Here is a 144,179-nt window from a genome sequence, read left to right as displayed (position 1 = left end):
TTTCAGAAACCAGAATTTTGACCTTAACCCAAATGTTGACTGCATGTAAAGGTCGTTTGAACAAAGATGCATTATTTGTAGTAAATTATCATCATGCGTTGGTCCCTCACAGAACATTATGGTTTCAATGTAATTGTAACATTATTTACAGTTAGTATCAACTCATATGTTACATTTACTGCCCACAATTGAGACTCTGAGTCTTCAACATCATTACAGTTGAGCAGAAACATTCTATGCTTATTTATAACCAATTTAATTTCCATACCATTATACCATTGGTTAGTCCGCAAGTTGGTCTGCTACTTCTTACAAAGTACTGACTGACCAATCTCAAGTGTTGAAAATGGATTGCTCTCTTGGAATGTTCATGGCTCAACAAACATGCTTTTTTTTTTTCATATGCTGAAAATTGATGACTTTGGAGATGCAAGGATTCTTCCCAAATGGAAGCAAATTGTGCATGTTGGTAGCGATTGTAAGTTAACGTCATGTATCATAACCAACTGTATAGCCCAGTCATTCTCAAACCAAAATGCTGAGAGATCATCATCTGTCTCCTGGAAAATGATCAAATTTCACTTATATTGGTCCAAAAATGCATGTACTGTAAATTGTGTCATTTGTGCCAGCAAGGTACAGTGACAGGCAGAACAATTAAAGGTTTTCCACTAAATGGTAGAAAGTGGAATTAACCGGTGTATCCACCTGTTCCCACAATTCATTAAAATAGTAGCTCTGTGTTCAGCGGACCAAGCCCAGAGTTCACGTTGTGTTGTGTAAAACTGAGAGTAAATTGAGATGAGTTCATCATTATTTCAATGCATCACTCGTACTTATTTACGCCCCATCATCAAAGAGAGCAGGCTGTTTTCAACATTTTTAATTGGTCAATAATTTGTAGAAATAAAGAAGTAATAAAGAAGAAATAACATAATCATTTCGATATGTAAAAATGCATAAAATTGACTAGGATTGGCCTGACACCAGCGTTATATTCTTTTTGTAACATATTAAATTGGTGGTATACTGTGAAATTTGTCCGGGGTCAAATATGTGCCTTGGTTGAATAAATGTTGGGAAACCCTGGCGCTACCTGTTGGAGTTGTTTACCATCTTCAGAAGAGCCTTGGAGTGAGCGCTCAACTTCTTCCACGTGGCTCCTCCCACACATTGCTCAATTTAGTTGGAAGTCCTCCTCCTCCTTTCTCCTCCTGCTGCTGCTGCTCTTCGCTGTTGTGCAGCAGGTCACTGCATGTAGGCAACTAGGCCGGTTTTGCTCCAGTATGTGCTGCAGTTATGTAATGGCCCTTGTTTTGGAAGGCCTTCATATGGTCTCACTCTTAAGTTTGTACCCTGTACAAACATCTGTCATAAGACTTTCTACTGCACAGTACTCCAAACATGATTATACTTCTTTCCAAAGTGCATTTTTACTTTCACTGCATTCATATTAGCTTTACAGATGTAAAAGTGCAACTCGATGTGGAGGTCTGAACGTGTCTCTTTAGTCACCACGTTACATGAATATCACCGATGCCATAGCAACAAGACAGAGCTTCTCATCAAGATCTATACGTCACCGAGGACTTGCATATGATTGGATCGTGCGACATTTAATATTCAAGGTTCAAACTTTACGTGCAGTGCCACACAACAGCGTTTGTGTTTAAGTGATCTACTTATCGCGGTGGCCTCAAACACCCGACAAGCTGCTCAGTTGAGTCTACTAGTCACCACAAATGTCAATTCAGTCATCTGCTTTTTATTAATTGTCAAAATGACTTGGCTGTCCATCATTATTAATCACGTGAGCTTAACTCACTAATTCACCCGCAGCTGTAGTATGAACTTTCATTTTCACCTAAGTGTTTTGCTATGCCAAAATAAGGCGATTACAGCCAATGTTAATGTGTCGGAGGTTGGTAATAATTGTGGATTTCAGCAGATAGTGGAATAGTGATTGGCACGTCTTCTGTACAGTCAGGGGTTTGAATCACAACTTTTCAAAATGAAATGGAGGACCAAAAATGCTAAAATAAATAAATAGAAGTGAAAATAAAAACGGATATAAAAATATAATTCTAAAACTGATATAATTCTAAAAATCCATACAAAAAATTAATATAAATGGAAATACAAACAACTAAAAATAAATACAAAAATAAACGATGCTCAATAAATAAAAATCTAAAAATAAATATATTAAGAAATTTAAAAATGAATAAATAAATTAAAAATGCCTCTTCTCATATTTATTCATTTCATGCTGCAGACACGGCATGAAATGCGTCATGAAATGTTATTCAAATGAGGGGGCGGTCCTAAGGGTGGCTTGGCTTGTACTCTGGTTTTACAACTTGCAAACTTATATTTATTTTTGTATTTATTTTCACATTTAGTTTATTTTTTTTTTATCTCGTTTTGTATTCATTTTGACTTTTTTTTTTTTTTTTTTTACTATATATTCAATATGTTTTTATTTCCAGTTTTTGTTTTGTTTATGTATTATTATTACTATTACCGGTACTATTACTACTACTAATAATAATATATATGTATATCAGTTTTTTATTTTCATGTTTTGATTTTATTCATTTATTTATTTATTAATTTATTCATTTATTTATTATTTTTGACATTTTTGTTCAATTTTTGGTGTTGTGTGACTTGACATTGACCAGTCCAAGGTGTACTAAAGTCTTGCCCAAAGTCAGCTGGGAAATTTTCCAGCTCACCTGGGACCCTAATGAGATCAAAATGGTTGGTTGGATGAGTTTCTGCAGACTGAGTGATCGTTGGTGCGCTTTTTGAGGCGTTAAATCAAATGTTGTGACATAACGTATGTAACGGGAAGTCTTGTGTTGGGTTTTGTCCACAGAGGATGAACTGAAAGAGACGCTGCTGCGTCTGGATCTGCTGACGGAGCAAAGACTCACTGATGTGAACAAGTACAACTGCAGAAGCCACATCAGCAATGTTTTCAAAGCGGACGAGCTTATCAGCGAGCGCCCCCCGGCCTCCATACCGCCCTCGCTGCCTCCCTCCTCCATGCCCATCGCGGTCATCCCCATCCCGGTTGTCAAACCCAACCCAGCGGGCTCACCTTCTCTCCCTGTGGCCTTGCTGTCCCACCCCACCGCCCCCCCTGTCGCCTCCCCCAAAAGGGAGCCTCCTTCTCCTCAGGAACAAGGTGTCGTGGCCCCGCCGCGTTCTCCCCAACCCAAACCAGACGAGCCCGACCACAAACTGCCCTCACAGAACCATCAACATCATCCATCGCAGCTCCTCGCTCACACCAACAGCACTAACACGCAGCAGCAGCAGCAGCAGCAGCAGCACACGCACCAACAGCTCCTCCAGCGCTACCCAGGTTCCATCGTCTCGCCCCCGCATCAGCCTGCAGTGCCCCCCCACTCCCTCTTGGTGAACGGGCCCAGCAGTCGGGCGAGTCCTCCCGATGACGGACGCCTGCTTGACCAAAAGAAACGACCTGGGGGGTAAGACCGTCAAATAGCTAAAATGCAGTCTCATGTTATGGTTCTTATGTGTTTGAATTTTAAATGATTCCCTAGAGTAAATAATGTCAATGAAATGAGACCTTTCCAGGGGCAAATTTGGGACCGTTAGAAAAGCATTATTAACTGTACAGGTAACTTTTGAGGTTACATCTTCAATTTCTTTAGTTAGGCAGTGTTAACCACTTCCAATTGTTACACCTAAAAACAATAGAACACTTAATTCAACAACTGCACAATTGGGTGAATTGTGTTGTGTCACTTCTCAGCATTACCTGTCACACAAAAACAGGAAAATAATTTAACCATTGTGAAACAACCAAACTTTGAAAAAGAAAAAACAAAACTACAACTGATTGATGATGATGATGGCTTCCAATTGATTTAAATGCGACTTCACTTAATTTGGGTAAGTACAACTCTCTTAACAGGCTGTTCCTTCTTTTGGAATATGTGTCACAAAGACATAACAGTTACACACGCCCAGTGTTAATCCTTTTAGTGTTTTGTGCTCAGGTCTCACGAGGTCTGCATTTGTTCAACCTATCAAGTTTTTCACACTTTTGCCCTGAAAACATTGATCATATAACAGATGGTAGACCTCATCGGCATTCGTTTTTTAAAGGTTGCACTCTATTTGACAACATTTTGTTGTTATAGATACAGCCTGGCCCGTTTCTTGTTTGAATGTCAAAATCTGATTGTGTTCTGGTCTGCGCTCTACAGGGCAGGTACAAGAGAAGTGCATAACAAGCTGGAGAAAAACAGGTGAGTTCAAAAATCGACTCCTCAAAAATCATCCTTTCATTTATTACTAATGCAGAATGTAAGCGTTCCCAAAAACGTCCAGTGGTGTGCTCGTTCAAGCGTGTGTCATGTGTCCCATCAGACGAGCCCACTTGAAGGAATGCTTTGAAACACTGAAAAAGAACATCCCCAACATCGATGAAAAGAAGACCTCCAATCTAAGCGTGCTGAGAAGTGCTCTGAGATACATCCAGGTAGGAAGGAGCTCAATCCTGTTGTGATTGCTTATGACGTACTTTTTTTTTTTTTTTTTTTTTTTTAAAGAATATAGTTTGATTCAATTTTCTTGAAAACCTCTTGGGTGGCGGCCCGCCCAAGTATTAACATGCTGTGGGAAACACTGTACTATTCTTTGCATGGCACAGACTCCTAAAGAGTAAGTTAACAGGTTGGAGGCTTGACAAAAAGACAGATTATGAATCCTAAAATGATCCACAACATCTGGCAATGTCTCTTAGTCATGCACAAGTCATTTCAAGATGACCTCCGACTTCAGATGACCACAAGCGATAATGCATCACTTTTATCACTGAATTTATAGCCGGGTCACATACGTTGTCATTAACCTGAAAGCTGTAATGTGCACACGGCATTTTAAAAATGTTTGTGGGAGTGACCTTTTTTTTTTTTTTTTTTTTTTTTTTTTTTTGGAGGGGGAAGGCGTGTTGACGCTCGAAGACATTACAACTGTACTGTCACAAAAAAGTACATGTGTCACTTGAAATCTCAATTGACAGTCCATAAAAAAATGGATGCCATCATGAAATAGGAATTGGATTCATGAAGCAATGTGCAAACGATGTGTTCCATGTTTATGGCTTCAAAGGAAAGGCGATAGACAAGCTGGTTTCAAAGTTCACAGTTAGACTCTTTCTAACACTTTCAGACTGTAACATTACATGGCTCATTTTTTAATTTTTTTTAAACTCCTCCATTTGCTATTGTTGGTTTGTGCAGAACACGCATGTTCTTCTCAGTTTTTCTCTCGCAATAAGGACAACAACACAATCCAGCTCTGTCTTCAGACAGTCGAAAGGTTTCAGGGCACAAGCTGCCCCCGTACATACAGAACAATGTCCTTCTTGGAGTTCCCCTGGAAAGTGGAAAGTAATCATTTTTCTCTTCTTGGAAGGCGAAGCGGCCGGTACGCTCGATGCGGAGTAGCTGCATTCGGACGGTCAATAATACAGAGGAGAAAGTAGGGCAGGGTCGGTGGTTGCAGAGCTTTTTTTACCCAATCTTCCCTCCCACTGGTGGAGGATGACCCGGCCCGCCACCTCTTATCAACATAGGGAGCGCCACACTTTCAAAACAAAATGGTGAAGGGGGCTTTTAATGACTCTTCTTTAAAGATTCTTTAAAAAATATCTGTGGGCCAGCCAGGATTATTATAGTTTGGGGATTTTTTTTTTTTTTAATTGTAGTTATTTTTTATTTCGTTTTGAATTTTGTTTTTAAATTTAGTTTTAAATGCTTAGTTTTAGTTAGTTTCAGTATTATTATTTTAAATTTTATTGTATTTTTTTTACGTTTATTACTTGTGTGCAATACTTAAAAAAAAATAAAAATAAAATGTGGCAACGACGTCATCTGAAGGTGCTTTTCTATTGGCTGCTGCTAGATGACACTTTCAAACCTCCTTATTCCGGTTAATATCAAAATGAATCTACTTAAAGTCACATTTAAAATCATCCCCAAAGGCTCATGCATTAAATTAATTACCAAAGACTAGAACAAAAGGACATTTTTGCCATTATTATTGTTAGTTTTAGTTAGTTTTGTAAACATAAAATGTAGTTTTCGTTTTTTTAAAAGCATTTTCGTTTTTATTTTATTTCATTAATGAAATAGTTTTTTGAATTTTAATTTCATTGGTTAGTTTTAGTCAACTAAAATAACCTTGCTGTGGGCAATGTTATTTTATATAAATTAGTCAAATTGTTTTGCCAAATAAGTGTGAATGGCTGTCGTAACCGTTCTACACCAACATATTGGCTCAGCGGATGTAACATAAATGCACATCTTGACTGTTGCGGAATTTTCCTAGTCCATGGTCACTTCCCAAAAGGGAGATCAGGTGAGGTTTGTTTAAGAGGCTTACCCCGGGTTTACACCGGTTGCGTGTGCGGTGCGGCTGCGGTGCGGTGCGTCTTGACTGCGTGCTCCGGACGCGTCAATTTTTTGGCCAATCCACACCGGCTCCGCACAGCTGCGGTCCGGCAGCTCCGTCGCCGACCACTTCCCGCCGTGTCTCGCGTGACCGCGCGCGATAATGTGGCATTAAAAACAACGACAAACACACAGAAAGTCTGTGCTCAACAGAGAAGCAGAAAGAGAGGTGGACTTTTATTATTTTGTGGCTTTCTACCTCTCCTCACCCGTGTTCGCTGGTGTCTAAACCGTGAATGAGCACCTCGCACGTTAACTCCAGACCCGTCGACGCCCACATCACGTTTTGCTAGCATGCTTGCGAAATAGGAGCTGGCGAGTGTTTTATCTTGAAAGGTAACCGGAAATTTATTTTGAAACTGCGTCGGTCTTCCTGTCCCGCTCGATGTGTTTTGTGCTAGCTTGCCATTTGCCGGAGGCCTACCGCTGCGGCGTCCGGCAAAAATAGAAAATAGGCTATCCTTGCGGAAGGGCTGCGGCACGCCGCAGCTGAGACGCAGTCGACACGCAATGCACCCGCAAGCGGTGTAAACTGCACCATTCGAATGAATGGAATCTAATTGCTTGCGTTGACGGAACGCACCGCAACCGCACCGCAACCGGTGTAAACCCGGGGTTAAAGTTGAGCATATGTGCTGTTGCCTGTTCACCAATGAGAAGAGGCATTTTTGTTGTTTTTAAGATCTTTATGGCAAATCAATCCTGTACTTAGGAAGTTTTTTTTTTTTTTTTTTTTTTTTAATAGTCATATAGTGTAGTAGTTTGCCAACAAACGAGTCAACTTGAAGTCAAGAACTAGTGTGAACATTTACCTGCATTCTGTGAGGAAACCATTTTCAGACCAAGATGTTTACATTTATGCCAAAAAATGTGGTTAATTTGCTAGTGGCCAGTCATTCGGCAGCTCTGGTCAACATCCTTCCATGAACGTAACAATGGCTGTTCTAGTAACAAGAAAAAAAAACGCATAGGCTGAAAGCTAATCCCTAATGCAGTGCTAGTCCTCCCACATGCTCCGCCCCTCCCTCCCTCTGAGCTTTTAAGGCCACATGAGCAGCGAGCACATGGCTAGCTGGAGCCGCGTGACGTCACCCGCCTGTGCTGCTCCTCCGCCCCGCGCTGCAGCAGGCAACAACTCGCGCGTATTCTGCAGGCTGAGCTGCCAGCAGTAAACACAACACTCGCTTTTCACTCTTGTAAAATGTGCTCCAAAAAGATGCACGGAGCTGTAATGTCACCGATGTACACTTGGGCTAGCTAGGTTCATGATGCAGGTCTTAATGCTCCATTTGGATTTTTTTTCTTCAATCCAATTTATTTGTTTGTTTGTTTTTATTTCATAATCGTTCTCATTTCATATTAATTGCGACTTCAGTCTGTCAATGTACTATGTAGTGTTTCCAGAAGTATATAAATATAGGAAATGAACAACCAGGGCTCATATTTTTATCATCTCATATCTAGAGATAAACCGACGGATTATCGGCCGGGCCGATATTTGGCATGTTGACAAATATTGGCATCGGCCTTTTTACGAATCTGACGGCCGATAAAGCTGGAATCTCACCGAGCAGCGAATGCTTGGGAACGTAGCAAATTTAGTGTTTTCATCAGGATTTGTAAGATGTTTATAGACACTTTTTACTTGTTGCAAAGACATTTCAAACATATTCAAACCATTTTTCACTGTCTGCGAAGATCTTTTGAACCCTGACAAAAACCCCAAATTAGAAACATTTAATTTTGCATACATTTGTCACTGCTGCTACTGGGTCGTCCCGACACTTTTTAATAAAAAAAAAAAAAAAAAAAAAAATGTAGAAATTACGTTGAAATTTTGGAAAACTTGATTTACAGTAGAAACCTGTTTATTTATTCATTGCAAACACTGGGAAGTCACAACACTTTTTAATTTATAAAAATAATAATAATAAACATTAATAAATGTTGACATTTTGGAAAACTTTATTTACAGTAGAAAACTATTTGTTTATTTACTTACTTGCTTAGTTTTGAATTTAGCTTAACACATGCTGATGACCCAGGAAGTTTCCTACAATTTCTGTTAATTTTTAATTAAACAAAACTGTCTATTCATAATGTTTAAAATTAAAAGAAAAGTTGTTTATTTTTTAGTTTTTATTTTTTATTTTTACACTATTTTCTCTTTTACTGCAAATGAAAATCGGCTTGAAATATCGGTTATCGGCCTCCTTGATGACTAATAATCGGATGACTAATAATCTTTCCATTGGCCCTGAAAAAATCATAGCGGTCTATCACTACTCATATCTATATTTCAAGTGGGAGTCAATTCAAGTCGAATATAAAGTCAACGCTCCAAATAATTTCAGTTTCACGGCCAATTGTCAGTAGTCTCTCTCGCACATATTGGACTTTTGGTGACGTATCGATCAAATACATGATGTGAGTTGTCCGTTCAGACTGAAGTTGCATTTCAAAAATTCGGATACGAAGCCGATCTAGGACCAAATATGAAAGTGACACATGCCAGATTTTGAAAAAAAAAAAGAAAAAAAAAAGGAATTGAGCTGTAAAGGCTGTCATGGAAAAAATCTGATTCAGGTCGCATTTGGGCATAAAAAAAATAAAAAATGCTTTGAGTTGCCTTTGCCTGCAGTGTGAAGTAGTCTTACTCTGTCAGATTTTTGCCTCAAGTATCAGTGGCTGGTATCGGCAGCCTACATGAGTACCTGGAAACCTTATTAAACTTAGCATGGTGCACGTTTCTTAACGTACCAAATATTCTATATTTCGTTTAAAAATGAAATAGTATAGAATGGGGAAAAAAAAGCTGTTTTTATGTAGATGTAATTTTAATACCATGACACTGATATTTTTGCTCACGGTTAACATATCAAAATATGTCTGCCCATGCCTAGCCACTCTAATATTACGTTTTTTTCCATTAATACTGAACAACTTTTTTTTCCCCCACATTTTTTTACATCCCAACAACCTGGCATTTGAACATGGGTGTGTAGACTTTTTCTAAGCACCGTGAAAGAACAAGAATGTGACTTTTCTTTTTTTTCCCCCGCACACACAAAGCTTTACTTGTGAGATGTCAGGCACCACGTGAAGTGGTCCGTTCCAGCTGGAAGGCCCGGCGAGATGAGGCTTTACGCTCAGTCACAAGACCGACCGACCTCCAGCCTGGGCGGGGAAATCCGGCTTTAGCGGCGTGGTCGCAACGTGGCCTCACGCGCTGCTGGCCCTTTAAGACGGCGGCACGGTACAGCTTGTCCTCAACTGTTGCCCGAGTGAGTCAGGGAGTGGACTGCACTCCCAAACTCCCCCCCCTCAACTCATTCCTTGTGACAGCCAGCTTGACCAGTGTTTACCTCACGCACACTCGATGCAGCCGATTCCTGTGCTGATCTAGATTACCACAAAAAAACATGTTGAGTTTGGGCCTTATCGCTCAAGAATTGTGTGTAGGGGGCGGGGCAGGCGAGGTGGTGTCGGTCATGTGTAAGGAAACAAAAGGTGCTTGGAACCCGATGTCCTAGCAACACGATTAGCGACGCCATGTGGGAGCCATCTGCCTCTGAGCAGCTTCTCAAGTTGCGTGCGTTTCTACGGGGACGGCCGCATTTGTTGACGTCTCCGCCACGTGCGCACGCACACACGCGCACAGTTCAGTGGGTCTGTGTGTTTGTGGAGCACCTCGCCCGTTCCCTCCCTCGCTCGCCCCGCCTGACTCATGAGGCACGCTCACAGGCGAGGAGGTGAGTCCTCGTGTCGTGCGAAGGCCTCGCGTCTCCTTCAACCCCGCGGATGGTCTCGGTTGCCGAGGAAACCTTCGAGCGGTTTCCTTGGCAACGGGCGATGACAAGGGATGCTGTCACTGCGCGCTGGTTGGAAAGGAGGGCTTCTCACATCACGTCACGTCCTCATGTTAGTGAGTGCACTTGTCCTCATTAGTGTCGTGCGTGAACTGGAGACGATCACGACACCAGCGCAAAAACCTCACAGGCACGAGCACAACATGCAAACTTGTTTCACGAGCTGAGGTTCAAACCCCAAATTTCAGAAATTGGTTCAAACTGTCGCCATCCTAAAGCCTTTATCAACCGCGGAGGCGTTTTGAAAGAAATTTTGTTAGCTGTAAAGCAAATTAAATCAAATGTATTTATAAAGCCCTTAATCACAAACGAGTCTCAAACTGCAACATTAATAACAGCCCAGGGAAAACTCCCAAAAAAACAAAACAAAACAAAACATCAGGGTAATTATAAGAAACCCCCTTTCCAGGATGGAGAATGTGGACATTACAATGAACAATATCAACTCAAATGCAGAAGTGCGAGAGTCAATTTAATAAGTGGAAGCACTGCAAGATGACATCAGCAGACAAGTGGGTCCTCCTCCAAACCAGGCCCAGTTGATCGAGGTGAAAATCTCCATGGCAACAAGTCCAAAGTTGGTGGCCTGCTTCAGATCTATTCGTGCAGAATCCGCACAGGAATAAAAACTTATAAAGAAATATTAACCCCATTACAGTATATTTAAAGAGGAAGTCGACCATAAACATTTCTTGACAATAATATACGTGACCTCTCTAGTCTAAACATGACATTGTGATTAATATTACATTTGTAGAATATGAGTTATGACGCAAAATCCAGCCATTTTTATCCATCTCAGGGGGTGGCCATTTTGCCACTTGCTGTCGATTGAAGATGACATCACAGTTGCTCAGGGCTCAGGCAACCACCAATCAGAGTTCACCTGTTTTTTGTTTTTTTTAAGTTGAGCTGTGATTGGTTCTTACTGAAACCTGAGCAACTAAATGGCCACCTTCTGATATTGATAACTGCTGGATTTTACTGCTTAACTCATATTCCATTAACACACTATTAACCAGATTAGCATGTTTAGACTAGTGGGATGGCATTTGAACGTCAAGATTTTTTTTTTTTTTTTTTTTTTGGTGGGGGGTTGACTTCTCCTTTAAACAATGAATGTTTTCAGTTTTGACATTGACTAATAGTTCAACTTTTTAATTCGTTTCTGTAAATTCTTTTATTATTTTATATAAGAAAAAACAAAAAAAAGTGCATCACGATGTCCTAGTGATTAGCACGTGTGCCTTTACTGTTGTGGTTCAGGTTTGGATCTCAGCTTGGGACATGTGAGGAATTTGCATGCCTGATCATATGTATCAAAACACTTTTTTTTCTAAAATATGATGCTCGGTTTTCACTGGTATTGATTGAACAATAACAATCTTGATAATGATGATAATAATAATAATATTATTATTATTATTATTATTATTATTATTATTATTAGTGTTGTTTGTTGCGTTATGAATGTAAGAGTGTCTGATCTTCCAAAAGAGAAAGAAAAAAATTAGCATGATGTCATCCGTGACGGTGGCTGGAACCTCAGCATTGCTATGCCACCTTGTCTTTTGTTCCAGCTGAATTCTTAATTGCGATTTGGTCGGCATTGTAAGTTTGTGGTTGGGCTGCATTGTGGCGGTCGGCGCCACTAATCCCGGGTGAAGATAAGGGACGGGTTGCCCGCCTTTTTTCTGACGCAGTTGTGTGTTGTTCGTGCGCCGCTTGACAAAACGTGCCCTTTAAATACACAAACACGCGGTGACTGGGCTGACGTGCGCACGCAGCCGCGGCGAGTGAACACAAGCAGGAAGTCCACCCGATCAGGAAATGCTTTTATAATCCTGACTCACGGGCTTGCTGGAACTGGACTTCACACCGCGTGTTCCCATTCACCGCACGTGGATGTACAATTGCAGAAATAACTCGACGGACGTGAGCTCGTGTTTTGAGTTCTGCTCTTTTCCTTCGCATGTTTTGAACTTTTGATTTAGGAAGTGAGCTTGGTTGCGTGTCAGCTGACCTGTAGCTCAGCGGGAAACTGGGTCAAGTCTAGTCATTGCCTGGAAGCGCCGCCTACTTTCCAGCCCTTTCCACGCCTCCTCTGGCGCCGCGTGCGTTTGCTCCACAACCAAAACTGTTTCATAACGTTAACAAATTCCACTTGCAAAGGTTTCCCAACAAGCTATTGTTTTAATGACTTATTTCACTACTAAGTAGTACACATGGCTGGCAGGAGTCCACATCCGCAGTTGCAATGAAACCAGGAAGTTGTTTGCTTACTGACAAATAGCGACAGGCCCCACATTTGATTTCACTTAACAGTTGGAGTTGGGTGCTGGGCTGCAGTGTGACAAACGACTTTCTAGTTGCAGTTGGTCAACATGGAGAACACTGAAATTCCATTTTTACAGTTGCTGCAGCAGCACACGTGTGCAGTCAAAATATTTTTTTAAATCATCCAAAACAAAAGTCTACACACCCCTGCTCTAATTAGATTTTTGTGATACAAAAAATAATAATAATAAAAAAAAATCCAATATTAATGTGACACATGAACTGTACTATACTCGAGTGGGAAAAAAAATATAAACATGAACAAATCAAAATGTTTCTGCACTAGCATGTTTCATTTTTTATTTTTTTTTGTTAGTTTTAATAAATTTTCAGGGAGATCCTGTTAGCTTTTATACTTAGTTGTAGTTTTTTCATTTCAGTTTTAGTTTTGTTTAAAAAAAAAAAGTGCATTGCTTGTGCATATTGACCCTATAATGACAAACATATCATATTAACGTAAATACAAGACATTTTGAGCCCTCTTTTTCATGAGTATAATTCCCCCCTATTAAAACCGTGACATATATGATCTGACACATGCATTGCACGGATAAACAACACGGATAATCCATTAGAGTGCAGCTGATGTCTTTTCCAGCAACCTTGCAAGATCGCCCCAATTGAGAAAGGAGAGACACTATACTCATTAATTGTGGGAAATGTTCTTTCGGATTTTTGGAAATACTAATGTCTGTTTATTATTATATTTTTGACAATTATAGAAGTACGAATTTGTGACCGAATGTTTCAAATAAAATCGTACGTGGAAGTTGATTTTTCCAAAAATGTATTTGTTCAAAGGGACCTCTAAATACTCTTATTTACAAAGAATTAGATTTTTCTCTCATATTTATGAATATATTTGTTACTGTGAATGTGGCTATGTTAAGAATTAACCAATTGAATTCAAACTTATGTCAAATGGAAGTCAACAGCACACCAGTACCTCTGATTATGCCTAAATACATTTCAGCTGTTCTAGTAGGCTTTTTCTTTCGTTTTTGTATTAAAAAAAAAAAAAAAAAAACAGCACAAGAACTGTATGTTTAATACATGTGACAAGGGAAAAAATAAGAAAAGCCTAGCCTACAAGAACACCTGAACTTGACAGTTAATTAGAGACATTTTAAATCGTGGCATGTGTGTTCTCAAATGTGAGTTTGAATGTGATTGGTTGCGTGTGAACACAGTCACACATCCCCAGTTATGAGGGTGTGTACACTTTTGCAAACATGATCTGCCCTAAATGGATTTTTTTTTCCAAATGAGTTGTAAAGATTTGTACGTCTTGTTTTTTTTTGTTTTTTTTTAAACATTATTTAAAACCTGACTTTTGAACAGGGGTGTGTAGACTTTTGATATGCGTGTTGTTCTACGGGTCCTCATGAGTTTCTGTGGTGGCAGACGCTGAAGCGCAAAGAGAAGGAGTACGAGCACGACATGGAGCGCCTGGCCCGCGAGAAGATCGCCACGCAGCAGCACCTGGAGGAGCTGAAGAACGAGCTGAGCCAGTGGATGGACGTGGTGGAGATCGAGCGCGTGCTGCGGCAGACCGCGCAGCCCGAGGAGGACCAGGCATCCACCTCCACCGCGTCAGGTATACCGTCATGTAGGGCTTTGACCATTATGGGAAAAATAATCATCACCATTATTTTGATTGAGATTGAAATCTAGATTAACTAGACTAAGCGCAATTTCTGGAGAAATTGAGTGGGAGTGCTGAAAGCTGAATGCTAATAGCTGAATCCTAAGATTTGAATGCATGTGGAATGCTTATGAAGTAAATTGAGAGATATGAAATTATGACCTCCTGGTTACTGGACAATGCACTTTACCAACTGTGCCACCGAGCAGTATCAGACACCTGGTATTGATGGTAATAAGTTGTATGTATGGAAGTGGGCATGGAAAGTGTACTTAGAAAAAAGTTCAATGTCTGTCCCATTGAAAATGAATGGGGAAAAGTTTATTTTAAACGTTAAATTGTGCAAATACTGTAAGTAATGTGGAATCAGACAATATATACCCCAGGAGGCGTCAATATTTGAAGTTAGTTGAAATTTGAATAGTCTAAATTGGAAGTGTTATGTGAGAATAATTAATAACATATGTGAGAATGCTGAAGCATTCCCACAAATAAAACAATTATTCGTTGATTTCTAAAACTTTTTTTTTTCAACTATGCAGCCTTTCACGTTGAACGTGATTCTTTTTTTGTCAAGTATAACATAACCTTAAAAATATATTAAATTGTATTATATTGTGTATGAGATTATATTTTGAGCTCTCGTGGAAATGTGTGTTGTTGGTATGACCAAAAAAATAAAAAAAATAAAATTCTTCGATATCTTTATCCTTGAATTTTGAGGAAAAGAAAATTATGTGAATAATTAAACTAAAAGTTAAAATAATTAAAAAGTAGAATAAAAATACTGTATATTAGAACAGTAATTGCAAAACATACTGGTTGTTCATGTGCATTTTGGCCTCTTGGGGGCAGTGTGGTGTTGTGCATCCATGGTGTACATGCTTATAATGAGAACAGAAGAAAGCTGCGATTGAATTCCATTCAAATAACTCGTTTTTCACAAATTGGGAAGAATTTGTGACTTTAAATTCTTATCTTACCTGTGTGTAAGTGTTTCTACAGTATTTGTGTGCGAATATTTGTTATTTGAAGTACTATTACTCCCGAAGTTGATGCTAACTCCGTGTTAGCATTTGAATGGGATCCTCCATTCACTTGTATTAGCATTAATGCTAGGCTCACTGTGTTAGAAGCAAAGCGTGTTTTGTATTTAAATACACACCTATATGTAATTCTACTTATTGTGTGTTTAGTTTTATTGTTAACTCCAACCAGAGTGTCATTAAACAGCTTAAAGTACACTTAGGGACTTTGCTCTAAGCGAGCTAGAAGCTACGTGGTGCATTCAGGGTCCTTTCACAACGTAGGGAACTTGTAAACACCCTGCACATTAACCATTTTTCTCCAACCATTACGTTTTAATAGAGGGAAGCCAAAATCAATATTGCGATAAAATATTGGTTAATGGTCCAGACCTACTGTCATGTCTGGAAAAGTTCCACGCTTAATTGCGGTGGTCATGTGACATTTGCGTGTACTTGCAGAAGGCGAAGAGGTGATGGACGAGGACGACGAGGACGAAGAAGTCACGGCGCGACTTCCGAGCGAGTCGACCGCCGCCCCCCAGGCCCACAAAAACGATAACCTCCATCAGACGCCCGCCGCCGCCCGCCCCTTGACTATGCCCGCCCCCACCCCTTCCTTCATCGGGCATCACGTGTCGGCGCTGCAGCCGCCCGTCAAACCTCCCGCCCCCGGCGCGGCCCCAAGCCAGCCCACCTTACACCCCACCGTTATCGCTCATGCGTCGGCGGCGTCGCATCCGTCCGTCATCCAAGCGGTCAACCACGTCATCCAGGCGGGGGGGCCCAAACAGATCACCCGTCTGGCGCCCGGGCAGCCACCCATCGGCCACATCACCGTGCACCCGGTGGCCCACCTGAGCCCCCACCTCCCCGCTTTGTATCCGCAACCCGTCGCTGTCACGCAGCCCGCCTTGATCAGTCACATCGCGCACACGCTGGGCCACGTCAACGGCGCCGCCGGCCAACCCCCCGCTGGTGCCGCCATCGTGGGCAAGCAGGCCGTGGTGGCCCACCACCCGCAGCTGGTGGGCCAGACTGTCCTCAACCCTGTCACCATGGTGACCATGCCCTCCTTTCCCATCAGCACTCTGAAGCTCGCCTGACTGCAAGCGCACGCCAACCACCTCACGTCAGGGACAGGAAGGGCCCGCTTGGGTGGACCAATGGCAGGGCTCGACGTGACTTGACCCGCCATAAGCAGCACGTTGAGAATGGGAGTCAACAGAAGCCCCGCCCCTCCCGCCCGCACACTCGTGCTCTTCTGCCGCATTCAAAGTGTGGACTGGATTCATGCTGGTGCACAGCAGCAGGCCTCAGGGACTTTATGTGTGGCAACACCGCCCCCTGCTGGCCACTAAGGTTAGGTACCTTACCTAGCAATGCTCACTGCACTGCATTTTTGGTTCCTTGTCAAGTCAGGTGTTTACACTTGTTTCCCAACTTTTATTGAGCCAAGTCACATATTTTACATTGTAGAAAAAAAAAAATCACAGCACACCAAATTAGTATCTCACCAAAACTAAGGTAAAATGTACCTTTCTCATGTAGTGGAAGAACATTTAATTTAATAAAGTGAGACGTTGGAATGTAAATATGGCATTTGTCAAAAAAACAACAAAAAACAAACAAATGAAAACTGCGTAGGCCTTGTTTTGGATTATTTTGGAAAAGCCGCCATGTTATTAGCACTGTGAACCTCAACAAGAATCCAAGTTGTATTTGACATGGCACTTAACGCAACATGATTTGTGACAGATTGACCCTCCCCCACACACACACATTTTATAAATGAAAAAGATGTATATTACGTTAACTATGTGTATGTAAACTTTTTGTTGTTGTTGCTGTTGCTTGTAACATCTGTGTACATTTTTGTTTTATCGGGACCATATACGTAACTTTCGGGAGGTTGTGAAACATCACATTTGGCCATTGTTCCAAATGTTCTCCATGTATTTGGATTTGACGGGTTTTGTTCCCATTCCAACAGCGATTGGAAATGCAAAAGTAAACACTTAGTTGTGGCGCTTTCGACTAATAACCCCGCAGCAAATTAGATTGAAATCTGTTGGAGTCCAACACAAAATGTCTCAAAAGTGGTCAGCGATGGCAACACTTGGACATGAATAATATTACACGTGTTTTCCCTATGGTGAAAGTTGTACTTGTAAATAGCCTGTAACGGCTGGGCTGAATTAGTTTTCACTATTATGAAAGAGCTGGGAAAATTATATGGAAATAATTATGTAAAACATGACTTAATAAAATGTTTTTGTTTGCAAATGTCTGCCTTAATTGTGTGTGTGTGTGTGGGGTGTGTGTGTGTGTGTGTGTGTGTGGGGGGGGGGGGGGGGGGGGGGGGGTTGGGGTTCGGGGGATCCTAAAATGTTTTACCACCATGTTTTACCAGGTCACATTTGATTTGGTACTTCCCCTCTATTAAAAATGTCATGGAGTCTTTTGTTAGATTCTGTCACAAGAAAATATGCACAAAGACACACATGAAATTATATGTACTGTATTTTTTTTTTTAAATTATTATCATTGAACTGCTTTCTTGCATATTTTCCCCAGCCATCCAATTTGCATTTATACATTCTAACATAAATAGACTTGAAGCATAAAAAAAAAAAGTGACCAACAATATAAAGACATAAAAGTAAAGGCTGCCAGAGATTAAGGGGGGGGGCTAACAGGAAGTTGTGATTAATTACAGGTTTGTAAATTATAATGTTCAGAATATTAGCATTAAAAATGTTAACTCAAAAATAAGCTTTGTTAAATAGTCCATAAAGATAATGTCCTTCAAATGACATTGTTAGTATTTATTTGTTGTAACATGAGCTCACAAAGTGGTAACAAAAAATTCCAAAGTCCATAATTTTGCATACTGTATTATATATTGCTTCAATGCCCATAAATAACATTGATTTTTCACCACACATGCAAATAAAAGAATGTCAAGTCTGTCAACTTAGTTGTTACGGTAACATTTGTTATAATGCTTTTCATTAGCCTATCAACTCTTGATTAGCAACAAGAGGCCATTCAAAAGCATGTTTTTTTAAATTAATCTAATGGAATTTAAAAAAAAAAGAAAAAAAAAAAGCTTACTAGGCAGTAAGAAAGCATTGTTTGTCTGATATGTAACATCTCATATCAACATATGATATGCAACAAATGCATCTCAATTAAATACAGTACAGCGGAAAACTAAATTAAAGTCGTCGCAGGGGCGGAGCCAGAAATTTTTCTGCAGGGTGACAACACCTCACTGAGTGGTTGCCATACACTGCCCAACATACTCTTAAAACAAGCAGGATCAAGTTAAAAAATAAAATAAAATAAAAAACTTTGCTGAGCTTAATTTAAGAAATGCTATTTTATTTGCTGTTGTATTTGCCACTGTAATTTATTGAGATGCACCTGTAAGTGTTGCCACTAACACAACACGGTGGCACTTTCAATTTCAAATCAAATGTATCTAAAAATAATAACAATAATAATAACAATTCTTCACTCATTCAACTCATACAAAGCAGGTTAAACAACACCACTGTTGCTAAATAATTTTCAGGAGATAATCTGTAGAAAAAACAAACAAAACATTTTTGACCTATAATAAAAATAACAAAAAAAACCTGCACCAAGAAAAAAAAAGAACCTTAAAAAAAAAAAAAAGGTTCATTTCAATGTTGGAAGAAGCATCTCTTGTTTGTTAATTTTTTCATTCCTATTTACAGAGCGGAGCGTTTTTGTTTTGTTTTTGTTTTTCACCTCATCCTGCCGAGCGCATGATGGGCACTGATGAGGTTGATGAGGTCGTTGGGGATGGGATGGGAGGTGAAAGTTCAAGCGGGCGACCTGGCGTGTCAGTAGGCGTCCTTCTTGGTGTGTATTTGGTCCTGCATCCTCTGCAGCATCTCCTGCATGCGCCGCAGCTGATGGGACACATCACAACACGTAATCATACACTCGGCTGGTCACGCACGAAAGGACACATTCAAAATCGATAGCAAAACGGAATTTTAGATCACGTGACCTCAATGGCCGCCACAATTTATGCTAATGTAGCTACCGGGTGGGGCCAGCACCTTAAATCTCGATTGTATTAATCAATACAAAAGAACAACAAAATCGAAATGATAGTCTCTTTATTATTTGATGAACGTGGGATAAAAGTGAGGTTAACTTATACTTTTTTCCCCCCTCTAATCAACTCCAGCGTTAGCTATACAGTTATGGTGGATTATCCTTCACACCCGCATTATGGCAAATTTCTAAAACATTTTTTTAATGGTAGTTCACAGTAAAGTCTGAATTTAACATTAAGAACCTTCATGGTAGAAACAGCTAATTGCCATTTCATGTACTTAAGATGTAATCTTGCCTTTTAGCGCTAATTAAGTGCTGTTGATCAATCACATTGAATGGTAAAACATTTGAAATTTCATTATTATGATTAAAAAAAATACTAAGAAGGTGATAGGAATCTTACTTTGTTGACAAAATACTTTTATCACGTTTAATGCTAATGCTAACAAGATTGAACTAGAATGTGACTGATGTGATTATGCTAATGCTAAGACTGAATTAGCCTGTGAATGACGTAATGAGTGGAAACAAGCACAACGCTAGTTTGAATGGCAAAAGATTATCTTATGTGCAGCTAGCAAAACATCAGTAGTGACAAATAAGAGGTGGGAAAATGAGCAATGTGGTCAGTGAGAATCAAAAGTGGTGAGAAACAACTAATAGTTGAAGAATGACAACACAACCAGTGAGAACAAACTGACAGAATGTGACCAAAAGAAACATGGAGGTGAAAAAAAATGAGAATGGTAAACTGAGCAATGACAGTCCAGCACACACTAGCAAATAATATTCAGAAGATAAACAGTGAGATGATGACTCCTGACAATGCGGACAGTAAGAACACGTGAGAAAAAAGGAAAAGTTGTGATAAGAAGTGAATGAAATGTCCAACCATCGACAACACAATCGTCAAGAATGATGCTAAAGTGTGAGCCGCAATGGCTTGTGGGTAAACATGAGTGACGAGGACATTTAAAGGGCCTCGTCCTCCAGATGCGAGCGGGTGTGGGCGTGGCCTTCGCACTCCATCTCAAAAGCGTGCTGATCGGCGGCGTGCGGTTGCCGGGGCGACTCCGTTTGGGGGTCGCCGGGTCGTACCTCCTCGTCTTTTTCCCGGATCAGCTTTTCCGTCTGGCTGTCGGCCGCGTCGCCCATTGCCGGGATGGGGAAGTCGGTGCCGCTTTCCCTGGTGAGCTTACTAGACACACACAAACACAATAATGAATTTAATTATAAATAAATATTTGTGCACAACGTTTTCAAGGAATTGACAGGTGATTCTAGGTGGCAAGTTGGGTCAAACCATTCTGGTATGGGAGAGATGGTGGTTTTTAGGACACTGAAATAGAATAGCCTACTGAACATAAAATTCATTTTATGAACTTATATTTTTCTGAAATATTTACATATACTGTACTTTTTAAATATATTTTAAAATTTCACATACCCCCATTTGAGAACCAGTGTGTAGACTAATCCCAAAAAGTTTGTGCTATTTGTTGTATTCCCTGATTACAACGCTAGGTGGCAGTGTTACTCAACATTACATAACAACATTGAGACGTATGAGAGAATGAAAAGCGTTCAAGATGGCGACTACTGAAGCAGTTACGATATGATTTACTGGCGAACTACTGTTCTACTCCTCCTGATAGCATGTTAAGTAAATATTTTTATTTTTTTATTTGTATTTATTTGTTTTGTCTCGCCTCTGGCCTTATTTGTGTACCGTCAACACAATATTGGGCCTTGGAATAAATGCTGCATTCAAGGATGGTCGGAAGTCGGACATTTTCCGAGTTCAACCCAGGAGGTGTGTATGGGAACGCCCCCTTGAACTCGGAAATTCCACATGCAAAGACGAAGAAAAAAAGTACCCCGATTTCACTGGCGGACTACAATGTGACGTCACTCTGAATGGCAAAACACAATTTACTCGAGTATAAAACTAGATAGCTTTCTTCATTCCTAAATATTCGACATAACTCCATGTAACGCAATGTACGTGACAGTATTGCCGCTATCTTCCTGCATGAAATTATACGGTCAACTACTTAACTGTATGGAATGCTTATGAAATAAGATTCAAACTATAAATGAAGCAAAATTGCAAAAATGTAAGTTTTCTACAGGTAAAAATTAGTTTTGAGGACCAAAATAAAAAACAATTTATCACTATCCGCCATTTTGGTTGTTTACGTTCGCCTCGAATGCATCAGGTCGGAACTGGGAAAAACCAATTCGGATATATCCGACTTTCCGACTATCCTCGAATGCAGCATTAGTGTTTAGCAACTAAAAAGCGCAAATTCAAATATTTCCTAATTATTATCCAACATGTAAATAATGTCAAGGGGTTTAGTGTAATTGGTAAAAACATTAATATATAATATAGTTGGAGCACTTTAATAGACATATATCTTCTAAAATGGCTGGCAATGAATGCGTTTTAAATTGTAGACATTTGGGGGTCCCTGGAAATCTCGAGTTCGCAGTCACTTACTCAATGGAAAATCCGCCCCTGCTCTTCATCATGACAACACTCCAATGAAACAAGTAATCATTCAAAAGGTGATGTTAAATAAATAAAAAAAAAAAAAAAAAAAAAGGTTTCAAGATGTCTGCTTGTTATACTTGCGGTTGCGCTCCTTCACGACCATGCGGGTCATGTTCTGGATGCAGTGGGCTCTGTAGTTCTCGTAGTGGGTCTCCCGGGTCACATCCTTCAGGTCCTGCATGTGAGTTCGAACCAGCATGTTCCTCAACTTCACAAAGTCGCAATGAGCCGAGTTTTCAACTGTGGAACGAACCGGTGTAAAAACAAGCTTCGTGTGCCACCTTGGATATCTGAACTTTTAATGAGCGGGGTCCTCCTTACCTTCTACGATCCCCCAAGGGTACAAACGACCTCGCACCCTCTTCCCTTTGGCTTCCACCACCGTGTTGCTGCCGATTACGGCAAATGGAATGCTCTCCTTATTGTGGGAACAAATACAATGATTGAAATGTTGATGTGTGTTAGCACTATTTGGACAAATGTTTTGGGACACCTAGCCTAGCTAAAACCAATCTCTTAGTATTTCAGGTATCCCAGTACTTTTGTCCATGCAATTGAAGGTCGGTCTCCCCTCTCTCTCTCTTTGTTCTTTATCATTTATGTCTGTGCACATTTTTCGAGGCTGCTGCAAAGGCTCGGCACGCCTCACAGCCAGAGGAGGAGGACGAAAGGAGGAGGAAGGCTGACTCACGACTGCTAAATCAAGAGTAGCTCAACAAGGTCACGCTCTTGTTTTATTTCATTCATCAGCAACAAAGCACTGGTGTGGAGCATCATCATCGCAATGTTCTAGGTGACAAAAAAAAAAAAAAAAAAAGTCCAAAAGCTCAAAAGGCCGCACACACTCACCTTTAGCTCATAATCCTGCTGCTTGAAGTCGTCATCTTCATCAGAGTCGCAGTCGGGGAACTGGTAGACCTTAATCCCATACAGCTCGATCTCTTCTCTAATCTGCACAAAGCCAACAAAAACATTTTAGCAGCAAGTTCGAAACCTAAAAAATAACACTTATACCTTAATTTTTTTCTTCTTGACCTCACTCGGTGTGAGCGTGTCTGCTTTGGCCAACACTGGAACAATGTTAACCTTCTCGTGCAGCGCCCTCATAAATTCCACGTCGAGCGGCCGAAGGCTGCAAAATGCAACACGAGTGTGAATGAAGTATTCATAGTTTGCGAATGCATGAGGATGGAGGAGGAGGAGGATTCATTGTTGACCACCAGTTGTAAGTGGGTCAACTATGAGCCATCCGAGGGGGGCCGGTTGAAGGACGCAGCAGCGTTGTCGTACCCGTGTCCGAAGGGGGAGATGAAGTAGATGCAGCAGTGCACGCGGTTGTCTTGGATGTTTTTGCGGTTGAGGCCGCTCTCGTCCCTGAAGTACTGCTCAAACTGCTGGTCGATGTAGTCGGCCACTGGCTTCCAGCTAAACGAGGGGGACACGCAGCTTGTGAAGGATGCGCCGAATGAACAGCACAAACGGATCGTGTGTATACCATTCTGTGTTGTTAACGGCATCACCAAAGCCAGGAGTGTCCACAATAGTCAGCTTCAGCTTGACTCCTTTTTCTTCGATATCCACCGTGTGCTTGGTGATTTCGACCGTTTGCATGATTCGTTCTGAAGGTACCACACAAAGCGTAAATAAGCTCAATGAATCGCGATGGACTTTCCACACACTCTAATTCGCAAATGGATTTGCTACCTGACAGTACTGACTTGGCTCGAGATGGCACTTTTTAGCTCCCGGCAAACAAGATCAACAAGGTAGCATTTGTTATAACCTCATTCCATGTTGACCTGAGGGTCACTCATTAGTCGAGCAGATTTATTGTTAAAATATTGCATTCATTTGAGGACACAATGGTGAGAATTTGTAAAAAATTAAAAATGTCTCCCATTCGGCGGAGCAAGAGCCAGTTCTCCTCCATTGTTGTTTGAGTGCTCATTCTGACACATTGTGTTCAATGCAATCTGGTTTCACATAGTACAAATTTCACGTGGAAAACCAAACATCACAAACTGAGGTGAGTAGATCAGAAACAAGCTGCATAGTGTGCAGTGGTAAAATTCCATCAGAAAGTAGTGAGGACAAATCTATGTATGACAGTTTATCAACCCCTCAAGATTATGGAATTTGTGTTAAATAATAATAATAATAATAATAATAATAATAATAATAAGTATTATATTATTATTTCTTAATTATTATTAAATTATAATTATTATTAATAAGTATTAATAAATATAACAAGTATATTATTTTTAATTATTGTTATTATGAAAACCTGATGTACTAGAGAAAGAAATTCGATTCAGAATCAGCGCAAAAAAAAAAAAAAAAGTAATCTTTTGATCTTTTGACCACTGAGGTTGTGTTGTGTTCACCTTCAGCATTGAGCAGCCTCCTGTCTTTATAAAGATCTGTGAGGAAGAGACTGTTGACCAGGGTGGACTTTCCAAGGCCAGACTCGCCTGCAAGCACACATCCACAAGCGAGGTGAAACATGAGGTGGGTTTCGGCTCAAATGTCGCTGCTGATTGGTTGAGACTAGATTTTACCTGCCACCATTAGAGTGAAGTCAAATCCTTTCTTGACTGACTTGCGGTGCACCTGGTTTGGGAGTGTTGCAAAACCTACATATTCCTTGTCTTGATCCTGAGAATCATTGGGGGGAAAAGGGACATATTGCTTACATAGAATTGTACATTTAAGTGGGTTTAACATAAGAACATAAGACAGGTTTAACATAAGAAGATAATGTGGTTGAATGACATAATGTTTGTTTGGTATGTCAATTAGTCAACACAACAAGTACAAAAGCAGTAGCAACACAAAGCAACAGTAACTTCCTGCTCCACCAGTACAACTATCAGCAACCAAATGACATACGCACACACACTGACACAGATATCGTCTTGTCACTGCAGCCCTGTACTATACGTTATGTTACCTCATTATTGCTGTAAGGGTCAAAACGAGCCCACGGACTTTTGGGCCTGGAGGGGCTGACAGGGAAGGGCAAGTCAAAGTCCACATTGGGAGGTAACCCGGACTCAGAACCAGAATCCGACTGGGCCCTACCCGCCACCGGGGGGCGCAAACAGGACGGGGTGTGAGGGTGGTCTTGACCTTCGGCTTCCCTCTCTGCATCATCGGCCTCTTGGCCAGGATGATGCTGTGGGCTCAGGTCAGCGTCATGTTCGGGGTGCTCAAGTTCTACATGATGGTGGGGGTCTTGCATTATGTTCTCCACCTCGGAGTCATCGGAGTGGCTGGAATGCTAAAGACGTGTCAGGGTTGGATGAGGAGGGGGGGCAGGAGACACGAAGAGGGTGAAGGAGGTGGTAGATGCCAAGTGTTACATTGGTACAATGTGGAATTTTCATGATCAAACTGAAAGATGAAGTTTTCATTTGGGGGTTTTCAATGGTCATTAAAATATCAAAGATTTCTGAATTTATGATTTACTTTTGTGATAATTACAGCTCAATATTCATTTCTGGAGCAGTTTACGTACTCGTTGGGTGCTCTGCTCATGCCGGGCTCCAATTACCAACGACTGATAGCACACAACCAAGATGAATAATGTAGTGTGTGTCATGAGAGAGCCATCAGTGCATTTCATCTCTCTCGGCTACAGGCCCATGTCTCCACTCTCAACTCATGACTTGCTATTACGATCATGTGGGCTTGCTGTGTCATTAACAAAGTGAGTCCTGATGTGTGATCTACACTCAGGAGACTTGATTATGTGCACCTGCACAATCCATTACACTTGTGTCTTGTTGTTATGCTTCTTAATAGAGTGTTGACCTCTGCCAAGGCCAAACAATCCTTAACACGTCCATGTGACTGCACAATCATGACATGGCAGCCATTATCACACAAGTGGCGTATTGGCACTGATGTTCTTTATAAAACGGCTGCCTGCAGGTTACTGGTCACCAGTAAATGGTGCTGAGAATAAAAACTTTTACTGTTGGGTCATTCCATGTAAAAATCACCCAGTGAGTTTAACCAATCATTTAATTTTAATGAAAGGTGGTGACATACTGGTTGATGGTGATGGCACAACAGCTACAGTCCATTGAATTTTCAGTAAAAAGGGGCGTGGCCACCTCCCTTAGAACAAATATATCTAGGTAACTACTGGATCAATCTTCACACACCAAAAAAAAGGTATTGTTGGAAAGGATTCCAAATCATTTAGAAGATTGTTGCATCTTTTAGTTAATCTTTTGACCTTTGTTTTAGTTGACCTGGTGGATCCCATGAAATGTAATCTCTCACGTTCAATCATATAAGTTTCAGAGGTGTACTTTTTTTGTTTAGCAGCAATAACGAGTCAAAGTATCCATACCGTCAGATATTGATTATGTAAGCATTCAAAGGGAGGTGGCCACGCCCTTTTTGCCAAAAAATGTCAAAATTCGACAGGCTGTAGCTCCCAAATCTGTTCTCCGACTGACCTAAAATTTCACATTTTGTGTTGTGCCATCATCAAGTTTCATTAAAATCACAATCTGCTTGATGTTCAGATTTTGTGGGTGAATTGGCATGGAATGACCATATCTTGTTGGTAACGGGTGGTTGTCATGCAATCAGGTAGGTGTGCTTGGTGTTGCGGCCCCGTCAGTAACGAGACAGGAAGTCGGTACCTGGTCAGCATCATGGTCCTCGTTTGGATATGGGGAGACAGGACAGGAGTCCCGCTCGTCTGATGAAGACGGAATTTCATGGTCACTGTCCTCCATTGCAAGTGGGGCGACAGTGAACTCTGCAATCTCCAAGCAGAAGGGAGTATGTATGTGGAACGGTTCAATACGGAAGAGCAGAGGACGGGCAAGACCACATGGTTGGAGAACCGGGAGTTGAGGGAAAGGAGTAACGTGAAAAGGCCAAATGGATAAGAACAAAATAGGAAGGCAGGAAAAAAAAACAAAAAAAACATGAAACAAAGACAAACTAGCATTCTCGTGTATAAAATCTCTCCATGATCTCGTCATTGTGGAGGCATCCGTAGCTTTGGGGCATGGTGCAATTGATAGTTGCACTCTTTAGGAAATGAGTGACCTGCTTTACTGTGCAACAACCAAATCTGAGAGATCAATGTCCAGCACGCTCAGTCGTGTGACCTACATACATACAGACATCAACATGTTAGCTTGGAAAACCTTTGGAGCCCCAAAGTCAACAGAATTATTATTTACTGTATGCAGATTCCATTTTGGTGCACAAACACTCCACGCCATTTAAGGTTTCACAGATCGCAGCCTTTAAAAGGAGGCTTCTGCTAATTCAGTAAAGCCGAAAAACGGAATGATCAAAGTCACCCTCCAACAAACAAGATTAAGATTAAGCTATCATGCTCACCCTCTGTGCGCAGATACTGAAAGCCTATGAGGGAGATTCCCAACCTCTGTTCCGCTTCTCTCCACAAACGTCTCCTCGAGGCCTCCAGCAGGAAACAGGAAACGGAGGCAACGCAGCCCCAGTATTTATACACGGCCACCGCCGCATGCTGCGTCCTACATCGCCATCGACCCTCTCAGCACCCCCAGGATACCGATCACACACATTGATGAGCGAGCGGCATCATTGGGGCGGGGGGGGCGCATGGACTGCACAGTCCAGTCGCTGTATCACATTATATCATTAGCACATATTAAACCAGCAAGTGGCAATACGATGGAAACAATTTTTTTTTAATTCATCAAGTGTAAATTATACATTACAGGGATGCTAATGAGCTCTCTAATTAAGTGGATGAATTACCTACACACTTTTTATATGACAATGTAATTGTCTACAACATAAAGAATTAAGGGTGCATTAATTTATATTGAAATGTAGGCCACAATTGTCAAAATATTGTCTCAATAATAAGTTTGGAGACCTTCCATTTTGGATGTAATCAAACAGGGATGAAGTCAAAACTGACAGGAAATTAAAAATACTATTCTCCATGGCCTCTGTCAGTCTTGGGCCCTTAGAATGGACTTTTCCACCACTTGCAGCACCCCTGCTGAAGACCAACTGCATTTTACTTTACTAAACTGAAAAGTCCTGTTTCCTTTGTAGAGGTCACGCCACAAAACAGGGCCACAGTAAGTGCCAATCTATACCAATGTCCTGTACCCGAAACAACACTTTTCGGACATTTCCATAATGGTGTGTACCGTTTCCAGGGCCTAAAGTTATGTTTTCAATATGAAAATGACAAGGTTCATACAGAAGAAGTATCTTTAAAGGTACCACCAAAGACACAAGCCGTAATTTCTAAATTCTCAATTCTAAATTTCAGAACTTTCAGCGCATGCCTAGGCACTTAGGGTGTTAAACACAGTCTGAAAATGGCTGAAAGGGAACATGAAAAGCATGACTGAACATAGCGTGGAGCAGCTCAGGGACCAAATAGTTTTTTGCGATGACATCACCTCCTTCATAACCAATTAAACAACATTTTTCCTTTTGCCCATCATTGCTTTGATACCAGCTCACACCTCACAAACTAACAAACAAAACCAAAAAATTATTGATGAGTTTTGATAAGAGATTCTATAGATGCAGTGATGCGTTTACAATTCAGTACCAAACGCTTGCTTGCTTTATTTAGTATCTTCATGTTGGATGATAATAATGAGTGCAATCAAAAACAAAACAAAAAGTACGGTAAACAAAAAACCTTGCTGAACATCACGTTATCCATACAAAAGCATAATTCTTCAAGTATATTGACAGCAGTCATTTCAATTGGAATGAACAAAAGACTTTTGACAATTTCTAACATTATAATTAGTTGGCTCCCACTACGCCAGTCTCATTTGAGACATGAATCAATTACCTTTTCCCTAACTGGACTTAATTAGCTTATGCAATGGTCAAATTTAAAAGTGATTCATAAAAGACTTAATGTCAGGTGGTACATGTGTTCTGTTCAGGAGCACACTGTGCTGATACTGTACATGTCTGAAAACTTCAGTAAAAACACAACAATACGATGATACAAAAAAAAAAAAAAAAAAAGGTTCTTCTTACGACTGTATGCTCATCATAATGGACCAAATAAAAAAATAAAAAAATAAAAAAAATAAAATAAACACCACCACCACCAACAACAACAACAACAAAAACATTCAAAAATTATAACACAAAAAGGATGTTAGGCTATAATGTCAGGTCTTTAATGTGATCGTTAATAATACACAAGTAGTCTACTGCTTGGTCCATGAAATCCACTATTTGAATCAAATTAAATGCAAAGCCAATGGCAGACTTTGTGTAGCAACAGACAAACAAAAACGTTTGTAAGCACACGATCCAGGCTCAGCAATAAGATACTGACGGCAATGTTTCAAGCAACAGTGAGACCTGATGAAGAAACTTGTGTCATTGGAATTTTGCCTTTGAATTTAGTGGAGCTGCTAATAATGGCCCATATATATGCAGGCATGAACTGTCTCAGTCACCACCTACTGTACACAAGAGGCACAGGCTAGATTGTTGTGCATTACAGAAATTATGGTTTATCACAGAGGTAGTGACAGAAATCTCACAGCAATACTAACAATGTAGAAATCATTCACAGTTGAATGGAAAGCGTTACAGCTGCAATCAGAGGACCAACTCACATTTTCTTCCATTTTCAGTTCCTGTCGTCTTAATAGGTTCCTGTCCCAATAGACAGAGGAGTTGTGGAAAATATAGGAATGTTTGATGGGACTCCCACATAGGCCCTGAGAAACAATGGAGGGACAAGAAGCCCAAGTCAAAAATAAACGAGTTGTGAGGTTGACTGTGGTGCCGTGTTAATGTTGGATGGTGGTAGTGGGCTTTTGCTACAGTGCTGCTGATAGACGATGATTTGTGGCAGCTCTCAAGGGGAAGCCCACATCTAATGTTCCCTCTATGACATGGGAAATGCAACTAAAAGCTGCCAAAAGTCATTATAAAACTAACATGTTGTTATTAAACGTCTATGATGAAAGCAGTTTTCAGCTCTGGAGGAAGCACAGTTGACTGAACCAGTTGCAATCGCACAACAAAAATGACTATAACTACTATTCAGTGATTGGTAAATTATTTATGGACACTATCTAATGAATATGGCTTTAAAACAAAAGTGACCCACGGGTCGCTGAATCAGTGGAGACTGGTGTTTGTGGATCTCACTCTGCTTCATCCATCCTTCCTTCCTTGAGTCTTTCCTCTGGTCTCTTGAGATCTTCCTAAAATGTTGAAATCCATATGTTTCTGGGGTTGGTGAAAGATTATGGTTTTGTAACTGTGGGTGGTAGGTGGTATCTGGTCGGTGCTGGATTTCACTTTGTTTCATTTGTCTTTCCTTTGATCCTTCCTCTGGTCTCATGACAAGTTCACAACACCAGCGGGACTCGGAAGTATCCGGTTAAGGTAAAGGATCTGGGATTTTTAACAGGTTTAAGGTGAATTAAAGAGCACAAATTTACACACGCCAAAAAAAAAAAAAAAAGGAGAGAGAGAGAGATGATGATGGTGGTGACATGTTGACTTGGGAAGGCTTCAGAATGAATAAAACTGAGCTCTCTCTCTCTCTCAAAAAAAAGTGACCATCTCAGGAGCAACAGGAACAAAAATCTATGAAGAATTGTTTAATAAAAACAAAGTGTGTGTCCACAAGCTAGTGAGGTTTTCTTTTTGTGGTGAGGCCAGGGGCAGGTGGTAATGTTGGCCCTGTGCGCGTGTTTCAATGCCAGCGTTGTCTGAAAAGCACTAGCAAGCCTCTGTGTGAAGTTGGCTTTCACAGTCTCTCCATTTCATCACACATTTGTATGATACTATTGTATAGTGTGGACAGTACATTCTGCCTTGCAAGCCAAATGAATGAAGAAGATCAACTCATCTTTACAAGGATATATTACTAGTCAATGTGATAATTTTACATAAAATAGATGTGGCAATGTTAGTAGCACAATAACTGAAATAATTGTTTGTCTGTGTATATTGCAAGTATCAATTTAAGGCATTCAGGTTTTATTGTTCAGTTTAAGGCATTGTGTGGAAGTTGTTCAAACTAGTCTAATGAATCTATGTGGGACGTGGACATAATTTTGATGTGTGATTAAAATATCAAAACTGACAGGATGGATTAGAGAGAAAACAATACACGACAGACAGTGTTTTCGGAAGAAATTTCAACGGATGTGGTTAGGAAAGCTCTAATTGTATATTTATCTTATTTGTTTAAGAGCAAAGGGACAAACACGGCAGCAGAATTCTGCTGAGAATTCATTTTTAACCCATGGGAGGAAGAACCAAAAGCAACCCGATCTCAATCTTAATAGCTCCTCTAAATTTGTGTGCCAAGTGCGCTGCTGTAATAGCTAACATGAGGTGTAACACAAATGGGAGAGTCAGCAAAAACAAACAGACGTGTCGGAACAGTAAAGCACCGTGGAGCAATCACAATGATTTCTGACAAATGTAAAGACGTGACAGTGATGAGAATGGGCAGAGTGAATGAACATCTTACTGAGATCTTACTTCCTTTCTGCTTTAATCCTCCTGTGGCCTTCATGACGGTGATTACTGTAGACTGCCTAAAAGGGCTGACAGTGCCCACACACACATGCACGTAAACACAGGAACCAACGCACACCCACTTGGGTCCGAGATGGAAATTCAGTGACATTTTGTGTCTGCGGCTCTGGGGATCACATTGCAACTTGCTTACATTGTAAGATGATGTGGCCCCGTTCCAAGACAGCCAGGGAGTTCCACTCAACCACCGCAAAACCCTCCAGCAGCAAGTGCCAATGTTCCAAAATGCACCTCTCGGATTCTCTCTCGTTTGTGGGACACATTTGAAGTTAAAGCACAGGTTGCAGTGTTGCCACTCTTGCTAAAGGACGACTAGAGGGGAAGGGGAGGTAGTGCCACCTGCTGCTCAGAAGAGAAGGATCTGTCTGTATTTGTCAAAGACGCAATCGCTGCTTATATTCTAGCGTGCCCTCAATGAGATTTAAATAATGAAAGCTATATGGTGTCGTAAAAGTCACTACACACTAGTTCCTGATTTTTCGTTTAGCTTCAGGTATGTGAGGCCATCAGCATTTGAGCATTGGCCAGCCGTCGCCAAGTCGTCAAGATTGTTTGCTTATATATTAGGGGTGCACATCTCTCCACAAAAGACGATTAGTTATCGATACATGGGGTGTGAAATAATTCAAGGCCGGTTCGATTTGATTCACTTCGATTTGATATTCTATGACTCAGTTCAAGAGAATATGATGCAATGCCTTTTTTGTTGTTGTTTTACATGGACTTGTCAGTACTGTACTGCAAATGTGGCATTTCTTTCTCAGATATCTCTCACATTAAAAAAATGACCGTCAGAGTGAATTGCTTCTCTAAGTTAAATATGCCTACACAGTAAATTTAGTACATTTTACGCTGAAAAAAATATTCGGTCCCAGTCTAAACAGAGTTATCATGTTATATATATATATATATATATATATATATATATATATATATATATATATATATATATATATATATATATATATATATATATATATATATATATAAATACATAATAATAATGATAAATAAAAAAATCACTCAAGGGTTCAGGAACAATATCACAACCACTCTATCACTTGAGCTTTTCCACACTTCCTGTTGGATAACATTGCTGGTGTGTACAAAACGAGACCAAAAATGGTGAGGTACGATTCCACCCGACGCGAGCGATATACTGACAAACAATAGGACCTGCATGGCTCAGCGGGTTGATTGGCCATTTCCCAACCTGAAGGTTCTGCAATCGTTCCTCAACTTTATTTATTTGTTTTTAATATTTTACTCTGTGTAAAGTTTACTCTAGTTGAGACTGGGACCGAGTTATAGTCTTCTTAGAGTAAAATTTGCTCTACGAAATTGACAGTGCAGCTGCAAAGTAGAATGCAAAGGATGTGGATGTGCTCTCGAGTAGACTTCCACCACCTTTGTAGGAACACAAATATTGTTTTACAATAGTAACAAGCCAGGAGTCTAGAATCGGCCGTACTTACACTTCCTATACTTCCTGCTCTATTCTATCAAGATCCTTTATCTGACAGAGGCATTCCTGCTGGAAAGGTGCTAAAGCGTTTTCTCACATGTCCCCCCCCCACCATATACGGTAGTAGGGTGCAACAATGGCTCATATTGTGTATGTAGAGGGCGGCCTTCCGCTTAATGGCTAAAAGGAAAGGCTTATTGAGAGATTAAACGAGGAAAAAAAAAAAAGAGCAATGAAATTCCTATTTGACTTGAGTGCATTTTGAGTCTGTTGGTTTGTATTTCGAGTCAGGTTATTATCACTTGTGAGTGACGGAGCCTTTGTGCCCAGTGACACCCATATGCAGTTTTCCTGCTGAGTGTGATCACCTGCCAGCACACAATCTGTCTAAGGCTCATTTAGCAACATTATCCAGAGAGAACAACAAGGCCGACCATCTGAACTCATAAGTAATGAACTGTAATCTTTATAATGTGATGCTATTCCGACTGCTTTCCACTGTGCTGCATCATTAGCAGAAGCATACACAGAATGTGACATGGCACAGAGTGAATTCGGAGCAAATTAGTTCTATACACATACACCACTAAGTACAACTTTAGAAGTTGTTCAAGTTCATGAACTGTGTTTACTTTTCGATCATATTGAAAACAAACCGTAATAGTTTAATTGAGGCAAAACGTCAGTGCGGGTGAATGGCTTTGCTGCAGCCTTTTCGAGTAGCAGTCAGTCCAAGTCCTGAGTTAAAACAACACAAAAGCACCTTGTGTGATGGCTTATCACAACGCGACTTGAAAAAAAAAAAATCAGTCTCAGATTGGCTGAAACAGTGTGTGCATTGTGCCTCAAGTAGATTCAATATGAGAAATTACATCAGCGTCTGGATTGAGCTTCCTGCCTTGAGAAAGGTGCCAAGTTGAGTGGAAACAAACATTAAGCTGCTAAATTATTCTCACATTCATTACTTTTTCATAAGAAGATAAGGAACCTGCAGTCAGCAGTCTTTAGGGCAGGCAAAGATGGAGGTTTACGCTTCGTTACACATGGAGAATAAAAGAACGTTTCCCTCAAGTTTGCTCAATGCGAAACCCCCAAACCAAAGCATTTAATTGAAGTTGAAAACAAAGACCACAACTTCTAAGGCACCACCAAGGTGCCCTTGAGCAATTGCAACTACCAACTAGATGGGCTAATCATGTTCATGTTAGGCTCCAAGTTTTTATGTGAAGAGTTTTAGAAAGATGAAAACATTAAAAACTTAATATTTGGTAGAATTTCCTCCCCAACAGAGGGATGAAAGTGTGTCAAAGCGTGTTACATCTTTCTTTCACATTTTTATGTGGAACTGCACTGAAAGTCTGCACTAACTGTGGTTAGACAAGCTGTTTGCCACTCACATCTAAATGTTTGAATTCCATATGTAGACTATCAATTATCTTAAAATAACATCTGTCTTCCAGAAGCAACCTACATAGTCTTGTTCTCAGCTAAGAAACCCTCACAGCCAAAATGTCGGTCAAGACGGAGGAGTGAGTCCAGACATTGACAAGCTGCATGGGATAAACTAATAGTAAAGTGTAAATAAATAAAAAAAATAAAAATAAATAAAAAATAAAAAAAGAGATGCTCCGTTTTCTCCCGCACTTTACAAATAAGACACGTTTATCAGTGAGGAAAGAGGCAGGCCTCTTTGTGAGTTTGTGAGTATATTCAATACTCAATTCAATAATAGTGTGTTGAACAGATCTAACATTGCACATGAAACAGTAGTGATTATCTGATATTTTTGAAGATGCACTGCATGCACATTGTAAATAATCTAGTCACAAACCTTTATACAGTCTTGGAATTGAAACTACTGTTACTGGGAAAAGAAAAATGGCCTCCAGAATGTATATTCTAGTAAGAATATTTGATGTTGATGATATTGTTGATGGTTTGGCAAGGGCGGTTGACTCATGTATCGTGATGCAAAGGGCAAATTATAGAGGCTATAGAATCACAATTGAAGGAGAAAATTGTGGCAGAACACACACTACCCTCTGCAAACATGACCCCAAAAGGACAATAATGATTGGCTTGCCTATAAAGAACACCCATACAGTTCACATTCCATACTAGAATTCAACCCTCCAGTTATAAAGTTAAATATGGCTGTAATGGTCACAAAATAAGCCAAGAGTACATAACTGGAAGGACTTTTACAAAACGGTTCTTTGGTATATAGCAGCACTGTGGCATTTGCAGAACATCCAACTGATTTTCTTAAAGTACTGTACAATCACCATAAACTAAAAGTAGCATCTTGATGTCACACAGGATGGCTAGAGCCTGCAATCAAGATTAAACAATTCAATACAAGTATAAAATACCATATACAGCAGGGGTGTCAAACATACGTCCCAGGCCGGCCGGATCAGGCCCGAAAAGGAGGTTAATCTGGCCCGCGAGATGATTTTGTATAGTAAAAAAAATAATAATAAAAAATTGTAATGTCGGACTAATCAATCAGCCGGCCACAATCAAAACATATTAATTTGTAATTTCACAAGCAGTCTCCAGATGAGCAATTCAACTTGTATGCATTGCTTGTATCATTTTACACACAACTTAAAATGATGTTTTTCTATTAATAATAATAATAATAATAATAATAATAATAATAATAATTATTATTATTATTATTATCATAGACGGACAAACGTGTTAAATACGAAAAAAAATCCAATTACTAGTAAGGATTAGCATCCTTTTAACGTCATTAACTGTGCCACACAATGCATTCTGGGAACAATATTTATGCAAAACAGGTGGATTTAACACATACCGGCAATGTGTTGCCGCGTTCCATTTGCATTTGCAATATGATTACAGTTGAGCTCCGTAATTTAGGGCTAGTCCACGAAAATCTGCATATAAATGATGGCAATCATTTGGAAGTTATATAGCGTTATTTTACCGATGCGGCCCACTTGGTAATATATTTTCCTCCATGCGGCCCCTGAGCTAACATGAGTTTGACACCCCTGATATACAGTACATTTAACACAAGCCGAACCAGAAAATGCTTTAAAATGTGACACACCACTGTCATTCTGACCTTGATGCTTCATGAATTATCCACAGTGCAACAGCTGGTACACTAATCTGACAGTGGCGGCTATATTGGGTTCACACAGGCCATATGTGACTGAGGGCTGATTGCTTAGATTTAGGTGTGATAGTTTGTGTGTCTGTGTGTCTCTAAGTTCAGCTCCAGATGTATTTTACATGGATCTGGTGTAAAGGCAATCACAATAGAATATAAATCATGAGAGTAATTCCACAACTGGCTTGTTGGATTAAGACTGGTGGTGTTTGTCAATCTTTGTACTTGGATAGAAGGAGATAATTCAATAGCTGTTTAAACTGAGAATCAGATTGTAAAACTGGCACTTGTGGTGAGTTACAAAGTTGTCTTTGATAGGATCCATGTGTCAGATGTCACAGTCACATTGCCAGCAGAGAAAGTAGCATGTGACAATGGGCATTGTGCAATTACGTGGCAAGAGGTAAACTAAACTGGAGAGTTTGCCATTACCCAAAACAGACGCCACATTTGGCCAGTCACCCATAGGTCAGGTGTGTGAATAAAGAAAATAAACTGATTTAACACTGTAGTGCAATTATTTCTGCCATATGGTGTCTTCCTTGATGCCAACTGCTATTCAGACAGTGACTTGGCTGTCACTTACTTACCCCGTCACCTCTATAAATCCCGTGTTACTACGGTTTGAGATAAAGGGGGACCTTAACCCTTTGTAACGGAGAGTTGGCTAGGTAAGCGAGATCAGACAGGGGGGATATCGAAAGAATTATTGGGGGCTAGTCACATTTCGCAGTGAGACATTGCCTTCATGAATTTAGACGTGAGAAAAGCATCATTTCGCAGAGCTACTTTGTTTCCGTCCACCATTTGGGAGCAGGAATCTGATTGCTGACCTTAGTCTAAATTCTCAGGCTAAATCTAATAATAGCCTACACGCTAGCAAGCGGAAGACTTCCAATTCAGCACCCGGGACCTTGTTCACCAGTCCCTGTTTTGGTTTGGCTCGAGATGGACAAAGTTGTTGATGTGAAGTAAAAATGTGGATCGGCACAAAATTCCCAACTTACTGGTCTTCTGTACTACCGTGCTACAATGATTGCAAGAAATGAAAACAGCAAAATAAGTGAAAGTTCAAGTACACGACAATGGCCATGGATTTATCGTACTGTTGCTATCTAGAGGTCAACTCAGAGCACAAATGCTCGTGTTCAAATGATATGAGCAAGCTTTCGATGCTTCCCTCTCATGGTGATGCTGCAGAGAGTGGGGCGCCCCTGCTGGCACGTGTCCCAGGGAGACTGGGCAGCAAAACAAGAGAGACGAGCGAGATAGAGGAGGGCTATGCAACACTGTGACGGCTCATTCAGAAGGAGTGACACAAGGCTTTTGTCTCCACAAGCACTGGAAAACAAAACTCGTACAGAAAATTGTGATAAGCGCTTGTAGATCCGTTGAAATGTAATTCCACAGAGCAACTAAAGAAAGATAATGACCTTCATACGATAAATTGGCACAGCTGTGTGGTTAGATTTGCTGATGTATGTCAGATAGCAAACACTAAACCCTTGAGTACTCAAGTCAATATTTTATGAGAAATAGCAAGTCTTTATCTATTCTTAAAGTAATCAGTGGAAAAATCATTCAAAGCAATGGTCCACCTACTGTAAAGAGCATGTTTCCTGCTTTCTTTTTTATTTAGTCAACATCTTTCATTAAAAGTAGAGCTGTCAAACGGTTAATTTTTTTAATCAGATTAATCACATCTTAAAATTTGGATTAATCACGATTAATCGCTTGATTAAAAGGGCTTTTTATCAACATTTTTTGATCGGCAAATTTAATTTCCTGTGTCAAGCTAAAGGATCATCTGCGGTCAAAATTAATAGTGCGATTAATCTGTGTCAATACATGATTAATGCGATAATTTTTTGTGATTAATTAATTAGTTAGTTAACGCTTTAACTTTGACAGCACTAATTAAAAGACACTTAAAATGACACAAAATGTCCAGAAAGTGGTCTGAATAATAGCTGTCACAATAGATTAGCCCGTAAAATGTTACCCGTGGCAACCGGTTCATCTGCTAAAACTACCGGATGTTTTTCAACTCTCCTCCTTTCAGACTGGAAGTCGAAAGGAGACTGGAAGAGGTTTTCAAACAGTAAAAATAAGGAAGTCATTAGCTGCTTATGGCACTTCAATACAAGAGGTGGCTCCATAAAGCACTCAGTAATGGCTAGCCATGCTCCCTGCACACTTATTTGGCGGTTTGCAAGGCGTACAAACGACACACATGCATGCAAAAATGAAGTCGACACCTGTAATTAAAACTACCTCACACAGAGCAGCAGCTAATGAGTATGTCATTTTCTGCAAGGCAGAAATATTTAAATGCTGCAATTATGGTTTGGTTGTATCGCTGCTAGACTAAAATGAAGGCAGCTGCCTCTTGGAGATTAAAATTTGAACTTGACAAGAAAATAAACTGAGCCAGCAAAAGGTGAATAGCGCCCTTAGTCAATGTGAACAAAGTCTTTTCACATTTTTGTTAAGGGCTTGAGTAGATTTCTCTTGCTGGACATACTGTAATATAATCCGTCACTTTAATTCATAGCCAAGTCTTTATTTAAGGCATTGAGGTTGGAGATGCAGAAAGAGACGGAATCCCGGTGTGGTTTTAGCGTTCAGGAAAAATACGAGGTCAACACAGGCCACAGGTATATGTCTATACTTATGTGGACATTTAAAGAAAGAAACCCTGAAGCCCAAGGGAGTGATCCCTATAAGTGGGATAGAAGATTGTAGCGAGACCCTGGCGCTGCATCAGAAGAAGACCAGGCGGAGAAGAAAAACAAGGTCATCAAAAAAGGAGTGAAGGTAGGGCTCAAAGATGGAGCAAGTGAGGCCGGGGCCACGTCTACTTTGATCTTTCAACGAGACCCACATGTTGTGGATTGGCGTTCTCAACACTCCCAGAAACACATTTTGAGAGGCTTACTTCCCTTAATCTTGCGCTCATTTTGAACGAAGTCCCTTCATAAACAGGCTCAGCCTTGTCAAATTAACAAACCATCAAGAAGCATCATGATGTCAACTCAAAACTGAATACAATGCCCATAAAATATCATCAGATCTGTGACAAAGTTTGAAATGATGGATAAAATTACATGATGAGTGTACTGTATACAAAAAGAAAAACAAACGGATGCATGCAACTGTTGCAAAAGCTACAATTTTGGTAAAAATAATAGCAATGGACACTGAATGGAAATCTATCCATTTTGCAAATTATATTGTTTGAGGAACTCATCGAAGTCCTTCCCTGGACGGACTTGGCTCATTTCTAGTAATCACCTCTCCTTTTTGTACATCACTATATGACAGCGTGCTAACAGCACCTCAATTACATTCACACTACGTGTAGTGCTTAAATCTGACACCAGCAGTAGCACTTGTTTTGCTGGTGATGCTAAAGGTGTCAATACAACAACATGGTAAGATGAGCAGCACAACGTGTTTCACTAATTGCACCAAAAATAATGACAGGGTGACAGAGTTCAACCATATCCGTTCCTTCTTCTACTCTCAGATCTTGGATGAAGACATAAGGTCAATTAGTTGGCCGTCTTATCACCTGGGAGAGAAGAGTACGAGATGATTTGCCGCCTGGGGACATAAACCTCTTTCACTACATCTCCACCATCTCTTCCTGTTCTTCCTCTTGACTTGCCTGGCATTTCCTCTGACTGTCCCGAGGCATCATGGGAGCATCTGGACATATTTTTTTAAGGGAATGAAAGGAGCTGCAGCTGACGACTATGATGGTCCCAACACACACAACTGTCATCTAATTACCTTGCATGCTGCTGTTGCTTTTAATTCTACATCCATGATTAGCCATCCTCGTGCTTGAAGGTTCTTTGATTTACTATTTGTGACATGCAGCTGATTTTATTGTAAAGAATGTCTGAAAGGATCACAAGATGAATTTTACAGAGGACAGAAGAGGCATGCTACATCTTCTTTGCATTATATTTCATCTTATTTGTTATGACGTTTTTGATTGTTAATGACATATCATCATCTGAGCTCTAAGATATACAGTAGATATTACACACATGAAAGTTCACCAGAACTCTATATTTTCCAAAACTAACTCTCAATCTCATGTCAAATGCTGAAAATGTCTATCCATCTCTCAGCGGGAGCTCCAAGTTCCAGACCGAAAGATTTCAAACAGAGTAATCCCAGAGTGGTTCGGGGTCAGGAATGGAATTCCACAGCAAATATATTCTATAAATACTTGAACATTGTGGATATGGACTGTGGCCAAAAACACACACACTAGAGGTGTAAATTTCAAAGTGAAGTCATTTCTACCACTATGTCAGAAAATGAAAAAAACAGATTTTTGGAACTTTGAACTTCTCAGCTCGTGAGATGTGTGAGGAGCGCCTTGTTCTTTCAGACTGGGTGGACAAGTTAAGAAGCTTCGATCATGACCTCATGCCATTTATTGCTGTCTTTTATTCGAAAAAATATCTTTGGTATGAGATGATCTGCTTCTTTGATGCAGGCCTCACGTTTGTGCTTTGCTAGCTAAGCAGCAGGAACCAGTTTAGGGAGGGAGGGGGCATGGGAACTGGGCTGGGATTATTTATAGCGGGAGGGGCCTTGGTAAGAGCCGCATCTACTGTACAAGGCTTTGGAGGAATTTCCAAGGTTGCCCTCTGACCAGAATTTCTGCTGAGTGCTGGGGCTGGAATAGCTCAGGCTCAAGTGGAACATCTGGACTGATGTGGACAATTAGCTTAAGATGAGCAGGGAGTGGACGCTAGTGATAAGTACTGTAGAGGACGGTCTAGCAGTGGACTGCGTTAAAAAGGAGACCTGATTTTTTTCTTGCTTTTGTTTGGCTTTTAAACCACAATGATGCACAACATCATGTGATGCACATATTGTACCTGGAGAGTGAACATCAATCTCAGAACATTGGAGGCAGGGTGGTTGATTTTAATCTGTAAAGGACTTTGCATTGCAATTCTTGTATGAAAAGCGTTTTTTAACTCTTTGACTGCCAAAGACGTTTCATGATGATTAGTAAAATTCCAATGAATGGAATGCGATCTTTCATTGAGTAGCCACATTGTATATGTAATAAAGGCAAACAATATTCTTTTTGCCTTGAAAGATGAGTTAAAATGCTCAAAAGCGGCTGGCACTGTGGATTTTTTTGTTTTGTTTTTATAACGCCTGGCAGTCAAAGAGATAAGTAAAATTTTGATTGACTGATTGAATACCAGAAAAACTCACAATAAAAGCAGTAATGTTAGTTATGGAAATTGCTTGTCAAGTTTTGAGTTTTTTGTTTTTTATTTTTATTTTTTATTATTATAGCATTCCTTTAACCCTAGAAAAGAAAAGAGTATTTCTATTTTTGTCATTTTGAAAGCTGAACAAATTAGAGGTCTGTTTTTGACCTTTGATCTAACTACTTAAAAGAACAGTAAAACACACAAGTGTTTAGGTTAAAATCTTCTGGTTGATATTTGGTATCGCACACAGACAGGCAGGGCAGTTCAACTCTTATGACAAAAGTCTGCAAACACAAGGATGCCCCCTCTTGAAACATTCATCTTTGTCCATGCCTTTGTTGTTACAGTGGCCACGTGTTCACTGAAGTGTAGCGTGCCTGCTCCCTAACCCGATTGTTTGTCCTTTCATCAAACTGCAAAAGCCCACAGGGCCGCCTGTCAGAGCCAATCCCGCAGGCCAAAAACGCCAATGCCAACACTGTCTGCATCGCTAACTGTGTCGCTGCAGCTGAGTCCGGACTCGTCAATGAATATGACTCGACATATATGGTGGAACTGCAAGTTCTCGTTCAACAAACTGAGACACTGCAGGAGTGTGGTATGTAAATGATCATTTGCTCGGTTTAATCATAGGTGGGGTGTTGTTCATTATTATCAAAGCTGGCTGAGTGTTGGTTCAGCAATGCAATCAATCCCAGTGACGGTGATAGGGTGTGGTGTTACGTGTGTGAATTCTGCTATTCCAGTTTGAAGGATGACTGCTGGTTGGCAAGAAATGAAATTAGAAATGAAGACAAACTGGGCTACAAAGGGAAGCTTCTTACGGCAAGCTAATAGGCTAATAAAGTCCAACTATAGTCTTGCATACACTGTAGCTTGGATGCTGTGGGCGGCAGCAGCAAATGAAGGCAAAGCGAAGACGTTAATGGCTAGTTGAGCAAAAGCCACAGCGGAACACATCGCTGTGAAGATGCGGCTGAGCGCAGAGACAACTGCTAGCCTTCTGCACGCTTCTCACTTCAAAAGCTGACAAATAAGGCCGAATATGACATACACTATACAGCCGCGCCAGCTTAGTCACAAAGCTTTGTTGTGTAGTTGAGGAAAGAGTACGTTTGTCAAACCAATACAGATCCACTCCTCTCCACCCACCTGTGAAACTCCTACAGCCTAGGAAAACAAACACACACCCCGTTCCTACCCATCCAGGGTCCAAACACAGCTGTCAAGCTTTGACATCATGGAGAGGAGGCGTGAGGAAGCGGATGGGGAGGGCAGGCTTGACAGCGAGGTGACAGTGAGATGATGCCCACTAGAAAGATGACCACCAAATTGCAATCACACTGCGCTGCAGTACTACTGTCTGTCTGAGTCAACCATAACCGGAAAATATGCAACAAGTCAGCAGGAAGACAAACGAAGCAGACGCGCCCATAAACAGAATGTCGCCTTCCCTAATGAGGAACAAGAAAATCTGGGCTTTGACAAAACACCTTGTTGCGGTGGAGTCAACCGAGCACCCCATAGCAGTTCGCTTGTAGAACAATTACAGAAATGCTATCAGTGGGTGACAAGGTCAATCAGTATTAGAGAGTCAAGAGTTCAGTCATGATAGCGTCATCCTCATCTCTCTTTTTTTTTGCCGTCAAGTGGCAGGATGAGGTCAAACGGTGGCTTCTTACCTCTTCATCTGGTCAGGGGTCGGAGCATAAACAACCAAACGGATTGGTGGATCCACATCCAAAGAGTTCAGGAACATGGGGGGAGAGCACAAACAAGAATGCCAATAAGTTAATATCTGAAATGTGAAAAGCACAACCTTTTGAAATACAGTTAAGAGCGATCAAAATTAATCGATTTAGAGACAAGTAATCGATTATTTCGATAATAGAGTAATTGTTTGGAACCATTTTTTATTTAAGTGAAGAAGACTGATTATCTTCTGTGTCTAATTAAGACATTTGCAAACAACTGTTTTACTTGCAAAAAGAGTGACTGAATCGGTAACATCAACCCCCCCCCACCCCCTTTTTTTAATCCCTATATGGATACGAAGTACGAAATAAACACCAATCACCGGTTAATAAAAAGTAATCACGGGAAAAATGCTTTTATAATACACCTTAATGCAAAATTAAAATGAATTTGATTACCGTATTTTCACGACTATAAGGCGCACCTAAAAGCCTTAAATTTTTTGAAAAGATGACCATGCACTTTATAATTCAGTGCACCTTATATATGGATCAATATTGAGCCGCAACAGGTCTCGCTGTCGAGACGCTATCGGTGACCCTGCACGATCAGTGACGCGCATGCGCAGCTAGCTAATACTAACACTTTACCTCAGAGAAAATAATAAAAACAGCTGTTTATTCATTTTGGGAGTGAATGGAGTTGTCAGAAAGCTGGTTTGTAATCTATTAATAAAGTTTGACTGACCTATCTGACTGTTTTGTTGACATTCCCTTTAACGCAGCACCATCTAATGGATGCATAATGTAAACCCAGCCTCTACTGTAGCGCCTTATATATGAAAAGTTTTAAAATATGTCATTCATTGAAGGTGCGCCTTATAATGCGGTGCGCCTTATATAGAAACGTTTGAAAATATGTCATACATCGAATGTGTGCCTTATGGTGAGGTGCGCCTTATAGTGCGGGAAATACGGTAATCGATTGAATAATCGCTAGAGTAATTGATTCTAAAAATATTCGCTAGTGACTTCCCTGCACTAGTTCATACTTTCAGAGCCTTCAAAGTCATTCAATAATCACTTCAGATCAGTTTTGGAATAAACAGATTTAGTAAGATGACATTAAACGTACGACCATCTACACATACTTTGCCAACAAGGGCATTATAATAAGCGACGCACAACACGTGGTCCACATGACATTCTTGAGCTGTGCGACAGTGGCAATTTGCTTGGCTTGTTCCTTTCTCCGGCAGTCCCTCCCTTGACCTACATGCCCAGATCCTCCACCAGCGATGCTGTCAGCCAGCCACAGACAAGGATGGTCCCATCTCGGAATGCCGCTGCTCACTGTGCCACCAATCCACACCGTACTCGCTCTCCAAATGGATGCCTTTTCCGGCCACACTTCATTTATTAAAAGATTTGAGCTGTGTTGCTTTATTTATGTAGAAGGGTTGTGGGCAAGATTTTTGATTTCAGACCACTTGCTTGATTGCAAGTGTTTCCTGGCAGGTAGATAGAAAGAGCTCCATGTCTCAAATGTGGAACTAAATGTCCTTTTTAATCCTCATCAAAGTGCTTTTTTCTGGAATTGTCTCAGCCCTCTTTACACACCCAAAAGCCAGACATATAAAAACTAACATTTGAACATACCACTAAGATGTCAAATCCTGAGGGCCCACAAAAACGATTTGGCATAGGGCGGAGGTGCAGACACGTGCACAGAACATGAGCTTACTTTCATTAAGGATTCCTTTGACGTAATCACATGATCAAATTTAAACTCTGTAAAGTAACTAACAAACTACATCTACAATAACATACACTGTTAAATTGAGACCTTTCTGTGTGCCAATATTAACTGAACATTATTATTCTTGTAAAAGCATTTGTCAAATTTAATTGAGTATATCTCCATGACTAACCTGATAAAATAAATAAAATCTACAGAAACCTCCGCCCACTCTCAGAGTTAAAGCTCTGTTCATCTCCCACATTATCGCCCATCCAACCATCACCTACCTCCCTTTAATTTGGGCCACTTTTCAGCGTCATTCTGGCCGCCTCTGCCTCTGTATCACAAGACTCCTCTTCTCCGAACAACTATCGTTACTCAGATGGAGAGCTCATGAGACCGAGCTGAGTGATAACAGCTTTCTAACATGATAAAATGCAAGTGAATGTGATTTAGTGCCATGCACACTCTTTGATGGAGTAGCAATGCAAAAATTGCTGAATAAAAAAGGTACCACTTGAATTAGATAATGATGATTGGAAGCCCAACAGCAATGTCCTGACGATTGAGAACCGTGTTTTGTCATATCTCAGTTTGTTTTAGGCAACCAAAATCAAAACAGGTCAGTGTTTATTAGTTACATTGTTCATCACACTGTTCATTTCCAGACACACATTATAAAAACGCTGCCTGAACCCTAAAAAACGACTTGTAAACAGACAAGTGGATGCCATCCTGGCACTCATGGCAGCAGAGTGTGACAGTATAAGTGCTGTACTATGATTTTTACTATGTCTCTCTCCCCCACCCCATAGGCTATATTTTGCCCCAGTGATTGCTATGTCATAGAACTGTCAAGTTCTTTTTACACCAACGTGAGAAGCAGACCAAATAGGCATGCAAAGGAGACGTGTTAGAGTGAGAGGTGCACACAAATGGTGCTGCACCCCTTGAGCTAATGTAATTTTGGTGCCTTGCTCAAGGGCATCTTGACAGCAGTCAGGAAGTAGACTAGCATATCTTGAATAATAGTATTATTGAGTGACAGATGTGCTGTAGAGGAAGATGCAGTGCAGCAGAGGGGATGATAATCAATAATATAGTTAACCCCTGTTTATCGCAGGGGATACATTCGCGTTCCACCTGCGATGATATTGAGAGATCAGATGGGAAAAAACCAAACACTTTACCTCTGCATGTTTTAATGACACTTTTAAAAGTACAATTGCTGCTTAGCCACTTTTCTCATTCTCTTGCTAGCACAGTTCTCCAAATAAAAGGCAAAGCAGATTAGCTTCAAGCTGTTTACCTTACCCAGTTGAAGTTTACTGTAGAATTGACGATAAATAAATAAATAAATTAATTAAATTCCAACAGTGGCTTAAAATATGCAATATATACAGCAAGGATTCACTATACATGGGCGAGGGTTTGTCTTCCAAGTCAATTCATCGCAATGAGTACAAATGTGTCATTCAGAGCTAACAAAATGAATCAAGCACAGATCTGATTGTACTGACTGACGCGTCTTGCAAACACATCTATCTGTCTTGTGTTGAGGATTACTGCAGAGTAAACAAGCAGAGTCTTTCTTGCACACATCCCACTGCAGCCCTGAATATGTTGCAGAATACAGTATGCTTGCCCTAGAAATAGTTTCGCGTGGCGAACGTTGCTCCTACTCTTGCATAACTGCAGGGGGATTACAGGGGGAAAGTGGCATGTTTTTTTTTTACGGATTTGGGTTCAGACTGAAACACCTGAATCATGTTGACAGTCAACAGCACCTAGTGAGCGTTGACTCACCGCTTAAAGGGTTCATTAGCACATGAGACGCCAATTCACTCACCGTGGTTGAACATCGCGGAGCGAAGGCGGTTGCGGCTGGACGAGTACTCCATCGCGTTAACTTTCACTTCGACCTTCTTCTCTCCCTCTTGGTCTCCCTTTTTTCTTCCTTTTAGTCGTTCTTCTCGCTCGTTTGTTTCCTCTGTCCCAACACAGCCGTAAAGAGGTTGACACTTGTCGTGTCCGACCAGACAAACCCGTCCTTTCCGCGTCTCCGTGTGTGCGTGTTTGTCTTCTTGACTGACTTGCTCGCTTGCCTTCTGCCGGGCTGGTGACGTCACTGGACGCAGGCGCTTGCCGCAGCTGCGTCGGAATGAAAACAATCGCACGTGCACATAATACGTGAAGTCATGTACACACGCACTCAAAAAACATACCCGCGAAAATTAGTAAACATGGCAGAATATACATTACATGTTTTATTTTGTTAAAAAAATAAAAAATAAAAAAATTAATTAACTGAATAGCATTGTAGAGCAATTTCCACCATTTTAGGACCTTGGGGGCGGGGCTGGGAGGGTGGGACAGCTCATCCCGCTGCACATTTTAGTTTACTGAGTTAGCAATATTGTCAAGGGTCCTTTATTATTTTTTTCACATTAATTTAGCTTCTTTTTTTCTCTTCCAGTCAATTAAAACGTTATTTATTTATTTATTTATTTATTTATTTATTTATTTATTTATTTATTTAGGCAGCATAGTGAGCAAGTGGTGAGAACGACAGTCTCACAAACAGTTCTGAAATGGGGGGTTCAAATAGATCTCAAGCATTGGTTTAATGATTTATTCAAAATGAAAAAACAAATATTGGCTGGCAAGGAAACCAGTTCAGGGTGTACCCCGCCTACTGCCCGAAGCCAGCTGGGATAGGCTCCAGCACCCCCACGACCCTTGTGAGGAATTAGCGGCGAAGAAAATTGATGGAAAAGAAAATAAATACTAAAATAAACTTACTGTAATTATTAACTAGTTAATTATGATTAATTCTGAATAACCTATGTAAATGAATTTAGACTCAACAATTGTGCATCTTTTACAAATTTTATTCATGTTTATCTCAAAGGACTATTAGTTCAAACACCTACACTACAAGGCTTTTTTGATAGTGACATCTTGTGGTTGAAGTGAAGCACGACTGGTCTGTGTTTTTTTTTTTTTCCCCCCTTGACTTGGCTATTCAGTATATGTATAATGTACATACACAAACTCGGGTTTCACTAACCTTTTGGAAACTGAAAGGTACTTCTTGTGTACGTATTTTAATATGTGATTATCAAAAAATCATTGATAATTAAAAAATAATCTTTTGTGAAGACACGAAACATGTTAATTTCTCTCAATTATTTGTGAAGACACTGAACATGTTAATGGGTTCTTACAATAGCTAACAGATAAACATCATGTGTAACATTATTTCTATAAATCTCTGCCACTGTTTACATTTTCGAAAGATAATTTCTACATTATTAGAAAATCACAATGTATCATCAATGCTAAGCTACAACAGGCACACGGGTGGTGACCTTGCACTAACTGTGTTCATTATATTGACCTTCTGCCCAAAATAATGATCACATAGGGTAAGTGGTATAAAAAAACATGGATGGATGGACATTGCAAACCATTATGCATCTCCGATGTCATAAATGCACACAGTCTGGTTTCTTTAAGTAGCAACAATTTTATTTTCAGCCGTGACAAAGAGTAAAAAGAAAAATAACATTTATCTCCTCAAGAGTCCGAATGCTCACGTTCAGGATTTAAAGTGCAGAATTTCACAGCTTGTGTAAAACTTAAATAAGACAACAGAAGAACTAGAATGTTAAAATATCAAAACTGAGAGCGAAGCTCAGGAAAATATAAATATAAGCAAGGACAAGAAGAAAATCTTATGCAAACAGTACAGTATCGGCTATGATATTCAGTCCACTGAACTCAGGCTTGCACGTATGGTACAAAACAGAAAAAAAAAAAAAAAAAAAAAAGAACAATCAGGAAATCAGGTCATTTTCAAGTCGTTGGCAAGGCTAGCTTACAACAAAGGCACAGCATTGATCAGAGGTATCGATCTTTTGCAAAGAAGTGCTGCGGCAACATTCTAATTGATCATCACATCGTCCTCATCGAGACATCGACATGCTCACATGGCTCACACAGGAATTACAAATTGTAACATGTACATTAGTAACACATCACCGCGGAATGGTTTGCTATGAATTAGCAATATCGAATAGCAGGCTATATAGTGATCACATGCTAGTTACGACTGTTACTGTGTTCTGGATTGACTTCATGGTGAAGGAATACCAGGAAATGACGGCCCTGAGCCAAAGGAGTGAGGAGGTGAACGTTAAGAAATCGGCCAAGCCATCAGACACGACACACAATATGGTTGACAAAGGACCACTGAGCAAGGCAGCAAAAGCAGAGTTCGGACATCACATCCTTGGAGAAGCAAACACAGGAAAATTCTATCCTCTGGAGCTTTCAAACTGGACAAGCTTGTATCTTGACAATTTAAATCATAAACTAAATTGTCACCACAGAATATGATCAATCAAAATGTGTAAAATGTTATATGATTTTACTAATCAAGCCCAGTTTGATTACAAGAGGATGGATTTTCCTGAATGTTACATTTTAAAAGGCTCAACCAGTGTCTTGCATCATTATATCAACCTGAACCAACATTATTTCCTTAATATCACAAGTAGCCCAAAGAAGGAAATAAAAAACAAACATGGCTTAAACCAGCCATTTGGTTAATATAGTGCAAATGAAAATCTATACAAAAGATTTCAGTGGTTTCCATATATATAAAAACAGATGCTGTTATGTTTAATATCTATTTAAAAATGTTATTTAACATCACAATATTCAAGCTTGGAAGGCAGACCAACTATAGCAATTGTACCATGCAGCTTGTGTGAACATAAGCCAGCAATAAAACATGTTTTAGTTTACAGCCAAGAGATTTAAAAGGTGCAAGTGAGAAATTTAGTGGAAGCCATCATTTTTGAAGCGGTGCCATTGTGCACATTACTGCAATGGACATAGATGCATGTGTAAAGACACAGTATAAAGTGATATTTACAGACAGAATGTACATGTAAACATACACTAGGTGGACACACACTACGAGCCAGTATCTGCTACTATTAAGATGACTAATATAAAGTTATACTGTATACAGTATACAACAGAGTTATTCTAGCATTTCATAATTGTTTTAATCATATTCCAAATGGGAAGAGAAAAGCTTCAATGCAGGAAACTTTGTAGGCGCAGTCAACCAGAAACCGGATTACACATTGTAATACCTCATGAGATGAAATGGAGGACAGCGGAGTAACAATTAATCATCTATCAAACGCTGACCCCCGTAAACTGCACTCAAAATCTTTCAATCTCCATAATTGTCAGGCCAGCCAATAAAAATATGGCAATGACGCAAATACGTATAGAAAATATGTCTTTACATTTACAATATTTAACACATTTACAATGTTGCCACTTACAGTATGTACAGCAGTGCACATTGGAATACTGAAGATACCACATTACCAGGGAGGACTAACACATTTGAGCTATAACTGTGTGTGAGTGTGTGTTTGCATGTACCTCACAGTTAAATCAGTGCTACAAAACCAGCGTTAACAGTTTTGGGACATGATGAATAAGAATGAAAACCTAAATGGACAGCATGCAGTCTCTAGTCAACGATAGAGAAGTTTTCAAATTCAGCTTGATTTCTTCTGTGACATTCTACTAAAAACACGCGCACAATGTTTTCTGTAGAGGTCCAAACTTGAATTGTTTCATGCCTTAATATTTAGCTGCTTTAGCCACATAAATATATTCTCTAGTAATTGCAAATGTAAATCTACATTATACAAGAGTGGAGTTATGGTTTGAAGGTGGATGCTCATTTCATACGTAACGCTTGACGTAAGCATCATGTGCAGCAGAATGCAGCTGTCATAGTGGCCGTCTCTCCACTGGACTTCGACTACGTGCGCTCCTCTTGAACAAGTGGCTTTTCAAATGCACGTTTGTCCCCCTGAGTCTACTCGCTAGACCTGAGCCAGGTCTATTTACGTATTGCCATCGTGGCGAGAGTTGCAATACATAATTCGGAATTCGCAGGGAGCAGGCTGTCAACTTGGACTCTCTTCTGTCCTGTCCAGTTTTACTCTGGTTGTTCAGGGTGGACGTGCAGGCCGTTCTCGGACCGAGTGATGCTGTTGTCCTCCCAGAAGGCCTTGTGCAGCTGTTCCACTTCTGACACGAGCGGCAGGCCCATGTCCAGGTGCATCTTCAGGTTCCCCAACCACTCCTCCAGTTTTGAGAAAGCCGGGCTATATTTAAAAGGAACAGTCAGATATCAAACTCAAGCCATTTTTAAAGAATGTGCATTAACAGGACAGTTGACCCAAAACAAATATTTCTGTTAAAATGACTTCCCTAAAGGTAATGATTGCATCTCTTTATTAGCCCAAAGTTTTCCCACTCTGCTCTACTGAGTGACAATTGTAGTTTGACACATAGCTCCGCCCCTGACTGCCCTTTTACATGTGACATCTGACCGTTTATCAGCGTCGAGGTCACAGCACACAGCAGCGATGGGGAAGAAGGCCGTGGGACAATCGGGAGGACAGTAGTGCTCAAGGAAGCCCGACACATTCAGTCCGAAGTCCACCGCCCTGGGGAGGTAGTCGGGGTCAGCATTGACCCTGCCAATGATCTTGAAAGGACACACAAAAACAAGTCTGAGCAGAAAAGAAATGAATTATGCCCTTTTGCAGCTGAGAGCACATAAAACCTCCAGACCAAAGCTGATTGTTTTCCAGCAGACCAGAGCTTCAGTTTGCCTTCCTGCCAGTAACCACATAAGACAACTTTTAGCCTGCACCATTCTCACTGTATTAGTGTTCTCCCTGGAAAAGTCGTATTCTTGAGTCTTTGAGCAACTCAACTGTGGCCAGATTAGGTTAATGGAGAGCGGCCAGGGACAAAAACACCAGTTGCATCATCAGTCCCTTGGAACTTTAGAAAAAGGTTTCCTCAAACATTACTGCAGATTATTGGGACTGCATTGTGCACACATTGATTGGTGTGACTCTTTAAATGTCAATTACGCAAAAGTGGAACTATGTGCAGAGTTAGATATGTGAATTTTGATATTACACCATGACTATCACGCTCAGCTCTCACCTCGCATAGCATAATTCCGAAAGAGAAGATGTCTACCCTCTCATCGTAACTCTTTCCTGGGAAGGAAGAACAAAAATTGTTTAAGTTTGAGAAAAATAAAATAAAATAATAATAATAAGTGTAATAAAATATAAAAAAAATACAATAAAATAATCAAAAAAAGAGAAGATACATATGCATTTCTCCTCATTCATACCGTGGATCATTTCAGGAGCCATCCAGTAAGGGTTCCCAACCACCGTGTACCGCTTCCTACGATCGGGCCTCTTCAAACCCGACAGTTTACCCTGCGAAAACTTCTCCTCGTGTTTGTCGTCCACCATCAGCCGTGCCAAACCGAAGTCTGCCACCACCACTGTGTTGTTCTTTACAAACACGTAAAAAAAAAAAAAAAAAAAGTCATTTAGTCAGTATTCATGGAGGGTTAGATTAAAAAAAAATAAATAAATCTGGGAAATAGCTGCATATTAAGATGTAATCTGCTACTTGAAATTGAATGTCTTTTCTAGAGAGTCTCCTGCTCTCTGATGGAGTCAGACGTGCATTGTAAGAAGTGCAGTGCAGCTGGTGTTAACAAAGCTCGGCCTTGTTTTTGCAAGTGGCAGATCCAATGTGTTGAATGAGCACCAAAAAAAAAAAAAAGTCCTTGAAACAAAAGAGTTCTTACCTCCCGAACAAGACAGTTGTGAGAGTTCAGGTCTCGGTGGATGATGTTCATGGAATGCAGATACGACTATGTGACAGACAAGAAAACAAACGTTTGTAGTGTTAAGTTAAAAAAAAAAAAAAAAAAAAGTCCAGCAAGGGAACAAAAGTGCCTTGTTTGACTTGAAGAGGCCAACATTGTGACAGCAGGAATTCAAGTCACGCGTGACATTGATCATTGTGCTAATGGCAAGCCAAATACACAACAAACAATGAACTAATCCTGATGGAATTCATGAAGTGTTGATACGGTTGTACAACTCACCATCCCAGCAGTGATGTCCTTGGCAAAACTGACCCTCTGGTTCCAAGGGTAGTTGCTATCCTGGGAGAGGAAATTCACTGTTAGATGTTGCAGATGAACTTTCATTCGGACCGACTATCCTGAAAAAATGACTGGAGGCAGACACTCAAAATCATCTTCTCACCATTTTCTTGATGATTTCCCTCAAGGTGCCACCCTTTATGTACTCCGCTATGAAGTTGAGTCGCTTGTCTTTGTAGAGGACGCCAATGAATTTGAGCACATTAGGGTGATCCAAACAACGCATGACCTTCACCTGGTGAGACAGTATGACTTGTCAGTCAACAGAAAACAATTCAGTGGTCTTGTCATGTATAGTAAGCAGTCAGCAGTGTCAGTTTTAGATTTTAGGGTTGCTTCCCAGAATAATGTTCCCAGAATCGAAACTAGTAGCTGTGATGTCATGACGTCAAGCTCTCTTAAATCATTCATATGTACCTTTTCTTGGTTTGTTTTTGTAGCCTCTTCCACTCTTCATCTTTTTATTATCATCACTTATAAAGTTAAGACTCCATTTTTCTTCCAATATTGTATTAAAAGTAAACTCAATGGTGCTTACTCACAACCATGCGGGGACTGTTTTTCCAATTAAAATGCCTAAGGTGAAATCAACCCAAAAATTTTCTTTTACAATAATATGTTGAATGTGCCCCCACTAGTGTAAACACAGCATTGTGATTAATATTGTGTTTGTGGAACATGAGCTAAGCTGCAAATTCCACCAGTTGTAATCTATCTCAGGAGGCGGCCATTTTGCCACTTATCGACTGAAAATGACATCACAGTTGTTCAGGTCTCAGGTAACAACCAATCACATCTCAGCTTCAGAAAACAGGACAGTTGTGATTGGTCATTACCTGAGCCCTGAGCAACTGTGATGTCATTTTCAGTCGGCAAGTGGTAAAATGGCCACCCCCTGAGATAGATTAAAACAGATGGAATTTACAGTTTAATTCATATTCCACAAATGCAATATTAACTAGAATGTCATTTTCATTCTAGTGGTGGTGGATAAAAATGAGTGTTGTAAATATCATTTTTGGGGTGACTTCCCATTTCCCGTTTGTGTAGCCATGAACAAAAACAAAAAAACAAAAACAAAACAAAAAAAACAAACAAATGAGAAATATTTACATTATTTACAACAAATAGTCCACTCAAACTCAAGAGAGTATGACTTCATTGTATCAGTATTTTGGTTACCTATGACCTAGATCTGACCTGTAGTTAGACATGAATAAATCACTATTTTATTGGGCAGAGGATGCGTTAAAAGATGAGTTTCAATTCATATAGGTCAACATCAATGTAAGTCGTTTTGTTGCCACTAGGTGGCAGTAGTATCTTTTATCTGTCTCCAATGAAAAATTGTGATGACACTGCATCCCAGAAGCCTACTTCCTCCTCGTCACGCTCTTCAGGATATTATTCTAGGAGGTTCCATCCTCTGTTTTTTGGCACTAAACCATCCCCATTAACATGTTGACCTCAGAGGACACCACCTACTGTCATCATGATGGCTGGGCCTTATCACCAACCACCTTTGAGTAAAACCCATTTTACTTGATCCGGCTTTTGTGCAATGACACCCCGAGGTGAAGACAAACATCATCACATCTGCTCACCTCTTTCAGGAATGTCCTTTGCGTCTCATCATCGAAGCGAATCAGTTCTTTCATAACCATCACCTCTCCCGTCTCCCTGTGGGTCACCTGGAGTCAAGAGCAACTGGATTTAATCCTCAGCTTGTGCCAAGCCATCAATTCTCTATACTGCTTGTGGTTATTAGGGTTGCAACCGTTCACATTCAAGTCTACTGCTTAGATTCGAACCCAGGACCTCTCAACTATGAAGCAGACATGCTAACCACAACCAACCATGCTTCCCAGTATGGGGACCATTCAAGTAATACAAACACAATCCTATTTTTCTGACAGATCACAATACTGCTACCTTCTGGACTTTGCCGGTATCATTATAAAACACACAAACACAGCAGCGCTCCATTTAAATGTAATAGCATCAAATGTACCTTGATGGCCTGTCCGAAGCAGCCCTTCCCAAGCACTTCTCCGTGGATGAGGTCAGAGGGGCGAAAGATGCGGTGTGTCCGGTTGGAGACGACTCGAAGTGACTCGGATCGATTGATGTCTTTCCTCAGCGAGATGGGGGACGCAGCTTTGCTGGAGCCGGGCGACTTATCGATGCTGTAGCTCCGCCTGGAGAATTCCATTAAGAAACCATTTTATGAAGGCTGGTAAAGTACATTAGGCACAAGTAATGAGAGCTAACACAAAAGCGGTATTGAAAAGTCTTAAAAAAAATATGAGTGAAAAACAAAGTGAAAATTGATACCTTCAAGAAGTGAAGAGTAAATTAAATTAATATCTTACGTGACGAGGCGTGATTTCAGGTTGCTCATGTCAGGGATGGGGGATTGTGTGATAGGCAGGATGGTGGGCAGGATGGGGCCGGGCCCCGCAGACAGTGGGGGGGACAGCGGGCCATCCACCTGCTCCGCAATCTCTGAAGTGCTCCCCTCTTGCACCCGACTGTGAGGGTCATGTTCGATGGTGAGCTGGAGCAGCCGACTTGTCTCCTGAATGAGCAGGTCGATCTGAGGAAGATCACGCTGATAGGTCAGTCTAACATTGTAACAAAATTGTAAATAGGTGACGAAATTGGAATGCAGTATGATCAAAGTCATTCCTTGTTGCCTACCTCTCTGCTGACTTTTAATGTATTGTCCACAAGTAATTATTTTTAGCTGTGTTTCTACCAATAAATCTAAGTAGATTACATTATTATTTTTTAACCAATAATGAGATCCCAAGTACTATTAGAGGCACATCAAATGCAAAAAATATTCGACTCACAAAATTATGCAACAAATCCAGCAGACGAACAACTATGAATCCGTAAGTGGCGTACATGTTAATAATTGTCTTGTGGGCTGTGTGGTGAATACCTCATCCAGAGGAACGTTGCGAATGGGCGTCCCATTGATTTCTAGGATCCTGTCTCCCACATGGATGGAATTTTTGACATCTGGACTGATGCAGTCAGCATCCACCCTGAGGAGAGGAGAAATATTATTTGGGCGAAAACTTAGCTTTGAATACTTCTTAAAGGGATACTTGACTCATTGAGTCATTTTCAGTAGTAAAATGTAATATTTTATCTAGAACTAATTTGATAACTTCATTATTTTTCATGTACAATTAAAGAGGAAGTCAGCCTATCTTTTTGACAATAATCTGTTCTATGCAGCCCCACTAGTCTAAATATAGTATCGTAGAAGTAAAATCCAGCCGTTTTTATCCATTTCAGGGGGCGGCCATTTTGCCACTTGCTGTCAACTGATGATGACGCCAATGCTGCTCAGGTCTCAGGTAACAACCAATCACAGAGCAGCTTCAGAAAACAGGTGAGCTGTGATTGGTTGTTGTCTGAGCCCTGAGCAACTGCGATGTCATCTTCAGTCGACAGACAGCAAGTGGCAAAATGGTCGCCCCCTGGGATGGATAAAAACGGCTGGATTTTGCTTCATTACTCATACTCCACAAAAGTAATATTAATAAGAATGTTATGTTTAGACTAGTGAGGTCAAATATAACATATTATTGTTAAGAAATGTTAAAGGTTGGCTTCCACTTTAATACCTTTAAAAACACATTTTCCACTTGCTGTCGACTGAAGAGGACATCAGCTGTGCTGATGAAATAGGTAACGACCAATAACGGGTCATCTGTTTTCTGGGTTTGGTCAGCAAACTGAGCTATGATTGGTCGTTACCTATATCCTCAGCACATGATATTATCTCCAGTCAACAGAAAGTGGAAACATTAGTTTTTAAAGGTATTAATTGTTCATGAAAAATAGTTATCACATTAATTCTAGACACAATAATATATTTTTACTGTTGAAAATGTCTCAATGAGTCAAGTATCCCTTTCAAAACATGGCCTTTTAGAATTCAGACTCACTGAGAGACCCTGACGGTGCGCCCAAGGTCAGGACTGCAGTCTTCATTCGGGCTGAGCGGCTGGTCGATAGCAACGGAGAAGCCCCTCCCCCGGCAGCCGTTGTTGCCCTCAGCGGAGGCGGGGATGGACACTAGCGTGACGGTGTGAGGGATCCGCGAGCATGGCGAGTCCGGCAGCGACACGGGGGTGACAATGGTTTCGTAGTAACAGTGACCACTGGAGGGACGGGGAAGAAACATCAAAAGATACAGAATTCTTAATCACGATTGACTCAGTGACTAAAACTTCATTTGGAATGTACTACATAACACCACTTTTTTTTTTCCACTTTCTCTTCCGAACACTGGTTGTTACTATGACTTGTGTCGAGCAAGTATTTTTTTTTTTTTTTTTTTAACCAAAGCTAGACAGCCACACCCACACAACCCCACTGCTAACCAACCAAACACTAAGTCCAATTTGACACACATACTGAAAGCCTCCAAGGCATATTAAAGATTTGGTCAAACTGCAAGCCCAATTAAGTGCCACATCCAAACAGTGTCCAGATGACTCATACAGATTGGTTTTGTGTTTCCAAACACCACTAAGCACCAAAAACCCTTAAAAAGAAGCATCTTGAATGGATTTCAAGACGTCATGTGGCTTCAGAAAAGCTTTGGAACTCGTCCTGATTCGAGTGTGATTAAAGAGTGCGCTCAAGCTGTAACTTCACAGCTCATGAAAAATTCAATTTCTCTTCTCTTTGGTCTACTGCTTGTTATTTGTGGTTTTGGGTGCACTTCAAAAGGCTCCCAGACTTTTTTTTTTTTTTTTTATATATAATTTTAGTTTGTAAATTCTGGAGTGCTCGTACTTTAGGAAGGCAACCACTAATCACACCATGATCTGCATTGGAAGAATTTTGTGGCCAGAATGACCACTCGTACAATTTAACGAGATACAATTATGGCTGCAACAAACATTTATTTTAATAATTTATAAAACCGGAGACTTGTTTTCATTTAATAAATGAATTGGATAATAAACACTTTTCAAAAGCCAGTGCTCACCAGTAGAGTTTGGATCGCTCCACCAGAGCGTATGTGTCTCCATCGCCGATGAATGTCCTGCAATTCAGACAGGTGAAGCACTCGGGGTGATACTTTTGGTCCCCTGCGACCTGTGATAAGAGACCAAACAAAATGCAACATTAGGCGCATACAGCATGTCCTGCACAAAGGAAGCAACACAAGGCTTGAGATTGGTGCGAGAAGTAGGGCAAGGTCTGGTAGATTAGGTTTGCTGCTGCCAGATTTCCTCTTGAGCCGAGGGCGGTTGTGCAAAAAGCAAGAGAATTGAGTTAGGGCCAAAAACAGAGGCGGCAATGAGCACATTAATCAGTCTGCTCCCTCTGCAGATTTCATTTGTTCATACAAACGAGTTAACTATCACATGCACATACAGTGTACGACTCACATTTGCTGCTGTTTTATGTCTTAGGTTTAACATTACACATTTAATCTATGCGTCATTGTTTATTACATTAATTAAGTGGAAATTAGCATCACATTTCACAGGGTGTCCAAACTATAACCTGGGGGCCATTTGTGGCCCAACCTCTATTTTTAAGCGGCATATAATAAAAATGTCATTTCCTACTAATACATTTGTTTTGTACTTGTATATTGTTACAGCTTAACTGACTAGATGCAATATACACATTGACAAATAAATTAGTAACATTTCTTTTATAACACTGTGGTGAATGAAGATAATTTTTACTAGCAAAAAATGGTTTTTCCTCCACGTTCTGCAGTGTCAAGATCCAAAAATATTACATGCCTGATTCCCTAGAAAGTAGAAAATGCTTTAAAAATGTTGTTCAGTTTGAGTTGAACCAGTTATTGTTTGGTTCTGAATGAAAAAGTGGTATTCTACTACTTTTCAGTGCAGGGGCAGATATTGTATGGTGGATTACGGTGTTTCGACCCTTCCAAAATCATTTGCTTTTTACAAAACAAAACAAAACAAAACAAAACAAAACAAAACAAAACAAAACAAAACAAAACAAAACAAAACAAAACAAAACAAAACAAAACAAAACAAAACAAAACAAAACAAAACAAAACAAAACAAAACAAAACAAAACAATCTCATGTGTAATACATATACAATATGCAATTGCTTGATTGGCTGATTGTGGTGTGCTCGATAAATTAAAGTGAAAAAACCTCAAAGAGGCTCTTGCATCCTTCATTTTTTTCTGCATGGGGCCCTCTCAGGAAAAAGTTTGGACATATCCATATCGACCCATTTTAATGTAGTCCTTTTGATGAAAGGATTGCAACTGCCTTGATTAAACATGAGGTTGCCTTTCATTTCCCCAAGTGTCAAAGACAATTATATTTATCTTAAATCTAAAATTCATTTTAATAGGTGTGATGAAATGTGATCAGTTATTCTCTTAAAGGTTAGGCAATTAAATTCATTAGTTAGGTAATTAAATGATTACTTTTATTTTTTGTGTTCTCTTAAATGATAGAAAACACTACAGCTATTTTTGCAAATAAATACCTTTAAAGGACACTTGAAAGATTCAACCACGCAAAGGTAACAAGCTGTGTACTGCATTTTACCTCTACTACTTCAAGACATGATTAATTACACATCATCAAATTATGATTATTTTGATGTTCATCCCTACTGGCAGTTGGAGCAACAGTATTCAAATTAGGCACAGAAAAGCAGCATTTATCAAGAATTAAACATTAGCGATTGGGGCCAACAGACAACAACTTATTACAAATAATCATCTTTGAATGTATGCTGCAAAACATCTAATAACCACCACTAAAGAGTGACTTCTAAAAAGTCAAACTGAAAAACCAAATGAAATGGAGAAACCCGAGACAAAGAGGCGGAAGCATGGGCGGCATCAGTGCAAGCAGATCAATTAAATCAATGTCCACAGCCACATGCCTCCTGCCCCACCCTCCTGGGAGGGCAGCACTGACAACAGAAACGCACACACAGAGACGGCAGTACAGAACAATACTCTGCTCAAGCATGTTAGTCATAGCTGACTTTGCAAGTCACATTTAAATGAAAAAGAAAAAATATCGAAACTGGCTTGATTCAAAGAACTAACATGACATCTTGAGAAAATGGGCTTATTAATAATCACATAGGAATGATAAACAGTTAATTTTTGATACTGTTTGTGCATTTGTCAATTGCAAACACAATTTCATACAATTGGATATTATGAAGGAAAGTCATATAATTCAACAGGAAATTCATAATTGTATGTATATGTAGAGTACAAATAATTTATTACTGGATAACTAATCAAATGAGGCGTTCAGGAAATGAATGTACTGTCAATGTGGTGCCTCTGTAATGATGGAAACATGACCCGTGTGTGCGCGTGTGTTTATATATGTGTGTTTGCACCGCCAAATGGGAAAGAGGAAGACGATAGGGCAGCTGGACAGCGATGAAAAGCGTGTGTGGCTCTGCACAATATGACACCGTGGTTGCCATTTGCTTAAACACACACACATCCTCACTAAAACCACACGACAGACGACAGCTGTCGTCGTCATGGTCGGGAAGCACATAAACCCCAAGGTGGTAATTATCAAGGAGGAAGATATTAAAGCTTGAGAAAAATGCAAGGAGAATGAAGCTGTTGTAAAACATCTAAACAAAAACACGACTCCACCATGTGACTGTTAACCAAACAACTCTCAGATTTGACAAACATCACATGTATAATATAAACCCATCACATCACATTTTTACTGAATGAAACAGATAGTTTGATGTCTGAATTCAGGCTGACGTATTCTATCAAGTGCGTCTGATCTCATCATGGTTTGGAATGTGTGTGACTTGAGCCCTCGCATCTGACAACCATGCGGCCTTGTGGCGCTATCTATTAACAACACAACAAACTGTGACCAAATGAATCCCCCCGCGGGAGAAGGCGCAACTGTTTCAGCTTGTTATTTTGAAACACTGTCTTCTTTTTCATTGACTGCAGGGCTTCAGATCACAGGACATTGTGGTCTAATGTTTTGCTTCTTCCAATTTCAATATTTACAGGCACTCAAAGAAGGCTGCATGTCTTGAATTGGTGGCTAGCGTAACGTTTAGTATATTTCTCTTTGCTGCTTAGTACAAAAAGGCTCAAATAAATCAGTTGACAATAATTAATAGAAGAACGCGACATTGTGCAGTACATTGGAAAGTGAATCATGTTTATTTCAAGAGACTCATCTCCAAGAATTATCATTTATTTACAATACAGCGTTACCTTAATGAGTGTTTCGAGATACATGCTGCCAACTGACTCATTTTTTTAGTCTTCATTTATGAGTAAAATCTCTTATTAAAAAACAAAAAAACAAAACACTTATTAAAGTTGCTTATATTCAATCCCAGCTGAAACTTGACAAAAATGTGCCACTCAACTCAATTTTATTTATCCTGTATATCACTTTAAAACAAACATCACTGCATACAAAGTACTCATGGAGTTAAAATCAGCTCTGCAGTAAAGACAGGTAAAACAAAATAACACAAAATAAATTAATGACTGAATGTCATAAGTAGGAAAGTAAATAAATAATAAACAAAAGTCATCCTTGCAAACAACTTTTTATGTGTTTCCCCCATTTGGTATTTAGGCACTTCACAACTTCGAGTGACTGCGGGTTCAGTATCTTGCTCAATGACACATTGCAAGGGCTGGGGGTTGAACCGACAACCTCTGGGGTGGGAGACAAACTCTCTACCACGGAGCTATGCTGCCCAATCATAGAAATTCCTATTAATTTTAGGTTTTTGAATAATTGAGTATTTTTTGGAGGTTATACAGATTTTCAGTACTCCCCCTCAACAACTTTCCGACTTCCCATTTTTCTAGAGTGCAGCATTAATTGCAATCGTCTTCTTTTGTTTTATCATGAAATAAGCACACTGTCGACACAGAATGTACTGCCTCCTGGTGGACAATGTGTGCACACCAGAATGAGCTATAAAATGAGCATGAACTCATGATGCAGCAGCTGTTTAATTCTTTACATTCTATGGAATTCCATTATTGCCATTTTTTTTTAATATTTATTTTAAGTACTGGCGTTTTGGGGGGGGGGCTGGAAAAGACTAATGTCATTTTTGTTCATTTCAATAGGAACAGACAACAACAGACAGACTTTGGATCAGTGTCGCCAAGTGTGGCTACAGAAATAATTAAAACATTAAGTCAAGGCACCGCTGTACTAGTAACTGGAAATTATTTTGCCATTCCCAATACTGTATTATAGGTTTATGATAGGCAATACTTTGACCAGGAAATATATTTATTTCTATTTTAACACGCATAGGAAAGGTTGACTCTAAATTTGGGCTTTAAAGGCACTCAGAAGGGATTATATTCAGCCTCAATGACTAAATAAACCTGGATCAATAAACTTTAGAATTGGGAAGTCTGTGCAAGCTCAATCAATCCCTTGACTTGCAACTCACTGCTCATTCTTATCTTATCAATACCTTGGCTTGTTCACACAATTACATTTTGTCAATTCCTAAAATAATTGCACAATCAAATTTTCACTTTTTGTTTTTGCCTTAAATGTCTCATCAGGATGCTGGCCACCTCTACTAAAATTGACTATGCCCTTAGTTAAACATTCAATTATCATTCTAAAATTAAATAATAAACAAAATATAATCAATATTTGGTTCAGTTTTTCTAGTTTTTTTCGAGTTTTCTAACAAAAAACGGAAAAAAAAGCAAGTATTATTTTAGGAATGTGACAATTACTTTATCAAGACTATCCAAACAGATGAAGTTGGTCTTAATGTGCCTTAAAGTTTGTTTGTTTGTTTTTGTTAATGATTCACATGTGTGAACTTTGCTTGTCTGTGGAATGTGCACAGACACTTTTAAACCAATCCGTGTAATTTATGTCCAACTGGAAATGTGAAAAACATGTGGGTTCTCCTATGTCAAGAGATGAAGTCAAACATTTGTAGTTAAGAAAACCCTATAAATATAATACAATAAATTATAAGTGCCTCATCCATTAGTAGCAGTCAGATAGTCTGGCTAAGTATGAGAGACGACCTCATATCAATAGTAGACACAATGTTTCTCAATGGGTTCAACAAAATAAAAGTGGATCTGGCTTTGTTTAAACTCATTGTAACAAACCTGACCCTAACACCAAAACAAAAGTCAATACTGTCGCAATTTTTGCTTTGACAACAAAGCCAAAACAACATATTTAAATTGGTCAGATACTCCCTCGCAAGGAGAGTTCAAGCTTAGTCGTGTCGAAACCATTTCCTGCGTTGAAACCCAGAAGGTGATCAGAAGTGCTGTTGGACTTTTGCGTTACAAAAGACATTATTTAAGAAAGTGCCCTGCGATTGGCTGGCAACCAGTCCAGGGTGTCCCCCGCCTACTGCCCAGGGCCAGCTGAGATAAGCGCCAGCACCCCTCGCGACCCTTGTGAGGAATAAGCGGTCAAGAAAATGGATGGATAGATTATTTAGGAAAATACAATTAAGTTGGGAGCCACAGAGAAGACCGAAGGCTACATTGATGCTCAGAATGGAAACCCCCTTCTACAGTACAGCACCACAGGATATAGAGGCCCGGCTTTATTCGACTAACTGTAGAGATACATCGGGGTACTATGACTGAGAAAGGTTAAAACGTGACAACTTAAGAATGCTCATACAATCAGGGCATCCATTCTTAAAATAGTGCCAATGTGCCATGGCTCATCAGTTTTTTACATGAAGAAAAAGCCTCGAGCGCCTCTCGGAAAAGAGGAGAGCTCAGGAATTACACAGCATTAAAGTGACCCACATTGAGATGACACATATTCTGCAGCTACGCAGCATCAGCTTCAAACTGAAAAGGGAGATAAGATGATGGGGAAGTGCACAGACAGAGCAGCCGGCAAACCATGTCAAGCATCTCCCGGGTTATGCCTACTATACATCATCCGCATCAGCATCCGTACTCCCACTCACCTTCTTGTCCCTTTTCCACAGCCTAAGACAGCAGAAGCTCCAGAAAAACAAGTCTCCCACCATGTCAGCCACCAAGAGCCGGCGTCTCTGTGCTGTTCTAGTGCATTCTAAAAGAGATCAGGCGGCCACAGCGCACAAAACAGACACACGAGCAGGCAGCGGTCACAGCGGCAGAAAGCTGAAGCTGCACTGGGAGGGCGGGAGGCGAGCGAACCTCCGCCTCTGCAGCTGAGCTCATCCCTCCTGCCTGCCCTCCTACACCAAACCCCCTCCTCGCCTACTTTAGCTATGACTTCATCACTTCCTGTTTGGCCCCGCCCCCTCTTGCACACGCGCCGGCCGGCATTTTCACCTTCCTACACCCCTCCACACCCCCTCCACACACATGCTCTTGTGTCATCAGCAAATGCCTATTCTTACTTTCAAATCTCCCACTTCGGCAGATTTTGACCACAACAGAATGACTCACATGTTGTAATGTAAAACAAAAAACATGTGACATTAATTCTGGCAAACTAAACATTATTACAGTATTTACTAATACTACATACAGCGTTTAAAAAAAAAAAAAAAATCATTAAAAAACTAATTTTCGCTTGGAGCGCCAAAAGAATACTGTGAAATAACAGAAAATTACTTTCTGGTAAAAAAAAAAAAAAAAAAAAAAGTTTTTTTTTACATAATTAAATTAATTTTAAAAAGATTATATGTAATATAACAGTATATGAAAAAAAATGTGATTAATCTTTCAAAACACGGCCAATTACTGTTGAAAAATTAGATATTGGGTTTACTGTAAGGGTAATTGATCTTTAAAGCATTTTCGCCCCCTTATGAGCCTCTCAAACCACTTCACATTTTGACTAGACATTCACCTTCCGATGACGCAGCGTTCAGTATATTGCTCAAGGATACTTGAAGATGTTCACCAAGGGGATCAAACCCACAATCTCAAGGATACCAGACACCCACTGGACCACTGACCTACGCTGCCACTGGTGTTTAGTGCTGATGCCTCAGAGGCAGCATCCATAAGTCCAATTATTTACTTTGCATATTGTCACCCTCTCAAAGATTTTACCCCGTTACCTATATCTCATTAATGTCCTTTCAAAACAAATGTTAATACAATGAATGCTACCATCTAGGGCATTACAGAAATTGTAGTTATTTTCACTTAAAAAAACAAAAAAAACAAAAGTCAATTCACAAAGAAATTATGGTAAAATTATGAATTTTTACTGTTAATTTCTCAGTAAGTATAACAGACAAATATATGTGAAATTACGATACATTTGTGAATGCATCTTAACAATCAACATATGTATTTCTAATGGAGGTTTTTTTTTTTGCAAAAGAACAGAAATAGTGTTTTTACAGTTTTTAAATAAATATTTTTAAAATACAGAAAAAAATTAAATATAAAGTAAAATTCTGTTGTATTATGATTTTTTTTATTTATTTTTTTCCCCAGTGTATTCTTATTTTATATCACGTCAACCAAATCATGATATTCAAACAGTCTACATTTTGGTTGAACCTCACATTAATATTTGTTCTTACTGTATAATAATACTGTTTAGATTGGAACATTATTCTACTCAGGGTCACTGATAACAGCTGTAATAATCAAATTACCAATGAGTAATTAGGTCTTGAAGCAATTGAGGCAAATTTGGCAGTAGATGCTGTTGATTCAGTTGCACAGTCTGAATTACTTTCAAGTAAGGACAACATGATATCAGCTATAGGAAGCTACATTCGCAAAAACCTTCACTTGAATTATTGAGTTGATAACTTTGAGATAAAATAGTATAGTTAATTACCATTATTTGATATTAAATTGATTGCAATTTACTCAGTGGTCATTAAAGCAAATAGTCAAATACCGCATGCTTATTCATAGTTGCGCTTTTCAACATTATACTTTATCATACCAATACAATTTTGCTGTTAATATGCCAAAAGTTCTACTTTGGAATGGGTGATTAATGATACCTGGTGTCATATCGGGACAGTAACTGATACTTGCGATGGTGGCTGATATTTTTTGGCCATTTTCCTATCAGGAAGTAGAAATTCATAATTTGAAAAATAGAAAAAAAATGTCATTAATTTCATATGATTTTATGAATAGATGCAATATTGGGAAAATAGGTCAGTCTTTAAAATGATCTGTCATTGTTTATTGGGGGTAATGTTATGTAAAATAAAACTACTTGCGGTATCGGTACTTGGTATTGGTATCAGTGACTACTAAAGAGTTAAATTCTTACTGGTATAGGTCTGAAAAAAAAAGTAGTTACATCATCCCTAGTTCTTATACCTTAAAGTATTGTACTCTTATTTCAAAATAACATCACCAATATGTGACTTGTTAATTAAGAAAAAAACGTTTTCAAATTTTAAATCATGTGTACATGGATTAATGCAATGCTCTACAAATTATTCCACAACTTTAGTCTTTAGAAAGGTCTGAAAGTAGTGTGTTATTTAATTACAATTAAAGAGTAACATTTAAAACAGCTCTCATTAAGAAGTTACATACAAATACAAGAATCTATACTTTGAATTAATAGTGCTATGAAGGTAGGTTTTGATACAGCTCTTGTATTTAGAAAAGTACATATTACAGTAAAGAAGAAGCAGGAGAAAAGGAAGTCTATTCTACCCACAAATACAAAACAACATGAAACAAAACAAAACAAGGGCCTGAAGGACTTCACCGATGAGTCAACAAGGGAAGCAAACAGTGTTGCTGGACTGTACCCATGCTGTCATCGGGCATGTGATACACAAACGTGTCACATCCGTTAATCTTATTATCGCTGTCCTTCCTCTCTCGTCCAATCTCTATCGCGCTGCTGTGTCACTCCTACGCCAGATCAGCGTCTCACTTGTCCTTGTCGTCTCAGTGGGCTGACCCCGCCCCCTTGTTACAGGCATGGGCTCAAGGCCATCACAGTGGCGAGGTATTAATAGGCGGCCAGACACATTGCACGTGGCTGCTGAGAATTCATGAATAAGTTACTGTCGATGCTCTGGCAATGGTTGCTCGACAAAAATACGATTTCTATAATCTGCTATTCAAACAGTTTTAAAGGGGATATAGTAGGCACCCTTTTAATGTTTTAAGTGCTAACCATTCTAAATGTGTGGAAAAATTACAACTGTGGCTATGGATGGGTGTGACTTATTTCTGCTAGAGCAGGGTCAATAAAAAATATAAATAACTAATTATTATTAATATATGTATTTTAAATGGACCTTATCAAAGCTTAAGTTAGTTAATAAGATGAGAATGTCATTTCAGAAGTGAAACCAAGCAGCCAAAATAGGGGATTTTAGTTACAGATGATCGTCACAAATGCTTAAGGAAAGGGGAACTGCCAAAAAACGTCTTAGTCATGTACTAATTTTATCTCGATTGGTACAAGCATTGGTATCGTTCATATAAGACAAACATTGTCGCACACAATTTCAATGACAAGAAATGATATTCGTTCTAACAGATGTTTTTTTTTTTTTATAGCATTTTATAGCACAGTGACTGACACTCAAGGCTAAGTAAAAGATTTTTAATTCAGCGCTCCCATCTAATGCTAAAGTGCAAAGTAAGCGATATACTGCAGTAGTATTTGTGTCCAGGAAAGTATGCAATGCAAGTACACCCTACAAACTCATCATGCGCATAAACAGCAGTTTTATCCAGAAGGACAAGAATTAGGTGAATTAGGTCTGGCATGCATATAGGCCACTGCATTCATCACATAACCACATCTTGTCAGTGCTTATGTCTTAACAATGAAGAGCAGGTCCTGTATGTCGCCATGTCGTCCGTCATCACAAACACTCTCCACGAAACACACCCACAGAAGGTTACCGAGTGGCAACATTTCGCATCTGGGACTTTCCATTGGTTAACTTTAAGGTCAGTGTTTCCAAGTATGTACACACTCTATGTGTTAGTGTGCCACCCACAATCAGCAAAGTGAAATTAAAAGTACAAAACACTAAAGCAGAACAGGCTGCTGTTGTTTTCTCTACCAAATATTTGATGGATTATAGTTTATTTCTGAATATGTTGTGACTATTAAAGAAATACAGGATATAACATTTGCTAAAAGAAACACTGTCAAATTTCAAATTCTCCAAACCCATGCTAGTTAGTTGTCCCAAAGATTTAAATCTTTTAACTTTTGCGGTGGAAACACATTGAAATGTAAAAAGTTTCTTATCTCATTTCATTCATGCCTTTTACTTGATTTTGCATTTCTTCCCACTGTCCTTGAATGTTCATTTCAGAGCAAAACAGAAAACAAGTTGAAAGTACATGATGTGACTTGCACTGCATGTGATTTGGATTTTCATTGACTGAAAAATCTTGTGACTTTAGATTTCACACTCCACTCTTGGGGGGGATTTCTTGAGATGAGAAATAAAAAGTAAAGAAAGATACCCAAGAAAGTACCAAAGTTTACATGTGACATAAAAATTTGCTTTTTTCTATAAATGGCATTGAATCTTTCAGATCTCTGTAGAGAATTGCTTTAATTCTGGAATAATTCTGGAGTTCAATAACAGCAAGTGATCCAGATTCTGAAGTAGCAAAGCATCCCCAAACCATAACACTACCACAACCACATTTGACTTTGTTACATTTAGGCCAGATTTAAGTACAGATTTTGTTTTGTCAGTCTATATCATATTCTCCCACAAGTTTTGGGAATCATTCAGCAGTGGTTTTCATCTTGGATGTCATTTTTGCCCAGTCTCTTCCTTATCATTGAGTCATGATGACTGACCTTAACTGAGGCGAGGGAGGGTACGAGTTATTTAGATATCGTCCTTGTGAACTTCTGGCTGTGTCGTCACTGTGCTCTTGTGGTCACTTCTGTAGGCTGGCCACTTCAGTACTGCCCCACACCTTTTCAGTGTGTGGATAACGGCTCTCACCGTCATTTTCTGGAGTCTTAAAGCTTTACAAATGACTTTGTAACGCTTTCCAGACTGATAGATGTCAATTTATTTCTGATCTGTTCTTGAATACCTTAGGATCATGGCATTTTCTTGGTGGACTTCATTTTCTTAGACAGGTTGTCCGTCCATCCATCCGTCCGTCCGTCCATCCATCCATCCATCCATCCATCCATCCATCCATCCATCCATCCATCCATCCGTCCGTCCGTCCGTCCGTCCGTCCGTCCGTCCATCCATCCATCCATCCATCCATCTTCTTGGCCGCTTATTCCTCACAAGGGTCGCGGGGGGTGCTGGAGCCTATCTAAGTTGGCTATGGGCAGTAGGTGGGGTACACCCTCAACTGGTTGCCAGCCAATCGCAGTAGACAGGTTGTATTTAGGTGATTTCTTGATTGAACAGGTCTGGAGGTAATTAGGCTTGGGTGCGGCCAATGAAAATGCACTTAAAAATATGAATAGCCACAGTAAAATCACGATTTAACAAGGGAGCCAATTGCTTTTTCATACAGGGTCAGGTAGTTTTGAATATCCCCCCCCAAATGAATCCAATCACCATTTAAAAACTGCATTTTATGTTTACTTTGGTTATTTTTTATCTTTATATTTGTTTGATGACTAATTTTTAAAGTAGAGAACTATGGAAAAATGGGGTTCAAATACTTGATGGTACTCTATATTCACATCCATAAACTGCAAGGGTGGAGGATATAATTCATCACCATAAATCATCAAGGTACAAATCCAATACCATTACTCAGCATTATTGTTTGCGCTTTGTAGCTTTTTATTCAGTCTGCAGATTTGTCTCCTCAAAGAAAAACAATAAGAGCAGAGTGAGGGTGGGACAGGATATATGGTAATTCAATTACAAGAGTGAAAGTCTCAGTTCAGCACATACATCCTCAGGAAAGGTCATAAACCACTTGAGTGGTGTCTGACAAGTGAGTTACTGCTCTCTGCAGGCGCCGACAAGAAAAACCAACACATTTTCGCAAGTACAATATACAATAGGGGTTGAGGCCAGATTGTCATATTGTAATGTTTGTAAGCATTACTCTCACAAATATCAACAAATGGTGAACTAATTGATTGTTATTGCTTGGCTATTATTTTTGATGAGAGAGCCTCACACTGAATGGAATGAACTCCTGCTTCAGATGCTAGTTGCTGTATTGAGCTGAAAAGTTTCCATTGCCATGAAGTCAGGGCACTATTTATTAAGACCGGTTGCTTACAGCCAAATGCACTTTTTCTTTCTTATGTATGTTACGCTTATGCAAGTGTGGGTGCCCTATAAGCGAAGTGCGCATCTCGAATTCAAGGTGCATTATGGGTAGCGGCGTGGTGCATTGTGGGTAGGCAAAACTACCAAACGGTCATTGAAAATGAATTGGATCCGATGGAATCGGCTCTGATAGAAACGTTTCAACGGCTGGAAAGTTGCTGTTTTTTGTTAACATGCATAGCATGTGGTTTACTGATATCGGGGAAGTTGACTTGCAAGCTTTATAGTGTATAGTTAGGCAAAGATTGTCACCACTCTAATCTCCGTCATTCAAATTGATAGGGTAGTTGGTAGCCTCGTTTTTTCCCTCTCGCATGCACAAACTTAATGCGCACTTCGCTTATTGGCAAGCCAACGTGCACTCTGCCAACTTATTTGCAGGAAGACTAAAGCTTGATTAAAAGAAAAAAAAGGTCTACAAAGAGCCAGTTTCAATCAATCTGTTCTATTACACCAACTGTCTAAACCCTTGAAAAATGAGTGTTGTTCTAAGATGTGGGTAGTAGATAATAAATTTTAATTTTGCTGAACCAAATCAGACTGAGACAGGGTCAAAGTCGGGTGGCTCAATTCGCAATTAGCCTATGAATTAGGTTGATTTCATTATTAGATAGTAAATGCAAGGCAGTGATGGCATTGCAAGCTTTGTGGAAACTTGCTGTCTTGTTAAAAGTTGAGTGGAACAAAAACAGGAGAATTAAGGGCTGCAACTACTTGCAATTCACTTTCGTCATTATTTTAAAAGACGTCTCCTGGGAATATAGCTGAACTAATACTTTTTGTTGCGGCATAAAATACACAGTTTTTATTTCTCATTTAAATTACATTACAATGCCAAATACTGGCCAATTCAATAGCTAACACTAAAGGCTTTCTGAAAATGGTTTACTTTGCTCTGTTTGTTATACATTCATATAATTCATATATTCATATGACATCACATTTCAGCAAACGAATTGTGTTAATATCAGCAAAATGTGAATTTTACTTTTACTTACTCAGATATTGTAGCTGGTGTTTGCGTTATTATAAACACACCATGTTCTATTCAAACTCAGTATTGCAAGATTCTACTATATGTATAGACAATCTCATTTACTGTTTAAGTCAGAGACTGTCATCAGTCTGAGTTGTAAGAAGCGCAATAAACCCGAGAAGGACACCGAGGACGGGGGATGATCCCTTATACACTTTAGACTCTGCGGTGTTACATTACTGAGATTGCACAGCAAAGGAGACATATACATTATTGAGCTTGCACAGCGAAGGGGACACACAATTTGTCTCAAGGAAGTACTAGTTCATCATGCACAATCAATCTAGTCACTTTCATTTGAACCATCCACTCCCTAACACAAATACTATTCATAAATGTTAGAAAAGCGAAAGCATATTTTTCATTTGCATAATTATTCAGTGTTTTCTCTTAAAGTTAGTGCTGTAAGCTAAGTGATACAAAATGCAAATTCTTTTTTATTATAATATTCTTCTTATCTAAATTCAGTAGACTGACATTACTTTGCAAATTTATTCTTCCTATTTATTGAAACACTTTTCTTATCATCTACCACCAAGCCTGGCAATTGTATTTTTTTCATCACCACAAACTCAAAAAGGATTTTTTTTCCCTTCTCCAAAGCTGATAAGGAAGTGTCATTTTTGAGCAAGTTAAACAGTACAGCTTAAAAAATGTATGTATAAACCGAGGCCCGGGAGGTATGGAAAGATGGGTGTTAGCGGTATAATCCTCTTACCATAATGAGGCCAGTGGTGATAAGGTCATTGCAGCCGTGGCATAGCTCCCCAAACTTGGCCCAGTAGTCATTTTTGCAGAAGAGCCGTCCATCTTTTTCATAGTACCAGTGGGACAGCGAGCTGCTGCACTCACAGCATCTAACAAAGGCAATACAAAAAGCAACACATCGACCTAAATAATTATTGTATATTCATATTTTTGTTCTTATGGATATGCAACATGATCTCTAAAACAGTGTATTCAAAGGAGGATTACCATTACCAGTGTTACTTTCAACAAAAAAAAAAGATTAGTTAATTTCCTGAATAAAATTTCATGACTTTGGTTTTAGCTTAAAGGATTCTCTTACTGAAAACTTGCCTCACTTGATCATTTTTCAACATCTCAGTCAAACACCGGCAGGGTGAAAGCCAAATGAATCTGTCGTTTCGATGTCCGTGACCTTTACATTTTACGCAAAACCAAAGATAGTCCTGGTGGTGAAAAAATGTCTTCGTAAGGACTATCACAAGCACCACTAATGAGGTGGGCAAGGCAAGACAAATGAGATCACATCAAAACACAGCTATGAGTGGGCTTTTGTGCTCGTGTGTGTCTGTTTTTCAAAGACAAAGCAATGCTGTCATCTGCAACATCATAATGACTAGAGTGTAGTATTGTCCATTCAATCAACATTAAAGAATGCTAACAATGTATGGGTGGGGTTGTTCATTTATTGATCGTTTAAATTTTACCCTGCTGGGTTGCTGAATGCCAACAACTTGCTTGCTAAAAATGGCAGAATTCCAGAACTCATGTGTTATTAAACTTAGTGGGAGAGTTAGGGCATGGGTTTACGTTTATACGGCTTGGCAGCTGCCTTACATCACCAAGCACAATGTTTAAGACAGAACAGCATTACCTACCTGACTGAATTATGCCAGTTTTGTGGAACGGGGAAAAGAATAATATGGTTTGTTTGGGGGAAGGAAATTTTCAAGAAAGAATCTAGGACGAAAGATTCAACCCATATTTTGGGCAATACTTCTCACTTTGAGACTATGGAGAAGGTCCTTTTCTGTTCCAGCTGCCTCAGATCAAGGTCCAGAAAAGCATGGGTAGGCTTTAGTGTGCAAGATTGAATTCTGAGACACAATACCTATTTTGGAAAAAAAGATACAGCTGCAAGAGCCAGGACAATTTCATAATAATGTTTAATTAAGTAAAATGTGAATATCTTCCTATATATTGCAGATATAGTACAGTGCACACTTGTTTACAATTTACATCCATATATCTAGCGCTCCTATGCTATAACGTGGTTCAATCTGCCCACACCACATCACAAATGTTTAAAAAGAATTTTGGAACTAATTTCCTGTAGTGCCCATAGAACAGTAAATGTCCATTTGTACAGTACTTGTTGCTGCCATGTATGTGTTAAAGAAGCAGTTGTAGACTAGAATTGTAATTATAATCACTAACGTCTACGCTAATTTCCATTAGCCCGCCTATGCTGTTTGGCAATGTGTTAGCATTAGGCTAGCATGCTAGTGTTAGGCTAGCACACTTTCATTAGGCAAAATGACATGGTTTGGTTGAACATTGTTGTTTAAACATACAATGTTTAATTGTGTGTCAGATTTACAGTGGGGTTCTTTCCTTTTATTTGGAGAACTGTGTGAGTAAGCTAGTGAAAATAGGCACTCAGAAGATCTTTAAAAACTGTTTTAAATAAGGTTAAATGGCTTGGTCAGAACCATCAAAAAGCCCAAAACGGGGTCACAATACTGCCTATGGGCTACGTATGTTTTAATAAGGCAACATGAAAGTGTGTATTTATAAGTTTAAATGTTCAAAGCACTGCGATTGGCTGGCGACCAGTCTAGGGTGTACCCCACCTACTGCCTAGAGCCAGCTGAGATAGGCTCCAGCACCCCCCGCGACCCTTGTGAGGAATAAGCGGTCAAGAAAATGGATGGATGGATGGATGGATGGATGGATGGATGGATGGATGGATGGATGGATGTTCAAAGCGTGTGGGAGGGTTATTTTTATCTGGTCTGTAGATCATAAATTTTCAACTATTGCAGGTGGTTTTGGAACGTTCTTGTAACCCCCAGTGGATCAATGTCACTTAGACCAACGTTAAAAAAATTACCACTATTTTCCATTAGGACATTTTTTTGGTCTGCAAAACAATGCCTTAAAAATACTGAGTAGTCTGCCCAAAACTGAAAATATGCTAATCCACACTTTATGATACACTGCATGTGAGAAGAAAAAAAAAAAAGTGTTTTATTGTCATAATCCGTCTGAATCTGTGTCTACCAGCTGTGACTAAGTGTCTCCCCCACTTCCTTCCTCTCAGTTGACCGTCTAAACGTCCTGCAATCCCCAGTTTCCAACACACATGGTCACATTCCTCACTTCACTAGCTTTCCCCATCTTGACTCCTCATGTGTCTAGCTGTAAACCAGTGCCCGTGTTGCTCAACTTTGCAGGTGCAGCAATTTCCTTGCTTTGACTTTGGTCAAGGTCGTCAATGTTGTCTGTCAGCAAGCGTGCTGAGTGGCACTGACTTTGCGGCCTGAATACACAATTTATTCATACGGCACTTGATCGCAGGCACACCCTCTCTCTTGAGCATCTGCATGCTGTGCTTCACAGCACATCGACGGAGCTGCTTCAGTATGCAGCATGTTTGGGTGAGAGGAGACTTGGAAGTGGGTCAAGGCTTTCAGGAGATGTCAGCAGCATCCAGACAGAAGCTACTTTGCTGTCCTCGCCCTGTGCCCTTTAATAACTTCCCTTGAGACACATACACATAAACTGAAAACCTGTGCTGAGACAAATTCACACCTGGGGGGTTCACAGATGTGATTGCATTCATTTTCCATGCAAACATATGTAGCTGGGAGTGGCAGAATTAAATATATTGGGGGATACACTAGTGTCGACCAGATTGTGATGCCCTCAAGATAAGAATCTCAAAAAAGGATATAATTAAGTATTTCATAAGCGGGGAAACGGTATTTATTCAGTCATTATCGTAGTAATTTGTGTGTGCATCCAAAAGATCACATTTGGGTATTTTTTGCGTGACTGAATTTAGACCATAAGAGGATTATCAGCATGAAATACTCAGAGAGTCTTTGCACACTTGATTTTACGCATGTGCACACACTGACACACGCACACACATACAGAATGTGAAAATATCCACATGCACGAACTCGTGTGATTTGTTGAACATAACTCGTGAAAGACAAGTAAGTATCATAGGATGTAATTAATGACCATAGAAAAATGAAAACTGAATCGGAACAGATTTAAGACACCTAGCTGGGGCCCAAAAACAGCCAATCGCTAAGGGGATAGGAATAGACGAGTCAAGTCCGTAAATCTAAAAACGATCGCTTCCCTCCTCCTGAAATTCTGTTGGAATCCCAATGGAATTAACTTCAGTGTCTGACAGAGCAATAAATTCTTTTCCCCCCTATTTTGTTCCCAAGTCTCACCTTTTTGCTTTCTCTCTGAGACCACTAAAACAGACTTCTGGCCCTCTGAGGTTTACTGGACAAAATTGAGAGTTTGTGCCGAAGTATGTCGGCAATTTTGTTCTGCACTCCCCTGGTGCTTCTGGAATCTGGAACCCGAATTGAATATTACAGTTGTTCTTGTAGGCCCCTGAGAGTGGTATTTCTTTGCAACAACACACAGTAAATTTTGTCAAGTAAATTTTACTCTCAAAAGACTGTTTGGTCCCGCTCTAAACAGAGTAAACTTTTACAAATTTACTGTGCACGGCTGTCTTTATGTGAGAAAGTCTTTGAGGTTTTCATTGTCATTAAAAAAAACAAAAAACCTCTATTATATGACTCATTCGTTGAAGATAATGTTATTTTAAAAATACATAATAATCAAAGTGTTATTTGCACTGAGATTGCCTAGCAAATAGTCCAGGGACACTGGGAGCGTCTGCAGCTCATCCACGACTCTAGTGAGGATAAGCTGTATAGAAGATGGATGGATAAATAACACTAGTCTAGACAACTATATTGGGCACCCAGGAAATAGCCCACACAATTATCAATACTGCTCATTTTAAAGAAGAGAGCAACAAGCAAAAGCTCTCTGCGACTTTCAGAAGCACAGAGATATCGGCGCTTCATAGTTTTTTTCTTCTTCATTATTTTCCTTCTCCACTTTTGAATAGAAAAAAAGCTGTAGAACTTATAAAACATTTAATTATACACTATGCTATGTAGCTGTATGGCTGCTTAATATATTAATATGTTTTAAAAATTTCCCTCTCTATTGCTATGGTTTGCTTGCAGCTATTGTTTTGGAGCGAAAAGTCTCACTTAAATTAACGGGAAAATTGAAGGAGAAGCAGATTCTTGTGAAGTTTGTGAACAGGTTTTGCTTTATACCACAAAGCATTTATTGGAAAAATTTTAATGACGCCTCTCAACCATAACTCTTAACCGCAATTAGGTTCATGTGCATGTGTATCGTGGCAGTTAAAACCATTTCTAAATACATAATGACCTCCACATGCTGCTCTTTGTCGACCTTTTCCGTCATTCATATTTATTAGCCCCCCCTGAGGTAATGTTATTAAACATTTTCATGATGTAATAATCTGGAACATCTGTGCATCCTATTAATCATGTGGGGCGCCAGTCGAAGGTCAGAACTGAACATGATTCATTTGAGCCAGCTCATATGAATCTGAGTGACATAAAAGTGCAATCAAAATACAAAATAAATAATAAGTTTGGAAAAGGTGTTTGTTGTTTTTTTTTACAGATTTAAAGAAAACTTTGACACAATAGATCATAATATGTAAACAAAATTACAAAATTTGGGGATTAGAGGCATAGGGTTGCATTGGTTAAAAGGTTTTATGGAGTAGAGATAGCAGTTTGTTCAGATAGGTGAACAAAGGTCTTTAGTTTTGGATATCACCTGTGGTGTACCGCAAGGATAAATTCTAGGACCAAAATTATTAATATTGTACATAAATAATATATGCAATTTTTCCAATATTTTTAAGTACCGGTATGTTATGTTTGCCGATCAGAATTTTTTTTTGTGTGTGTGCAGGGAAGCAGCAGCTGGTGGAAGGCAACACAGTTGAACAAATTGAAATTGTGGTTTGACATAAATAATCCTTAACTTAAAAAATAATATAATAAAAAAAGAAAAAAATTCCCATCATCTGTGGAATTAAAACTAGATACTGTAAGCTTGGAAATGGTGTTTGAGAATACATATTTAGTAATTATTAACTTTCGGCTGAGATGGTAATGACCAATCATGACTCAGCTTGTGAATGTCACATGACCAAACTCAGAACCGCCCCCTGAAATGGATTAATTTTGCTGCTTTATATTCCACAAACACAATATTAAACACCATAGACTTTAGACTAGTTTGGGCACATACATATTACTGTTTTTTTTTGTTTTTTACCTCCCCTTTAAGTGTTAAATCAAAATAGGGTTTAATGTTTCCAGGCATTCATACAATATTCTCCGCTATTTGACATATGGCACAAGTGTGAGGAGGAAGCGAAGGTTCAAGCGAGTTTGTATGTACAGGTGTTGCCCTGGGCCATTATATGACGTGCACATTGACACTGGTGCAGGAAGTGGATGGAACCAAATGGGCCTGATGTGATGATGTGAGCCAAGGATCACCATTAGTCGACAGATGTAAACCTGAAATATTAACGAGGGTACACACCCACACCGTTAACTTCAGATTCACTTAACATACTTCCCCTTCACAAAAGTCAGTAAAAAAAAAAAAAAGTTTCAGACTAATGTCCTTACAGCCTGTGTGCTATGCTGTGAGAAACCCAATTTCATTGATTGGCCTGGAAATGATTTACTTTGTTCATTTACCTATGCCGGTGATGTATTGTGACAAGAGGAAGTGAAGATGTGCACACAAACAACCACACACACAGAAATGTAGCCACTTATGAATTATTAAATCTTCCATCATCTTCTATAAAGCTCAGAGGGACATCCATCCATCACCTCTGTCTGCAAAGCATGCAGGAATGCTGTTGAGGTCAGATCAATATGCCAATATGTAAAGGACAATCGAGAAAAGAAGACAACATAATATTACCAAGGCTTTTACAACTTATCCGACTGATGGTGATGAAAACTAATGCGTCGGCTGCGGAGAATGTAGTATTGTGACTGTTGTTTCTTGTAAAGCTGAAATCTTCACACATGCACACACACTGCCTGGGGAAGACATCTTAGTAGTACCCGCCCATAGGATCATGCAAATTGAGGGGATTACGGCATCTGTGCCAAAACGTTTTCATTTGCATGAAGGAAACCACCAGCAGGATTCCTCAACACAGACAATAACACTCCCGATGGGACATCATTTTAGCAAATGAATTCAGGTTTTAATGTCGCTCAGATCTCACAAACTTCCAAGGATCCATCACAAAACACTTTACCCCTTTTTGAACCCCATCTTTTCACATCCTCTCTCGCCATGGCAACCAGGCATGCCACAGCAATGAGGTCACCCCTCTGTCTGGGAGAAGACATTCGCTCATCATGCTGACCTCCCACCTACTCTCTGTTGGGCAGCGTTAAACCAGGAAATCCCTCAGCCAATGAGGTTGGGACTCCTGTGACCTTGGCAATATCGAGTAAAAATCCACGTTTTTTTTTACTCCATTTGGAGAATTCACACCAAATGGAGGAAATCAAGCTGCGCATTTTAAACAGCACGGCGTGTACTCTGGGGAAGGAACAGACGCTCCGGGGTGACCGTGTTTGTATTTGTGACACCATTCAGCTGGTAAACAGGAGTCTGGGCAGCCTGTGAGTAAAGGCTGTGCATGGCAGCAGTTTGCTTTGTGAGAGTTAAGCTGCGAGCTCAGGCTGGGAACTTCTCACTTGTTTTCCTGGCTGGGGAACAATAAAAGAAAGCTCTGGAAGCTGATAATTGTTCAGGGGGATTCAGGAGACAGAAAAGTGTCTGCTCATCAGCATTTAGAGAAAGAGTGTGTGTCAGACTAAAGCTTGGACACAAATTCTGAACAGCAGAAGAAAAAGAGCTCTTAACACTATAGATTGATGTTACACAATATTTACAATAGAGGCACTTGTGTGGGGGGAAAAATGTTATCAACTGCAAACAACTAGGAAGAAACAGTTGAAATAACCTGAAATCTTGTTGCCTTGTAGTTTAAACAAAAGAAAAAAAACTGACCACCCATTCAGCTTGTATTTGTTTTAGTGTCCAGAAGAGGATCACAACATTAGGTTCTAAAATATGCCAAAGTATTTGGTTATGACACTTTCCATATCTATTTCTTTCACTTCCATTGTCATTTTGGGCCAGTTACACCACCAGTATCGATATCCACCAACAAAGGGATGGACATTAGCTTGATAAACAATTGGGGGGGGGGGGCATTCCTAATTAAGTATAAAACTGCTTGTATTTATCCCCAGTGTTTTTGTCAACTTCACAAGTACAGGGATACTTCAACTTCCAAGTGACCCAGTGAGTTTTTTTTAAATATGAGCTGTAATTTGCTAAGTTCACAGCAAAAAGCAGTTTGGCAGTTAGTGAACAATTCTTTAAAAATGTGCCTCAAGCTGTTTATTGCCATTGCCTGTTAAAGTTTACTGGAAAGCTAAACAGAAAACAAAAGAGAATTGCATGCATCTATATTTAAACAAACCATATAACTGTCTGACAAGTCTGCGAGCTTAAGGCTAACACACAATGCAAAACACCAGAAGTGTGCTAATGAAACTAGCCTAGCATAGATGTTGCGGTGTTAACTTCAAAACCTTTAATAAACGGCTACTAGAACACAAATGGTGCAGTGACCGACATTCTTTTTGCATTATGAAAAATGAGTAATGTTATTGCAGCTTACTGAGCTGTTGAGAACGTCTTATTCATGTATCTACAGTATACCTGTATTGCTCCATGGTCACAACAAGGTGCACACACCAGAAGGAGCTGCACAATAAATGCATGAAATCTTGATGCGCAATCTGTTTGATTATTGTAACAATCTATCCCTACAACTGCTATGTTCGTGTTGAAGCTTAATGTGTGCCTTACAGCCCTCGAGTAAAATACAAAAATGTCATTTTCCAGAGGTCCATCCTATACTTATATAGTGTAACTGACCTACAATCTACAATGATACAGAATAAAAAGACATAAATATTGTTGGTGATAACAGTTTCATTTGAAATGATTATTATTTTTCTGAACCGCAATTCGGAGCGCCCAATTAACCTGCCATGCATGTCTTTGGAATGTGGGAGGAGACCGGAGTGCCCGGAGAAGACCCACACAGGCACGGGGAGAACATGCAAACTGCACCCAGGAAGGCCAGAGCCTGGACTCGAACCCGAGTCCTCAGTACTGGGAGGCGGATGTGCTAACCACTCACCGCTAACCGTGCCGCCCTAAGTGATTATTTTGAAATGAATTTAAAGTGACCCGGCATAGCAAAAGTTACAGTGACCCATATTCCAGAAATGATATTTTAGGATCAAAAAATAAATAAATAATGATCTCAAGCTTTCCAATTAAATAACCATTGCATTACGCTACTCGTATCATTATTATTACTCATTATATTACCACCACAGAGATGAATTGGGAGATATGATACCCCAACTTTGAGCTTTGTTGCTATGGTGACACTAAGCTTGTCAAAATCATCAGCAAATCCCATGCTTGTAAACAGCAAGAATAACAAAAGCCCAAACCGCTTGTACATTGTCTTGTGTACATAGGACGTGCAAATAGCTTACAAACGAACCGGGAGTAACCTTTCAAAGTTAAAACATTTTTGTTGTTGTTGTTGTTGTTGTTTTTGTTTTCATGATAATCAGTGGACACGTGAAGAAGTTACAGCTTTTCAAAACTGCCTTTAATAAAAAAGTCGCCCCTGCCAACATGACCGCCACGAAAGCATGGCAGTGCGCTGGCAATCATTACGCTTATTATAACCTGTATGATGGGGATTCCCCACATGGGCATTCACAACAACGGCAAGGTAATAAGCAATTGTTTAGCTATATTCCTGACTTCGTCATTGAGTATGTTTTACAAAATGTGATTTTTGAACACGTCACAGTGTTTATTAATAAAAATGAAGGTTTCAATCGATGAAAGAGGTCAAAGTTTGAACTACTAAACCAATATCACCTCATATTTAACTCACTTTAATATTAAAATAAAGAAGACCTCACAACCAGCATGATGAAGGCACATCCATTTATGATAATCAAGAGGAAGTCAATGACCATGTTTTATATTTGCAACCAGGCAGAAGTTGAAGTGGTTTTAAGAGATGATGTGAAGCCTGGGTGAGCTCACAGGAAATTTAGGAAGTGAGTTGCCATAGTATCTTCACAATGACACATTTCAGAAGCGACATCCCTCTGAAAGAGACACACTTGGGATTTTTCAGTGGCTGAACGCTTTTCATTTTACACTTTGAAGCATTTATTCCCAAGCCATGCCACTCATAGCTGTTAAAAGGCTCACATATCAACCCACAAAGGGAAATGAAACAAAGTTGAATTACCTGAGTGATCAGTCAGCACAGATCAACAGATTTCATAAAGTACCGGTAGTTAAAAAATAAATAAATAAATCTAACTGTGCATTATGGCTCTCTCCTAAAATGATTGTTTTCTGATTCTGTAATGGCCATACACATGAACAATTTGACTTGTTTTTTGTTTGAATTTGTGTCTTGGATATAAATAATTAAAATCCAAAAGGTACTGTTTTCGCTTTGATGTGCCTGAAGCATTCTGGAAGAACCAAATGTCTTTTTTTGGGTCATGAAAGGATTTGAGCAAACCCTATTTAGTTTCCACATTTACCTATTAGTCAGATAGAAACCATTATTAATAGATTAAAATACAATAGAAAATGTAGTGCTTTAAATTAATGTTCCTTAAAGGTTAGAATCAAGTGTATAGAAGGACATTAGTAAGTACACTTCACAGCTCGTCCAAGTGTTCAAAAGTTGAATCCGGCACATTCAACTTACTTGGTGTTCTGAAGCTGCCTCTTGCTGTGCTGATTCTTTGCTGACATTTCCCCCACAGGACTGAAGGTGTCGTTTTGACACTTAAAAGCCACGCTCATGTCCGCAACGCTGATGCTGAACTCGCAAAGCGTGACAAGCCTCACTGCCCGGCAGTCGCTGTCATCAATGACACCCTCGACTCCGCTTCTCCCTTGCTTTGTTTCCTCCCACTGTGCAGCTGCCTTTTTGGCCTCGACTACTTCCTGTTGTTGTCCTCTGGGAACACACTTGACTCTGTGACATCACAGCCTCAACAGTCATTATGGCCTTGATTCCTGAATCATCATCATTATATCATCATCATTATAAATAACATTCAATAACAATAATAACTAGGGCTGGGTTTGAAAAAATAATCTAATAATCAATATCAAATTGATTTTCATTTTCGAGCCTGATATCAATTCAAAAAACCACAAACTGGTCATTTGAATTTCTCTTTTTTTTCCCCATATATTTAGAAGAAAATAGAATTTTAAAGAGTTTTTTTTTTGTATTTTACTGTTTTCTTGACATGTACTGTTCACATGAATTAAGTATTTTATTACATTTATGAAAATCCTACATTTATTGTACTTTAAGACAATTCAGAATATTTTTTTATTTGTATTTACAATTGATATAGAATTAAGAAAATATTTTCATCTCATCTTTGCTGATGCCAATGTTTGTGTAACTCTTAAGTGATTATAACACTAAAACTTATAACGCAGCAAAATTTAATTTGTAATTTAATGTTTATGGAGTTTTTATCATGTCCTTGATATTTAAGAATTGATGTTCCATAGTTAATAAATATCAGATTGAAGTGAAGTGAACTGAATCAGGGAAAAAAAAATCAAAAATCAAAATTGAACCGAACTCTTGCGTATCGAAATTAAATCAATTGAGGAATTTAGAATCGATACCCAGCCCTAATAACAATCATCATAATAATAAATATAGGACAAAATGTATTATTTTCAAAGCAGTTGTATGGGCACAATTATTTGCTGAGTTTTGTTAATCGCGGATCAGCCCGATCTCAAAGAAAATTGGGAATGGAGAGTGACATTAATTTCATATGTTTTAGGGATAGACCGATTATCGGCGCCGATATTCAGCATTTTGAGAAATATCGGCATCGGCCATTTTGAAGAATCATATGGCCGATAATAGATCCTTTATTATTATTATTATTATTATTATTATTATTATTATTTTTAAGCGTTTACTTCAGGGAACTCATTTAAATGTAAATGTAAAAAAAAAAAAGTTTTTATTTTCATTTTTGTCAACCCTGGGAACTCTCTGCACCTTCTGTTTTTGATTGAAATTAAAACTAAGATAAGTAAAAATGTAATACTTTGGATATTTTGAAATTTTGGAAGACTTATTTTTTGTAGAAAATAACTGTTTGTTTTTATTTAACTTTTGAAAACATGCTACTGCGCCTGGGAGATCCCAGAACTTGTCTATTGACTAAGATTTTGAGGAAAAAAAAAAAAAAAAAAAAACTTAAAAATATTTTACTAACCCTAAAAGTTGCTCAATAAACATGTGCTTTAAAAGAAAAAAAAAAAGAAAAAAAAAAAAAGTTAAGAGTTGGAGTGTGTATTTTTTCCAAATTTTGATGTCCCTTTTTAGTGAAAATGAATATCGGCTCCATATATCGGTTATCGGCATCCTTCACTATTAATAATTGGTATCGGTATCGGGCCCAAAAAAACCTTATCGGTCTCTCTCTAATATGTTTATTATTGTGCTTTTAAATTATCAGTGCCATCAACTGATGGAGGTGTTTTTCATCATGTTCATATTTAACACAGTCAAGTGGCCCTTACCACAGAATAAGAATACAGTAGAATCTTGAATGCCAGATAAAGCTCCTAAAATGGTGTAGGTTGCTACATATTTATGTCTGTCATATTTTTAAACTTTAACAGTTGTGCAAATTTTCAAACATACATAAATGAGACACGCTTTCATCAAAAGTCTTTTAATTTGGTATTTGAAATCAGCCTGTTCTGAGGGGGCGACACATCTCGCCTCTACTTGTTTGCAGGTAGTGTCGGACCCGATGGGTCGACCGCCGCTTAGTCGCTGAGTCCCATGATTCGTGCTTCTCCCTCTGCAGTGCTTTTGCTAGCTTCTCCTGCTAGTCGCTCCTGTTAGCTGCTCCAGCTAGTTTATGCTAGTTGCTAGGCACTCCCGCTATCTCCTGCTTTTTCGATTTTCCAACTAATAACTGGTAGCAATTGGTGGTAGTGTTGCGAAGTCTTCTGGGGCACCGTAGTTCATTATTGTTGCATTGTATTAGTTCACCATTAGGTGGCAGTAAATTCTACAGGCTGTGTAGCATCTGTTACAGTAGATGCATTAAAAAAAAAAAACATTTGGGTATGTCCTGCTTATCATAAGATGACACTGATCATGCTGTAAACCAACCTTAATCTGCATGCCCACCAACACTCACTGCAGCTCTGCTTAACTTGCGGCTTTAGCAATAACATGGTAATGTTTCAATATGTAGCGGTTGCTGAAAATGGCTGTTCTTTGCCCAGCCTATCTGCCAGTAGCTTAAACAGGCGGTACTATTTAAATTAGCTAAAGTCTTACTAACAGACCCATTTCCGGATATAGGCAGCTAACAAATGATTTACTAGGCTGTGTAAAGTGTGCACTTGTTGGGTGGACAGGCACTCCAAAGACCCAATTAATTTTATACAAGCAATTAAAAATTAAAAAGCCTGATATAAATTGCATCACAGGTCTTGAACCTTTCATAGAAAAATTCATGCCTGCATCTTTGGACATTTTTTCAAGTTATTTTCCTCATACATGATATAAAAAAAAAAAAAAAAAAAGAATATATTCTAAATGTAAATTCGAATGTGTGCAGGCAAAACATAGCAGTCGGTTGATGAAAAAGCCATGAGGAATTCTAATCACTGTCGCTAGAGCCAAGCTGTACAATCTAGAAATCAATATTATCGTTTAATTATAGACATAATTGACAGAAGTTTGCTTAGTTGAATGTAGTTATGTTATTCATGTACTGCAGCTTGCGTTGCCAGGCAGAGTTGGTTTGCAAGCAGAAGCAGCTGAGTCACTGCAGCCCTTTTCTGTTCTCTGCTGCCAAGGCGATCCTCACTGTTACCAGAGCAACCTCATTATGAATTTTTTTTTTTTTTTTTTTTTTTTGATGCAGTCAGAAACGTGCCCGTCCGTCTCAAAGCAGGATCAAACATTTTCTAAGTTGCTCTTATGATCAGAACAGAACCCACCCCCATGCACACTCCATAACCATTCAGTGAGGAGAAAAGTGCAAAGCACAAGCGTTTGCAGTCCTTTGGGATGACTGTCAAAGTGCCGAGTGTCAAGCTGAGTTAGCTTTTACTGCGGCCGGACGCTGATGCACATGCACTTGAATGCAGTAGTATCACACTGCAACATGGGAGCACGAGGACATGCGCTCAGAAAATGGGAGAAACAAATCTCAGTAATGCAGCACAACAAACTACTACAAAATAGCCAAATAGTCAACAAGACGACACATAAAATGTCTGCTCATTTTTTGACATATCGCATTTGTATGCAATTGTGCAATTTAGGGTTATAATGTAAAGACAGGCACAATATCTAATAGAAATATTCTCTCCTCCATTTTGAAATGACAACAAAATAAATCTAGCAGTTGCTGGACTACATGCATTTTATGTCTTTTTTTTATTTTTTATGTGACGTTCGTCTGACAGTAATCGCTTCCTAGTTCCAAATGGTGAGTAGCAGTGCGCCCTCTGGTGGACAAACTATGCACTGACAACACTGCCAATTCTCAGCAACACTTCTACGGATGCTGGTGTTAAATGTTTCTTTGGCTGCCTTGACAACACTGGCGCAATAGAACAATGAGAAAGGCAATTAAAATAAATCAATTTGTTATTAATGAGGTGAGGTCCAGTTAACTTATTTATAAAACTGATTTCCAAGTGAAAAATAATACTTTGAACAGTCAAGAACAAAAGTCTACACTTTTTTTTATCACACTAGCAAGACATTTGGAACTGAATCTCCTGTCCAGCTGAAATTACAGTTTCCTTTTTATTTGACTCTATTTGTTGATATTTATTCAAGCAGAGTGGACAGACCCCACAGCTGATATGTGACACCTCAAATGAGTGTAAAGGAGCTGACAACACTCAGGGCTGAATAGGCGACAACAAGCCAGCTTTAAAGGGACACAAAGTAGTGCAGAGCGCCATTAATGAGCATCGATTGTGAAGCCGCACACACGCGGACACCAGTGAGGCCTGCACGCACGCACAAAAGATTTGCCGCCACGTGTCCAGATATCCTGCTCGTGTTACCCATTCAGACCAGCGCGCCGATGGAAATCACTAGTGTGCTGAGTGCTGAGTTTTCCCACAAAGCGAGAGTCAGTTTGCTGAGCGTCTCAGATGAACGAAATGTGAAAGGAGAAGGGAAAGTAGTGTGGGAGGCGGAAAGTGAACAGAAGCTGAGAATGTAATAAACTACATTATCAAGAGCCCCATCTTAGGTGATTTTTTTTTTCTTTTTTTCTTTTTGTTGAGAGGCAACATTTTTGTTACAGTGGAGCTTCAAATTTTCTGTGGCTTGAGTGAAATATAAATGATATGCAGGACAAACGTCAAACACACAAATCTAAAATGAAAACACTTGCTAGGAGTTACAGTGGGTCAAAACTCACACTCTTGCAGCCTAACATGACACTTACTAGGCCACGCCCCTTAAAGGCACAATACAAACCTTTAAAAAGATGTACCTTTTGGCGACCCTGCAAAATTGCAGATTTTAATTTGTGGGAGTTCATCTTAACTCCCAAAGTGTACTCTCGTCAGAGCTAAATGATGTCCAGAGTACCAGTAGATGTTATTTTACAGAATTAGATCAACTGCACAGTGTTAAATTAACTCCGCCTTGCACCTGCACTTCTCCACACAGCAAGGGATGAAAATAAATTAAAAAGTTGATTTCTTTCCGTAGTATTTTACTATATTTTTATGGAATACAGTCTATATTTTCTGATCTGAAAACATGTAACAAAAAAAGTGTGGTTGTTTGTTGGAGACTGGAATGTCTTAATCACATTTAAATTCATTTCAATGGGCAATACTGATTTGATGTACAAGTAATTTGAATTATGAGCTCAGTTACGGAATTAATTTAACTCATAAGTCAAGGTACCACATTAAAACTCATTCACTGCCTTTGACAAGTATACTTGTCAATTGTATTTTTTAGAGCGGTGCTAAATGGGGGCGAATCTGAGCATGCTCCACTGTAAATATCAAACTTGGAAACAACTTTACTGATGCCCAACCACCGGTAGATGACATCATTGCCCCATTTTATAGGAAATAAACACAGTTTCAGAGTCCATGGGAGAAATGGCTGTATTTTGGCAAACCTACATTTTTCTGCTGTCAATTATAAAAGAACGGGACGGGACAAAAAGTAGGGAGTCTATTCTGTTATTTGGTAGATTCGGTTTATATATAATTATTGAATGGAATATCACGTGAGTATTGGAAATGTAAACATTTTCTATAATGACTGGCAGTGAATGAGTTAATGCATTTCTCTGTTGCAGTCTGAAAGGCATACTTGATCCAGTGAGCCATTTTCAAAAGTAAGCAGATAATATTTTGTCTATAATTACTGTAATAACTTCCTTTTTGCCACTTACATGAAAAATAATAAATAAGTTAATTCTGGACAAAATATGAATTTTTTGCTGCTGAAAATGGCTCAATGAATCAAGTATCCCTTTAAGAACCAACTCGTATATTTCTATTAGAGCTGTCAAACGATTCAATTTTTAATCAGATTAATCACATCTTAGAATTTTGATTAATCGCGATTAATAAAAAGGCTTTTTTTTTTTAATCAGCATTATTTGCCTGCCAAATTTAAAGAGCACCTGTTGTGTTAATTTTTTTTTTACATTTAATGTTATGACGTCTTCAAAAATTTTTATCCACTGCACATGCTCATACTCTTTTTCTAATCAGTTAATTCCTTGCATAATTTAAAACCGTTACGCATTATTGTGACCCGTTTTGGGCTTTTTGATGGTTCTGACCAAGTCATTTCAAATAAGATAACGCCCAGGGGTTAAAATGAAAAAAAATAAATAGTTTGAGATGAACAAATATTCAAAATTTCATACACAAACATTTATTAAATGCTTTACTTTAACGCATGTAGTTATGTTTATTGCTCAAACACAACTTGTGCTAACTTTAACGTAACCGTCCGCTGTCAACTAAGGATCATCTGTGGTCAAAATTAATAGTGTGATTAAACTGCGATTTTTTTTGTGACTAATTAATTAGTTAACTTTGACAGCACTAATTTCTATGTGCATGACATGTTTCATGAGTCGATTTTTTCCCCACACATGCATTCATCATCACCCACACTCTCACGTGCGCTCAGGACGTACTGCACAAGCTACCGGCTACCGTCAGCCAAAGCGTCAAAATGGCTCCTCGTAGGCACACGTGGGCACCTTGCCGGACCGGCCATTAGCAGGCACACTAAAGCACTTTCGATAAATGCATTATCCCATTTGTCTTTTCAAAATACACATAAATCTCTCACACTGTAAAAAAAAAAAAAAAAAAAAAACTAATAAAAAAATGCTGTTTTTATAGAAAATACTGGCAGCTTTTGGTTGCTTTATAAATTCCCTCTTAAATCTACAGACATTTTTTTTTACAGCGCAAGTTGAACACAATCAATTGATTGTCCAATCAATATTTAGTGTACTCCATACACGCAGTCTAGCTCCCTGCCTGAACTGCATGTGCTGTACCTGAAGCAGACGGTGTGCCAGTCATTGTTGAGAGCCTGAAGATACTGGTCGTCGTAGATCCTCTGTTTGCACCCCGCGCACACGGGCAAACTTCCTCCGGCTGCAACCAAAGTCACATGCAAGGAGTAAGTGCCATGCAGTGTGGTTAGACGCCACTGCAAACAAGCCACCACGGAGATAAACAAACGTAGTTATCATCCTGTCATTTCATAGAAGCCCATTAGCTGCGTTAGGAAAGCTTATTCGGGCTTGCATTAAAAGAAATGCTGATGAAACCTTCAGTGGAAAGGTGGAGGAGGCAGAAGTAGGAGAAACAGACAGCAAGGCATTACAGCTCACTTAAGCACATTTTAAACTTAATCCATCTAAAAGCACCACGCACCCTTTTACATCTGAAGACATAAATGCATTGAGAGGCTGAGTAAGAGACGTTAGTGTACTGGATCATTATCAGTCAATACGGTGCTTTGTTATGGATAGTACGGGCCATAGTCTTAAGTTATACATGACATTAAAAACAAACTTTACATGAATTGAAGGGTACTTAATGGACACTTATGTAACAACATAGTAATTACTATATTGTTACATTTGCACTACATAGTAATCTATTCAGTGCAAATCTAACAATATAGTAATTTTAGTAAGCACAAGCTTAAAAAAGGTAGCATTATTACTATGAAAACAGGATTGTTATTACTGTAGTAATACATGTAATAGCAAAGTAATTACTAATAAACAAACATATAACGAGTTCATTATCAGTGAGTGCTCTTGTAACAACACAGTAAAGATGATGTATCGTCCTGACGTGATAGCATTGACAGAGTAGTGAGACTGGCCGTAACAACGTGGTAATTACCATCTAGTAGTGACTGCTAATGTCAACGTAATATGGTAATTACAGTTGAGCAAAATGGTAACAACTGTAATTACTGCTAAGTAAACCTGCAATGACAGCAATTACTACTAATACTCAGGAAACAACTTTGTAATGACTACTGTAATACAATTTTAATATTATTATTACAATTACAGCAGGCTACTAGCATCAAATAAACCAAAATATTTTCAGACAGTAGTGTGAGCTATTTAATCTTTGAATGGCCACTTCTGAAAACTTCCCATATACACACATTATTTACGTAATGGCTTGCTGTAGCATTGTAGTTTTATTGATCTTCTTGACAAGGAGAGCAATGCCAATGATGGCCGCTAATGTCTCTCCACTCCCCTTCCACCTCAGGTCTTCATTAATTCATATTTATCACCTTGTCTCTTTATTATGGAGCACTTCACTTGCTCATTATTGCGGACTCTGGTGTTTGCAACGGCCACTAAAAGACACTAAGGGCGCAGATAAAAGGCAAACAAATACACAATACACAATAGTGCAAACACTTTTTTTCTGACTCATATCTAAACATGCAAACACACAGTGACTTGCAGCAGTTCACTGCAACATCACGTGAGTCATCACATTCAAGTTAACCCAGCTTGTGTTGCGACTGCTCCAGGACAATGACTCTCTTTTTAAAAAATACAAAAATAAACAGACAATGTGGACCTTCGGATGGAAACTGACATTTTCATTAAAGCATTTAGATCAGTAGCTGCAGTCAAATATGGTGGTGGCAGCTGTGATGGCCTACAGGTAGCTTTGTTACTCCAGAGCCTGGTTGACCTGCAGCGATTAATGGAACAATGAAATTTGCTTTCTACCAGAAAATTCTGCAGGTGTTCGGCCATTAATTCACTGTACTAAGTCTCAAGTTGTCTCGAGTTATGTAACAAGACAATGACATTAAATAGAGATAGATAGATAGATAGATAGATAGATAGATAGATAGATAGATAGATAGATAGATAGATAGATAGATAGATGGATGTGTATTCAGCACAGAGGCAAGAAGAATATGCTTTACAAATGTACATTTAATGAGGAATGCGCATGACCTGGAGGTGAACACTTGCACGCAAGCATGACGAAGAAGGCAACATGGCCTCATTTAGACAACCATCTGGACGTGTAGCCTTACACGCTTAGTAAACACAACACATATTGGAAGAAAAGCAAACTACAGTGGGGGAAACCGCGAGACTTTTTTTTTTTTGCCCAAGAGCATCTCAATGCGAGAGTAAGTCCCGCCCGGGTGGTGTACTCGGGTGAAACATTCCAACCTCCCCTCTTTTTCTTCTTTACCTTCCTCTTCTCCCATGCGTTCGTCCTTCCAGGTGCAGCAGAACAGCATCAACCGCATTCACTCTCCGAGCAGAGAGCCAGGAGACTCTGGTGACGGATAACCGGTGCCCAAACACCTCGAGCCGGCGGTGTCCTAGCAGCAGCGGTTGGCTCTTTTTTTTTTCTTTTCTTTTTTCTCCCCTTCCTGCTGCCCGCTTCGGGTCTGCGCCTCTGCGGGGCTTCATTCAAGAGGGCAACGGACCAATCAAGCTGTTCGGCTGGCCACAAGATGACGCTGATTGGTGGAGCATAGTTGAGCCCTCCCTTTCTTGTTCAGCTGGGCACTGGTGGGCGGGACGTAGGGAAACTGCTGTTGGGACTGCTGGAAACATATTGCGGGTTTAATATTTAAACGTAACTAACTGATCAATGGACACGTGACACTATAATATAATCTAATATAATCTAATCTAATATAATATAATATAATATAATATAATATAATATAATATAATATAATATAATATAATATAATATAATATAATATAATATAATGCCTTTCATATTGGTTTATGAGGTAATGTTAAAATAGGATATCCCAGACATGTTTTCAAGATTACTCAAGTGAAAAAAAATAAAAATAAATAAAAGAAAATGGATAGACAATTGAAACACTCTCACACCTGCTATTAAAATCCTCTTTCACATCAAACTGAAGTGGTCTGTCATGCTCTCACACTTTATGCTGAAAAGCTATAATTTGTGCTCTCATTTAATAAACAGAAATGCTCCCACACAACACTAATTTGCCTTAATATTACAAGACATAATGTTTTTCTATATTAATATATACACAAGTAGATACACATGTAAGTGTTGATGGTAAGATTTCTAACAAGATTACTGTAGTGATGTTATACTCACCATTGCCCCCTCAAAAATCAGGTAACTTTCAGGAGGCTTAAATAATAGGCTGGAAAGTATGCTGTATTTTTTTTTTTTTATCCTTGAAGTATTTTTGATGAAAACATGTCAGTCTTCATATTAACACACCCAGCCGGTAACTATTTGAATATGTGAACAAAATTCATCATAGATCTACATCTCAATTCAGTTTTCCAAGGCGTGAAGATCGTATATTTGGCCTGCCGAGCGGTTCGGAATGCAGCCTGTGATCCCAGGTTTGATCCCCTCAACGAGCAGTCCTCCAGCCTTATGTAACGTCTGCACCACAGCTTGGTGCTTTATTACTTCCAGATGGTCCAAAAAGTAGGAGTTACCCAGCTGTGGCAAAGCGACGTCTTAATTTGTTTCACTATTGAAGAAGTTGCCAATGCTGTTGTTGTTTCTTAAAACACATTTTATTTAGTTACTTGATGATGCAAATACAATGGCAGGATATATTTATTCATGTGTGTGGAAACATTTTCTTTTAAAAAGTGCAAAACCACAATGTTCCTCCTTACAGAAATAGTTTTAAATAAAGATGCAGATGTATCCCACGGCATGTCTGACCCATTGAGGCTCAAAGTGCTCAGAGTGGACAAACCAATGCCAGCAACTTTCATATTAGTACAAAATACAGTACACAATTACAGAAAGAAAAAAACAGGGCCACTTGGCATCAGCACCCATGAACCTTTGGTCACTTAAGCTTTTCCTCTTTTTGTTTTTTCACTAAAGCAGCTCAAGTAAATGAACAATGGGGCTTGGATGCACCCATTAATTAAACAAAAGTGTTAATTTTGTACTACAATTCATGAATAAATGCGAAGGCTAAGTCTTACTGCATGTTCACACAATTATAATAACAATAAGATATGAGTTAGAAGCTTGAATGAACCTTATTACATAAATGTAAATAACTCCTGAAATGACATTTAGGGAAATAGCATCACAGAGCAAATGCGCAAAAAAGGAAATTTTCCAGAAATACACCGGAATAACAAAAGAATAAAAGGAAACAGCGTTTTCGAGAGGGACCTCAAGAAATCATATGTCGAAATTAGAAATGCTTGGGCAAACAGAATCAGCAAAAAAAAAAAAAAAAAAAAACTTTAACGTGAACAGATGGACTGGCTGGAGTCCCATTTCCCACTACTTCATACCCAATGGGGCTAAAAATAGCGGCGAGGAAGAAGGAGGCCCGAGACGATGTTGCGATTTGGCCACAAAAAGCAGCCTTCTCACGGCTCCGAGAGGTGGTGTGCTGCAACATTTCAGCTGGCCTTGTTTTCAGATTGAAACTGGTGCGCTCCAGTATCCTGCACATGTCACTTTTCAAGCAGTCTTTCTCTGTTGTCACCATATGTCCAAGCCACATGAAGAACACTCAGTTGCACAAGAATTAGCACAGGCTGACACACATTACACAGTATTTGAAGTACACTGGTGCATAAAAGGGGGAAATACAGTGAACTGAAGTTCACACATTTATGATTAAAGGCACTGTCAGCAATAAATGTCACATGAGGATTATTATTTTTTTCCTTTCTTTTTTTTTTTTAAATACAAAACTCTTGGTCGGTGGGTTTGCATAAGAGCAGACGAAGTCAAGTAAGTAAAAACAACATTGAATGTTTGTGTTCTAAAATGTACATTCTAGTTCATGCAGTAGCACCATGGTTTTCTTCAGGCCACGTTACATCTCAGGAGTACGTCTACTTCCTCCTGCCACAGTATTTGCCCTGGCATGCTGCTGCTGCTCCACCTGTAGAAAACAATCAGCATGCAAAGACAAACATGTTAGCATTAACAATCCTTTAAACCAGAACAGCATTTTGGTTGTGTTTTGGTGATTTCATGGTTTGTTTGTTTGTTTGTTTTTGTCCCATTGTAAACATTTGTAAAGTGAAGCATCTTAGAATGCTACTAAAAAATTCCCGCAATGCTCATAATTGTAAAACTAGAAAGAGTTTCAGCATTTATTTTCCTTTTGGGAAAAATGTTTTGAAATTGGAACAAATGGGAAATGAAAAAAGTATACATTCAGTGTCAACGCAGTTTCAAGTGGAAGTCAACCCCCCAAAATTTCTTGACAATATTAAGTTATATGCAGCCCCACTAATCTAAATACGGTATTTTGGTTAATATTGCATTAGTGGAATATGAGGTAAGCAGCAAAATCCAGCAGTTTTTAATCAATATTAGAAGGCGGCCATTTTGCCACTTGCTGTCGAGTGAAAATGACAGCACAGTTTCTAAGGTAATAACCAATCACAGCTCAGCCTCAGAAAACAGGTGAGCTGTGATTGGTCATTGGCTGACTCTGATGTCATCTTCATTCGACAGCAAGTGACAAATAGCCGCACCTTAGATGGATAAAAATGGCTGGATTTTGCTGCATAACTCGTAGTCCACAAATGTAATATTAATCAGAATGTCATGTTTAGACTAATGAGGTCACATATAACATATTATTGTTAAGAAATGTTTAAGGTTGACTCCCCGTTTAATGGTTGACTCTCAGGGTTTTAATTTTGTAACTGGCATAAATCCTGCGTGGCACAACTCTGTAAAAAAAAAAAAAAAAAAAAAAGAAGAATAAATTGAAAATTAATTAACACGTGCATGCCCTCAAGCAGCCAGTTGCCCTGTTTTAAATAATGAGATATTAACATTTGCATTTGTAATATTCTTTTTTTTTTTTTTGTAGCCAGCTTTGTAAAGTGTCCTTAGGTATCCAGAAGAACAGAACTTTTACTTAGCATTATTTTGAAGTCAAAGTGCCCTCGAGCTCGTATTGTGAACGTCACATGACCAAACCCACAAAACAAATGAGCACTGCGATGTCTGCATGACCCTATGCACTCTGAATAATGAGACAGATGTGCTAACCAGCCACATACAGTAGTACACATATATTGTAAATTCATGCTGCTTCTATGAAATGCCGGTTTGTTACCTCTGTAGGCTCCTCCACCTCCCGCACCACCCAGAAAGCCTTGCAATGGATTCCCAATATACTTGGCTGCTTTAGCTGCAAAAAGAAAGAGGAAGGAATAAATAAACCATAAATATACGACTGATTGATTTGACAGCATAACGAGATTGGTTGGGATCTTGTGGGGAATTTGGATATTGATATTTTGTGACTCGTGTTGATGATGGCGAGACTGACTGAAAAATAACCATGGTAATGACTGGCTGAAGATGACAAGTCAGTTGGCAGTTAAAGCACTCAAAATACAAAATGATATGATTAGCATTGGCACCATGAACGGTACAGTGCAGGCCAATATGGTTGGTTGCATCTGCCCCCAACGCTGTAAAACATTAATCCAGCAAACTAAGAAAGCAGGCGTGGCTCTCCTTGAAATAATCCCACCAGCAATAATCTCCAGTCTTCATGAAAATGCAGATTATCATACATTCACACACTGCGCCATCTGCGCTGTTGAACATACACACAGTGCACTGACTTCCTATGTCATCCAGATAATCTGGTATTCATCAGAGAGGGGGATTGGAAAATGAATTGAGGTGCTGACATTGCCATCATATACTGTAGTTGTCATCATCATAAATGGTTGTCAGGTACCTTGTTGAGGAGTCAGTGGGGCTGGGACGTAACCACCTGTGGACAGGCAGGGAAAAAAAGATGGTGAATTTGCCTCATGTTAAAGGAGATTAGGATTTTTCTTCCTGCTCGGTAGCCGGTAGTGAGCAGGATTTAACAAATACTAATTAAAATAAGATTAGATAAATAAGAAGGAAGGGCATGTTCACAACTTAATTTAAAGGGGCATGATGCAACTTAAGATTCAATTGGATTGTTAAAATAGCCATATTTTTCACCCACACATGTTTTAAGAATTGTATAATGGACACGAGGGCACTACTGTAGCACAATGACTGTTGCCCCTATTTTCCTGTAAAGTGAAATAATGTTGGCGCGGTCGGGCACGAAACTTTAACTTTTGCTCTGAGCATGATGTCATGCTCATGATCCTGGCCTTGCGCGTTGCTGGCGTCCATTCCGCGTTTCGCCAGAGGGGCCGCAAATGTGCAAAAACTCTGAATGCTGCATCATGGGCCTTTCAGTGTATTTTTGCTTATACTTGATATTTTTGACATTTTCATGTGTATCAAGGATGTGTTTACCGTGGCCTCCCTTCCTGTAGGTGGTGCTAAACAGCATAAGGACTGGCTATCCAACAATCAAGATACAGGAGCCTTTACATTTTTGTGCTACCTGAAAGATAATTTTGATCTCTTTTTGGATTTCCATCCTGGCACAGTACATGCATATATGTTGAGATTGTAATTAGACATGTTGGGCAAGACCTACCATGCTACATACAGTACAATACATTACACAAATTGAGGTTGTCCTCACCTGGCTGAGGCTGATATCCTCCTGCTCCACCGCCACCACCACCACCACCAAGATTTCCATAACCTATTCAGATAATAAAAACAGCTCAAGTGAACAATCCGTTATGGAGAAATGTTGTACATAAATAACATATTGCGATTTGCTTATCATCTGGTTATCTCAACTGAACTCAATAACCCGAGTCAAGTTCGTTCTGGTGTACTTTTGCTAAATTACATCAGGAGTGTCCTGGCTTTGGCGTTATCTTAAAGAGTCGCACTTTGATGCTGTGCAGCGAGCTGAGTGCAACAGTAATCACAGTCCGATGGGAAATGATGCCATGCACTTGGTCCAAACTGTAAACCACTGCAATGTGACCTCATTTCAGTGAGCGTCAAAGGGTTAATTAACTGTGAATTTTATTTTTTTCTCTGATCCCCCCCACAAAAAAGAATCACGATAATAACAACAGAAATTAAACAAAGAATTATGTATTTTAAAAAATGAAATGCATGAGGTTAATCTTTTCTGCAAATCACTACCGCATTATGGCTTTAATTAGGTCATTAAGTTTGCACTATTTTTTTTTCTCCACTTTTTTTTTTTTTAACTTAACACTGATGAACTTCACTAAGGACAATTTATACCAGCATAGCCATCATTACCTGATTAACAATATAGTGGAGTTTTTATTTTATTTACTCATCAATTAAATATTTTAGGAAATACGTTGATTCATGTTTTTATGATTACGCTGACAATTACAGTATAAGTGTATTTCCTTAACAGCAGCACAAAATGTTTTAGAATTAGGATACAAGGTGCTAGTATAAAAGCTACCTGGTTTGGGGGCTTTAGCTCCTCCCCCGGCACCACCCAGTCCGACTGCAGAGGGATACGGCACTCCACCTGTGGAAAAAAAAGAGACTTGGTTCAGTTACTATGAAAATGTATAAAATGCTTGCAGCATCATTTACGCTCTTCATTTTACTGGCTTGCCACCCATTAAAAAGACTTATCAGTTCCCTGCACAGGAAATGCCAAAGTGACGACTTCTTCCTCATGACCAACCGTCACTTCAGTCACTGGGCAGAACATTGTTTGTTTTTGTTGATTCATAAACGTGCAATAACGCTTCCTCTCCTTTCATACATACCCTGTCCATACCCACGTTGATATGGACTGTATCCCACTGAATCGTGATGACACAAAAAAAGGGGCATTATTGTCCGGCAAGTTGACCAACCTTGCGCAGTAATGTGTTTGTGACTCCCTTGCATAATGAAGGCAGTTTTTCCTCATCAGATTATTGTTATTATTATTATCAATTAAACTTGCCTTTCTTGCACTGTATACATGCACACGCACACAAAAAAAACATATTTGACGCTAAACTAAACAGTACACAATATGATATCTAACCTTGATAGCCTCCTGCTGCCAGTGGGATTCCTGCTCCACCTCCTGCTCCCCCTATGACTATGAGAGGGAAAGAGAGGCAAATAAACAGTCAATAGAGATACAGTATTCTACAATGTTCTTGAAAAACTAAATAAGTAATCAATTTCAGATTTTTTTTAATTGCATGTATACACACATGGAGGTTTCAAGGGCTTTGCCCCAGGTAGCACTGCAGCTCCAGTTCCAGGTCCAATGCCAGTTCCTCCAGCCCCATAAGGAACTATAAAATAGAAAAGAACAGAATAAGTATTTATAGTATATTATAAAAATGTTTAGTTAAGTAATACCACACTGTAAACTGTACATCACAACTACTGCAGCAAAACAATATAAATGCAGAGAACTATTGCACATTAACACAAGAAGTGAAAAGAAGGCAATTAAGTGTGATGATTATACAGTAGGCAATACACAGAAATACCATGTCATATATGAAATATGAATAATATTAAAGTCAAAACAAAATTATTAGTGAACATTTGACTATAATTCAGAGTACAGTGATGTACTGTAAATAAGGATATGTATTTTAACTCAATTACTGAATATGACTCATTTACTCACACAGGAATGGTGACAAGTTGGTGACGGTATCTTACAACAACAATAACAATAGCGCCATATATTTGAAGTAATATACAAAATGGGTAACTTGCCGCCATAAGGATAACCTGCTCCGCCTTGAACAACTCCTGTTCCAGTGCCTGAGGAGCAGAAGAATAGTAAGAAATGCATAAATCTATTTAATCTGAAGATGTTTTGTAATGAGTATTTTATGAGTAATTACAATTAATGCTGTTTTCAAAGAAATGGAGGAATGAGGAATTAAGTGTTTACTGATTTTGTTAAAATGCCTGAAAAAGTTTCATATACATTTGTGGACCAAACAAATTTTTGTGTTGTTATTATAATAGTAGGATATAGTTATGTGTAATGTATTTGCAGAAATTGTACAAAAACTGTATTTATAGATTTTTGGTACCTTGCGGAAGTGGTTTTGGTGCCTTGCCCGCTGTGCCATCACCAATACCGACACCTGAAACCAGTAAAGACCTCAAGTCCGAGCTGTTTTCTTTGTCTATGTCTCCACCATGTGGACAAACGTATGTACTGCAACTACTAAACAAAGTACAACACAACCTCCAAGTTTCTATGCCCCCTCCAGCAATAGGACAAATTGGGGACTGGAGACTGGGGAATTGTTCTCTGGTGCATTTTACTGTTACATTAAATTATGTTATATATAAGCACCATCCATTATAATGCTGCCTTCAAAGCAGTGACTCTTGAGGCAGTGACGGTGCATGATCATGATTGCTGTAATGTATTCCTTTTTTCGATTTCGTTTTAACCATGTATTGTATGAATATTCAGGAAATTGTGATTTCTAGTTTTCACATGAACATTTGTTGACTCGATCAAATATGAGATGTTCAAGAAGTGTGATAGAGGCCATGTTCTGAGAGTCATGATAAAAAGGATAAATAAATGAGAGATGGTTCACACTTACCAGTTGGACTTTGACCTTTGGCACCAGCTAAAAGATAGACATTGACATAGTTAATCGCAAGCATGAAATATGGCCATGATTAAGGTGCATTTTCAGAAAAAAAAAACCAATGAAAAAAAACAACGAAAAAAAAAACAGTGTTCAAGCTATGGGATACACATGGTGGTGTAGTATTCATGAATTTGCTGTATATCTGTCAACTAGGACGGTACTGTATGTGACTAAGGAAGAGAGAGTTAAAAAAAAAAAAAAAAAAAGTCAAGCCAACATTGCAGTATTCTACAGCAGAGGCGCCTCAGCTCCAGTTGCAATCTGGAACGGTGCGCCACATTCTACTGTCACAAACGCACCAAAAACTCCTGCTGTAGAATTTTAAAGGTAGACAATGCAGTTGATGAATAAGGAAAGGTTGCAAGCAAACAAACAAAAACAAACAAACGATTGTCTTACTGGGCTGCGGGAGCTCTGTGGCCTTGCCATTTGTGTCAATAGGTGTGGGGTCTGCCAAAAGAAAGGGAGCACAGGTGGTTTGACCAGAAAAGTTAGATAGCTGGGAGGCTGTAAGCTAAAGGTGGTAAATAGCTGGGAGAAGAAGCAACAAAAGGTGGATGTGTTATGCATGTGTGAAAATAGGATTTATGACTGGTAGCTGGTGACACCAGCAAGACCAGCACAAAAACAAAACAAAACAAAACAAAATAAAACAAAACAAAACAAAACAAAACAAAACAAAACAAAACAAAACAAAACAAAGCTAGATTATGCTGGTGAGCATCATTGAAACTGTTTGCTGTTTTGTTTTGGGGTTTTTTCTCCCCAGCAGGGCTGATTATAAAAACCTGGAAGTTGGGGCACTTGTAAGTCAACGTACCACTTTAAGTCTATAAGAGGGAAATGTCATTTTACAGTACCTGGAATGGGAGTTCCAGAAGGACCTACATCCTTTGCTATAGAAATCATAACAAGAAAACTGGTGAAAATTTGTTCAAAGATGCTCATGTGAGAAAATAAGTGACCATCCTCTGCGCCTTACCTGGCTTTCCAGCAACGGTTACGCCGGTGCCACTAACTGCAGTGTGTGGTGTCGCTCCTGGCAATACAAGACCCACTCCTGAAACTGCACCTACAAAAAAAAAAAACAAAAAAAAAAAAAAGGAACCGCTAACTGCAATTTAAATTGTCATTGTTATGTTTTTCTTGCATCAAATGTAGCATATTTTGAAGCTTTTGCAGCACCAGAGTACTTATCACCTCCAACTGCACCTGGTCCGACTCCACCTGCTCCAACTCCAACTCCACCTCCACCTCCTGTTGAAACACCTAATGCAAATACAGATACAGAATTATCTCTCATTTAAGAAAATCAGTCATCTGGGTGGACGATGTGTCTGGTGTGTTTTGTTTCCTGTACCATATTTGGCAGCTTTTGCATCAGGAGAGTATTGACCACCTCCAAATCCACCTGGTCCAAAACCAGGCACTCCCCCGACTCCTGTTCCTCCCAGTCCTGCTGTTCCTAATCCTGTTCCTCATATAAAGCAGAAATGAAAGCTATTGAATCAATTTCAAATTACAACAACAGTCAAGATAAGCGTGAATATGAATGTAAACGTGGCCCTGAATCTGACATAAAGTAAACCTGCAAGGACCAAACCCAGTCAATTTATTTTCATATCCCGCCTACGTAAGCACTTTTCAGTCGTGCTGTCACTATCGAATATTTTTAGAACCGATTAATCTATCTATTATTCAATTGATTAATCCACTAATCGGAACATTTTAATTTTGCATTAAAGTGCATTACAAAAGCACCCCCCCCCCCCTCCCCACCCCCCCAGGCTTCTTGGGAAGTTACAGAAATAACCCAAATACGTGTCATATTTCTCCAAATAGTTGAGTTTTTCAGCAAATTAGTTGCACAGACAAAAACGTGAGTAGGTTCATTTGTAAATAGCAAAGCACAAATATGTTAATATATAAAAAGTATTTCCCCTTCAGACCGTATTTGGCAGCCTTTGCGGCGGCGGCGGCAGCAGCAGCAGCAGCATCAGGGTATTGTCCTCCTCCTGGCACTCCTCCTAGTCCTGTTCCTCCCAGGCCTCCTGTTCCTCCTAGGCCTCCTGTTCCTAACCCTGCTCCTGCTCCTCCTGTAAAAAAAAAGTGAAGATGACTTGAGCATTTTTATTAAAAAAAATAAATACATAGTGCTGTTACTGTTATTTTCTTGTACCATATTTAGCAGCCTTTGCAGCAGCAGAGTATTGACCACCTCCAACTCCTCCCGGTACCAAACCAGGGACTCCGCTTACTCCGGTTCCTCCGAGTCCTCCTAGTCCTCCTAGTCCTCCTGTTCCTAAGCCTGCTCCTGTTCCTCCTGCAATTCACAATTAAAGGAAATGAAACCTGTTCCAAACATTTAAAATGGAAGAACAGAGCTGTAATATGTAAATTCGTGTTTTATTTCCTGCACCGTATTTAGCAGCTTTTGCAGCAGCAGAGTATTGACCAGCTCCAACTCCTGCTGGGAGAAAACCAGGTACCTGCACACCTGCTCCTCCCAGTTGCCCTGTTCCGAATGCTGCTCCTGCTCCTCCTGCAATCCACAACAATTAAAATGGACTCAATTCTATGCTTTCAACGTTTCCACCTACATTTGATGATTTGTAGATTATATTATGTCGTTTATTGGCTTTACCATATTTGGCAGCTTTGGCAGCAGGAGAATATTGTCCACCTGCAACTCCTCCAGGAACAAAACCAGGTATTTGCCGACCTGCACCTCCAAGTCCTCCGGTTCCTAGCCCTGCTCCTGCTCCGCCTGTAAACCAGAACAATTGAAGGACAATTGAGATTGATTGAAGCAGAATGTTTTTTAAACTTAAAAGGAGACTAACACTCTTTAATTGATTGTACCATATTTAGCTGCTTTTGCAGCAGGAGAGTACTGTCCACCTCCAACTCCACCTGGTGCAAAACCAGGTACTTGCCCACCTGTTCCTCCCAGTCCTCCAGTACCCAACCCTGCTCCTGCTCCTCCTTTAACACACAACAATTACAAGTGATTAAAAAAATTGTTCAAACTTAGGCTGACAATTCTATACGTCTGATATTCATTAAGATTCAGCGAGATTGATTAAGAGGATTGTAGCTGTGTATTACATCTTTACAAGTGTTGCATTTACCATATTTGGCAGCCTTTGCAGCAGCGGCAGCATATTGTCCACCTCCAACTCCACCTGGTACCAAACCAGGTACTCCTCCTATTCCTGTTCCGGCTCCTCCTCGTCCTCCTGCTCCTAACCCTGCTCCTGTTCCTCCTGTAACTCAAGATTCAGAAGAATTAAGCATGCAGGTTATCGGAATATCAGTTGGACACACAGGTGTATTATTTGCTTCATTTGCTGCACCATATTTAGCAGCTTTTGCAGCAGCAGAGTATGGTCCACCTCCAACTCCTCCTGGGACTAAACCTGGTACTCCTCCAATTCCTCCACCTGTTCCTCCAAGTCCTGTGCCTCCTAATGCTGTTGCAGCTCCTCCTGCAGATCAAAATTAATGGAAATAAAACTGATTTGGAAAACCGTAAATGTAATAGATAGAATATAAGTGTTACTGTATTTCCTGTACCATATTTGGCGGCTTTTGCAGCAGCAGAGTATTGTCCACCTCCAACCCCTCCTGGTACCAAACCAGGTACTCCTCCTACTCCTGCTCCTCCCAGTTGCCCTGTTCCGAATGCTGCTCCTGCTCCTCCTGTAACTCCCAATTGGTGTTTACTCTTAGATTGAACCTTTGCCTTCAGGAATCATTCTAGCAGGTTTATACAATATTGACAGAAAACTGCAACTGCTGAAGAACTAACCATACAATATTTTTTCTGCTTTACCTGCTGGTGAATATGGACCGATGCCTGGATACCTCTGAATTCCGCCTGGTACTGCAAATGGTGCACCACCTGGCACAACACCTGGCACTCCTCCTGGCAAACCACCTGTTGAGCATTTAAGACTGTTTTCATAATAAACAAAGTCTGAATGGAAAATATATTTTATGATATATCTTGGTTTTGGCCCTGGATATTGTCCACCAAAGTCATTAATAACACAACTAAAATTGAGAATTGTGAAAGTAGAACGCATCCATACCATATTTCGCTGCTTTGGCAGATGGTATATATCCACCACCTGGAACACCCCCTGGAACACCACCAGGTATGCCACCAGGTACGCCACCAGGTACACCACCTGGTACACCACCTGGTACACCACCAGGTACACCACCAGGTACACCTCCTATTAAAGAGACCCAAGTAAAAGCATTTTATTGCATGAAGGCTGACATGATTTTACACATGGATACAACATGGAAAAAACTGCCATGGATACAGTGAACATGTGCCAGAAAGTCAACGAGAACTGAAACGTGTGACCACAACATCAGTGACTATACCATATTTAGCTGCTTTGGCTGAAGGTAAATATCCACCACCTGGAAGGCCACCAGGTACGCCCCCGGGTACACCACCAGGTACGCCACCGGGTACGCCACCTGGTACGCCACCAGGTACACCACCAGGTACGCCACCGGGTACACCACCTGGTACGCCGCCGGGTACACCACCTGGTACGCGACCTAAGATAGAAGCCCAAAAATTATGGTGTGAATTTTATGAACACTGAAATGATTTTATACATCACTGCTGCATCTGCCTTGGATACAGTCCACCTGTGCCAGCAACAACACAAGCAAGAAAAAAATTAAAACTGGGTGCATTAAAGCATACCATATTTAGCTGCTTTGGATCCTGGTTGATATCCACCAAATCCTGATACACCACCAGGCACACCGCCTGGTACACCTCCGGGTACACCCCCTGGTATGCCCCCTGGTATTCCACCTGGTACACTCCCTGTTAAGAAGACCAAATATATATATTTTTTGATTATGTGTATTTATTTATTTATTTACTTATAACCATGATACATCATGGTATCTTCTGGATACAGTCTACCTGTGTCATAAAAATCACATCTCGCAATGCAATCAACAATGAGAACTGTGACCATGAGAAGTGCTCCCATACCATATTTAGCTGCTTTGGCTGCTGGTGAATATCCACCAACCCCTGGCACACCCCCTGGTACACCACCTGGCACACCCCCGGGTACACCTCCTGGAAACCCTCCGGGTACACCTCCTGGAAACCCTCCGGGTACACCACCTGGAAACCCTCCGGGTACACCACCTGGAACACCACCTCGTGCTCCACCTGGTACTCCTATTAAGGAGAAATACATTATGATGGCTACAACATGGTGTCTGCCCTGGCTACTGGCTACAGTCCACCTTTCCACAAAGAACACAACAAATAATGCCACCAACACTGACAACTATGACCAACAAAGTAGTGTTTTAAATATTGCATATGTAGGATATAGTCCATTTTACTATAGAAAACAAGCAGAAGGGTGTGCATACCATATTTAGCTGCTTTGGCTGCTGGTTGATATCCACCAAATCCTGGTACACCACCGGGTACACTGATTGGCACACCTACTGGTACACCACCTGGCACACCACCTGGCACACCACCTGGCACACGTCCTGGTACACCACCCATCAAGGAGAATAAACACAAATTGTGTTGAAATGTATGAATTTTACTCAATACATTGATGGTAGTTATGTGGCACTGATATTGAGAACTGTGAGTAGTAGAGCGGTGTTCATACCATATTTAGCTGCTTTGGCAGCTGGTCCATATCCACCACCTCCTGGTACGCCACCAGGTACACCACCCGGTACGCCACCTGGTACGCCTGTGAAAGAGATACATTGTTATCTGCCCTGGATACAGTCAACCTGTACCACAAACGTTCAGAATTACAACCATCAGAGAAGTGAACATACCATATTTTGCTGCTTTTGCTGACGGGAGATATCCACCACCACCTGGCACACCAGCTGGCACACCACCTGGTACACCACCTGGTACACCGCCTGGTACACCACCTGGTATGCCACCTGGTACGCCACCTGGTACGCCCCCTGGTACACCACCTGGTACGCCACCTGGTACGCCACCTGGCACACTACCTGTCAAAGAGACCAAGATTTTGATTGTATATACAGTACTAACAAAACATTAGGGAGATTAGGTGAGATTTTCAGACAAAACACAAAATGCACTATAAGTTTACAGACAAATTTAATCTGACATACACTAACTTTTGAGGTCACACGTGAAACTGTTCAGTGTTTCAGTACTTTTCACACAACTTCTAGGGAGCTGAACGTCAAAATTTAAAACATCTTTGGGATCGATCAATTGAATCAATTGATCAATTGAGTAGAAGAATCGATGATTCTTCTACTCTCCCTGTTGCAACCGCCTGATGGCATTCTGACATTATAAAAGATCAGTGGTTACTTCCCTGTGAGAACATCCTATTTACAGTTTCGCAATGGCAAAGTATTGATGAACAATTGCTCTTAATCTTGGTCTCAGGATGTTAAAATGTGAACAAGACAATGAAAGTTTAAACTTCAATTCTAATTGAACTTGGAAATGTATTATTCCAGTCAAGAACACGTGAATTTTGTTGTGCTCGAACAGCAAGTTATGCAAATTGTATGGAAACATCGAACAGTTAGACATGTGCATTTGAAAGTTCAGAGAACGTCAAATGAAGTTCTACTGTAAAGGTTAAGGTGAATTTTATGTTCATCTAGCAATTTCACCTGATAGCCCAATTTCCCTAACTTTATGTAAGATGCTTTTAATAGTAGTAGTAGTAGTAGTAGTCGTAATAATAATAGACAATCTATCCATTTGAACATCTTATCCTCATAATAATAATAATAATAATAATAATAATAATAATACTGCTACTACTACTACTACTACTACTACTAATAATAATAATAATAATAATAATAAATAAAAACTTGTAAATCCATGTGGCATTCAAGCCTAGCCTCTTGATGAAATGTTTATGACACACTAATCCATAGGTCTCAAACTTCAGTCCTAGCGCGCCACAGTCCTGCATTTTTTCGATGTTTCCCTACTCCAAACACTCCTGATTCAAATGATCAGCTTATCAGCAAGCTCTGGGTTGACGACTGTCTTATTCCATTTTGTTGCTTCAATTGATGTCAAGCTTTGTTTCTGCTTGCTTGAACTGTTCCAAACAAGTGTACTTACTACTTATAATACATTTTCCTATCATTATTTTATATATGTTCGAAATAAACTTGCAAAAAATAAAAATAGTATTGATTATTTAAATGCATGGTCTGCTCTGCATGTAGTCTATCTGAACACCACACGCAGTACCAAGTAGACGCAACTGTTACAAGCTGAGCGATGCCCATACCATATTTAGCTGCTTTGGCTGTTGGTTGGTATCTACCAAATCCTGGCCCACCTCCGGTTACACCGCCTGGTAGACCCCCTGGTAAACCACCTTAGAAGGAGATTCAGGGCAGTTGTTGTTAATGATATGAAGTTATGTGTCTGCCTCGGATAGAGGCCACATTTGTCACAAGCACTACCAAAACCATTGGCTTTGGGCCCACCATATTTAGCTGCTTTACCTAATGGTAAATATCCACCCCCTGGTACACCTCCTGGTATGCCTCCTGGTACTCTCCCGGGTACACCCCCGGGAACACCACCTGTCAAGATGAATCAGGACAGATGTTAATGAAGTAAAGTCATGATACTGTACATCATAGTGTCCGTGGATAGAGGCCAACATTGGCACCATCACTACCAAAATCCACTGGCTTTGCGCATACCATATTTAGCTGCTTTGGCTGATGGTAAATATCCACCACCTGGAACACCACCTGGAACACCACCCGGAACGCCACCCGGTATGCCACCAGGTACGCCACCAGGCACACCACCTGGTACACCACCGGGTACGCCACCTGCCACGCCACCTGGCACACCACCTGTCAATATAAATATAAGTTTTCTAGCTGCTTTCATAATAGTGAACAATAAAAGTTGGAATTGTAGTTACCATATTTAGCAGCTTTGGACCCATGTCCATAGCCTGCTGTTTAATAGAGACAACATTCAATGTATTAACAGCATTTTCATAAAACAACAAAATTAATCTTCTATTATGAAATCATTCTACAGACACATCTGATGATACCAATATTTAGAAATACTGATTTCAGTTTAAGACACACTACCTCCTGGAATCTGCCCTGGATACAGTCCACCTGTGCCACCGACACCGCCCAAACCAGCTGCACCAGGACCAAAACCACCAGCACCACCAGCACCAAAACCACCAGCACCACCAGCAATAGCACCAAAACCACCAGCACCGCCAGCACCAAAACCACCAGCACCACCAGCAATAGCACCAAAACCACCAGCACCACCTACACCTACAGAAGACAAATACAGCAGTGACTACTACATTTTCTTGGGTATTAATTATTAAAATTTACCATATGTGGCAGATTTAGTCTGTGCAGGTGAGATGCCACCGGTGCCCACTCCTGCCAAAAAGCAAAACAAAAAAGTTACACAATTTCTGATATTGTGCTCCATGTTGAGAAGTACCGGTAAGTCCTTGGAATACCAACCAGTTCCAATAGGAAATCCAGGATTTGACCCAGAACCACCTTTACCTCCTGGAAGACCAGCTCCTTGATTACCAAACCCCCCATAGCCTGAAACATTGCAACATGGCATATCATGGCTAATGTCATCATTACGGCAAATCTTTGTCTGAGTGATAGATGAGCATTTGTACCAAAGGGAAGTTTTCCACCTCCAGGTTTTGCTCCATGGCCACCTGAGGACAAATGAACAACATTTGATGGGAGATATACTGGACGTAGAAGAACAAGTGTACAACAAATCAGCTCATTCTCATTATTAGTTACAATTGTATGCCTCAAGCAATACTTAAGATATTTTCTGGGCAGGAATAGGCTGGAGATAGGCCAGTATTAGTAAGATTGTTGATCTATCAAAGCATGTAACCTGTCTATACAACTGTAGCTCATTATAACAACAACAAAAAAAAAAAATAAAAAAAAACTAAAAAAAAAAAACTGAGAGTACTAAGGAAAAAAAAAATGAATGCACTCCTATAAATTACATTCACACCTTGAGTTTTGGGTGATTTTAGAGGGTATCCATGGAACACTCCGGGCTGCATCTGCCCACCGTAGCCTGAATTACAACCAGTTTTGAAAACATTGACGCTTATGCTGTACAGTATATGAATCTAAAATGCATCATGAACTGACCTGCTCCCGCCCCACCCTGTCCTCCTGCTCCAACTGCAGAAGAAACATCAGATCATCCAATCAGATGCATACATGCTGGAAAATAACCTTTTCAAATCAAAGTGCAACTTTTCTGAATTTTACCAAGCAGCCAAATGGTCACATTAATGTGTGACAAGACCAGGAAAATGAAAATGAAATTAAGCAATTTTGTTGAAATGACTAGTAAAACATAAAAATGTGCAGTCGTGCTTTAGGAAGTGCAGGTATCATAATGTCTGGTAGATGCTGCTGCATAAGACGTAAATGTATGAGACAACCTATCTATGTAGTCTTAAAGAGCAAGACAATTCTTACGTGATTTTTGACTAAGGCCATTGCCAGTAGCAACTCCTGGAAGAACTCCACGATTACCAAATCCTGAAGGCACCAATCAGAAAACAGTTGCATTAGATTGCGGGACGGTGCCTATATCTGCCAGTAATTGATCAATGAGTATGACATACCGTTCACTGGCACCAATCCACCTTGATAAAGCCCTGGTACACCCACACCTGCCAGAACCAATGGTACAATATTAATACAAATCAATAGATAATATATAGCAATAGTCTGTCTGAATCACCATTCCGACAAACTACAACATATCCTCCCAAGCAAAAGAAGACCAATTTGCCATGATTTTTATTTTTTTTCTGCATAGACAGATTACATGGAAATAATATCCGGTCTGCCCATGAACATGAAGAGTAGATTTTATTCGATTATACAATACCTGGTACTTTGGAAGCTTTCTTTCCTGATCCAGCACCAGCGCCTGCTGGCAAGCCTGTCTGGGGGATTACAGGGCCTGGAAAGAAGGACACAATGTCACATGAGGTGAGTAAGAAAACACTCATGTGAGCACAAGCGATGGAATAATATACAAAGTTGTGTGTCTTGCCTCCGGCAGGAAGAGTTCCTGTTCCAGTTCCAGTTCCTGCTCCTGCGGTGTAAGAAAATGTAGTGTAGTCAGTGGAGTTATTTATTACGGGACCTGTATCTCTACTCTGTCAAATGTCAAGTTAAATACTTTCATGATCAAAAGTGACATGGCTGACTTTTAATATAATTATGGCTGGCAGTCACTACAAATGTCATTAGCTGTGCTCATCAAATGCCTCATTTCATTGGCTAACCGCTCATGTAAGAAATGAGCTGTCAGCCTCACAAATAGGGGAGTTTGGCCGCAGCAAAGACACAATCGTTTATTTGTTCAGCTCCTATTTTCTTTTTTAAATTCTTAAATTCCACATACTTTGCCTGAATAGACGTTGCGCACTACCTGTAAGTATGTGGCCTCTGGAGATTTGTTGAGGAAAGGTTTGGCAAATGAATCGCTGTTTTATCTTTGCTCTTTCAGGGGAATGAGATGTTATTCTGAGTATCTCCGAAAAAAAAAAAAAGGGCAGACTTATTCGAGGGAATTTTTTTTTCTGCCAACCAATATTTAGGAGTAAGCTGTTTGCCAAAGCCCTCGTCATGAGTGGACCCAGGAGTCTATGCCTCATCAAGCTGCCTAATTTAAAGTAAATCATACGGACATAAACAGCACAGACAGTGAGGTCACCGTAGGCTCTGCGGGAGTATGTTTCTGTCCAAAGTATTATTTTTCATGCTGATTTACTATTAATGTGTTGCATTTATTTTGGCTTTCTGGTATTAATAGACAAGAATGTAGACTATTAAAATCATTTTGTCAGTGTTTGTACAGTAGTCCATTATTGTACCAGCCGACATCTTACCTCCAAATGGTAGCAGGTGGCCTCCAGCACCTGTGATGGGGAAATGTCTGTTAAAATGTGACAAAATGACAATATACTGTATAATTGCATCTTTTTTTTTTTTGTTCTACACTCACCAAAACTCACAAAGTACAATTTCAGCACCACCAAAGTCATCAAAATTGAAGTATTGCTTTATTATTTGGTTAATGGTTTCATTTGGAACCGTTCCAACACCTCCTATTCTAGGTCAGAGGCCCTTAATGGGTTCCTTTCTATATAGACGCAGCGCTAGTATTTGGTCTGCATCTTCAATAAAACTAGTAGTCAGCAGCAGCTAGCAATGCACGCTTATACTGCATATCATTATATGTTCCGGACTACAGTTTGTAAATTTTTTGTAACTACAGTCCTTAACATTTATTGAGGACCCCATCTAAGGACTGGTAAATTTGGTCCATGCCAAAAAAAAAAAAAAAGATTGATGCCTATGGTAACCAGTGTGGAGTCGTACATATCTGTAACCACAATGATAAACATTTTCAGATGAACACCTTGCTGACAGTGTCAATAAAAATGCAAAGCCAGAAAGAATATTTGATACAGCTCTTAGATCTCATCTTGTGTGAGTATCCCTAATACATTGGCAATACTAATGTGAGTATAAACCTGTACACTTTTTTGCATTTGCACTATTCCTAAGTCACGACTGTACCTCTTGTACCAGCCTTCTGTCCAGCTCCTGGGAAGATTCCACCGGGGACCCCACCATATCCTCCATAACCTCCTATATGTGAAGAGGAAAATTTTCTGGTTAAACTATGTTTGGAATTGAACTGGACGTATAAACTCCTTCACATTGTGTGTTTGTTGCTGGTGAAACAATATACCAATGACTGCCAACATACTGTACTGTAGTACTCACCACCGCCTAGGCCTCCAGCTCCATAACCGCCACCTCCCAGAACCCCAGCTCCTAGATTGCCGTAACCTAGAAAGAGATAAAAAAAATAAAAAAATAAAAAAATAAAGCACAACAATTCTTTCAGAGTGACATGCAGAGACAGTAGCACTCCATTCATGTTGTGATAATTTGTTATTGATCAAAACTACAGTGATTTTAGTCAGTAACCCTAGCACATAATGATATAACTGTAATTTTTTCATAGTCAAATAATAAGGATATCAGATTGTCTTATTGGCAAACTCTTTGTCTCATTGCTTCCCCGTTTATAGTTGCGTGTGTAGCTAATATTGTTGACCTATAGGGAACCTCTCAGATTGCTATTCAATGCTAATAAAATTAGCTTTGACAAATTTAGTCATGTGCTATAATGATCATCCATCCATCCATCCATCCATCCATCCATCCATCCATCCATCCATCCATCCATCCATCCATCCTCTTGACCGCTTCTTCCTCACAAGGGTCGCGGGCGGCGCTGGAGCCTATCTCAGCTCTCTGGGCAGTAGGCGGGGGGACACCCTGGACTGGTTGCCAGCCAATCACAGGGCACACAGAGACGAACAACCATCCACACTCACAAGCACACCTAGGGACAATTCGGAGCACCCAATCAACCTGCCATGCATGTCTTTGGAATGTGGGAAATGTGGGAGTGGCCGGAGAAGACCCACGCAGGCACGGGGAGAACATGCAAACTCCACCCAGGAAGGCCGGAGCCTGGACTCGAACCCGAGTCCTCATTACTGGGAGGTGGACGTGCTAACCAGTGATCCACCCTGCTATAATGATCAGTTTATTACAAAACATCATAGTACACCTACACAGGGAAATTGTGTTAATTTTGAGCATAAAAGTGCTTCAATCAATGGTATCCATCCATCCATCCATCCATTTTCTTGACCGCTTATTCCTCACAAGGGTCGCGGGGGCTGCTGGCGCCTATCTCAGCTGGCTCTGGGCAGTAGGCGGGGGACACCCTGGACTGGTTGCCAACCAATCGCAGGGCACACAGAGACGAACAACCATCCACACTCACACGCACACCTAGGGACAATTCGGAGCGCCCAATTAACCTGCCATGCATGTCTTTGGAATGTGGGAGGAGACCGGAGTACCCGGAGAAGACCCACGCGGGCACGGGAGAACATGCAAACTCCACCCAGGAAGGTCCGAGCCTGGACTCGAACCGGAGACTCAATCAATGGTAGCTTCCAATTAATTTAACTGAAGCCTATCGATTAATCAAGGAGAGAACATTTATTGACGTTGCTCAACAGACACAAAACACACTGAAGCAGATGAAGATCTTATGTAGCATCCTATAAACACTTTGTGGCAAGACCCTTTATAGTTTCACTTAACTTAAACAATCTTAAACAGTCCAATCACAGTTTTGACCTCTTCTTATTCTGAAGATTAAGTACAATATGTGGATACAAAGAAACAGAAGAAAATGAACCAGTCACTATTGGCAACATACAGTCTCGGGAGAACACCAAAAACATGCAGGTTCTATATTTGAACAAACTGAGTTGAGACAAGCATACTATAACTATGAATGTTTTTAGAACAAGCCAAAAACACAGTCACACACAAACACCTAAAAAGGGTCTAAAAGTGGAGCGTGAGTCCAGCAAACAAGGGAAGCAAGTCGAATAAGGCAGCAAGACAGACAGGATGAGACCTTGGAGTGCACCCAGTAATTCTCAGCATGAAGGTAATGACAATGATTAGTGATGATGACAAAGAATGTGTGAGGAAAGCAGCAGTGCACGATGAACCCTGCCAAAGGCTTGACAAACACACAAGGCATGTAACACGAGCCTCTGCGCTGAGCTAAGAGTTCCTAAGTAATCTCCTTCTTAGACATGAAGTGTAGGCCTACATGCAGGCACACCTCAAAGTTAGCTTCGAGTCCAACTTTGACTTGACAGTGTTTTAGAAGCTGACAAAAGGACTATTTAACTCCTTAAGTGAATAACTGAAAGTGAGGACGTTCTACTTGAGATATAGTTGTAACTTCGCGTTAAAGGTTGCAGGCCAGTGCACCATTACCGTTTTTCATAAAACAAAAGATATTTCTACAATTTCAATAAAGTAGTATTTTTATTTGTAATTTCTTACATTGAAGAGTGTTTGGCTTCTGAGGTGCAATCTTTGTAACGTACCCTCCCGCGAGATGGCAAATGGTACTTCATTTATATCACTTTTCCACCTTACAAGGCCCTCAAAGTGCTTTACATTCAACTACTCATTCACCTACTGATGACGCAGCATCAGGAGCAACTGGGGGATCAGTATCTTGCTGAAGGATACTTCGACATGGCCACAATGGCATGAGATCAAAACCACAACCTCTAGGTTGGGAGACAACCACTCTACCACTGAGCCACACCACCCCTCGTAATTCTCGGAAAATCTCAAGAAATGTTCACGCAAGAGGTTTATTTATGGAAGATAAATGGACGCCCAATAGAGGTTATATTGTCCTCCCTAATGAGGTTTAGAAATATGCCAGTTTGTTCTTCTGTCCTTGTGTAGCATGTCAAGTGCAAGAGGAATGCTAGTCACATGACTTCCCAGAAACAACTAGGGAAACGTGAAAAATGTGATTCCATTACACCAATGGTACCCAAATTCGGTCCTCGAGAGTCCCTATACAGCCTGTTTTCCATTTCTCCCTCCTTCAACGCAGCTCAAGTGTGGCAGAAAATGGAAACACAGCAGTGAGGGAAGCGGCAGTTTACTGGAAGCACCAGGAAATTGTCAGCACCGCGTGCCAAGGGCACCTAGGCCTTGAAAACTACCGTAACGAGAGTTGGTGCAAGGCCAACGCCAGAAGAAGAAGACATCTTGTGATGCAAACTGTCTGGGGGACAACAGAAGAGGACCATTAGGCAGCTGGAACCCCTCTACAAGTGAAGATTAACTCAGCTTTTGCTGCTCCACTCAGGAGAAGTGTTCAGGCTTATGCGGGAAACCCTTGTGCAATTGAAATACCTCCTGAGGGATCCAAGTGAATCACTAAGCAATGACGCTTTTACAGAGTTCCATCATCAAATAGATCTGCATTTTCATTCTCGTTTTGTCCATGGTGACCTGAGCCTGGCTGTCGTGCTGCCATTATGGGAAAAGAGGGACCTGCATCAGCGATCTCTCTCTGGTTCGAGATCACAAAATGAGATGCAGGCACACAAAAGTGAGTCCAAGATGATGTGATATGAGTCCAGGCTGTCGGCATGAACCGATTTCAGATTTCTGCGTTGACTTGACAGTGAGAAAATACATTTACGTTAAAATAAAACACTCCATATTCCCTGAGAAACTGTGTGTGAATGCTGAGGAATGACCAAATAACATGCAGCATGAGGGATCCTACATATGTTAACCTGGGTCACAGAGGACACTTAAGTTGTGAAAAAAAGGTATTTGATGGCTTGACGTGTCAAATGCTTTTTATTTGTGATACGAAGGCATTTAGTTTTAAACACAGGCTCTCTGTTTGGCCATATTTACAACACATTGTCAGCGTAAACAACTGTATTTTTCTTGGACATGAATTACACCAACTCACACAAATAGGGCGGTCATAATTTGCAGATTATTGGAAGTATACTGCACGTCAGTTTGGTTTGTTGACAGTGAACCACTCGCGGATAGTCTGCAAAATAGCCTTGATATCAAATGATCAGTTACTTTTGGTGCTTTTCCCAGTATTTATTTAATTTCTGACAAGTTGAAGGATTTCTGTATACCTGCTGTATATTGTAGATACATTTTTGACCCACTCTAGGCAAAACAGGAAACCCATGAAACCACCTCCATAACTCCGCTGTATTTGGACAATGGACAGAACATCTCAAACAAAAGGTCAGTGATCCAATCCAAGATGGAAGGGATGGAAATTCATCCTACACCAGAGAGTGAACAGAAATGCGAAGGTGAGCGATAAAGTACTGTGATGTATCATAGGCTCGCTCCATTCACACAGGACTGATTTGATGCTGATTATTTGTACGAAAACAGCATTTTGGATACAAACAAACAACGAGGAGAGACAAATTACTCCCAGTACTCGAATCAATCTATAATCTAATCTCTTAACAATATAAATGTAGATTACAGCATTAATAGTACACTTTTGCTTAGGATAATAATGGTAATACTGGTATGCAAATGACAGTGTTTTCAGGAATTTTTATAGCTCAGGGTTATCATGGATTGTTTTGAGCCACCTCAAAAACACAAATTAAAAGACTTGATTTTAGTAGTTTATTCTCAAGTTACCCTGGATGGATAGATTGATGACAGATTGATTACAGATTGATGGATGGACACTGTCAAAAATGAGCAATACAGTAAGAGTTCAAAAGGCAAGATACCTTTTCCATACAATCTAAAAAGAGTAATATTTACTTGAAAAAAACGAGTAAAGTTTTTTCACTTGAAAATTCTTTGAGTACAATGTATCCTTTAACAAAAAAAAAAAAAGTAATTTAAACATTGAGGAACAAACTCATGACCTTCAGCTTGAGAGACTGCATTTCTGGTGGGTCTAAAATGAGACCAAAAACTGGTCTTTTGAGGTACAAAGATTCTGCCTGACACCATCAATATACAAACACACTCCAGGAGTGGCATGGCTCAGGTGGTAGAGTGGCTGTCTCGCAACCTGCAAGCTGCGGGTTTGTTCCACAACCCTGAAGTAACTTCTTTTTTTTTTTTTTTTTTTACTTTTTATTATTATTATTATTATTATTATTATTATTATTAATTAATATATTTTTTTACAGTGTATACAGTACAGATACATTCCCAAGCCCCAATAGCCAAGAATCAAAAGAAGTGCCTCTATAGGTACCGCCCTGTGACAAGCCATTGTTGTATCGTAAAAGCTACAACAAAGTATTTGAAGAGATCACATGTAAGAAGAAGAATGTAAATCTTTGTTGTAGACTGACACTGGCCAGACAATGTGGCCAAGACTCAGTCACTGGTCATGTTCTCAGCCCAAGTGATGGATATGAGCCAGTGTGTAGAGAAATATCTGGTTTCAATCTCACCCCTCAAACACCTCGCTCATTCTCCATTGGGGCGAGGTCAGACAATCTCGTTTGAGAACCGAGGGATACAAAAGTCATTAATCAAAACAGTCTTTGCTCCTCACTCTCTCTCCTTCACTTGTTCTCTCTATTTATCGCCATTATTTTTCATGTTTCCCCTCAAACACATTCTATGAGTTTATTTAGAAAAAGACAAGGTGTTAATTGCATCAATAAGAGGAACCAAATATAAGCATGTGACAAATGGATGCTTTCTGCTCTGTACTTTGGGCTTTTATTCAAAACCATTGAAGATGGACGAGCGGAGGACAGACCTCTGAAATGTCAGCGGTATTTTAGAGACATTTGTCATTTTCCCTTATTTGCTTTTGCTCTGTTAGCTTGCAGAAAAGCACCTTGAGACCATTTGAACTCATACCCCTTCATTCTGTCATCTTGTGTAGAAACCGGTGCAAAAGTGCGAAGTATGACACGTACTGTATCTTGCTTGTGCTAACCATGACATCATTAACACCAAAAGGTGCACAGAATGCAGGGACGTGCTTTGGCAATGCACATTGCTGCACTTTCTGTAATGTGATGGAAAATCTTCTCACTAACTTCATTTTTAAAGACTCGGCCAATTCCCTGAAGAATCATCATTAGTGTTTGATTGACAGGTGGGTTCGATTCTTCGGCTATGGTCCCAAATACATTTTCACTTTAAAAAGTAAGCCTATCATTATGTCTTTTGTAGTCATCACACACGATTTCTATCAGTATCAAATTATCACACTGCACAACTTCCAAGTTGGTGGATAGATAGCATTTTTGTGAGGTGATGCAGGGCGAGCTGGATAAAAGCTGAGTGATGTGAGGTGTGTAGTAATTCCACATTGCGTGAGACACAAGCGGACACAGTGACGCTTCTCTTACGTTCCCTCTCCCTTCTCCTGTGACCTCCAATTGTCCTTGTCACTTCCAGGTTCCCTGTGCTGTAACATATCAGCACGCAATTGTGAGACACAAGGTTTGCATACATGTTGAATTAATTATATGTTCACACGCTACTGCACATATTGTCTATCTTTTACTTAATGGTGTGAGGTTGCTGACTTGGGCAGAATGCCTCATATTGTTTTTAATTTAATTTTTTCATGGAGTCATGACACTATCAATAACGGCTTCCAAAAGCGCTCAGTCAACCTATTTGTTGTCCTATGTGAGCTCCTCCTGATATAAATGGTTCTAATTTGTCCCAGTTCTCAGAAATATCTAGTCGTGGTCATTACTCTTATCAATGTAATTTACAGTTACTGCTCTTCTAAACTTTTGATTTCCAAAAAAAGAGGACACTCCGCTCAGCCGGAGATCCTTGATTGATACTCAAAGTTTGCTCAAAGATGTCATAAATTACAATTAGTTTAGCATATGCCTCCTCTGTATGAGTCGAAAAAACAAAAACAAAAAAACAACATAACTCTGTCACCTTCTTTTGCCCAGGATCGACTTTTAGAGCTGCCAACTTCCCGCGATCGGGAATCAAACCTGCACCACAGACACATCTAGTTTGGGAACCTAGAGCGCTACCAGTGAGCTAAAGTGATGAAAACTCTCTAAAATGTCTACTAGTATGAATGGATGTTTGTCTACAGGTTCCTTGTGTCAGGAAGTTCTAACCCAAAATCAGCTGAGATAGCCTCCAGGTCACCCACAACCCTAATGAGGGCAAGTGGCATGGAGAATGGATTGACAGAATTGGCAGACCACTAAACATTTATCACAGTTTGGGTTTGGAAAAGTTGCCATAGACAAGCTTGAAAATACTTGGGTGAAGAGCAATGTTTTCATTGCTGTTGGTTTGTTTGATTGTTGGGCGGATTACAACCTCGGGCCACCATGGGAACCTCAACAATGCTCAGGAAGAAAACCAGTGTCTCCTCAGCAACCAGTTTTTTTTCTTTCTATTACACATTAAAAAGCTAAACTGTGTCCATCTCCACCCAACCACGACTGACACTATTGTAGCACTGTCCTTGGTACCCCAAAGGAAGGGTGTTTGTAACAGCATGGATTAAGCAGCAACTTTTAAAAACACACCAAAAAAAACTGCATAGCAAAATATTTACAGAGCTAGTGCACCCGTTTGAAAAAACTAATTCAAATACATGCATGTAAAATAAAAAAAAATCACCAAGCAGTAAGAATATCTCACTCAAACAGGCATTTAGCAATGCTTTCCAATGGCTTCTTAAACAGTAAGTGTGAATGTTTCTAGTTGCAAACTGTGCTACTGTGCTGTTGTGCGACCCCACCTTAGTAACGACTCTGCAAACAGCTTTATGCAAAATTATTCGTGCTGTGCCTTAATTACCGCCACTAAATGGTTTATTTTGTGAAGTTGTTTGTTAGTCTGTCTGCCTGCAGCATGTCCAAAGGTAACTGTTCTCTCTGCTGCCTTGCATGCCAAAACATTAAAACGGTTGGAATAATATGACTAATACACTTGAGGTCATTGAAAAGTGCTGCTACTTCTCACACACTGGGAAAGACTCACTTCCCACAACAAACATCCGCACTTTGAGCTAAAACCACAGCACTTAAATTGAGCAATAACTCGAAAGTGTGTGCTTAATTAAAAACATTTAGGGCAAGGAATGATCAAATAGAATTGTAAATTGTGAGTTTTAATATCTTCCATTGAATGTAGCACAATAATTCCCAATTATGGTGCCTGAGCACACTAGTGCACCGTGAGAGATCATCAGGGAAATTATCTAGGTTCACTTAATTGAATTCAAAATTAGTATTTATTTATTACAAATACTGTTCCGCCCTGCGATTGGTTGGCAACCGGTCCAGGGTGTCCCCCGCCTACTGCCCAGAGCCAGCTGAGATAGGCGCCAGCAGCCCCCGCGACCCTTGTGAGGAATAAGCGGTCAAGAAAATGGATGGATGGATGGACAAATACTGTTCCAGTGCCATATAGACAGGCATGATAATTAAATCTGTCTATTAGGTGGTAGAAGGTACAAATTGCTTGTGTATCCACGCATTGCCATTAATACAAAAGATTAGGTCATAGTTTCTGCGGGCAAAACAGCTTTGTTTTTAAATAAGCATGCGAGTGAGTAAATTGAGATGAGATTATCATTTCAATATTCATACTTTTTGTTACAATTTTGTTTGGTGGTGCATCATGAGATTTTTTTTATTTTTTTTTTAATTAAAAATGGATGCCTGGGATCCATAAAAGTTGGGAAACACTGGCCTACAGAACAGGAATTTTATTTTCCCCTCAGCAGTGTTGTCATTCCATCTGTGGCGACAGTTGTTGTTCCTGTTTAGATTTGAAACTGTACTAATTTGTAAACCTCGCATTACACCATTATCCATTGAGTCAATGATGTCATTGTTTACACTTCAAGTCATACGAAGCCGACAGCAGCAGACCGTACGCTTTCAACCACACCAGAGAGTTCGGCCTTTCCTGGTTTTTGTTAGAACTGAGAGGATCTGCTACTCTTTATCCACTTTGAAAGAATGTCCCAGCTGCTCTGCCAACTCCGAGCCCCTGAACATGTCTGAGGAGTATCTACAATTCAGTGCTCATCAACCATTTGATCTTGGCACACAGTCGTGCAGCATGTTCAACAAAGGCATTCAGACAAGGCAGAAAACACATTGCAAGCATTAGATTATGGAACATATGAGGCGAAACATCACAGATCTGAGCAGCCAGCCCGAAAAAGATTAATTGTACAAACTATGATTCGGGTTAGAACTCATGTCAAAATGCGAAGCCTGGAGGCATGGTATGTAGCTACAGTTGGGCCAAGTGTGTTTCCTTTCCCAGATGGTCCACATGTGCATCTGACTGCCATTGCACTGAATACTTTTCTGACAAGTCAGGGTTGAGGACGGAGACCAATGTTGGACAAGTCGGCTGCTAAGATGCACATTGAAACGCTGACGCTGGATGCACACGCTCCAAAGCATTTTCCAAGTTCTTCCGTCATAGGAAAGCTTGCGAACGCAGTGCAGCCATCTGTTGCATGTCACTGCTGCAACCATTGGGAAGAAACTACTAAAGTTGAAAGAATTGAAAGAGATCATTTAGATGGATAAAAGAAAAATTGACAAATTGAACCCGGAAGATTATACTACCAATGACCCCTTGTTGACTGTCTTTTTTCCAATGTAGTAAGTAGGTGATTGAACAACTTAAGAAAAAAAAAACAGACAGTCATTATAGCCATTTTTTTCAGTCCAGTTACCAAAAGGATGGGGCTGTGAAAAGGTGAGGACAAGTGACAAACATGACCCTCATCCATGGCCATAGGTAAATGTGTGCAGCCCCCCCCAATCGGTGCATGCATTGGACACTACTGGGCCTCGGTTGGCCAACTTGTAAGAATAATATAATAGCTTAAATGTTTTTAAAAATGTACTTTAAGTGTTCAGTTTGAAAAATTACTTTGGAGCAAATTATAAATTACAACAATAGAATTTGTGTTTTAGCCCATGTGTAACAATGTGCAACTACATATGTTCCTTTGTTATGGCAATGGAAAGGTCCAATAAACTGTAAACCTTGGCCAGAATCAATCGGATGGCTTTGTGTTAATTAGAAATATAAAATATAGTTCACAACACTCAGAGAGAGAGAGAGAGAGAGAGAGAGAGAGAGAGAGAGAGAGAGAGAGAGAGAGAGAGAGAGAGAGAGAGAGAGAGAGAGAGAGAGAGAGAGAGAGAGAGAGAGAGAGAGAGAGAGAGAGAGAGAGAGAGTGTGAGTCTCGATCTGTGTCTAAACAACCCAGGGACAATATTGCCAGATGGACAAGGACAGAGGCTCATAGTCCAGACTTACTGGAAAACAAAAGCTGGAAGATTGGTTTGACTTTGCCAAGGGATGGCTCATCAACTCACACAGAGTGTATATCAGGCTGAGACTGAGGCATGTAGCATGCAAAACTGATTAGACACAAACAAAAACTAATAAAAGCCACAATTTCATTGCTTTTTAACTACAATACTTTTTGGGAATATTGGCTAAGATTATGGAGATGCTAAGAAAATCTGCTTACATCACTGAAGAAAACCTTTTAGGAAACAACTTTTGCAGTGAGAATGCAGTCCATTTGCAGTTTTGGTGACTTGACAAACAGGAAAACTACAGAAAAAATTGGAGAGCTTTGTAATTTAGCCATTATACACTGCTGCAAATGATCAATACGTTTTTTTGCGACAACATTAGTAGTTAAATATGCTAATTGAGAAAAGACTGGCTTTATTTTACTTGTATATTTTATTTAAAATTTTTAAAATATTATATGAAGTCTAAAAAGACAAAAAAATAAATAAATAAAAAGAAGGCCAATAAAGTTAAGTGAAATTCAGAAGAAATTATTCATTTAAATAAAAAGTTATGGTAAAAAAAAAAAGGTCAAAAAGGTCATCTTTATTTTATTTAACAAACATTCTTTATTCATTAATCAGGGTTGTCGGTATCTGTAGAATGTAACTATTAAAGTAACTTGTAATCTAAGTAAATTACTTTTAAAATCAAGTAATCAGTAAAGTAACTAAGTTACTTTTACAAGCAAGTAGTCAGCAAAGTAACTGAGTTACTTTTTCAATGGGCTCTTTGCACAGCTCGACTACTTCCTGAACTGAATACCACGTTTTTGTTTCCTGTCTTTCATGAGTGGACAAACTGATTAATCCAGGTGTGTCTGGCCAATGTTGTTGTAGTTACTGAGATCAGGCACACCTGGATTAATCAGCTTGTCCACTCATGAAAGACAGGAATTGAAGGACTGGTGTTGAGTTCAGGAAGTAGTGGATTTGTGCAAAGAGCCCATTAACTGTAACAACACTGATACTTACATATAATTGCATTTTGTTTTTTGAACTTCATTTAAAAAAAGTTAATTAAAAGTATTAAGATTGCTGATTAAGGTACAAAATGCAGTACAGTACAGTACTACGTGATGTTTGACATTCTGATTAGTGTCTCCGTAGCACCGCTTTGCTTTATGTCCTCAACATATTCACAATTGAGGTGTGTGTGTATGAGCAGATGTGCTGACAAATGGGCTCTTTGCACAAATCCACTACTTCCTGAACTCAACACCACTCCGTTTCCTGTCTGTAATGAGTGGACAAGCTGATTAATCCAGGTGTGCCTGATCTCAGTAACTACAACGACATTGGCCAGACACACCCGAATTAATCAATTTGTCCACTCATGAAAGACAGGAAACAAAGACGTGGTATACAATTCAGGAAGTAGTCGAGCTGTGCAAAGAGCCCATTATGAGGCCTGTGAGGATCAAGAAGATATTTAGGCAACCTAAGTTGTCATTCAGACGCATTCACATGTGTACAGGTCTGAGCTGCACTAATGAAAAACATTCAAGGGGACTCGCATCCTGGCCAAGATTATCTTCTTTTGGCGCAACATTCGGCATCTCATCTCGAGCAATCTGTCTTTATGCAAGGGTTTTGTGCGCAAGTGTTAGGAATGTGATCTCTACTGTGCATACTGGACATGTCATTTGGTATTCTGTACCTGTAAAATGAAATGAGATCCAAAACAAGACTTTTGTGAAATAAAAAGTCTTTATTTGTAGTTTTCTTGTCCTTGCCAGCTCTCACTATTTTTGTTTAGAGGCCACATTCCATTTCTATGCTATTACTGTGCTCAGTCCGTATCATACTCCTTCAAGAAATTGAGAATATGAGCCAGTGGTAATTGAAACAGGTGCTCTGGGCCACAAATCACAGAACGGCGCTCACAACGCTCAATCCAAATTTCACAAAAGAATCGAGTTGAGGACTGTATTATAACTTAAAGTGACACATAATGCTTTGGAACAGAGGGAAGTGTGGAAACTGGCTGTCCAAAGTGATGCTACAGCTTTTGGGTTTTTAATGCAGACTGGCCTGACCTCCTGTGGATGAAGTATAACGCCTCCCCCTGACAAACTACAGTCACCAGTGGTATCTATCATCTTAATTTAAATGGATATTGCAGTTTAGACTATCATAAGAATAGTGTTTAATCTTGAAATTGATTGCTAGGCTAATTTTTGGGGAGGCAACAAAAACATTAAGTAAAAGAAAGCTGGCTCAAAAAAATATCTGCAACATATTTCACTGTCAAAAGGGTTATTGCAGGTATACCCAACAGTGGTGGTGACTTAATATAATCTCAGCCACATACAGTATAAACCCGGCAGGGAAGTCTGAAACGAAACAGCTTCCAGATGTAACAACTCATGCAGTTTTTGACCTGCTGTTTTCTGACATTACTTTCGTCAGCTTTCACACAGAGAAATTCATAAAAGTTATCTTGCCTTTCTAACTGTCGTGAATTGACAAATGCTATAGATATCGGAGATGGAAAAAAATGGAAAACTGTATGGACACAAATGCCAACGAGGTTGACAGTGTTTTAGTCTTAAAAAAAATATAAAAATACCAGACCATACAAGAAGTTCAAAAAATGACCATTACCACTAAAGGCCTAAAATATAGAAATTGGAAAAGTGCCAACTGAGTTGCCAGTTCACTCCCCTATATGCTATATGCCACGGAAGAGGCGGGACTTCGGACTTCCGTGATTTGGCACATGAGCTTTGATTCTGGTCCGGGTTGTGAATGCACAACCGAGAGGCACAAAGTCGGAAGCACGCGTCGCAAACCGAACCGGAACCAAAGCTCATGTGCAAAAATAGTCCCGCCTCTTCCGTGGCATATACCCAATTGGCGTTACAGGTTGTTAACTGTACAGACAGGACAGTTGTGTGGAGTTCTCCCTGTGCTTAGTTTGGATTTCTTCAAGTTCTCCAGCTTGCTCCAGCATTCCAAAGCATGCTTCTTAAGTTAATTGAATACTGTAAACAGCCATTCTGAATCAATGTGAGTACGGAGGGTGGTTTGTCTATAACTCTACATTAACTCTAATGAATGACAAATGTCTAAACGGGTGAATCTAACAACTTGCATGGAAGAGTACTGTAAAAAGTGTAAAGACAGGAAAAGAATCTAAGCTTGATTAGACGTGACAGCGCACATGCCTCGTAACAGTGGAATCTTCCACTGAAAGTCTGATTAAGTCACACATTTTCCAGTGCATATTCTTTTTCTTTCCTTATCATCTCTTAGCATGTTTTGTTGAAATTCCTGAATAAATGTCCCAAAAAGTTAATCCTATTACCTCGTTTCACTCCTTGAAATAGACAGAATGTTGTAAATGCCAAATGTTGGCCAATTATAGGATAAAGTGAATCCACCTTTAAAAGATGATGGCGTGCAGGTGCTGCACATCAAAGGAAGATTATTACCCGGGGTTCAGAGCATTGTCAAAACTGGATACTTCACAATTAGCGTGACGTTTACAAGGTTTTGCATGAGCTACGCTAAAATTCACTATAGTCACGCTAAACACTTCACCAGCTGTTGCCCTGTGTAATAGTCCAGATCAAACAAGGAGCTTGCCAGTGGAACGCAGCGTCACTATTGAGCTTCAACAAAAGAATGATTGGAAGGTTTCTCAAATGTGCACAGGTACAGTATGTCAGTCTGATTGCAAATGTTTCTAAGGAGCCAGAGCTGAAAATTTACTGATGCATGCCAAAGACTATTAAGCTACAATGGCCATTGCAGTCTCGTTATCCATTCATGATCCATCCATTTACTATACCGCTAACCGTTATCCTCATTAGGGTCACAGCTGAGCTGGGGCCAATTCCAGCTAAATTTGGAGTAGTAGACAGTCCATCGCAGGGCACATATAGGCAAACAAGCAGTCACACTTATGGACAATTACAGTCTCCAATGAAGCTAACCAATGAAGCTAACGCCAAAATTACTTCACCCGGGAAGTAAAAAAAAAGCTGATATCTACTACTATTCCTTCATACCTATTATTTACTACTCATGAAAAGCTGCAAACTGAAAAGCAACAACATATATGGGTCTCCAAAATTAAGCTTATGAACAAAAACAAAATAATTAAAAATGAAAGTAAAAACAGACTGGTACAGTGGCCAACTCATTTGCACAACAGTGCATATCAAGGCATAGTAGCAAGCCGCTGCAATGCATTGTGTTCAATAAAGTTTGTTTGTTTTTTCTGGTCACAATAAAATCAAAGTGTACCTAGAGGGGTGGTTAGAGCTTTCTAATATGTAACAGCACTGGAAGCAGTGATCTAAAAAGCTCTAACCGTACTTTTATTTAAACAGAGAATATGCATTTTAATGGTCATGCACATTGTAGTAACGGTACAGGAGCATGACCTACATGTATGAAAATTCTTCTAAATAATCCCTGCCAAAATCAACTTCCACTTAATGCAGCACTGGAAATGATGTCATTTACAAAAAGTGTCAACCCTGCCAATCTCGGTTGAGGGCAAGGGTGTGGCCCTCCACAGGGGCCATTCTGTTATCAGGCCCGTACGACATTTGCTTGCTTCCTTATCTGTCCGAACACATAGAGGTATGCTCAGATCGTATCAGTAAGTGCTTGCGGAAATTAAAAGCTGCTAAAGCTACCGCTGAAGTGTAGACAAAAATACGGCAATGGAAAATATTTATTGTACAGTACTGGAAAAAAAAAAGGGCTGTGGCAAATTTCAATTTGGACGTTTCCAGATATTGTGAGGGTCTGACGGTAAAAAAAAGAACACAAAAAAACAAAACACCATCAGTCCTCTGGCACCATTGTTCAGCCAGTGTGGATGTTCGCTTATACTCTGCCAATCATCACTCACGAATGCAACAGTGGTCTTGGGCAGTACAATCTCCTGTATGTAAAGCCTCACGCCCTCACCTAATCAAGATGTCTATAGTGGTCAAGCTAATGTAAACCTGCAACGCAGGGTGATAAGGGCAGCTTGGTGACAACTCCTCGAAAGGATGTTTACCTTTGTCTAGTGGCTGGGCAATGGGTGTGAGAACATAATGCAGGGTATAAAGTAAACTGCTTTACCCACCCAATATATGCACTGTAAAAGGGCGGGAATAACCGGCCAACAAAAGTACAATATTGCTGCAAAACTAATAGATCAGCTTTAAGGTCAGTGAAGAACACCATATACAGGTCATTCACTTGCCCAAATAATAAAAAATTGAAATGTGAAACAAATATACAGTATGTGCCAGACACAAGATAGGGTACTCCTACATGACCTAATGAGAGCCAATTTGTATGAGTCAATATATTAATGCTCAGTTTTGACTGACATGCTTGGAAAGATGTATTTATCAATGTTTATTGTTATAGTCCCGCGACCCTTGTGAGGAATAAGCGGTCAAGAAAATGGATGGTTGGATGGATGGATGGATGGATGGATGGATGGATGGATGGCTATTGTTATAGTGTTAAGTGGTGAAGACCTGCATTGAATCATACTGTGAGGGAAATTTTAATAGTTTGACCCCCTCATTGGAGCTAAATAAAGGTAGAAAAAAATATAAGAAAGAGGAAAAAAAACAAACATTTTCAGCAATAGGAAGAAAGTTAACAAATTTGAACACTGTAAGAATTTATTAAATCTCATTAAGTGGTGCCAGTGTAAAATGGTGGCAGTTCAGTGTACCTTTGCTCTAATATGCTTTAATTGTTTCATCTTACCTGGTTTAGGTCCTTTCCCACCTTGTCCTATAATGAGTTAAAAAAAAAAAAAAAATTGAGGTTATCGGTTACTTTAGCTCACATTTTGATGTACAATCCAACTCCACATAGTAAAGCACTAAGGATTAGATTGATTTAAAATGAATAGTATTGGCAGTGAATTTCATGACCACTGGCATTAGATTGTTAATGATTAATGAATGCTTTTCCTACCTGTTCCAAGTCCTCCAACGCCAAATCCAGTCTGGCCAACACCTCCTGGCGCAAGACCTCCTGGGCCGCCGCCTTGCCCTCCACCTCCATAACCACCTAATAGCAAGGTCAAGCACAGACCGACCAGTATGTGATCAGTATTGCTGACAATATCATTGTGTGTTGTCATTTTTATTTATTTATTTCTTTTTAGAAAACTGTGCATACTGCATGACTTAATTAATCAGGCTTGACAGCAGTGGTTGCACCATAGTTCAGTTTTATCACAATATCCTTTTAAAATATTTGTTCTCAGCTTGTACTGACATGATACTGGATCACAATATGTTTCTCCACAGTTGACCTAATTGAAGCTGAGTTTTGGTCGGAAATTGAACTTCCAAACAGAAATCCATCCATTGTTTCTATGTGAATGCGTTTTTGTTTTTTTTCCCTCTCATCACAACTAGTATGTTCTACTTTTGAGGCAACAGTGTTAACCACAAGGGCACTGAACTGCCAGTAATTTCATTCAATTCAAAATTAGTTCAAGGCACTTTTTAGGTAGAGCCTGTTTCTCTTGCAAATGTCACATGACTAAACACAAAATACAGGTGAGCCATGACTGGTTGTTACCTTTGCAACTGTGTCATTTTCAGTCAACAGCAAGTGCCAAAATGGCCGCTCTCTGAAATGGATTAAAAGTGGTGGATTTTGCTGCTTAATGCATTTTCCACAAATGTAATATTAATCAGAATGTTGCGTTTAGACTAGCGGGGGCAGATGGGAAAAAATTGACTTGGCTTCCTCCTTAAAGAAAAGCAACCATAAATTAGTAATGTAACAAACAAAAACTCTTGAGAGAGAAGCCCTTGTATGAAACCAAATCACATAAAATTTCTAGAGGGGGGAAAAAAAGCATCATTGTAATGTCTTATTCCACTCACCTGCTGCTTTAGCTGGTTTATAGCCAGGGCACTCCTCCCGTACACCATTTTAAATCAAATATCATATATTTGAGTTATGGTGTGTCTTACAGTACATGTCATGACAACATACACTTCTTACATGTTACTCAACTTTATACCTTCTTTACTGTGCTCCCATATACTGTACTTGCATGTCTACTGTCTGTTTACATAGATTGCATACAGATGTCTGTACATCTCAAATTACTGGAGCTGTATTTGTTTTGTTTTTGTATTGTTTTTTTATTTTTTTATTATTTATTTATTTTTTTATCAATCTCATCTTTCATCACTCTCCATGAACCAGGAAGTAGAATGCTCACCTCACTAACATGTAGGCAAACAAAAATGTTATGGTTCAGAGTTTATACATCCATATAGCTTTTACTGTTGGATAGTGCAAGATATAAAGAATGTCAAGTACAAACATATTATATGTCACAATGTGCGGCCAGTGCGGTTATCTGTCCTTGAAGTGTACTTCTCTTGTATAGTTTAATTGTAAACGATATATCATGAGAGGGGAAAATGAGTTTTTGTGGCTCTGCAGGATCATATCTAACATTGCCAAATCATTTCCATTACAATGTATTTCTACATTAGATTTAGTTGAACTTCACGTTCTCTTTCATGCTTTATTATTTTTAATATGTATGCGTCAGCGTAGTAAAATGCCTCATCTGCAGCAGCATAGTTGAGCGGCAACGAGTTGTGGCTGGTGAAGTTTATTATTCTTAACTATCCCAGCAGACTTGGGAGCCTTTGTTACCTGGATAGAATCCAGTTCCTGGTCCAGTGCCTATCCCTGCACCAGGTGGTACATACACGCCTGCAACACACAGTAGAAAAGCAAAAGGTCATATTTGGTCACCTGCACGTATTCACCTAAAAGTTATAGATTGCAACGATTGAAAGTTTTTACTGCAAATCTGGTAACAGAATATCTTATGACCATTCAATGACCCCGTTTATTATCCACACATTCCCAAACACGTTTATCATTTTTGAAACATTAAAATGAAGTTGATCTCAGGTCATGACTGTGGCAGGCTTACATTGAAAATGAACAGCTCCTGTGAAGATCAAGATAAAAACGTTTGTATCAAAATGAGACCAAGTTCAGGAGAAAATTAGAGTTTTCATTTAGATGAGGTATTGAGTCATTTCAGAGTTCCACAGTCAACCCCCGAAGCCCCCACCTGCAGCACCCCGGGCCTCCTTTTTCATCTAATTCCTTCGAGGGTCACAGGAACAACAACAGGAATAAAAGAATGGGAGAATGAAAAAAAAAAGAACTTCCTTTATTATGGGACAGCTAAGGACAAAATCCGAAGGGACTGGTGAGCTCAGCCCCATGTTACAATGTTACAGTATATGTTGTGAGGAAGAAAGCTGGTTTGTATCACTACAAACAACAATACAATGGAGAGAATTGTACTGAGAGGAACACAGTGAATTTGTTTAATAGTCCTTTACATACATGCGCTAGGAGGCCAATTAATTAAAAGCACATGTCAAAGGCGTTTGTGTGTGTTTATTAACACATACTGTGTGAACGCGACGCTTTGTGCTCCGCCTGCATGGACACTGGGGGAGTGCAAGAACATTACAAAGCATTAGTGTCTGAACCAGCAAAATGAAAATGTATGACATAAGCCACCGAAAAGTGCCAGAAGAAAAATCCAAAAATGTAAACATGATCCAAGGCACCGCAGCAGGCTTTCACTAATACGTTGTGAAGTATTTAATGTTTCTGCCATAATAACATCAATATTCTTTTTATTGTTACAGTTGTGGTTAGAACAAAAATGTTAACACTTAAGAGGTCGAATATTGAAGTGCCTAACATAAAACTAGACTGAGAAGTTTGCGGTGTGAAGAAACTATAACATACATTGGACATTATTATAATGAGAAAATAATGTTTTTGTTACACCTGAAGACGTTATTCTTATAGGCACCAAAATGAGTGCGCATACAGTCAAAAGTTTGGACGCACTTGCTCATAGTTTGAGCGAGAAATCTATTTTGTTAAATTAGTTGTATTTTATAGTGCTATTTTTATGACCAATTTAACAAAATTACCTTATTTAAAAAAAATCACACACTTGTATTCCACAAGATAGGCACACATGCAATCTAAGGAGTTGCAATACGAACTGTAGCGCATATTCTGCCGCTACATAGATCATAATGTTCAGTTTAACCATATATAAAGCCTGATCCATGAAACGTATTAGAGAAATTCAGATTTTTTTGTAACGTATTTTTTTTGAACAAACAAAACATTTTTTTTTTTGAAAATCAACTTCAATATGGCAGCACAGTGATGACTAGTTAGCATGTCCACCTCCCAGTACTGAGCACTCGGGTTCGAGTCCAGGCTCCGGCATTCCTGGGTGGAGTTTGCATGTTCTCCCCGTACCTGCGTGGGTCTCCGGTCTCCTCCCACATTCTAAAGACATGCATGGCAGGTTAATTGGGTGCTCCGAATTCTCCCTAGGTGTGCTTGTGAGTGTGGATGGTTGTTCATCTCTACTGCCCAAAGCCAGCTGAGATAGGCGCCGGCACCCCCCGCGACCCTTGTGAGAAATAAGCGGTCAAGAAAATGGATGGATGGATGAACTTCCACATATGACTTTTGATTTTTGTCATATTTGATACATCTGGTCACAATACTTAAATTTGTACATTTATAACTGTCAAAAATATAATAATAAACAGACATCTCAAACATATTAGTAATTCCAAAAATCAGGAAAAAAATAAAAAATTCACACTATTGATAAGTATAGGTGTCTCTCTTTTCTTAATTGGGGCGATCATCCAAGGTCGCTGGAAAATCCATCAGATGGGTTATACTGCCCTCTAATGGATTATCCGTGCAATGCATGTGTCAGATCATATACGTCAGGGTTTTAACAGGAAATAAATATATATGTATATATATATATATATATATATATATATATATATATATATATATATATATATATATATATATATATATATATACTCATGAAATAGAGGGGTCAAAATGTCTTGTATTTAATATGATACGTTTGGCTTTATTGGATATGTTAATGACTCTAGGAGGTCCCTGAACTTTTTGTTAAAAAGATATCTATTGACTAAGGTTTAAAAAAAATAAAACCTTAAATATTTTTCAAATCTTAAAAATTGTTCAATAAACATACACTTAAATATATTCAACAATGTTAAGAGTTGTAGTTTGTATTTTTTTTATTTTGACGCCAATATTTTCCCAATTAGTGAAAATGAATATCGAGGCCAAACATCTGTTATCAGCCTACTTGTAAGTGCTATTGGTATCGGCCCTGAAAAAACATTGGTCTATTGCTAATCTAGATTATACAGGTGTATCTAAAGTTTGAGAAATGTTTTTTGTGTGTGTGTCTTTAGTGTGAGTGCCACTGCCACTATGACAGATGTGTCAGGTGCAGGTACCACCCAAGCAGGGTGGAGAGGTTGTTCCGTCATCACACAATCAGAAGGATTTCCTGTCTGGGCTTTGCTCGCGAGGTAAAAGGGAATGCGTATGCCCCGGTTTTCGCCTGGTTGTGGGCTACTGTGCCATTTTAGCAGAGGGCAGCAAGTCCACCGTCTACCACCGTGTGACCTCATTTACATCAGATTGTATTTGATCTACTTCCTCACAACGCTATTGCACAGTTGCATTGCTTGGGAGTTACCTTTGAACCTTATTTCTGCTTAAATTCATAATGTTGAGGGAAAACGATTTGACCACTTAAGACAAAATTCCCACTGGTGATCTTATCTGGAAGTTATTGGAGAGTTGTAAGGGCCATATTACTCATATGCTTTTGGGCCATGCTGGCCTAAATATCTTGGTGAGGCTTAGAGAAATATGTTATGAGGCTAAGTACTTGTAGTTTAGTTTTTTTTGATAAGTTCTTTTATTATTATTGTTTTAATTTTATCTCAACTGTTGAAAACTAGCTTAAATTGTTACTTCAAAAACAAAAAAATGGCCACAACAAGTAGACTACTCACCAGTGTCTAGGTGGCAATGATCATTTCAATCAACCAACAACACATGCACACTCACAACAACAAATTTAATGGTTCTTATTAAAGTGTGATTAGACAATCTGCTAACTAATTTTGGCTCAGACTTTTCTGTGTGGAGTTTATTTGCTTGTGTACTCATATGCATGCTAAGTTAATGTAAGACTCTAACTTGTGAGCATGGGTGTTTGTTTGTTGTTTATATATGTCGTGTGACTTGACTGGCAACCAAACTTGGATATACGCGGGATCAAGTCCAAAGTTAGCTGGGTGGGTTGCACTCAATTTATAACTAACTGAGAATATGTTTTACGTGATATGGCAGCTACATGAGGTATATTCACGGGTCTACATACTGACTAGCAAAAGGGTTAGGAAATTGCAAGTCACAACTTGCTTTGTTTCTGAATCAACTCATGGCAATGACGTTTTTTTTCCCACAGTGCCTCCCGTGTTAATGACAGTTTTCACAATTGCTCTTTGTGACTTTTAAGAGTGCACTTTTTTTTGCTTCGTTTAAACAAACTAGCGAGTAATGGGCTATTTCCACCACCCAGTGCTGCGGTTGCGCAATAACTGTTCATAGCTCAAGAGGTGATGGAACAGTTTACATGTTGCTTTAAAAAAAAAAACAACAACTTGAGAAAACACATGCGCATTGCTTACACAGGCGACCTCACAAAAGTTAATAACAGCATTTTTTTTATTTGTTTCGGCCAAATCCATGCACAATCAATAAGCCTCAAGTTCACGTCATTTGGAAACGTAACACATGACACTTGCTCTATGCAAATTTTTTTGTCAAGTACCCATTTTGGACAGCAGTCACAGTAAATCTCTCAAAACAGATCAACAGCATGATCAAATAAACAGTGTGGATCCTGGCACCCTAGCATTATCAAGCATGTGACAACTGTCCTGTCCTACTATCTTGTCACTACTTTCCCTGCCTGCTGGATGAGGAGGGGTGACAGTGTGAGGAACATGTAATGTTCAAACAATGTACGCACCCATCTTATCGTGACACTCTAATCTGACGCGACATTCTGACAGATCATCAGTGTGAGCTATGCATTGGAAAAGCAGATGTCATGGGGGTGTTCAGGTGATTCGGCGGGTTGGCTTTAAGGGTGGCTGCATTGGACCGACTTTATACATTCAACATATCAAAGGTATTACATTTCATAATTTGACCGAAATAAAATACTATTTCAATAAATTGAGAGGTGACCAGCGAACATAAACAGATCATGTGTGACTTTTGAGGTTCCACCGTGTCATGATTCTTATACTTTCTTGTACTTGAAGGGATGACAGAAATACTCACAAAGGTAAACAACTACTGTAATATTTTATCACTGCGTTTACATTTAGTAATAAACAGAAACTACTAATAGAAACTGGTACAGAAAAAAGGTAATATTGGGTAACAATAGCAGAAAAGTAACTTAACATTAGAAACGCATGCAGATGTCGACCCCGGTTTTTACCGGTCTTTGTACCGCAGAGATTTGCTGTAATTTAGCTTTTCCGTGGCTGTGTTCTTTGGGTAGATTTGTGTATGTGTAATTTCAATGATGTCCAGCTTGTAATGATCAGGTGTATCCAATATCTTTTTTACTTACACAGTGCTCACATCGGCAGATATCTGATTGTTTTTAATTAGTTTTTTTTTTTTTAAATCAGATTTTTATACACATACAATTGAGACCTGATTTGGATCTGAGGATATACAATTTCATGCGTTCATTTTTTATGCGCACATTGCCATTACTCACATCTGAACTGGGCCATACAAAATCTGAACTGTCTGACTGGAACCTTGTTGAGTAATGCCTCCACTGATTGGGAAGCTAAATGTGGGAATTTAATCATTACTGTTTCATAGTTGGCTCTGACAAAAGAATAAGCCATGGTTGAATTGATCAGAACCAAACATGTGAAATTACTTGAAGCAAGTGGAATGCACAAATTACATTGGTTTATATAATTTAGAATGCTTTTGAAAGATATTCTTGTAACTTCTCTCAAAATAATCAGCAAAGCTTTGTGACTATAGCCTAAAAGCATTGTATAGTGTGGGAATACAATTATGTTTACTGTACTGTATGTAAATTAAAAAAATAAAACGTGTGTTTTAAACCCAGGCCCAGACACTATAACTAGAAACTATAACGCACCATAAAAACAGCCAAATCCAAACCACTGGTGTGAACCCTGCAACACCTTTCACAGTAGTCATGGTGGCAAGAAAATCTAGTTGCCAAAATGTTAATGACTTCTGGCTACTGCTGTCGAGTCTTCAGCCAGAGGACATTAGCTTTAATGTAAAACTGAATGCTGTGTCAACTTTACCAGGACTTACCCAGTTCAGAACGAGAGCCAGGCAAACATAAATGTTCATAACAGTTCTTTCACAATGACGAAGCCAAATCATTCAAGGCTTTAAAGCCGGCTCCTGGCCACAGGAGTGAAGTCACAGAGCCTCTCAACGTCATCAAACTGAAATGCCTTTGTAAATGCAGCACGAGAAGGCAGGAGAGCGAAACCTGTATCGTGATCTCTGATGATGGTTTCTCTGATTGCACAGTGGACCTGAAGAGCACTGTGATCCCAGTGCATCACTTGAATCCAATAACTTCACCTCTCACGCGAGCCAAAATTGGATCGAGATGTGGATTCACAAGTCTCTATCAATAAAGCCTGAAGCACTGCTGACCTTGGGAATCAAGATTTGGGAATCAACCAGAAGTCCTGAGCTAATGTTGGAATCCCTCACATTTTTGGACTGCAAGGCTATGCCGTAAATCTCCATTGATTGGTTTAAATGAGCCAAAGTAACTTCCAGTAGTGAGAAACTAGCCCAAATGCAATTAGGATAGTGAAGTCACCAAACTCCCATTTTCCCTTTTGTCCACTCAATTGTCCACTATGCAAACCGTACTGAACTAATGGAACTGTAGTTTGTCCACGCTAAACATGAACATGAGAGACACTTGACTGATTTTTTTTTTTTTTTTTAGTGTCCTCATTTGAAAATTATTCTAATGGATTACACACACAAAAAAAATCACAACTTATTTCTACAAAACAGCATAGAGGGGAGGCATGTGCACATGTCATTTTGATGAAGGGATATATAATAAGACCTCAGCGGCGTGGCTCAGTGGTAGAGTAGTCATTTCCCAACGAAGAGGTTGTGGGTTCGATCCCACGCCATTGCGATCACGTAGAAGTATCTATGAGCAAGACACTCATCCCCCAGTTGCTCCTGTTGCTGCGTCATCAGTAGGTGAATGAGTAGTTGAATGTAAAGCACTTTGAGGGCCTTATAAGGTGGAAAAGCGCTATATAAATGAAGTGCCATTTACGAAACACTCAAGACTAGACTTCCTGACACGAAAATTAAGTTGTGTCCATTTTTATGCTGATCGCAATCTACTTTCTGTTACCAAAATATCAGCTGTGTCGGAGGCAAGGCAGCACAGAGCGGCGGAACGCCCAGTGATGCGCAACACGGTTCCAAACATGGTAGACTAGCCTTGCGCCAGCAAAAGAATGAAGTCACGCCCGTTTTTATGTCAAGCGCACGTGCACATGCCTACGAAAATTTGCCTTTTTTTGTTTCCCATTCTTTTTACTTTCCTCAACACTGCCCAACCACATAACATAAATAATCACACAAGCTGAAATCATATCTGAGATGTGTTAGAATATATAATAATGGGTTTTAGTAAACATTATTTTTTTTCTTTTCAGTATGGCCCTTAACTCCATCTTATGCCCTAAAGATTGAAGGTTTACATCATGATGTTTGCATATGTCCAAGAATTGGTTAGGATTGTCAGCATTAATGTAGGAATAATAATAATGGAATACATTACTGTAAATACATACTTTATCATGAGAATTCTACAACTGAAAAGTCAAATATAATTATTGCGTCCATGGTTTAAAATTACTCCTAGTAGCTTTTCTTTTCTTCAGTCTCACGGAGTCTGTGTAAATAGTTCAACTTTCTGTTGAACACTGGACTGGAATAATTATACATGTTAAAAAAAACTTTGTTGGCAGGTTTTTTAATTGACTTGCCAAATCTACCTGATACTTTGTATTTGTGATGCAAACAAATACTGTCTTCAGTCCCAGCATATGGTTTTCTAACAAGACAGTGGACATATTTATTAACAAATCCTTTCCCAGTTGTTTCCCCGGGGACCATAAATCATTTACACTTGTCGATGGAAAACATTCAGACGTGCCTTTCGCTCGATCATAATTCAAGCAAGTGCAAGTGTTGTGAGCACATGAAACGAGTCCAATTGAGTTCTAATAATGTTCATGTTATTCATAGATACTTGACCCTATGACTAGGCTCAGTGATTTTTCCCCCATTACATTTAGTGCACACACAGATGGAGTTGGTTTGACAGCCGTATAATGTTATGGATGGATTTAATATAGATTTTGAGCAAGTTCAGTCAATACTGATAATTACTGCCCTATATGACCTGCTCCATAGTGTGATGAGAAACCCGTGCTGGAATCGAGGCAGCCATTTTACAGGAAAAGAAACATTATAAGGACGACTGACTTTCTCTTAGAGGCTAACAATTTAATTTCTCTACATCTGAAATGCCACTAGGACCCGAAAAGGATGAGGACAAGCATTGAGAGAGCGCAAACCTCCGTCAAGGAAGCTATGTTTCCAGATAATCCTTACAATCCTGTTGGGAAAGGGAGGGACCACCATAATTCTGTGTGAAAAATGCTTGATGATTGATGAGCTCCAAATTTAATGGTTCCTTTCTTGGCACATGCATCATACCTCCACTGAGATGAGTGAAAAACATCCAGCTCAAAACAGATGCTGAAATATGACATTTGAGTTATACTAATAAAATGAGTGCAGTACAGTTTGGTTTGAACTATTGTGTTTCGATGTGATGTGGCTGTTTTTCAGTGGTGGGCTGACACAGACAGAAAGCTCAACCAAATCAGAGTAGTGTAAAAAGGGATGAAAAGTAAACTCACAGCCTGAGTGAGAGTGGGAGGAAAGGCATGCACACACAATGTCTTTCTCTGTCTGAAACAGATAAGCCGTAAAGTCAAACGGTTCTTGAAATGAAGCCTTTAAAAAGGCATGTATTTACTTTGTGGTGGTTTTACATTTAATTGATTCTTAGTAGACTCAAGCTATCAATAAGGACACTCATATTCTCCCTGTGTCCATCTGGCTGGGAGTCCACCAAGGACACACTGTCTCGCCCACGTGTTGTCGCTACACACATGGTCTACATACACTGTCTGCATATGTGTATGTCTGAGGTGAATACCCACAATGGTGTTTAGTTTAGACCGAAAATGTGGGTTTACACAAGAATACTGCTGAAGAAAGTATTGCATATATGACAGCATGTGGAGCAGCTGTTGCTTCTGTTTAACATCAAATTGGTGATAAAACAGTCAATGAGACAGCTGGTTGTTGCGATAGAGAGAGCACGAAAAGAAGTAAGAGATAGCAGCCAGACGTCTTTCTATTTGTGACCATGTGGTGAAATTTTGTTTGAACGTGAGCCCTTTAAGTACACTTGCACAACCAAATGAGATCCAATACAAGAGCGATTCACCTTTAAATAAGATAATGATTGGTTTTGAGTCACTGATGATGTCACCTGACTTGTGTGTGGCTATGTGTTCTACACTCTACCATTCTGCCAAAATCAGGTGGGATAGGTTCTAGCTCCCTGTGAGCCTGAACAGGATAAGCTGTACCAAAATTGACACTTTCAACAATGTTTATTATTGATGTGGGACAGTAATTGTAGACTGCAATAACAATAAAAATTCTAAGTTGCAGTCTGCAGGACTGGCACAAATAATCGGCCCTAGGATTTTGACTTAGGCCCGCTGGCCCAGCCCGAGTCCTGACCACACTTGGCTACCACTGATGTTTATTGGTTCAGTTTACTCTCTATATTGTAAATGGATTCATGGGCTGCTCCTTCTAAATTGTGGGCCGGTCTCCCGGGTTAAAAGGAGGAAAATAATAATTGAATAGCAACCCATGTGCCCCCAAAACAACAGCCCACCGGGCATCTGCCCTCTATGCCAGATGACCAGTCCAGCCCTGCCTATATGATGCAGTGCAAGTGTGTACACTGCAAACTTTAACCATACTAATAAACGTGTTAAATGAACATCTCTTGAAAATTGTCAATCAAAACAACATTACCATCTGTTCTAAGGCAATATTTCTGATCCAACTCATTTCATTATGCAGGTGTATATAATATTGTGCTCGCGTACAGTTGTAATTACATCATCCATGGAGTCAAAGAGTATTAATCTGCAATTTCAAATGGGAAAGTGAGGCAGGAAATTCACTATGGAGACACCTTACATAGAGTAAGAACTTAGAATGGTTTGGATTATGACTTTAGTTGCATGTGAGACAAAAACTGCTTTTTACAAAATCTAAGACATTTCTCTCTAACTCAGGATGACACTTCTTTGGATGGATCCTACAGTAATTCACCTAGCATGCTTGAAGTAAACAGTGTGACACACTTTGCAAGCATGCAGAGATAATTTCTTTATTAGAGTGGTGAGACAGAGTTTTGGATTGTTGTCAAAGGTCTTTGCTTGGAAATCATTCAGCACTCTTGTTATCAGAGCATACTTTGAGATGAACACAGGCTTTTATAGACACACGTTACACCTTGTTCCAAAATGGAGGGAACGAAATAAGAAGATGTGAAATATAGTCAGTTTTGTAGGTAACAAAATGTTAATCGCAACAATCTGCGAATGAGTGATGTTTTATTGTGTTTAGCATACCTATTAAAGCAAAGACAAGGCCAGGAAACCACTGACCTCCATCTCCAACTTATTAGAAATGTGTATATGGATGCCCTGCCAAGAATGAAGTATTAACAAGAATGCGCTCCTCAACGGAGGTTTGGTTTCACAACTACCCAGGGATTCAAGTATACTGAACATAAGACAAAAAAAAACAAAAAACAAAACATCAATGTAGATAAATGCTAAAAATGATTATAATTACATGCATTTAAATTAGAATTAAGAAACAACCAAATAATTTGTCAGTTGAAAAACAGTTGTTTTTCTCCTAAAAACAGAATAAAAAATTTCTCCCTATATTAAAAAGGGCAAACATCACAATCTTTGCACCTGCTCTTGCACAGGCATGTGCAGCTAAGAGTTCCATTGACCTGTGACACATGCTTACCTCCTTGCAGAGTGGGCTGAATCGCTGCTACGAGGAAGAGTCCATGGAGGAGCAGCCGAACCTTTCCGTTAGCCATCTCGCTCCCAAATGAACCACCCCTCTCCAGATGAGCTGGTTTTATTCTCCGCTACCTAATTAACACAAGTTGAGCAGTGGTGAGGAAAAAAGGAGAACGATATGGGATTCAAAGACGGCAATAGCTCAGTTTTAATGGATCACTTTGCTTTTTTCCCTCCTCCCTGTCTGTTGTTGCTGTTTTTATTCTGGTCACTCTTGCCAGCAGCACTAGTGCTGTTGCCAGCAAGGACAGGGGGGTGGAGGGGGGGTGGAGGGCTAGGGAAAGAGACACATTTTGTGGGAGAGAGAAAGTCCCCCATCAAGAAGGAATTGAACTATTTGCCAAACACTTGCTTGGATACAAAGCATACTTATCTGAGAGCGTCAGCTACAAGAATGAGGAGCAGCGACCCGCACCGCCTGAAAATTACCTCTCGAAACGGCTTTACATTGTCAGCCAGTTTGATTTGTCGTGTTAACATTTGTTACTAGGGAAAAGTAACTAAATACAAGATATTATGAAGTCACTTTCGGCACGAGGACGCAGCAATCAGAGGGACACAGTGACTGGCAGTGCATATGTGAAAAACCGTCGTGGAGGTACTGAGGACACGATTGGCATCAAACACAGATAAGAATGCCAAAATGAATGAAACACCAACCTGCCTGTCTGTAATCCTGAGTCAGTTTCCTAAAGTAATGGCAACTGTCAGTCTGGTAACAACAATCATAAGTTGAAGCAGCAGAGTTTTAGTCCATTGTGATATTTAAAAGACTCGAGAGACTGTCTGACAACGGAGCAGAGCATAAACACATTGTGCCTGTGAATCATTTCTAAAGCACAGTGTGCAATGTGATGCCAGAACATGACGACCTGCGTGTGGATCACAAGCCACCAGTATCACCGAAATCAACCAAGGGAATGATTTGGGCAGTTGGATGGCTATTGAGGGAGAAGGTAGCCTACAATCATCCCCACATTTTACACTCTTGATTTCTTTTAAGGAAAATGTGGTTGGGTGCGTATCACATCTCGGCACCAGAGGGCGTTGTCTCTCAAATTGTGGTACAGAAATTTACGTGAATGCCGTTAGGGCTTATCTACATTTCTCTGGATTAGGGTTATTATAGTTTTGAAATTTGCATTTTAGTTCGTTTTTATTTCATTTTGAGTTTTGTTTTTTAAATTTAGATAGTTTTACCGTATTTTCACGACTATAAGGCGCACCTTCAATGAATGACATACGGTATTTTAAAACGTTTTCCATATATAAGGCACTACAGTAGAGGCTGGGGTTACGTTATGCATTCTTTAGATGGTGCTGCGTTAAAGGGAATGTCAACAAAACAGTCAGATAGGTCAGTCAAAATTTATTAATAGATTACAAACCAGCTTTCTGACAACTCCATTCACTCCCAAAAATGAATAAACAGCTGTTTTATTATTTTCCCTAAGGTAAAGTATTAGTATTAGCTAGCGATCCAAGATGGCGGGATCTTCACCGATCGTGCAGGGTCACCGATAGCGTCTTGAAGCGAGACCTGTTGCGGCTCAATATTGATCCATATATAAGGCGCACTGGATTATGAGGCTCATGGTCAGCTTTTGAAAAAAATGAAAGCTTTTAGATGCGCCTTATAGTGTGAAAATACGGTAATTAGTTTTCAGGGTAGTTCTGTTAGTTTTTATTAGTTTTAGTTATTTAAAAAAATGCTTAGTTTTAGTTAGTTTTCATTTCAGTATTTTCGTTTTTTTTTAAGTGTATTACTTGTGCGCAATATTTAATAAACACCATAGTAAATGCAAAGACTAAAACGAAGGACATTTCACTATAATTATAGTTAGTTTTAGTTCGTTCTGTAAACATAAAATTTACTTTTAGTTTTCGTTTATATTTTATTTCGTTAACCAAATTGTTTTTTGAATTTTAATTTGCATTTGTTAATTTTCATTAACTAAAATAACCTTGCTCTGGATTAAGACTATTGTATTTAAATTGAGGGTTTTCTAAGCTTTTGCAATTGAATTTGTAACAAAACAACCCAGAAAAATGTAAAAGGGAAAACTATAGTTCATAGATTCTTAGCTAGCTAACTAATTGTCACACAGTTGTTAGCCTTGCTGCTAGGAAAAAATTACAATTGGGTTGCTCATCACATCATATGGGGTTGGCTTTGGGTTGATTGTGAATTTTGCCAACATGTGCTGGTTATCATATGTGACAATAATTCACGGTGAAATTACGAATCCTATTAAGAAAGATGGGCAGAAATTTTACACAGAAGATAAAAAAGGCCCTGACTCCACCAGATGTCATGATGAGAGCAGTCAGTGAGCTGAAATTAAATTCGTTAAAAGCTTCATACTGAGCATTACCAAGGATTTATATATAAATTACAGATTATTGCCAAGATATTGCTTAAAAATAAATAAGCAGGAGGTTGTTGATGGTGTAGTTCACTCATCCCTGGGCTAATGTCAAAAGATGATTTGTTTTCAGTCAGGAGCAAAAACACCAGCTGAAGGAACAGATTGCTGGCATCGGGCCATAACTTCATAAATCACAATTTGGTGAAATTCACTTTTTTTTTTTTTTTTTCCTTAAAAAATCTATACTAACGGTTAGTGCACATGCGTGGGTGTTATTTATTTATTTATTTCTTTATTTATTTCTTTATTTAATTTATTACAAATTACCCAGGGCACACTGGAGAGACTACGTCTCTCGGCTGGGAACGGCTTGGGATCCCGCCGGTGGAGCTGGTTGAAGTGCCTTGGGAGAGGGAAGTCTGGGTTTCCCTCCTAAAGCTGCTGCCCCCGCTACCCAACCTCAGATAAGCGGTAGAAGATAGATGGTGGATGGATGGATGGATGGATGGATGGATGGATGGATGGATGGATGGATGGATGGATGGATGGATATTACAAATTACTGACTGATCTGAAGTGATGAAAATGGCATGCACACTTTGATGATGTAATGTTAATGGTTGAACAAATGTGCCATTTTTGGACTTTTCTAAAAAGTGACTATTTTAGAGTTACACGGTTTCAGCCCGACTCCAGCGATACAAAACTTTGTTTTGGTCTTTATGTGGTACCATACAGATACATTTCCTATTCATGTTCCTTGTACATTTTAAGTTAAACTGTATTAAATATTTAAACTTCAATTTTGTCTTACAATTTCTAAAAGAAAACTGACGATTAATAGACGATTAACTACTGTAATGTAAGGTGGAATGTAAAAATACCACTTTCAAAAATTTACAGTGTATTTCAAGATTTAGATGCCATTTGCACTTGCTAAAGCAGCATTGCGTCATATGGCACAGCCATTCCAAACAACACAACTACAGACTCAAAAACCTTGCGTTAGTTAATACCACAGTGCTGACTAGAATGTTATTGTCCATATTTTTGCTATCATTTTGGGTCTTAAAATAGAAGAGACAGAGTAGAGATACATTTTACTGGCGAATGCCGCAGACAAAGTCATTACTCCAACTGACACAAATCTGACAGAGCTGCATGTTGCACAAAAGCTAATGGGATGTGCTTTCCAAGATACACAGTATTCGTCATGGTAGTGGCATCCGCTGTTAGCGTGCTTACTTCCTCATGCTGATTTATGTAAAGTTGGGCCAAAACTCAGCTGTTCAGACTAAACACAAAGTATGTTCTACGTGATTATGAGGTGAGAACTCATGTAGTTAATCTCATGAAGAAACCAAATCTGTTTGCGTTCACTTCATTGAGTGTGTCTGATTATTCTATTTTGAATCATAATCTAGATCTATTATCTATATACAAAGCTGCAATATCCCTGTCGTTTTGGTGATGACAGTTGTTTGACGTTTGACAGTTGAGTACAGTATTTGAACCGTAATTCCAAAAGGTGAGTTGCAAGTGCAAGGCACACTACGCCAACTATGAAGTAATAGAAATCGTCATCATCATTTTTCTTCAGTTGGTTTTCTATCCACGTTCACTGGGAAGGCTCCAGTCCTTGCCGGGACCCGAAACAGAGCTGTATGAATTGATTGATGGATGGATTTTGGTCAAGACAGAGTCAGCCTAACATCATCCAATTAGAGCACAGATTCGTGAGGAGGCAGCAAAGAAGCCACAGATGAAGAGAAATGTTATATTTTGCACTGGAAGACAACTAAAAACTATGCAAGCTTTGGAATGACCCCAGACTCGAATTTCTAGTGGACATGAGTGGGATGACCATAAGAGGGCCATGCAAGTGGCATACCACCTACTGTATAACCCTATGGACTCTGCCTAGAAATAGAATCCAAGCAGTGCTGTTGATCCCTATTGTAGCTTGAAGGTGTTTTCAGTTGTTAGATTTTGTAATGAATCACAAATGATTTGTATTGTTTTATATATAGCATTGGAATTGGTTTGGTGGAAAAAGGATTGTTGCTTCACCAAGCATTTACACATCACCACCATTCGGAGTGCTAAACCACCCTATGAATTCCACGGATACTGCACACCATAATTACAGTGATTCGGGGTCAATCTGCAAA

At 39.5% G+C, this 144,179-nt stretch overlaps 4 protein-coding genes across 17 annotated transcripts in view; 1 reads left to right on the top strand and 3 right to left on the bottom strand.

Moving 5' to 3' along the window:
- Nucleotides 1-17,656, top strand: part of mnta (MAX network transcriptional repressor a) — a 19,284-nt gene extending 1,628 nt beyond the window's left edge. Inside the window, exons 2-6 of the mRNA XM_077540268.1 lie at nt 2,882-3,500; nt 4,245-4,286; nt 4,408-4,519; nt 14,105-14,297; nt 15,833-17,656. Coding sequence (XP_077396394.1) covers nt 2,882-3,500; nt 4,245-4,286; nt 4,408-4,519; nt 14,105-14,297; nt 15,833-16,476 — 1,610 coding nt within the window. The 3' untranslated portion in view covers nt 16,477-17,656. The remainder of the gene's footprint in view (nt 1-2,881; nt 3,501-4,244; nt 4,287-4,407; nt 4,520-14,104; nt 14,298-15,832) is intronic.
- A 527-nt stretch (nt 17,657-18,183) lies between these two features.
- Nucleotides 18,184-29,689, bottom strand: septin4b (septin 4b). 3 transcript variants are annotated; one of them, XM_077540269.1, is made up of 13 exons: nt 27,402-27,537; nt 26,687-26,805; nt 24,979-25,308; nt 24,587-24,683; nt 24,413-24,499; nt 23,521-23,644; nt 23,316-23,450; nt 23,040-23,157; nt 22,875-22,976; nt 22,347-22,443; nt 22,103-22,265; nt 20,567-20,666; nt 18,184-19,314 (listed from the first exon to the last, which is right to left on the bottom strand). In XM_077540269.1, the coding sequence occupies exons 2-13, from the start codon at nt 26,780-26,782 to the stop codon at nt 19,246-19,248; spliced, it is 1,518 nt and encodes a 505-aa protein (XP_077396395.1). In that variant the 5' UTR covers nt 26,783-26,805; nt 27,402-27,537; the 3' UTR covers nt 18,184-19,245. The 3 variants fall into 3 exon arrangements, with proteins under 3 accessions (XP_077396395.1, XP_077396396.1, XP_077396397.1); XM_077540270.1 differs by having other exon boundaries at nt 26,687-26,812; nt 27,402-27,526; XM_077540271.1 differs by lacking the exons at nt 24,979-25,308; nt 26,687-26,805; nt 27,402-27,537 and adding an exon at nt 29,660-29,689.
- Nucleotides 29,690-48,419: 18,730 nt separating this feature from the next.
- Nucleotides 48,420-91,525, bottom strand: limk1a (LIM domain kinase 1a). 6 transcript variants are annotated; one of them, XM_077541590.1, is made up of 16 exons: nt 91,169-91,525; nt 88,966-89,065; nt 72,021-72,159; nt 58,020-58,129; nt 56,968-57,183; nt 55,950-56,055; nt 55,375-55,598; nt 55,014-55,200; nt 54,607-54,693; nt 53,106-53,237; nt 52,943-53,002; nt 52,640-52,705; nt 52,169-52,337; nt 51,973-52,028; nt 51,345-51,502; nt 48,420-51,116 (listed from the first exon to the last, which is right to left on the bottom strand). In XM_077541590.1, exons 1-16 carry the CDS (start codon nt 91,224-91,226, stop codon nt 50,948-50,950), a joined length of 2,037 nt encoding a protein of 678 aa, XP_077397716.1. In that variant the 5' UTR covers nt 91,227-91,525; the 3' UTR covers nt 48,420-50,947. The 6 variants fall into 6 exon arrangements, with proteins under 6 accessions (XP_077397716.1, XP_077397717.1, XP_077397721.1 ...); XM_077541591.1 differs by lacking the exons at nt 88,966-89,065; nt 91,169-91,525 and adding an exon at nt 82,086-82,313; XM_077541595.1 differs by lacking the exons at nt 88,966-89,065; nt 91,169-91,525 and adding an exon at nt 72,383-72,542.
- A 967-nt stretch (nt 91,526-92,492) lies between these two features.
- Nucleotides 92,493-140,316, bottom strand: elna (elastin a). Of its 7 annotated transcripts, XM_077541685.1 has the most exons (54): nt 140,300-140,316; nt 139,581-139,711; nt 129,048-129,107; nt 127,332-127,427; nt 127,119-127,145; nt 111,388-111,453; nt 111,178-111,249; nt 110,484-110,513; nt 109,643-109,684; nt 109,475-109,549; nt 109,206-109,253; nt 109,057-109,119; nt 108,721-108,753; nt 108,578-108,643; nt 108,219-108,260; nt 108,049-108,135; nt 107,911-107,961; nt 107,647-107,847; nt 107,469-107,504; nt 107,239-107,397; nt 107,035-107,115; nt 106,815-106,904; nt 105,346-105,531; nt 105,168-105,254; nt 104,914-105,039; nt 104,519-104,713; nt 104,219-104,344; nt 103,885-104,067; nt 103,581-103,727; nt 103,322-103,426; nt 103,063-103,188; nt 102,843-102,974; nt 102,618-102,752; nt 102,349-102,471; nt 102,131-102,253; nt 101,906-102,028; nt 101,666-101,809; nt 101,436-101,582; nt 100,847-100,963; nt 100,687-100,755; nt 100,469-100,558; nt 100,347-100,382; nt 99,886-99,936; nt 99,436-99,462; nt 98,908-98,961; nt 98,582-98,629; nt 98,062-98,145; nt 97,887-97,943; nt 97,621-97,656; nt 97,305-97,373; nt 96,486-96,548; nt 95,688-95,723; nt 95,052-95,126; nt 92,493-93,857 (listed from the first exon to the last, which is right to left on the bottom strand). In XM_077541685.1, exons 2-54 carry the CDS (start codon nt 139,654-139,656, stop codon nt 93,808-93,810), a joined length of 4,671 nt encoding a protein of 1,556 aa, XP_077397811.1. In that variant the 5' UTR covers nt 139,657-139,711; nt 140,300-140,316; the 3' UTR covers nt 92,493-93,807. The 7 variants fall into 7 exon arrangements, with proteins under 7 accessions (XP_077397811.1, XP_077397813.1, XP_077397812.1 ...); XM_077541687.1 differs by lacking the exon at nt 140,300-140,316 and having other exon boundaries at nt 104,219-104,308; nt 139,581-139,870; XM_077541686.1 differs by lacking the exon at nt 140,300-140,316 and having other exon boundaries at nt 100,847-100,957; nt 139,581-139,869.
- Nucleotides 140,317-144,179: the final 3,863 nt, after the last annotated feature.

This window comes from Festucalex cinctus, chromosome 13 (assembly GCF_051991245.1).
Source record: "Festucalex cinctus isolate MCC-2025b chromosome 13, RoL_Fcin_1.0, whole genome shotgun sequence".
NCBI classification, from domain to species: domain Eukaryota; kingdom Metazoa; phylum Chordata; class Actinopteri; order Syngnathiformes; family Syngnathidae; genus Festucalex; species Festucalex cinctus.
The sequence above is the reverse complement of the archived record's forward strand: the minus strand, read 5'-3'. Positions and strand labels throughout refer to the sequence as shown.

Coding starts and splice junctions, on each gene's coding strand:
- septin4b (XM_077540269.1), bottom strand. CDS start 26,782: ATGGAGGACAGTGACCATGAAATTCCGTCTTCATCAGACGAGCGGGAC. Junction 23,645..24,412: donor GAGGCTGCTCAATGCTGAAG/GTGAACACAACA, acceptor TGGTACCTTCAG/AACGAATCATGCAAACGGTC. Junction 23,158..23,315: donor ATCTCCCCCTTCGGACACGG/GTACGACAACGC, acceptor TGCATTTTGCAG/CCTTCGGCCGCTCGACGTGG.
- limk1a (XM_077541590.1), bottom strand. CDS start 91,226: ATGCGGTTGATGCTGTTCTGCTGCACCTGGAAGGACGAACGCATGGGA. Junction 58,130..72,020: donor TCACCACTGGCCTCATTATG/GTAAGAGGATTA, acceptor CTCTTATCACAG/GTCGCAGGGGACCAAAAGTA. Junction 52,029..52,168: donor GGCTCCTGAAATGATCCACG/GTATGAATGAGG, acceptor CTTCCTTCCCAG/GAAAGAGTTACGATGAGAGG.
- elna (XM_077541685.1), bottom strand. CDS start 139,656: ATGGCTAACGGAAAGGTTCGGCTGCTCCTCCATGGACTCTTCCTCGTA. Junction 108,754..109,056: donor TGGCCTTAGTCAAAAATCAC/GTAAGAATTGTC, acceptor TTTCTTCTGCAG/TTGGAGCAGGAGGACAGGGT. Junction 107,962..108,048: donor TGGATTTCCTATTGGAACTG/GTTGGTATTCCA, acceptor GCTTTTTGGCAG/GAGTGGGCACCGGTGGCATC.